The following is a 138,313-nucleotide window of genomic DNA, read 5'->3' as shown; positions in this document are numbered from 1 at the left end:
GATGAGAGACTAGAGCAGCTCTATCAGTAGGACTTTTACAGTGACATGTAGAGCAGTGGGTGGTAAAGGATGATAGCTTTTACAGTAACATAGAGCAGTGGGTGGTAAAGGATGAGAGCTTCTACAGTGACATGTAGAGCAGTGGGTGGTGAGGTATGAGTGATTTGATGAGAGAATAGAGCAGCTCCATCAGTAGGACTTTTACAGTGACATGTAGAGCAGTGGGTGTTGAAGGATGATAGAACAGAGCAGCTCCATCAGTAGGACTTTTACAGTGACATGTAGAGCAGTGGTGTTGAGGGATGAGTGATTTGATGAGAGAATAGAGCAGCTCTAGCATTGGGACTTTTACAGTGACGAAGAGCAGTGGGTGGCAAGGGATGAGTGATTTGATGAGAGAATAGAGCAGCTCTATCAGTAGGACTTTTACGGTGACATGTAGAGCAGTGGGTGGTGAGAGATGTGGTGGAGTCTGTTGTTTCATTAAGGGATTCTCTCGAACTTGTTCAGTGATTGATAATATTGGAAGAGTATCGCGTTTTGTCTCGGTGATAAATAATCGTGTATTTATGGGAGATATGATGTGAAGTCAAGACAAAATAGAGCTGTTCAAATCTCTCATCCTTCACCACTCACTGCTCTACATATCACTGTTAAAGTCCTAATAATAGAGCTGCTCAACTCTCTCATCCTTCACCACACACTGCTTTACATGTCACTGTAAATGTTCTAATGATAAAGCTGGTCAAAGCCCTCATCCATCACCATACACTGCTCTAGATATCACTGTAAAAGTCCTAACACTAGAGCTGCTTAAATCTTTCATCTATAATTATACATTGCTCTAAGACTCCCTGTAAAAATTCTAATCCTTGAGCTGCTCAAATCTCTTTTCCTTAACCACCCACTGCTCTATATGTCACATTTGACAAGAAGAGCAGTGTATAATTATAATAACAGATTCGAGCAGCTCTATTGTTAGGAATTTTACAGTGACATGTAGAACAGCGGGTGGTGAGGGATGAGTGATTTGAGAGAATAGAGCAGCTCTAGCATTAAAACTTTTACAGTGACATGTAGAGCAGTGGGTGGTGATAAATAAGAGAATAGAGCAGCTCTATCGATAGGACTTTTACAGTGACATGTAAAGCAGTGGGTGGAGAGGAATAAGAAAATAGAGCAGCTCTAGTGTTAGGACTTTTACAGTGACATGTAGAGCAGTGGATGGTGAGGGATGAGTGATTTGATGATAGAATAGAGCAGCTCTATCAGTAGGACTTTTACAGTGACATGTAGAGCAGTGGGTGGTGAGGGATGAGTGATTTGATGAAAGAATAAAGCAGCTCTAGCATTAGGACTTCTACAGTGACATGTAGAGCAGTGGGTATTGAAGGGTAAAAAAATAGAGCAGCTCTATTGTTAGGACTTTTACAGTGATATGTAGAGCAGTAGGTTGTGAGGGAATTGATGAGAGAATAGAGCATAGAGCAGCTCTATCGTTCTGACTTTTTTTATGGTGACATGTAAAGCAGTGGGTGGTAATGGATGATAGATCTGGGCAGCTCTAGCATTAGGACTTTTACAGTGACATGCAGAGCAGTGGGTGGTGAGTGATTTGATGAGAGAATAGAGCAGCTCTTTTGTTAGGACTTTTACAGTGACATGTAGAGCAGTGGGTAATGAGGGATCAGAAAATATAGCAGCTCTACCATTTGGACTTTTACAGTGACATGTAGAGCAGTGGGTAGTGAGGAATTTGATGAGAGAATAAAGCATAGAGCAGCTCTATCGATAGGACTTTTACAGTGACATGTAAAGCAGTGGGTGGAGAGGAATAAGAAAATATAGCAGCTCTATCGTTAGAACTTTTACAGTGACATGTAGAGCAGTGGGTGGTGAAGGATGTGAGAATAGAGCAGCTCTAGCAGTAGGACTTTTACGGTGACATGTAGAGCAGTGGGTGGTGAGGGATGAGTGATTTAATGAGAGAATAGAGCAGCTCTAGCAGTAGGACTTTTACAGTGACATGTAGAGCAGTGGGTGGTGAGGGATGAGTGATTTGATAAGAGAATAGAGCAGCTCTAGCATTATGAATTTTATGGTGACATGTAGGGCAGTGGGTGTTGAAGGATGAGAAAATAGAGCAGCTCTATCATTAGGACTTTTACAGTAACATGTAGAGCAGTGGGTGGTGAGGGATTTGATAGGAGAATATAGCAGCTCTAGCATTATGAATTTTACGGTGACATGTAGAGCAGTGGGTGATAAAGGATGATAGCTCTGAGCAGCTCTAGCATTAGGACTTTTACAGTGACATGTAGAGCAGTGGGTGGTGAGTGATTTAATGAGAGAATAGAGCAGCTCTTTCGTTAGGTTTTTTACGATGACATGTAGAGCAGTGGGTGGTGATAGATGAGAGAATAGAGCAGCTCTATCGTTAGAACTTTTCCAGTGACATGTAGAGCAGTGTGTGGTGAAGGATGAGATAATAGAGCAGCTCTAGCATTAGGACTTTTACAGTGACATGTAGAGCAGTGGGTGGTGAATGATGAGAGAATAGAGCAGCTCTAGCGTTAGGAATTTTACAGTGACATGTAGAGCAGTGGGTGGTGAGGGATGAGTGATTTGATGAGAGAATAGAGCAGCTCTATCATTAGGACTTTTACAGTGACATGTAGAGCAGTAGGTGGTGAAGGATGAGTGATTTGATGAGAGAATAGAGCAGCTCTAGTGTTAGGACTTTTACAGTGACATGTAGAGCAGTCGGTGGTGAATGGTGAAATATTTGAGCAGCTCTAGTGTTAGGACTTTTACAGTGACATGTAAAGCAGTGGATGGTGAAGGATGAGAGAATAGAGCAGCTCTAGTGTTAAGACTTTTACAGTGACATGTAGAGCAGTGGGTGGTGAATGGTGAAAGATTTGAGCAGCTCTAGTGTTAGGACGTTTACAGTGACATGTAGAGCAGTGGGTGGTGAAGGATGAGAGAATAGAGCAGCTCTATTGTTAGGACTTTTACAGTGACATGTAGAGCAGTGGGTGGGGAATAGTGAAAGATTTGAGCAGCTCTAGTGTTAGGACGTTTACAGTGACATGTAGAGCAGTGGGTGGTGAAGGATGAGAGAATAGAGCAGCTCTAGTGTTAGGACTTTTACAGTGACATGTAGAGCAGTGGGTGGTAAATGGTGAAAGATTTGAGCAGCTCTAGTGTTAGGACGTTTACAGTGACATGTAGAGCAGTAGGTGGTGAAGGATGAGAGAATAGAGCAGCTCTAGTATTAGGACTTTTACAGTTACATGTACAGCAGTGGGTGGTGAATGGCGAAAGATTTGAGCAGCTCTAGTGTTAGGACGTTTACAGTGACATGTAGAGCAGTGGATGTTGAATGGTGAAAGATTTGAGCAGCTCTAGTGTTAGGACGTTTACAGTGACATGTAGAGCAGTGGGTGGTGAAGGATGAGAGAATAGAGCAGCTCTAGTGTTAGGACTTTTATAGTGACATGTAGAGCAGTGGGTGGTGAATGGTGAAAGATTTGAGCAGCTCTAGTGTTAGGACATTTACAGTGACATGAAGAGCAGTGGGTGGTGAAGGATGATAGAATAAAGCAGCTCTAGTGTTAGGACTTTTACAGTGACATGTAGAGCAGTGGGTGGTGAATGGTGAAAGATTTGAGCAGCTCTAGTGTTAGGACGTTTACAGTAACATGTAGAGCAGTGGGTGGTGAATAGTGAAAGATTTGAGCAGCTCTAGTGTTAGGATGTTTACAGTGACATGTAGAGCAGTGAGTGGTGAAGGATGAGAGAATAAAGCAGCTCTAGTGTTAGGATGTTTACAGTGACATGTAGAGCAGTGGGTGGTGAGGAATGAGAGAATAGAGCAGCTCTAGCAATTGGACTTTTACAGTGTCATGTAGAGCAGTGGGTGGTGAAGGATGAAAGAATAGAGCAGCTCTATCGTAATAACTTTTACAGTGACATGTAGAGCAGTGGGTGGTGAAGGATGAGAGAATAGAGCAGCTCTAGTGTTAGGACTTTTACAGTGACATGTAGAGCAGTGGGTGGTGAATGGTGAAAGATTTGAGCAGCTCTAGTGTTAGGACGTTTACAGTGACATGTAGAGCAGTGGGTGGTGAAGGATGAGAGAATAGAGCAGCTCTAGCAGTTGGACTTTTACAGTGTCATGTTGAATAATGGGTGGTGAAGGATGAGAGAATAGAGCAGCTCTATCGTTAGGACTTTTACAGTGACATGTAGAGCAGTGGGTGGTGAATGGTGAAAGATTTGAGCAGCTCTAGTGTTAGGACGTTTACAGTGACATGTAGAGCAGTGGGTGGTGAAGGATGAGAGAATAGAGCAGCTCTTTCGTTAGGACTTTTACGATGACATGTAGAGGCAGTGGGTGGTGAAGGATGAGAGAATAGAGCAGCTCTAGTGTTAGGACTTTCACAGTGACATGTAGAGCAGTGGGTGGTGAAGGATGAGAGAATAGAGCAGCTCTAGTGTTAGGATTTTTGCAGTGACATGTAGAGCAGTTGGTGGTAAAGGATGACAGAATAGAGCAGCTCTTTGGTTAGGACTTTTACGATGACATGTAGAGGCAGTGGGTGGTGAAGGATGAGAGAATAGAGCAGCTCTAGTGTTAGGACTTTCACAGTGACATGTAGAGCAGTGGGTGGTGAATGGTGAAAGATTTGAGCAGCTCTAGTGTTAGGACGTTTACAGTGACATGTAGAGCAGTGGGTGGTGAAGGATGAGAGAATAGAGCAGCTCTTTCGTTAGGACTTTTACGATGACATGTAGAGCAGTGGGTGGAAAGGGATGAGAGAATAGAGCAGCTCTAGCAGTTGGACTTTTACAGTGTCATGTAGAATAATGGGTGGTGAAGGATGAGAGAATAGAGCAGCTCTATCGTTAGGACTTTTACAGTGACATGTAGAGCAGTGGGTGGTGAAGGATTAGAGAATAGAGCAGCTCTTGTGTTAGGACTTTTACAGTGACATGTAGAGCAGTGGGTGGTGAATGGTGAAAGATTTGAGCAGCTCTAGTGTTAGGACGTTTACAGTGACATGTAGAGCAGTGGGTGGTGAAGGATGAGAGAATAGAGCAGCTCTTTCGTTAGGACTTTTACGATGACATGTAGAGGCAGTGGGTGGTGAAGGATGAGAGAATAGAGCAGCTCTAGTGTTAGGACGTTTACAGTGACATGTAGAGCAGTGGGTGGTAAAGGATGAGAGAATAGAGCAGCTCTAGTGTTAAGACTTTTACAGTGACATGTAGAGCAGTGGGTGGTGAATGGTGAAAGATTTGAGCAGCTCTAGTGTTAGGACGTTTACAGTGACATGTAGAGCAGTGGGTGGTGAATGGTGAAAGATTTGAGCAGCTCTAGTGTTAGGACGTTTACAGTGACATGTAGAGCAGAGGGTGGTGAAGGATGAGAGAATAGAGCAGCTCTTTCGTTAGGATTTTTACGATGACATGTAGAGCAGTGGGTGGTAAGGGATGAGAGAATAGAGCAGCTCTAGCAGTTGGACTTTTACAGTGTCATGTAGAATAATGGGTGGTAAAGGATGAGAGAATAGAGCAGCTCTATCGTTTGGACTTTTACAGTGACATGTAGAGCAGTGGGTGGTGAAGGATTAGAGAATAGAGCAGCTCTAGTGTTAGGACTTTTACAGTGACATGTAGAGCAGTGGGTGGTGAATGGTGAAAGATTTGAGCAGCTCTAGTGTTAGGACGTTTACAGTGACATGTAGAGCAGTGGGTGGTGAAGGATGAGAGAATAGAGCAGCTCTAGTGTTAGGACTTTCACAGTGACATGTAGAGCAGTGGGTGGTGAAGAATGAGAGAACAGAGCAGCTCTAGTGTTAGGATTTTTGCAGTGACATGTAGAGCAGTTGGTGGTAAAGGATGAAAGAATAGAGCAGCTCTATGGTTAGGACTTTTACAGTGACATGTAAAGCAGTGGGTGGTGAAGGATGAGAGAATAGAGCAGCTCTAGCTTTATGACTTTTACAGTGACATGTAAGGCAAGGCAAGTTTATTTGTATAGCACCTTTCATACACAGTGGCAATTCAAAGTGCTTTACATAAGGGAAAAAGCAGTGAGTGGTAAAGGATGAGAGAATAGAGCAGCTCTATGGTTAGGACGTTTACAGTGACATGTAGAGCAGTGGGTGGTAAAGGATGAGAGAATAGAGCAGCTCTAGTGTTAAGACTTTTACAGTGACATGTAGAGCAGTGGGTGGTGAATGGTGAAAGATTTGAGCAGCTCTAGTGTTAGGACGTTTACAGTGACATGTAGAGCAGTGGGTGGTGAAGGATGAGAGAATAGAGCAGCTCTAGTGTTAGGATTTTTAAATTGACATGAAGAGCAGTGGGTGGTGAATGGTGAAAGATTTGAGCAGCTCTAGTGTTAGGACGTTTACAGTGACATGTAGAGCAGTGGGTGGTAAAGGATGAGAGAATAGAGCAGCTTTAGTGTTACGACTTTTACAGTGACATGTAAAGCAGTGGGTGGTGAATGGTGAAAGATTTGAGCAGCTCTAGTGTTAGGACGTTTACAGTGACATGTAGAGCAGTGGGTGGTGAAGGATGAGAGAATAGAGCAGCTCTAGTGTTAGGACTTTTACGATGACATGTAGAGCAGTGGGTGGTAAGGGATGAGAGAATAGAGCAGCTCTAGCAGTTGGACTTTTACAGTGTCATGTAGAATAATGGGTGGTGAAGGATGAGAGAATAGAGCAGCTCTATCGTTAGGACTTTTACAGTGACATGTAGAGCAGTGGGTAGTGAAGGATTAGAGAATAGAGCAGCTCTAGTGTTAGGACTTTTACAGTGACATGTAGAGCAGTGGGTGGTGAAGGATGAGAGAATAGAGCAGCTCTTTCGTTAGGACTTTTACGATGACGTAGAGGCAGTGGGTGGTGAAGGATGAGAGAATAGAGCAGCTCTAGTGTTAGGACTTTCACAGTGACATGTAGAGCAGTGGGTGGTGAAGGATGAGAGAATAGAGCAGCTCTAGTGTTAGGACGTTTACAGTGACATGTAGAGCATTGGGTGGTGAATGGTGAAAGATTTGAGCAGCTCTAGTGTTAGGACGTTTACAGTGACATGTAGAGCAGTCGGTGGTGAATGGTGAAATATTTGAGCAGCTCTAGTGTTAGGACTTTTACAGTGACATGTAAAGCAGTGGATGGTGAAGGATGAGAGAATAGAGCAGCTCTATGGTTAGGACTTTTACAGTGACATGTAGAGCAGTGGGTGGTGAAGGATAAGAGATTAGAGCAGCTCTAGTGTTAGGACTTTTACAGTGACATGTAGAGCAGTGGGTGATGAATGGTGAAAGATTTGAGCAGCTCTAGTGTTAGGACGTTTACAGTGACATGTAGAGCAGTGGGTGGTGAAGGATGAGAGAATAGAGCAGCTCTATTGTTAGGACTTTTACAGTGACATGTAGAGCAGTGGGTGGGGAATAGTGAAAGATTTGAGCAGCTCTAGTGTTAGGACCTTTACAGTGACATGTAGAGCAGTGGGTGGTGAAGGATGAGAGAATAGAGCAGCTCTAGTGTTAGGACTTTTACAGTGACATGTAGAGCAGTGGGTGGTAAATGGTGAAAGATTTGAGCAGCTCTAGTGTTAGGACGTTTACAGTGACATGTAGAGCAGTAGGTGGTGAAGGATGAGAGAATAGAGCAGCTCTAGTATTAGGACTTTTACAGTTACATGTACAGCAGTGGGTGGTGAATGGCGAAAGATTTGAGCAGCTCTAGTGTTAGGACGTTTACAGTGACATGTAGAGCAGTGGATGTTGAATGGTGAAAGATTTGAGCAGCTCTAGTGTTAGGACGTTTACAGTGACATGTAGAGCAGTGGGTGGTGAAGGATGAGAGAATAGAGCAGCTCTAGTGTTAGGATGTTTACAGTGACATGTAGAGCAGTGGGTGGTGAGGAATGAGAGAATAGAGCAGCTCTAGCAATTGGACTTTTACAGTGTCATGTAGAGCAGTGGGTGGTGAAGGATGAAAGAATAGAGCAGCTCTATCGTAATAACTTTTACAGTGACATGTAGAGCAGTGGGTGGTGAAGGATGAGAGAATAGAGCAGCTCTAGTGTTAGGACTTTTACAGTGACATGTAGAGCAGTGGGTGGTGAATGGTGAAATATTTGAGCAGCTCTAGTGTTAGGACGTTTACAGTGACATGTAGAGCAGTGGGTGGTGAAGGATGAGAGAATAGAGCAGCTCTTTCGTTAGGACTTTTACGATGACATGTAGAGGCAGTGGGTGGTGAAGGATGAGAGAATAGAGCAGCTCTAGTGTTAGGACTTTCACAGTGACATGTAGAGCAGTGGGTGGTGAAGGATGAGAGAATAGAGCAGCTCTAGTGTTAGGACGTTTACAGTGACATGTAGAGCAGTGGGTGGTGAATGGTGAAAGATTTGAGCAGCTCTAGTGTTAGGACGTTTACAGTGACATGTAGAGCAGTGGGTGGTGAAGGATGAGAGAATAGAGCAGCTCTAGCAGTTGGACTTTTACAGTGTCATGTAGAATAATGGGTGGTGAAGGATGAGAGAATAGAGCAGCTCTATCGTTAGGACTTTTACAGTGACATGTAGAGCAGTGGGTGGTGAATGGTGAAAGATTTGAGCAGCTCTAGTGTTAGGACGTTTACAGTGACATGTAGAGCAGTGGGTGGTGAAGGATGAGAGAATAGAGCAGCTCTTTCGTTAGGACTTTTACGATGACATGTAGAGGCAGTGGGTGGTGAAGGATGAGAGAATAGAGCAGCTCTAGTGTTAGGACTTTCACAGTGACATGTAGAGCAGTGGGTGGTGAAGGATGAGAGAATAGAGCAGCTCTAGTGTTAGGACGTTTACAGTGACATGTAGAGCAGTGGGTGGTGAATGGTGAAAGATTTGAGCAGCTGTAGTGTTAGGACGTTTACAGTGACATGTAGAGCAGTGGGTGGTGAAGGATGAGAGAATAGAGCAGCTCTAGTGTTAGGATTTTTACAGTGACATGTAGAGCAGTGGGTGGTGAATGGTGAAAGAGTTGAGCAGCTCTAGTGTTAGGACGTTTACAGTGACATGTAGAGCAGTGGATGGTGAATGGTGAAAGATTTGAGCAGCTCTAGTGTTAGGACGTTTACAGTGACATGTAGAGCAGTGGGTGGTGAAGGATGAGAGAATAGAGCAGCTCTTTCGTTAGGACTTTTACGATGACATGTAGAGCAGTGGGTGGAAAGGGATGAGAGAATAGAGCAGCTCTAGCAGTTGGAATTTTACAGTGTCATGTAGAATAATGGGTGGTGAAGGATGAGAGAATAGAGCAGCTCTATCGTTAGGACTTTTACAGTGACATGTAGAGCAGTGGGTGGTGAAGGATTAGAGAATAGAGCAGCTCTTGTGTTAGGACTTTTACAGTGACATGTAGAGCAGTGGGTGGTGAATGGTGAAAGATTTGAGCAGCTCTAGTGTTAGGACGTTTACAGTGACATGTAGAGCAGTGGGTGGTGAAGGATGAGAGAATAGAGCAGCTCTTTCGTTAGGACTTTTACGATGACATGTAGAGGCAGTGGGTGGTGAAGGATGAGAGAATAGAGCAGCTCTAGTGTTAGGACGTTTACAGTGACATGTAGAGCAGTGGGTGGTAAAGGATGAGAGAATAGAGCAGCTCTAGTGTTAAGACTTTTACAGTGACATGTAGAGCAGTGGGTGGTGAATGGTGAAAGATTTGAGCAGCTCTAGTGTTAGGACGTTTACAGTGACATGTAGAGCAGTGGGTGGTGAATGGTGAAAGATTTGAGCAGCTCTAGTGTTAGGACGTTTACAGTGACATGTAGAGCAGAGGGTGGTGAAGGATGAGAGAATAGAGCAGCTCTTTCGTTAGGATTTTTACGATGACATGTAGAGCAGTGGGTGGTAAGGGATGAGAGAATAGAGCAGCTCTAGCAGTTGGACTTTTACAGTGTCATGTAGAATAATGGGTGGTAAAGGATGAGAGAATAGAGCAGCTCTATCGTTTGGACTTTTACAGTGACATGTAGAGCAGTGGGTGGTGAAGGATTAGAGAATAGAGCAGCTCTAGTGTTAGGACTTTTACAGTGACATGTAGAGCAGTGGGTGGTGAATGGTGAAAGATTTGAGCAGCTCTAGTGTTAGGACGTTTACAGTGACATGTAGAGCAGTGGGTGGTGAAGGATGAGAGAATAGAGCATCTCTTTCGTTAGGACTTTTACGATGACATGTAGAGGCAGTGGGTGGTGAAGGATGAGAGAATAGAGCAGCTCTAGTGTTAGGACTTTCACAGTGACATGTAGAGCAGTGGGTGGTGAAGAATGAGAGAATAGAGCAGCTCTAGTGTTAGGATTTTTGCAGTGACATGTAGAGCAGTTGGTGGTAAAGGATGAAAGAATAGAGCAGCTCTATGGTTAGGACTTTTACAGTGACATGTAAAGCAGTGGGTGGTGAAGGATGAGAGAATAGAGCAGCTCTAGCTTTATGACTTTTACAGTGACATGTAAGGCAAGGCAAGTTTATTTGTATAGCACCTTTCATACACAGTGGCAATTCAAAGTGCTTTACATAAGGGAAAAAGCAGTGAGTGGTAAAGGATGAGAGAATAGAGCAGCTCTATGGTTAGGACGTCTACAGTGACATGTAGAGCAGTGGGTGGTAACGGATGAGAGAATAGAGCAGCTCTAGTGTTAAGACTTTTACAGTGACATGTAGAGCAGTGGGTGGTGAATGGTGAAAGATTTGAGCAGCTCTAGTGTTAGGACGTTTACAGTGACATGTAGAGCAGTGGGTGGTGAAGGATGAGAGAATAGAGCAGCTCTAGTGTTAGGATTTTTAAATTGACATGAAGAGCAGTGGGTGGTGAATGGTGAAAGATTTGAGCAGCTCTAGTGTTAGGACGTTTACAGTGACATGTAGAGCAGTGGGTGGTAAAGGATGAGAGAATAGAGCAGCTTTAGTGTTACGACTTTTACAGTGACATGTAAAGCAGTGGGTGGTGAATGGTGAAAGATTTGAGCAGCTCTAGTGTTAGGACGTTTACAGTGACATGTAGAGCAGTGGGTGGTGAAGGATGAGAGAATAGAGCAGCTCTAGTGTTAGGACTTTTACGATGACATGTAGAGCAGTGGGTGGTAAGGGATGAGAGAATAGAGCAGCTCTAGCAGTTGGACTTTTACAGTGTCATGTAGAATAATGGGTGGTGAAGGATGAGAGAATAGAGCAGCTCTATCGTTAGGACTTTTACAGTGACATGTAGAGCAGTGGGTGGTGAAGGATGAGATAATAGAGCAGCTCTTTCGTTAGGACTTTTACGATGACGTAGAGGCAGTGGGTGGTGAAGGATGAGAGAATAGAGCAGCTCTAGTGTTAGGACTTTCACAGTGACATGTAGAGCAGTGGGTGGTGAAGGATGAGAGAATAGAGCAGCTCTAGTGTTAGGACGTTTACAGTGACATGTAGAGCATTGGGTGGTGAATGGTGAAAGATTTGAGCAGCTCTAGTGTTAGGACGTTTACAGTGACATGTAGAGCAGAGGGTGGTGAAGGATGAGAGAATAGAGCAGCTCTTTCGTTAGGACTTTTACGATGACATGTAGAGCAGTGGGTGGTAAGGGATGAGAGAATAGAGCAGCTCTAGCAGTTGGACTTTTACAGTGTCATGTAGAATAATGGGTGGTAAAGGATGAGAGAATAGAGCAGCTCTATCGTTTGGACTTTTACAGTGACATGTAGAGCAGTGGGTGGTGAAGGATTAGAGCATAGAGCAGCTCTAGTGTTAGGACTTTTACAGTGACATGTAGAGCAGTGGGTGGTGAATGGTGAAAGATTTGAGCAGCTCTAGTGTTAGGACGTTTACAGTGACATGTAGAGCAGTGGGTGGTGAAGGATGAGAGAATAGAGCAGCTCTAGCTTTATGACTTTTACAGTGACATGTAAGGCAAGGCAAGGCAAGGCAAGTTTATTTGTATATCACCTTTCATACACAGTGGCAATTCAAAGTGCTTTACATAAGGGAAAAAGCAGTGAGTGGTGAAGGATGAGAGAATAGAGCAGCTCTATGGTTAGGACGTTTACAGTGACATGTAGAGCAGTGGGTGGTAAAGGATGAGAGAATAGAGCAGCTCTAGTGTTAAGACTTTTACAGTGACATGTAGTGCAGTGGGTGGTGAATGGTGAAAGATTTGAGCAGCTCTAGTGTTAGGACGTTTACAGTGACATGTAGAGCAGTGGGTGGTGAAGGATGAGAGAATAGAGCAGCTCTAGTGTTAGGATTTTTAAATTGACATGTAGAGCAGTGGGTGGTGAATGGTGAAAGATTTGAGCAGCTCTAGTGTTAGGACGTTTACAGTGACATGTAGAGCAGTGGGTGGTGAATGGTGAAAGATTTGAGCAGCTCTAGTGTTAGGACGTTTACAGTGACGTAGAGCAGTGGGTGGTGAAGGATGAGAGAATAGAGCAGCTCTTTCGTTAGGACTTTTACGATGACATGTAGAGCAGTGGGTGGTAAGGGATGAGAGAATAGAGCAGCTCTAGCAGTTGGACTTTTACAGTGTCATGTAGAATAATGGGTGGTGAAGGATGAGAGAATAGAGCAGCTCTATCGTTAGGACTTTTACAGTGACATGTAGAGCAGTGGGTGGTGAAGGATTAGAGAATAGAGCAGCTCTAGTGTTAGGACTTTTACAGTGACATGTAGAGCAGTGGGTGGTGAATGGTGAAAGATTTGAGCAGCTCTAGTGTTAGGACGTTTACAGTGACATGTAGAGCAGTGGGTGGTGAAGGATGAGAGAATAGAGCAGCTCTTTCGTTAGGACTTTTACGATGACATGTAGAGGCAGTGGGTGGTGAAGGATGAGAGAATAGAGCAGCTCTAGTGTTAGGACTTTCACAGTGACATGTAGAGCAGTGGGTGGTGAAGGATGAGAGAATAGAGCGGCTCTAGTGTTAGGATTTTTGCAGTGACATGTAGAGCAGTTGGTGGTAAAGGATGACAGAATAGAGCAGCTCTTTGGTTAGGACTTTTACGATGACATGTAGAGGCAGTGGGTGGTGAAGGATAAGAGAATAGAGCAGCTCTAGTGTTAGGACTTTCACAGTGACATGTAGAGCAGTGGGTGGTGAAGGATGAGAGAATAGAGCAGCTCTAGTGTTAGGATTTTTGCAGTGACATGTAGAGCAGTTGGTGGTAAAGGATGACAGAATAGAGCAGCTCTTTGGTTAGGACTTTTACAGTGACATGTAAAGCAGTGGGTGGTGAAAGATGAGAGAATAGAGCAGCTCTAGCTTTAGGACTTTTACAGTGACATGTAAGGCAAGGCAAGGCAAGTTTATTTGTATAGCACCTTTCATACACAGTGGCAATTCAAAGTGCTTTACATGAGGGAAAAAGCAGTGAGTGGTGAAGGATGAGAGAATAGAGCAGCTCTATGGTTAGGACTTTTACAGTGACATGTAGAGCAGTGGGTGGTGAAGGATGAGAGAATAGAGCAGCTCAAGTGTTAGGACTTTTACAGTGACATGTAGAGCAGTGGGTGGTGAGGGATGAGAGAATAGAGCAGCTCTTTCGTTAGGACTTTTACAGTGACATGTAGAGCAGTGGGTGGTGAAGGATGAGAGAATAGAGCAGCTCTAGTGTTAGGATTTTTAAATTGACATGAAGAGCAGTAGGTGGTGAATGGTGAAAGATTTGAGCAGCTCTAGTGTTAGGACGTTTACAGTGACATGTAGAGCAGTGGGTGGTAAAGGATGAGAGAATAGAGCAGCTTTAGTGTTACGACTTTTACAGTGACATGTAAAGCAGTGGGTGGTGAATGGTGAAAGATTTGAGCAGCTCTAGTGTTAGGACGTTTACAGTGACATGTAGAGCAGTGGGTGGTGAAGGATGAGAGAATAGAGCAGCTCTAGTGTTAGGACTTTTACGATGACATGTAGAGCAGTGGGTGGTAAGGGATGAGAGAATAGAGCAGCTCTAGCAGTTGGACTTTTACAGTGTCATGTAGAATAATGGGTGGTGAAGGATGAGAGAATAGAGCAGCTCTATCGTTAGGACTTTTACAGTGACATGTAGAGCAGTGGGTAGTGAAGGATTAGAGAATAGAGCAGCTCTAGTGTTAGGACTTTTACAGTGACATGTAGAGCAGTGGGTGGTGAAGGATGAGAGAATAGAGCAGCTCTTTCGTTAGGACTTTTACGATGACGTAGAGGCAGTGGGTGGTGAAGGATGAGAGAATAGAGCAGCTCTAGTGTTAGGACTTTCACAGTGACATGTAGAGCAGTGGGTGGTGAAGGATGAGAGAATAGAGCAGCTCTAGTGTTAGGACGTTTACAGTGACATGTAGAGCATTGGGTGGTGAATGGTGAAAGATTTGAGCAGCTCTAGTGTTAGGACGTTTACAGTGACATGTAGAGCAGTGGGTGGTAAAGGATGAGAGAATAGAGCAGCTCTAGTGTTAAGACTTTTACAGTGACATGTAGAGCAGTGGGTGGTGAATGGTGAAAGATTTGAGCAGCTCTAGTGTTAGGACGTTTACAGTGACATGTAGAGCAGTGGGTGGTGAATGGTGAAAGATTTGAGCAGCTCTAGTGTTAGGACGTTTACAGTGACATGTAGAGCAGAGGGTGGTGAAGGATGAGAGAATAGAGCAGCTCTTTCGTTAGGACTTTTACGATGACATGTAGAACAGTGGGTGGTAAGGGATGAGAGAATAGAGCAGCTCTAGCAGTTGGACTTTTACAGTGTCATGTAGAATAATGGGTGGTAAAGGATGAGAGAATAGAGCAGCTCTATCGTTTGGACTTTTACAGTGACATGTAAAGCAGTGGGTGGTGAAGGATTAGAGCATAGAGCAGCTCTAGTGTTAGGACTTTTACAGTGACATGTAGAGCAGTGGGTGGTGAATGGTGAAAGATTTGAGCAGCTCTAGTGTTAGGACGTTTACAGTGACATGTAGAGCAGTGGGTGGTGAAGGATGAGAGAATAGAGCAGCTCTAGCTTTATGAATTTTACAGTGACATGTAAGGCAAGGCAAGGCAAGGCAAGTTTATTTGTATAGCACCTTTCATACACAGTGGCAATTCAAAGTGCTTTACATAAGGGAAAAAGCAGTGAGTGGTGAAGGATGAGAGAATAGAGCAGCTCTATGGTTAGGACGTTTACAGTGACATGTAGAGCAGTGGGTGGTAAAGGATGAGAGAATAGAGCAGCTCTAGTGTTAAGACTTTTACAGTGACATGTAGAGCAGTGGGTGGTGAATGGTGAAAGATTTGAGCAGCTCTAGTGTTAGGACGTTTACAGTGACATGTAGAGCAGTGGGTGGTGAAGGATGAGAGAATAGAGCAGCTCTAGTGTTAGGATTTTTAAATTGACATGTAGAGCAGTGGGTGGTGAATGGTGAAAGATTTGAGCAGCTCTAGTGTTAGGACGTTTACAGTGACATGTAGAGCAGTGGGTGGTGAATGGTGAAAGATTTGAGCAGCTCTAGTGTTAGGACGTTTACAGTGACGTAGAGCAGTGGGTGGTGAAGGATGAGAGAATAGAGCAGCTCTAGTGTTAGGACTTTTACGATGACATGTAGAGCAGTGGGTGGTAAGGGATGAGAGAATAGAGCAGCTCTAGCAGTTGGACTTTTACAGTGTCATGTAGAATAATGGGTGGTGAAAAATGAGAGAATAGAGCAGCTCTATCGTTAGGACTTTTACAGTGACATGTAGAGCAGTGGGTGGTGAAGGATTAGAGAATAGAGCAGCTCTAGTGTTAGGACTTTTACAGTGACATGTAGAGCAGTGGGTGGTGAATGGTGAAAGATTTGAGCAGCTCTAGTGTTAGGACGTTTACAGTGACATGTAGAGCAGTGGGTGGTGAAGGATGAGAGAATAGAGCAGCTCTTTCGTTAGGACTTTTACGATGACATGTAGAGGCAGTGGGTGGTGAAGGATGAGAGAATAGAGCAGCTCTAGTGTTAGGACTTTCACAGTGACATGTAGAGCAGTGGGTGGTGAAGGATGAGAGAATAGAGCAGCTCTAGTGTTAGGATTTTTGCAGTGACATGTAGAGCAGTTGGTGGTAAAGGATGACAGAATAGAGCAGCTCTTTGGTTAGGACTTTTACGATGACATGTAGAGGCAGTGGGTGGTGAAGGATGAGAGAATAGAGCAGCTCTAGTGTTAGGACTTTCACAGTGACATGTAGAGCAGTGGGTGGTGAAGGATGAGAGAATAGAGCAGCTCTAGTGTTAGGATTTTTGCAGTGACATGTAGAGCAGTTGGTGGTAAAGGATGACAGAATAGAGCAGCTCTTTGGTTAGGACTTTTACAGTGACATGTAAAGCAGTGGGTGGTGAAAGATGAGAGAATAGAGCAGCTCTAGCTTTAGGACTTTTACAGTGACATGTAAGGCAAGGCAAGGCAAGTTTATTTGTATAGCACCTTTCATACACAGTGGCAATTCAAAGTGCTTTACATGAGGGAAAAAGCAGTGAGTGGTGAAGAATGAGAGAATAGAGCAGCTCTATGGTTAGGACTTTTACAGTGACATGTAGAGCAGTGGGTGGTGAAGGATGAGAGAATAGAGCAGCTCAAGTGTTAGGACTTTTACAGTGACATGTAGAGCAGTGGGTGGTGAGGGATGAGAGAATAGAGCAGCTCTTTCGTTAGGACTTTTACAGTGACATGTAGAGCAGTGGGTGGTGAAGGATGAGAGAATAGAGCAGCTCTAGTGTTAGGACTTTTACAGTGACATGTAGAGCAGTGGGTGGTGAGGGATGAGAGAATAGAGCAGCTTTATCGTTAGGACTTTTACAGTGACATGTAGAGCAGTGGGTGGTGAAGGATGAGTGATTTAATGAGAGAATAGAGTAGCTCTAGTGTTAGGACTTTTACAGTGACATGTAGAGCAGTGGGTGGTGAAGGATGAGAGAATAGAGCAGCTCTAGCTTTATGACTTTTACAGTGACATGTAAGGCAAGGCAAGTTTATTTGTATAGCACCTTTCATACACAGTGGCAATTCAAAGTGCTTTACATAAGGGAAAAAGCAGTGAGTGGTAAAGGATGAGAGAATAGAGCAGCTCTATGGTTAGGACGTTTACAGTGACATGTAGAGCAGTGGGTGGTAAAGGATGAGAGAATAGAGCAGCTCTAGTGTTAAGACTTTTACAGTGACATGTAGAGCAGTGGGTGGTGAATGGTGAAAGATTTGAGCAGCTCTAGTGTTAGGACGTTTACAGTGACATGTAGAGCAGTGGGTGGTGAAGGATGAGAGAATAGAGCAGCTCTAGTGTTAGGATTTTTAAATTGACATGAAGAGCAGTGGGTGGTGAATGGTGAAAGATTTGAGCAGCTCTAGTGTTAGGACGTTTACAGTGACATGTAGAGCAGTGGGTGGTAAAGGATGAGAGAATAGAGCAGCTTTAGTGTTACGACTTTTACAGTGACATGTAAAGCAGTGGGTGGTGAATGGTGAAAGATTTGAGCAGCTCTAGTGTTAGGACGTTTACAGTGACATGTAGAGCAGTGGGTGGTGAAGGATGAGAGAATAGAGCAGCTCTAGTGTTAGGACTTTTACGATGACATGTAGAGCAGTGGGTGGTAAGGGATGAGAGAATAGAGCAGCTCTAGCAGTTGGACTTTTACAGTGTCATGTAGAATAATGGGTGGTGAAGGATGAGAGAATAGAGCAGCTCTATCGTTAGGACTTTTACAGTGACATGTAGAGCAGTGGGTAGTGAAGGATTAGAGAATAGAGCAGCTCTAGTGTTAGGACTTTTACAGTGACATGTAGAGCAGTGGGTGGTGAAGGATGAGAGAATAGAGCAGCTCTTTCGTTAGGACTTTTACGATGACGTAGAGGCAGTGGGTGGTGAAGGATGAGAGAATAGAGCAGCTCTAGTGTTAGGACTTTCACAGTGACATGTAGAGCAGTGGGTGGTGAAGGATGAGAGAATAGAGCAGCTCTAGTGTTAGGACGTTTACAGTGACATGTAGAGCATTGGGTGGTGAATGGTGAAAGATTTGAGCAGCTCTAGTGTTAGGACGTTTACAGTGACATGTAGAGCAGTGGGTGGTAAAGGATGAGAGAATAGAGCAGCTCTAGTGTTAAGACTTTTACAGTGACATGTAGAGCAGTGGGTGGTGAATGGTGAAAGATTTGAGCAGCTCTAGTGTTAGGACGTTTACAGTGACATGTAGAGCAGTGGGTGGTGAATGGTGAAAGATTTGAGCAGCTCTAGTGTTAGGACGTTTACAGTGACATGTAGAGCAGAGGGTGGTGAAGAATGAGAGAATAGAGCAGCTCTTTCGTTAGGACTTTTACGATGACATGTAGAGCAGTGGGTGGTAAGGGATGAGAGAATAGAGCAGCTCTAGCAGTTGGACTTTTACAGTGTCATGTAGAATAATGGGTGGTAAAGGATGAGAGAATAGAGCAGCTCTATCGTTTGGACTTTTACAGTGACATGTAGAGCAGTGGGTGGTGAAGGATTAGAGCATAGAGCAGCTCTAGTGTTAGGACTTTTACAGTGACATGTAGAGCAGTGGGTGGTGAATGGTGAAAGATTTGAGCAGCTCTAGTGTTAGGACGTTTACAGTGACATGTAGAGCAGTGGGTGGTGAAGGATGAGAGAATAGAGCAGCTCTAGCTTTATGACTTTTACAGTGACATGTAAGGCAAGGCAAGGCAAGGCAAGTTTATTTGTATAGCACCTTTCATACACAGTGGCAATTCAAAGTGCTTTACATAAGGGAAAAAGCAGTGAGTGGTGAAGGATGAGAGAATAGAGCAGCTCTATGGTTAGGACGTTTACAGTGACATGTAGAGCAGTGGGTGGTAAAGGATGAGAGAATAGAGCAGCTCTAGTGTTAAGACTTTTACAGTGACATGTAGAGCAGTGGGTGGTGAATGGTGAAAGATTTGAGCAGCTCTAGTGTTAGGACGTTTACAGTGACATGTAGAGCAGTGGGTGGTGAAGGATGAGAGAATAGAGCAGCTCTAGTGTTAGGATTTTTAAATTGACATGTAGAGCAGTGGGTGGTGAATGGTGAGAGATTTGAGCAGCTCTAGTGTTAGGACGTTTACAGTGACATGTAGAGCAGTGGGTGGTGAATGGTGAAAGATTTGAGCAGCTCTAGTGTTAGGACGTTTACAGTGACGTAGAGCAGTGGGTGGTGAAGGATGAGAGAATAGAGCAGCTCTTTCGTTAGGACTTTTACGATGACATGTAGAGCAGTGGGTGGTAAGGGATGAGAGAATAGAGCAGCTCTAGCAGTTGGACTTTTACAGTGTCATGTAGAATAATGGGTGGTGAAGGATGAGAGAATAGAGCAGCTCTATCGTTAGGACTTTTACAGTGACATGTAGAGCAGTGGGTGGTGAAGGATTAGAGAATAGAGCAGCTCTAGTGTTAGGACTTTTACAGTGACATGTAGAGCAGTGGGTGGTGAATGGTGAAAGATTTGAGCAGCTCTAGTGTTAGGACGTTTACAGTGACATGTAGAGCAGTGGGTGGTGAAGGATGAGAGAATAGAGCAGCTCTTTCGTTAGGACTTTTACGATGACATGTAGAGGCAGTGGGTGGTGAAGGATGAGAGAATAGAGCAGCTCTAGTGTTAGGACTTTCACAGTGACATGTAGAGCAGTGGGTGGTGAAGGATGAGAGAATAGAGCAGCTCTAGTGTTAGGATTTTTGCAGTGACATGTAGAGCAGTTGGTGGTAAAGGATGACAGAATAGAGCAGCTCTTTGGTTAGGACTTTTACGATGACATGTAGAGGCAGTGGGTGGTGAAGGATGAGAGAATAGAGCAGCTCTAGTGTTAGGACTTTCACAGTGACATGTAGAGCAGTGGGTGGTGAAGGATGAGAGAATAGAGCAGCTCTAGTGTTAGGATTTTTGCAGTGACATGTAGAGCAGTTGGTGGTAAAGGATGACAGAATAGAGCAGCTCTTTGGTTAGGACTTTTACAGTGACATGTAAAGCAGTGGGTGGTGAAAGATGAGAGAATAGAGCAGCTCTAGCTTTAGGACTTTTACAGTGACATGTAAGGCAAGGCAAGGCAAGTTTTTTTGTATAGCACCTTTCATACACAGTGGCAATTCAAAGTGCTTTACATGAGGGAAAAAGCAGTGAGTGGTGAAGGATGAGAGAATAGAGCAGCTCTATGGTTAGGACTTTTACAGTGACATGTAGAGCAGTGGGTGGTGAAGGATGAGAGAATAGAGCAGCTCAAGTGTTAGGACTTTTACAGTGACATGTAGAGCAGTGGGTGGTGAGGGATGAGAGAATAGAGCAGCTCTTTCGTTAGGACTTTTACAGTGACATGTAGAGCAGTGGGTGGTGAAGGATGAGAGAATAGAGCAGCTCTAGTGTTAGGACTTTTACAGTGACATGTAGAGCAGTGGGTGGTGAGGGATGAGAGAATAGAGCAGCTCTATCGTTAGGACTTTTACAGTGACATGTAGAGCAGTGGGTGGTGAAGGATGAGTGATTTAATGAGAGAATAGAGTAGCTCTAGTGTTAGGACTTTTACAGTGACATGTAGAGCAGTGGGTGGTGAAGGATGAGAGAATAGAGCAGCTCTAGCTTTATGACTTTTACAGTGACATGTAAGGCAAGTCAAGTTTATTTGTATAGCACCTTTCATACACAGTGGCAATTCAAAGTGCTTTACATAAGGGAAAAAGCAGTGAGTGGTGAAGGATGAGAGAATAGAGCAGCTCTATGGTTAGGACGTTTACAGTGACATGTAGAGCAGTGGGTGGTGAATGGTGAAAGATTTGAGCAGCTCTAGTGTTAGGACGTTTACAGTGACATGTAGAGCAGTGGGTGGTGAAGGATGAGAGAATAGAGCAGCTCTAGTGTTAGGATTTTTAAATTGACATGAAGAGCAGTGGGTGGTGAATGGTGAAAGATTTGAGCAGCTCTAGTGTTAGGACGTTTACAGTGACATGTAGAGCAGTGGGTGGTAAAGGATGAGAGAATAGAGCAGCTTTAGTGTTACGACTTTTACAGTGACATGTAAAGCAGTGGGTGGTGAATGGTGAAAGATTTGAGCAGCTCTAGTGTTAGGACGTTTACAGTGACATGTAGAGCAGTGGGTGGTGAAGGATGAGAGAATAGAGCAGCTCTAGTGTTAGGACTTTTACGATGACATGTAGAGCAGTGGGTGGTAAGGGATGAGAGAATAGAGCAGCTCTAGCAGTTGGACTTTTACAGTGTCATGTAGAATAATGGGTGGTGAAGGATGAGAGAATAGAGCAGCTCTATCGTTAGGACTTTTACAGTGACATGTAGAGCAGTGGGTAGTGAAGGATTAGAGAATAGAGCAGCTCTAGTGTTAGGACTTTTACAGTGACATGTAGAGCAGTGGGTGGTGAAGGATGAGAGAATAGAGCAGCTCTTTCGTTAGGACTTTTACGATGACGTAGAGGCAGTGGGTGGTGAAGGATGAGAGAATAGAGCAGCTCTAGTGTTAGGACTTTCACAGTGACATGTAGAGCAGTGGGTGGTGAAGGATGAGAGAATAGAGCAGCTCTAGTGTTAGGACGTTTACAGTGACATGTAGAGCATTGGGTGGTGAATGGTGAAAGATTTGAGCAGCTCTAGTGTTAGGACGTTTACAGTGACATGTAGAGCAGTGGGTGGTAAAGGATGAGAGAATAGAGCAGCTCTAGTGTTAAGACTTTTACAGTGACATGTAGAGCAGTGGGTGGTGAATGGTGAAAGATTTGAGCAGCTCTAGTGTTAGGACGTTTACAGTGACATGTAGAGCAGTGGGTGGTGAATGGTGAAAGATTTGAGCAGCTCTAGTGTTAGGACGTTTACAGTGACATGTAGAGCAGAGGGTGGTGAAGGATGAGAGAATAGAGCAGCTCTTTCGTTAGGACTTTTACGATGACATGTAGAGCAGTAGGTGGTAAGGGATGAGAGAATAGAGCAGCTCTAGCAGTTGGACTTTTACAGTGTCATGTAGAATAATGGGTGGTAAAGGATGAGAGAATAGAGCAGCTCTATCGTTTGGACTTTTACAGTGACATGTAGAGCAGTGGGTGGTGAAGGATTAGAGCATAGAGCAGCTCTAGTGTTAGGACTTTTACAGTGACATGTAGAGCAGTGGGTGGTGAATGGTGAAAGATTTGAGCAGCTCTAGTGTTAGGACGTTTACAGTGACATGTAGAGCAGTGGGTGGTGAAGGATGAGAGAATAGAGCAGCTCTAGCTTTATGACTTTTACAGTGACATGTAAGGCAAGGCAAGGCAAGGCAAGTTTATTTGTATAGCACCTTTCATACACAGTGGCAATTCAAAGTGCTTTACATAAGGGAAAAAGCAGTGAGTGGTGAAGGATGAGAGAATAGAGCAGCTCTATGGTTAGGACGTTTACAGTGACATGTAGAGCAGTGGGTGGTAAAGGATGAGAGAATAGAGCAGCTCTAGTGTTAAGACTTTTACAGTGACATGTAGAGCAGTGGGTGGTGAATGGTGAAAGATTTGAGCAGCTCTAGTGTTAGGACGTTTACAGTGACATGTAGAGCAGTGGGTGGTGAAGGATGAGAGAATTGAGCAGCTCTAGTGTTAGGATTTTTAAATTGACATGTAGAGCAGTGGGTGGTGAATGGTGAAAGATTTGAGCAGCTCTAGTGTTAGGACGTTTACAGTGACATGTAGAGCAGTGGGTGGTGAATGGTGAAAGATTTGAGCAGCTCTAGTGTTAGGACGTTTACAGTGACGTAGAGCAGTGGGTGGTGAAGGATGAGAGAATAGAGCAGCTCTTTCGTTAGGACTTTTACGATGACATGTAGAGCAGTGGGTGGTAACGGATGAGAGAATAGAGCAGCTCTAGCAGTTGGACTTTTACAGTGTCATGTAGAATAATGGGTGGTGAAGGATGAGAGAATAGAGCAGCTCTATCGTTAGGACTTTTACAGTGACATGTAGAGCAGTGGGTGGTGAAGGATTAGAGAATAGAGCAGCTCTAGTGTTAGGACTTTTACAGTGACATGTAGAGCAGTGGGTGGTGAATGGTGAAAGATTTGAGCAGCTCTAGTGTTAGGACGTTTACAGTGACATGTAGAGCAGTGGGTGGTGAAGGATGAGAGAATAGAGCAGCTCTTTCGTTAGGACTTTTACGATGACATGTAGAGGCAGTGGGTGGTGAAGGATGAGAGAATAGAGCAGCTCTAGTGTTAGGACTTTCACAGTGACATGTAGAGCAGTGGGTGGTGAAGGATGAGAGAATAGAGCAGCTCTAGTGTTAGGATTTTTGCAGTGACATGTAGAGCAGTTGGTGGTAAAGGATGACAGAATAGAGCAGCTCTTTGGTTAGGACTTTTACGATGACATGTAGAGGCAGTGGGTGGTGAAGGATGAGAGAATAGAGCAGCTCTAGTGTTAGGACTTTCACAGTGACATGTAGAGCAGTGGGTGGTGAAGGATGAGAGAATAGAGCAGCTCTAGTGTTAGGATTTTTGCAGTGACATGTAGAGCAGTTGGTGGTAAAGGATGACAGAATAGAGCAGCTCTTTGGTTAGGACTTTTACAGTGACATGTAAAGCAGTGGGTGGTGAAAGATGAGAGAATAGAGCAGCTCTAGCTTTAGGACTTTTACAGTGACATGTAAGGCAAGGCAAGGCAAGTTTATTTGTATAGCACCTTTCATACACAGTGGCAATTCAAAGTGCTTTACATGAGGGAAAAAGCAGTGAGTGGTGAAGAATGAGAGAATAGAGCAGCTCTATGGTTAGGACTTTTACAGTGACATGTAGAGCAGTGGGTGGTGAAGGATGAGAGAATAGAGCAGCTCAAGTGTTAGGACTTTTACAGTGACATGTAGAGCAGTGGGTGGTGAGGGATGAGAGAATAGAGCAGCTCTTTCGTTAGGACTTTTACAGTGACATGTAGAGCAGTGGGTGGTGAAGGATGAGAGAATAGAGCAGCTCTAGTGTTAGGACTTTTACAGTGACATGTAGAGCAGTGGGTGGTGAGGGATGAGAGAATAGAGCAGCTTTATCGTTAGGACTTTTACAGTGACATGTAGAGCAGTGGGTGGTGAAGGATGAGTGATTTAATGAGAGAATAGAGTAGCTCTAGTGTTAGGACTTTTACAGTGACATGTAGAGCAGTGGGTGGTGAAGGATGAGAGAATAGAGCAGCTCTAGCTTTATGACTTTTACAGTGACATGTAAGGCAAGGCAAGTTTATTTGTATAGCACCTTTCATACACAGTGGCAATTCAAAGTGCTTTACATAAGGGAAAAAGCAGTGAGTGGTAAAGGATGAGAGAATAGAGCAGCTCTATGGTTAGGACGTTTACAGTGACATGTAGAGCAGTGGGTGGTAAAGGATGAGAGAATAGAGCAGCTCTAGTGTTAAGACTTTTACAGTGACATGTAGAGCAGTGGGTGGTGAATGGTGAAAGATTTGAGCAGCTCTAGTGTTAGGACGTTTACAGTGACATGTAGAGCAGTGGGTGGTGAAGGATGAGAGAATAGAGCAGCTCTAGTGTTAGGATTTTTAAATTGACATGAAGAGCAGTGGGTGGTGAATGGTGAAAGATTTGAGCAGCTCTAGTGTTAGGACGTTTACAGTGACATGTAGAGCAGTGGGTGGTAAAGGATGAGAGAATAGAGCAGCTTTAGTGTTACGACTTTTACAGTGACATGTAAAGCAGTGGGTGGTGAATGGTGAAAGATTTGAGCAGCTCTAGTGTTAGGACGTTTACAGTGACATGTAGAGCAGTGGGTGGTGAAGGATGAGAGAATAGAGCAGCTCTAGTGTTAGGACTTTTACGATGACATGTAGAGCAGTGGGTGGTAAGGGATGAGAGAATAGAGCAGCTCTAGCAGTTGGACTTTTACAGTGTCATGTAGAATAATGGGTGGTGAAGGATGAGAGAATAGAGCAGCTCTATCGTTAGGACTTTTACAGTGACATGTAGAGCAGTGGGTAGTGAAGGATTAGAGAATAGAGCAGCTCTAGTGTTAGGACTTTTACAGTGACATGTAGAGCAGTGGGTGGTGAAGGATGAGAGAATAGAGCAGCTCTTTCGTTAGGACTTTTACGATGACGTAGAGGCAGTGGGTGGTGAAGGATGAGAGAATAGAGCAGCTCTAGTGTTAGGACTTTCACAGTGACATGTAGAGCAGTGGGTGGTGAAGGATGAGAGAATAGAGCAGCTCTAGTGTTAGGACGTTTACAGTGACATGTAGAGCATTGGGTGGTGAATGGTGAAAGATTTGAGCAGCTCTAGTGTTAGGACGTTTACAGTGACATGTAGAGCAGTGGGTGGTAAAGGATGAGAGAATAGAGCAGCTCTAGTGTTAAGACTTTTACAGTGACATGTAGAGCAGTGGGTGGTGAATGGTGAAAGATTTGAGCAGCTCTAGTGTTAGGACGTTTACAGTGACATGTAGAGCAGTGGGTGGTGAATGGTGAAAGATTTGAGCAGCTCTAGTGTTAGGACGTTTACAGTGACATGTAGAGCAGAGGGTGGTGAAGGATGAGAGAATAGAGCAGCTCTTTCGTTAGGACTTTTACGATGACATGTAGAGCAGTGGGTGGTAAGGGATGAGAGAATAGAGCAGCTCTAGCAGTTGGACTTTTACAGTGTCATGTAGAATAATGGGTGGTAAAGTATGAGAGAATAGAGCAGCTCTATCGTTTGGACTTTTACAGTGACATGTAGAGCAGTGGGTGGTGAAGGATTAGAGCATAGAGCAGCTCTAGTGTTAGGACGTTTACAGTGACATGTAGAGCAGTGGGTGGTGAAGGATGAGAGAATAGAGCAGCTCTAGCTTTATGACTTTTACAGTGACATGTAAGGCAAGGCAAGGCAAGGCAAGTTTATTTGTATAGCACCTTTCATACACAGTGGCAATTCAAAGTGCTTTACATAAGGGAAAAAGCAGTGAGTGGTGAAGGATGAGAGAATAGAGCAGCTCTATGGTTAGGACGTTTACAGTGACATGTAGAGCAGTGGGTGGTAAAGGATGAGAGAATAGAGCAGCTCTAGTGTTAAGACTTTTACAGTGACATGTAGAGCAGTGGGTGGTGAATGGTGAAAGATTTGAGCAGCTCTAGTGTTAGGACGTTTACAGTGACATGTAGAGCAGTGGGTGGTGAAGGATGAGAGAATAGAGCAGCTCTAGTGTTAGGATTTTTAAATTGACATGAAGAGCAGTGGGTGGTGAATGGTGAAAGATTTGAGCAGCTCTAGTGTTAGGACGTTTACAGTGACATGTAGAGCAGTGGGTGGTAAAGGATGAGAGAATAGAGCAGCTTTAGTGTTACGACTTTTACAGTGACATGTAAAGCAGTGGGTGGTGAATGGTGAAAGATTTGAGCAGCTCTAGTGTTAGGACGTTTACAGTGACATGTAGAGCAGTGGGTGGTGAAGGATGAGAGAATAGAGCAGCTCTAGTGTTAGGACTTTTACGATGACATGTAGAGCAGTGGGTGGTAAGGGATGAGAGAATAGAGCAGCTCTAGCAGTTGGACTTTTACAGTGTCATGTAGAATAATGGGTGGTGAAGGATGAGAGAATAGAGCAGCTCTATCGTTAGGACTTTTACAGTGACATGTAGAGCAGTGGGTAGTGAAGGATTAGAGAATAGAGCAGCTCTAGTGTTAGGACTTTTACAGTGACATGTAGAGCAGTGGGTGGTGAAGGATGAGAGAATAGAGCAGCTCTTTCGTTAGGACTTTTACGATGACGTAGAGGCAGTGGGTGGTGAAGGATGAGAGAATAGAGCAGCTCTAGTGTTAGGACTTTCACAGTGACATGTAGAGCAGTGGGTGGTGAAGGATGAGAGAATAGAGCAGCTCTAGTGTTAGGACGTTTACAGTGACATGTAGAGCATTGGGTGGTGAATGGTGAAAGATTTGAGCAGCTCTAGTGTTAGGACGTTTACAGTGACATGTAGAGCAGTGGGTGGTAAAGGATGAGAGAATAGAGCAGCTCTAGTGTTAAGACTTTTACAGTGACATGTAGAGCAGTGGGTGGTGAATGGTGAAAGATTTGAGCAGCTCTAGTGTTAGGACGTTTACAGTGACATGTAGAGCAGTGGGTGGTGAATGGTGAAAGATTTGAGCAGCTCTAGTGTTAGGACGTTTACAGTGACATGTAGAGCAGAGGGTGGTGAAGGATGAGAGAATAGAGCAGCTCTTTCGTTAGGACTTTTACGATGACATGTAGAGCAGTGGGTGGTAAGGGATGAGAGAATAGAGCAGCTCTAGCAGTTGGACTTTTACAGTGTCATGTAGAATAATGGGTGGTAAAGTATGAGAGAATAGAGCAGCTCTATCGTTTGGACTTTTACAGTGACATGTAGAGCAGTGGGTGGTGAAGGATTAGAGCATAGAGCAGCTCTAGTGTTAGGACGTTTACAGTGACATGTAGAGCAGTGGGTGGTGAAGGATGAGAGAATAGAGCAGCTCTAGCTTTATGACTTTTACAGTGACATGTAAGGCAAGGCAAGGCAAGGCAAGTTTATTTGTATAGCACCTTTCATACACAGTGGCAATTCAAAGTGCTTTACATAAGGGAAAAAGCAGTGAGTGGTGAAGGATGAGAGAATAGAGCAGCTCTATGGTTAGGACGTTTACAGTGACATGTAGAGCAGTGGGTGGTAAAGGATGAGAGAATAGAGCAGCTCTAGTGTTAAGACTTTTACAGTGACATGTAGAGCAGTGGGTGGTGAATGGTGAAAGATTTGAGCAGCTCTAGTGTTAGGACGTTTACAGTGACATGTAGAGCAGTGGGTGGTGAAGGATGAGAGAATAGAGCAGCTCTAGTGTTAGGATTTTTAAATTGACATGTAGAGCAGTGGGTGGTGAATGGTGAAAGATTTGAGCAGCTCTAGTGTTAGGACGTTTACAGTGACATGTAGAGCAGTGGGTGGTGAATGGTGAAAGATTTGAGCAGCTCTAGTGTTAGGACGTTTACAGTGACGTAGAGCAGTGGGTGGTGAAGGATGAGAGAATAGAGCAGCTCTTTCGTTAGGACTTTTACGATGACATGTAGAGCAGTGGGTGGTAAGGGATGAGAGAATAGAGCAGCTCTAGCAGTTGGACTTTTACAGTGTCATGTAGAATAATGGGTGGTGAAGGATGAGAGAATAGAGCAGCTCTATCGTTAGGACTTTTACAGTGACATGTAGAGCAGTGGGTGGTGAAGGATTAGAGAATAGAGCAGCTCTAGTGTTAGGACTTTTACAGTGACATGTAGAGCAGTGGGTGGTGAATGGTGAAAGATTTGAGCAGCTCTAGTGTTAGGACGTTTACAGTGACATGTAGAGCAGTGGGTGGTGAAGGATGAGAGAATAGAGCAGCTCTTTCGTTAGGACTTTTACGATGACATGTAGAGGCAGTGGGTGGTGAAGGATGAGAGAATAGAGCAGCTCTAGTGTTAGGACTTTCACAGTGACATGTAGAGCAGTGGGTGGTGAAGGATGAGAGAATAGAGCAGCTCTAGTGTTAGGATTTTTGCAGTGACATGTAGAGCAGTTGGTGGTAAAGGATGACAGAATAGAGCAGCTCTTTGGTTAGGACTTTTACGATGACATGTAGAGGCAGTGGGTGGTGAAGGATGAGAGAATAGAGCAGCTCTAGTGTTAGGACTTTCACAGTGACATGTAGAGCAGTGGGTGGTGAAGGATGAGAGAATAGAGCAGCTCTAGTGTTAGGATTTTTGCAGTGACATGTAGAGCAGTTGGTGGTAAAGGATGACAGAATAGAGCAGCTCTTTGGTTAGGACTTTTACAGTGACATGTAAAGCAGTGGGTGGTGAAAGATGAGAGAATAGAGCAGCTCTAGCTTTAGGACTTTTACAGTGACATGTAAGGCAAGGCAAGGCAAGTTTATTTGTATAGCACCTTTCATACACAGTGGCAATTCAAAGTGCTTTACATGAGGGAAAAAGCAGTGAGTGGTGAAGGATGAGAGAATAGAGCAGCTCTATGGTTAGGACTTTTACAGTGACATGTAGAGCAGTGGGTGGTGAAGGATGAGAGAATAGAGCAGCTCAAGTGTTAGGACTTTTACAGTGACATGTAGAGCAGTGGGTGGTGAGGGATGAGAGAATAGAGCAGCTCTTTCGTTAGGACTTTTACAGTGACATGTAGAGGAGTGGGTGGTGAAGGATGAGAGAATAGAGCAGCTCTAGTGTTAGGACTTTTACAGTGACATGTAGAGCAGTGGGTGGTGAGGGATGAGAGAATAGAGCAGCTCTATCGTTAGGACTTTTACAGTGACATGTAGAGCAGTGGGTGGTGAAGGATGAGTGATTTAATGAGAGAATAGAGTAGCTCTAGTGTTAGGACTTTTACAGTGACATGTAGAGCAGTGGGTGGTGAAGGATGAGAGAATAGAGCAGCTCTAGTGTTAGGACTTTTACAGTGACATGTAGAGCAGTGGGTGGTGAAGGATGAGAGAATAGAGCAGCTCTAGTGTTAGGACTTTTACAGTGACATGTAGAGCAGTGGGTGGTGAGGAATGAGAGAATAGAGCAGCTCTTTCGTTAGGACTTTTACAGTGACATGTAGAGCAGTGGGTGGTGAAGGATGAGAGAATAGAGTAGCTCTAGTGTTAGGACTTTTACAGTGACATGTAGAGCATTGGGTGGTGAAGGATGAGAGAATAGAGCAGCTCTAGTGTTAGGACTTTTACAGTGACATGTAGAGCAGTGGGTGGTGAGGAATGAGAGAATAGAGCAGCTCTTTCGTTAGGACTTTTACAGTGACATGTAGAGCAGTGGGTGGTGAAGGATGAGTGATTTAATGAGAGAATAGAGTAGCTCTAGTGTTAGGACTTTTACAGTGACATGTAGAGCAGTGGGTGGTGAGAGTTGTGGTGGAGTCTGTGGTTTCTGTAATGGATTCTCTCGGACTTGTTCAGTGATAATATCGGAAGAGTATCGCGGTTTGTCTCGGTGACAAATAATCGTGTGTTTATGGGAGATATGATGTGTATATTGTGTTAGAGTTGAGTCTGAGTAAATGTTCAGGTTATTAGATTTAGTGATGATTTAGTGAAGGTTCTCGCGCTGATGTTGGTTGCTGGGTTGTTGTTGTTAGCTAACAGGCTAATCACAGACAGCTGACCCACTCTCCTATAATAACTAAACATGTATCGTTCGTTTAGTTTGGTATTAAAAGCTTTTATTTGCTGGTTTTAATCGCGTTTTCTTTCTTAAGAGCGTTCAACTAGTCGTTTATTGTGTAAATGAATCAGTAGTTGTGTTCAGGATGAGTAGGAAAAATCAGCATTATAAAGGAGCTGAAGTCAGCTGCTGTGTGAAGTATTTCTTATTCGGATTTAACATCGTGTTCTGGGTAAGTCATCGTTTATCTTTCTCTCTTTAATCTTTAGTTTTAGAGTTATTGTCATGATCATTCACACGGTGGAAATTATTTCTACTTTTGTTTACACTGACATTTCAGTGCTTCAGGTTTAAAATGCATTTAAGATCATGGACGTTTTAACTGTTACCATCCAAGCGATGGTTTACATATACAAACTAAATAAACTAGTTTTATTATGATTCTAAAGCTTTAAAATACATAAACATGGTTCCAAATAGTAAACTTTTGTTTCAACATTTGACATTTAATCCAGTAGGCAGGCAGGCAGGCAGGCAGACAGACAGACATGTAGGCAGACAGACATGTAGGCAGACAGACATGTAGGCAGACAGACATGTAGATAGACAGTTAGATGGATAGACAGACAAAAATAGAGACAGACAGACAGACAGACAGATAGACAGACAGATAGACAGACAGATAGATAGATAGATAGATAGATAGATAGATAAACATAGATAGATAGACAGACAGCCAGACAGGTAGATAGACAGCGAGACAGACAGACAGACAGATAGGTAGCTAGACAGACATGTAGATAGACAGATAGATGGATAGATAGATAATGGACAGACAGACAGACAGACAGACAGACAGACAGATACTTTATTAATCCCAAAGGAAATTAAGACCTCAGTAGCGAGTTACATAGATCAAAATATATGATAATAATAATCACTATAAAGATTCATTTTATACAAACAAGTACCTGCATAATCACGACAACACACTACAACAACAGGGTCTGTGGGTACATCTGGAGGTGTTATTTCGGGGTACAGGGCTGCTTAGTAAAAGATCTGGCAGGTATAAAGGAGGCACCAGGTAACGTTTATGGTGCAGTGACGAGGTTCCTCTATAAATATTAAAAACATGGTTTATACTGATTTTTTTGCAAGTTGTAGCTTTGTGGTTAAGGTACTGGACTAGTAATCAGAAGGTTGCAGGTTTAAACCACACCACTGCCAGGTTGCCACAGTTGGACCCTTGAGCAACATTTACATTTGCGGCATTTATCGGACGCTTTTATCCAAAGCGACTTACAATTATGACTGAACACAATTCGAGCAATTGAGGGTTGAGGGCCTTGCTCATGGGCCCAACAGTGGCTACTTGGCAGTAATGGGGCTTGAAACGGAGACCTTTTGATTACAAGTCCAGTACCTTAACCACTGAGCTACTGCTGCCCTTGCAAGGTCCTTAATCCTCAATTGCTCAGATTGTATACTGTCACAATAATTTGGATAAAATCATCAGCTAAATGCTGAAAATGTAAATGTAAACATGTCAGTAGGTTCGACCCTACCATGTCAAAACACACATCCTATACTTCTGCTTTTTAGTGGGATTTCAGCAACTCGTTCTTACCCATATAAATAGGTTTAGTTTAACTGGATTCATTACAAAGTCATGGAACAGTGGTCCCTCGCCAGAAAAACCAAATTTTTCATCTAATCTAGTCATTTCCAAGATCTTCTGCTTGCACCACCCCCATTCTGGCCAAGGTGAACCGCAAACCACATATGCGTCCCCTTCAACAGACGTACTTGCTTGCACCCAGACCAGCCCCAGTAATCACGTCTCTCAGGGAGGGCAAGGAGGAACTCCATTCAAACCCCCCTCCATCAGAAACAACTAATTACAGTGCTGGCCAAAAGTATTGGCACCCCTGCAATTCTGTCAGATAATACTCAATTTCTTCCAGAAAATGATTGCAATTACAAATGCTTTGATATTAAAATGTTCATTTAATTTGTCTTCAATGGAAAACCACAAAAAGAATTGTCAAAAAGCGAAATTGGATATAATTCCACACCAAACATAAAAAAGTGGGTGGACAAAAGTATTGGCACCCTTTGAAAAATCATGTGATGCTTCTCTAATTTGTGTAATTAACAGCACCTGTTACTTACCTGTGGCACATAACAGGTGGTGGCAATAACTAAATCACACTTGCAGCCAGTTAAAATGGATTAAAGTTGACTCAACCTCTGTCCTGTGTCCTTGTGTTTACCACATTGAGCATGGAGAAAAGAAAGAAGACCAAAGAACTGTCTGAGGACTTGAGAAACAAAATTGTGAGGAAGCATGGGCAATCTCAAGGCTACAAGTCCATCTCCAAAGACCTGAATGTTCCTGTGTCTACCGTGCGCAGTGTCATCAAGAAGTTTAAAGCCCATGGCACTGTGGCTAACCTCCCTAGATGTGGACGGAAAAGAAAAATTGACGAGAGATTTCAACAAAAGATTGTGTGGATGGTGGATAAAGAACCTTGACTAACATCCAAACAAGTTCAAGCTGCCCTGCAGTCCGAGGGTACAACAGTGTCAACCCGTACTATCCGTCGGCGTCTGAATGAAAAGGGACTCTATGGTAGGATACCCAGGAAGACCCCACTTCTGACCCAGAGACATAAAAAAGCCAGGCTGGAGTTTGCCAAAACTTACCTGAGAAAGCCAAAAACGTTTTGGAAGAATGTTCTCTGGTCAGATGAGACAAAAGTAGAGCTTTTTGGGAAAAGGCATCAACATAGTTTACAGGAAAAAAAACGAGGCCTTCAAAGAAAAGAACACGGTCCCTACAGTCAAACATGGCGGAGGTTCCCTGATGTTTTGGGGTTGCTTTGCTGCCTCTGGCACTGGACTGCTTGACCGTGTGCATGGCATTATGAAGTCTGAAGACTACCAACAAATTTTGCAGCATAATGTAGGGCCCAGTGTGAGAAAGCTGGGTCTCCCTCAGAGGTCATGGGTCTTCCAGCAGGACAATGACCCAAAACACACTTCAAAAAGCACTAGAAAATGGTTTGAGAGAAAGCACTGGAGACTTCTAAAGTGGCCAGCAATGAGTCCAGACCTGAATCCCATAGAACACCTGTGGAGAGATCTCAAAATGGCAGTTTGGAGAAGGCACCCTTCAAATCTCAGGGACCTGGAGCAGTTTGCCAAAGAAGAATGGTCTAAAATTCCAGCAGGGCATTGTAAGACACTCATTGATGGTTACCGGAAGCGGTTGTTCGCAGTTATTTTGTCTAAAGGTTGTGCTACCAAGTATTAGGCTGAGGGTGCCAATACTTTTGTCCGGCCCATTTTTGGAGTTTTGTGTAAAATGATAATTGATTTGACTTTTTTTTCATTCTCTTTTGTGTTTTTTCATTGCAAGCAAAATAAATGAAGATATTAATACCAAAGCATTTGTGATTGCAATCATTTTCTGGAAGAAATTGAGTATTATCTGACAGAATTGCAGGGGTGCCAATACTTTTGGCCAGCACTGTATGTCTGTTGGATGCCTGGTCAGGTCAGTAGCATGGTCAGTAGCCCATATTACCTTATGCTTTTTTATGCTTTGAATGAGAGATTATGGATGAAATGATAATTATGTGTGGTGCATTGGTCTGTTATTATTCCAAAAAAGTTGGGACAGGAGCATGTTTACCCCTGTACATGTTTACATCACCTTTTTTTAAATAACACTTTATCTTTGATGACTGTTCCTGTCCTTTAGTCATAGTCTAATGGTGTTTTTGACCTGATCTAGGCACAGTGTTGGTGATAACGTATTGGTTACGTCTGGGGAATGAGGGGGCTAAACAGCCTAGCCATTGGAAGGTGCACTTGTCAGTGCTCTCACAGTGCCGATCCCAAGCCAGGAAGGCATTCGGCTGTTGGCTTGTAAAGTAATTATATGCTCAATTACTAGTTAGATGTGCTTTTCCAGTTATATACACACCGATCAGCCATAACATTAAAACCACCTCCTTGTTTCTACACTCACTTTCCATTTTATCAGCTCCACTTACCATATAGAAGCACTTTGTAGTTCTACTATTACTAAATGTAGTCCATCTGTTTCTCTGCATGCTTTGTTAGCCCCTTTTCATGCTGTTCTTCAATGGTCAGGACCCCCACAGGACCACCACAGAGCAGGTATTATTTGGGTGGTGGATCATTCTCAGCACTGCAGTGACACTGAAATTGTGGTGGTGTGTTAGTGTGTGTTGTGCTGGTATGAGTGGATCAGACACAGCAGTACTGATGGAGTTTTTAAACACCTCACTGTCACTGCTGGACTGAGAATAGTCCACCAATCAAAAATATCCAGCCAACAGCGCCCCGTGGGCAGCGTCCTGTGACCACTGATGAAGGTCTAGAAGATGACCGACTCAAACAGCAGCAATAGATGAGCGATCGTCTCTGACTTTACATCTACAAGGTGGACCAACTAGGTAGGAGTGTCTAATAGAGTGGACAGTGAGTGGACACGGTATTTAAAAACTCCAGCAGCGCTGCTGTGTCTTATCCACTCATACCAGCACAACACACACTAACACACCACCACCATGTCAGTGTCACTGCAGTGCTGAGATCATCCACCACCCAAATAATACCTGTTCTGTGGGGGTCCTGACCATTGAAGAACAGCATGAAAGCAGGCTAACAAAGTATGTAGAGAAACAGATGGACTACAGTCAGTAATTGTAGAACTACAAAGTGCTTCTATATGGTAAGTGGAGCTGATAAAATGGACAGTGAGTGTAGAAACAAGGAGGTGGTTTTAATGTTATGGCTGATCGGTTTATATATTTTCGGTTTGATATTATGTAACTTTTGTGTTCCACCAGTGCTGTCATTGCCATTTTATATACTATTAATGACATAATATGAGGTTTGGGATGTAGCATGTGTGATGGTGTGATGATTAAGCACTCGAACGCTTTGTTCAATATGTTTTGTTAAATGTAATAAATATGCAAAACAAAGGTAATTGAAGAAAGAACAGTGTTTGTTTTCACACTACCATGGATGAATTCCTATTAAGGAACATATTGACCCCCACTTTGACTTTTTAAAGATGGACTCTTATTATTCAGCTATGATAATAGCCATAACAGTTGACGTGCCGTTAAGAAATGAACGAACAAAACAAACAAACACTGTCGTGGGTGGGATCATTTTGTTTAATGAACTACAAAACCAAATCCACCTGTTATTGTATTTATTTCTATTTTTATATCATATATTAAAGATCAGATCTGAGTCGTTCTGCGAATAGAGATAGTATCTGTGCGAACTCCCTTCGTGAGGATCCTCCTGTGGTCATAAATTCCAGCCAGCTTGTGGTTTTGTCTCCTCTTCTGGGTGATGAATGGTTCGTGTTGTGTGTACCCCCCCCCCCCCCCCCATTTCCACCCCACCCTCTCATTAACTCCTCTCAGCCCGGCTGCAAACGTTAACCTTTCGTAATTGTGCACTGAGCCTCCCTTTGTTGGAGGAAAGCGTCTGCTTCGTCCCATCGCTGCCGAATAAAGAGTTTTTAACAGACATGATTAAGTGCAAACTGTTCGTACTTGCATTTAAAGCGCTGCCCGGTCTCGCCCCCTGTATTTCTCTCGGGTGACCTTCATTTTTTCACATATCGCTGCTCTTTTGGTAGTCTGGCAGACCAGATTGACCACTGTGGATGCCATACATTTAAAGTCATGCCTACTGAACTTTAAGCTTTCTTTCCCACTGGCTCCAAATCATTCCAAGTGGCGCTGATTTCACCACAACCCTGACCAGGATAAAATGTCCGGAGTAAATGTGTCTGGAGCTGATTAATAGTATGTTCACATGCACACTGATAGTTAAATTATTTGTTTTTTTTATGATTTTGCTGATAATCTTGTCATTTCAGTGGTTCCCCCAAAAATCTAATGAAGGTTTTCCACAGCGGATCATTCTGGTCTGCATACCAGATTCTGCGCAGTTTTTACTACGAATGTCCTTCCTGATGCAAACCTTATTATCACTGAGCACCTCCCAGTCATTACCCCCCTCAGACATAGCCATTTATGTCTATGTAGACACCCGGCCGGCCAATAACCACTAAGGCTTAGAACCTGCATATCTGTGATTGCCGGCTAGAGCAGCGTTTCCCAACCTTTTCTGCACCACGGACCGGTTTCATATAAAATATAATTTCACAGACCGGCGGGAAAGGGAATATTTAATAATATGTAGGGATGCATCAATAAAATTTTTTACAAGTACATGTATTTTTGTACTTGCCGATACCGATACCAATACCTATTGGATCAGATATCTGACGTGCTAGGAAACTCGATCCGGTCGCCGAGCGCTCGGCGAGCCGGTCGGATGGAGTTGTTGGATAGTTCACACTTAGCGATCGAGAGCCGAGTTTTGATCGCCGAGCGAACGCCGAGTTGCTCCCGAGCCGGCAAATCTAGCGCCGACCGGCCGCCGAGCGTAAATCAGGGCAAAACTCGTGTAGTGTGAACCAGGCATAACGCAGCAACGTGCACTAGGTACACGGTATCGGATGTTTAGTATCGGAGCCTCGTTTGCAAATACGAGTACAAGTTAATGAGCGCGGTATCGGGCAGATACCAGTATCATGCATCTCTAATAATATGCCTCTCAAATGATGTAAAATGAGCTTTTTTCGCTGCAATGAGAAACTGCTTCCATCTATGGGTATAAGACAATAACACCCGAAATAGCGGGTCTCTAATTATTCATTCTTTCTGTGCGGCCCGGTAATAAATAGCCCACAGACCGGTACTGGTCCGCGGCCTGGTGGTTGTGGACCACTGGGCTAGAGCATAATCCAAATAATCGACTTTTGTAGTGCACATACTTGCATGTTTTAGTCATTTCACTCAATTTGGGTTCTTTATTCTACCTCTTTTCAGGCTTCAGTTGAAAACATTTATTTATTAGGATTTTAACATCATGTTTTACACACTTTGGTTACATTCATGACAGGACAGATAGTTACAGGTTACACAAGATTCATCAGTTCGAGTTCAATGTCAAACACAGTCATGGACAATGTTGTATCTCCAATTAACCTGACTTTGGACTGTGGGAGGAAACCGGAGCTCCCAGAGGAAACCCACACAGACACAGGGAGAACATGCAAACTCCACACAGAAAGCACCCGGACCGCTCCATCTAGGAATCAAACCCAGGATCTTCTCACTTGTGAGGTGACAGTGCATTATTTTAATTGAAAGCGTGAAATAAATGAAAAAATATTATTATTATTGTAATCAACATGATGTACCCTAAATATTCTTTACACTTTTCACTTATTCTGTCCCAATTTTTTGGCAGGAATCAAATTCTACATTTGTTAATATTGATGTTTTATGTTTGTATTTAAAATACAATTCAGTCGGTCAGTGAAAGCATTGGAAATCTTTCCTTTTGTCAGTTAATTAAAGGTTCAAGGGAATGACCAAATCACAGATTCTTCTTTTTATTGCATTTTACAGAATGTCCCAACTTTTTTGGTAAATGGAGTTTGTACTTCAACCCGGTCGTTTGACCATAACATTTGGCCGATACTCAAACTCGGTTCAGAAAAGCCGCATCAGCTTCACACATTGCAGAGTCATTAAATAGTATTTTCTTCACAGTGTACTGTAGTTTTGAGTAAAAGTACACTGGGTGGGAGAAACGGAGGGCAGGATTTACCAGAATGACTTTGTTTGTTAGTGTTTGTCAGCTACAGGAATTAGTTCTGGTACTGTGGAAGCTGCTTCATGCTCTGCAGTGCAGACAGACTAAAACAATGTACAGCCTGTACAATCACCCAGTCAATGCACAGCCAGGAAACAATGGATACACACAAAGACGACACAGTACAGAGTCCTGTTACTGTATTAGTCACGCCAGGGATAGTAATAGAGACAGAATTACATTACGCAACACCCCCTCCCCCCAATAATAAAAAGGGTACTCAGGATTAATCAGACACACACACACACACAATGAATGATTCTTTTGTTTGATTGTGTAATGTTACTTTGGCATCATTAGATAATACTTTATGCATGGTGACTGTTACCTCACAGCAAGAAAGTCCTGGGTTCGATATCCAAGTGGACCGGTCCGGGTCCTCTCTCTGTGTGGAGTTTGCATGTTCTCCTCGTGTCTTGTGTTTGTTTCCTCCGGGAGCTCCGGTTTCCTCCCACAGTACAAAGACGTGCAAGTGAGGTGAACTGGAGATACTAAATTGTCCATGACTGTGTTTGATATTAAACTTGAACTGATGAATCTTGTGTAACCTGTAACTACCTGTTCTACCATACCATAAGTCTATATGGTATAATGACAATATATAATTATTTCCTTTATACAGTTAATAGGGCGGCACGGTGGCTAAGTGGGTAGCACTGTCGCCTCACAGCAAGAAGGTCCTGGGTTTGATTTCCAGGTAGTGCGGTCCGGGTCCTTTCTATGTGGAGTTTGCATGTTCTCCCCGTGTCTGTGTGGGTTTCCTCCCTCAGTACAAAGACGTGCAAGTGAGGTGAATCAGAGATACAATATTATCCAGGACTGTGTTTGACATTAAACTTGAACTGATGAATCTTGTGTAAGCAGTAACTACCTGCTCTGTCATGAATGTAACCAAAGTGTAAAACATGACGTTAAGATCCTAATAAATAAATTATGACGGTGGCACGGTGGTGAAGTATGCTAGCCTACTACCACTGAGATTTGAACCCTGGATTTGTTGTCCAGTGTGGCGTATGCACAGAAACGGTTAGCTAGCGTCCTGGGGTGTTCTGTCTCTGTGTTCTCAGATGAAAATAGGAGTATGTAAAACGGCATGTAAAAACTGTGGCAAATCTGGTATACAGACCATATTCACTATATACACATACACAGTACTGTCTAAAGTCTATGTGGTATAATGACAATATATAATTATTTCTCACTCTCTTTATACAGTAGGGCGGCACGGCACGGTGGCTAAGTTGGTAGTACTGTCGCCTCACAGCTAGAAGGTCCCGGGTTCGATCCCCAGGTGGGGCGGTCCGGGTCCTTTCTGTGTGGTTTGCATGTTCTCCCCGTGTCTGCGTGGGTTTACTCCGGGTGCTCCGGTTTTCTCCCACAGTCCACCCTGAACCTTGGATTTGTTGGCCAGTGTGGCATCTGCACACATATGATTAGCTAGCGTCCTGTAGTGGAGGAATGGCCGAATTGGGAGGTACACTTTTCTGTGTGTTTTTAGATGAAAAAATGGCTGGTAAAACCTGTGGCAAATCTGGTATAATGATCCACTGATCAGCCATAACATTAAAACCACCTCCTTGTTTCTACACTCACTGTCCATTTTATCAGCTCCACTTACCATATAGGAGCACTTTGTAGTTCTACAATTACTGACTGTAGTCCATCTGTTTCTCTGCATGCTTTATTAGCCTGCTTTCACTCTGTTCTTCAGTGGTCAGGACCACCACAGAGCAGGTATTATTTAGGTGGTGGATCATTCTCAGCACTGCAGTGACACTGACATGGTGGTGGTGTGTTAGTGTGTGTTGTGCTGGTATGAGTGGATCAGACAGAAATGCTGATGGAGTTTTTAAACACCTCACGGTCACTGCTGGACTGAGAATAGTCCACCAACCACAAATGGTGGGCGCTGTGGGCAGCGTCTACTGTCCACTCAAACAGCAGCAATAGATGAGCGATCGTCTCTGACTTTACATCTACAAGGTGGACCAACTAGGTAGGAGTGTCTAATAGAGTGGACAGTGAGTGGACACGGTATTTAAAAACTCCAGCAGCGCCGCTGTGTCTGATCCACTCATACCAGCACAACACACACTAACACACCACCACCATGTCAGTGTCACTGCAGTGCTGAGAATGATCCACCACCTAAATAATACCTGCTCTGTGGTGGTCCTGTGGGGGTCCTGACCATTAAAGAACAGGGTGAAAGCAGTATGTAGAGAAACAGATAGACTACAGACAGTAATTGTAGAACTACAAAGTGCTTCTATATGGTAAGTGGAGCAGATAAAATGGACAGTGAGTGTAGAAACAAGGAGGTGGTTTTAATGTTATGGCTGATCGGTGTATATATACTCGAGGCTCGAGGCTAGCGTAATGGACTAGCTGGATAGATCTGATTAAAGTATCTGACAGAACAAGTGCAGTAACACAGCAGAGTCAGCGGACTAGTGTTACGTCACTGTTCTTGGCTACTCACTATTCTTCAAATATCAGCATTGGCACTGGCCCCTGTTAGTTGACCCCTGCTAGAATTAGTGCCATGTTGTGCATGGAGTTGTGTGAACAAAAGTATTGGGACACCCCGTCTAATTAGTGACTTCATGTACATGTTCCAGGCACAACAGTTGCTAACAGGTGTAATAAATCAGTCATATAAAGGATATGATATTCTTCCAGCCTGGCAGCAACACTTTAGGGAAGGCCCTTTCCTGTTCCAGCATGACTGTGCCCCTTCATAAATACATGAAGAAAAACTTGGTTTAAAGAAGCTCCAGTGACCTGCACAGAGTCCTGACCTCAGCCCCACTCAACAGCTTTGAAATGACCTGGAACATCAACTGTGTGCCTAGCCATAAAAATGCTCTTCTGACTGACTTGGCCCAAATTCCCACAGACATACCGTATTTTCCGCACTATAAGGCGCACCTAAAAGCCTTAAATTTTCTCAAAAATCTGCCGTGCGCCTTATAATCCGGTGCGCCTTATGTGTGCACTGAGTTCCAAAATCTGTAAAAATGTTGTTGTGCGACTTTGGTAAGCGCTCCGCTTGATTGACTATCGCAGTGTTTCTCAACCTTTTTTCAGTCACGGCACCCTTTACTAGTGTTCAAAATCTTGAGTCACCCCAGTCTGAAATGTGTTAAGAAGCACTTACCCTCTGCATCCCTCCTCGCGCCACACACCCCTCCCCTTGGTGAAACCAACACGTGGTTGCGTATGGCGGGCGCTTCCGACACCCCCCCCCCCTCCCCTTTGCGAGCCAGCGCGTACGACTCGGTTCCTGTTATTCAGTTCGGATCTTTCGCAAACGACTCATCGCTGTACGCAGCAGACGCAACCCGCGTTTATTTATTTAAATAACATCAGAATGTTTTTGACGGCACCCCTGATGAAGCCAGACGGCACCCCGGTTGGAAATGGCTGGACTATCGGACCATTTCCCGCTGACACAGGGATGTAATACGTACACTACGTACGCTGGCAGCGATAAACCAATCAGAGAACATTACGTAATACGTACAGTACGTACGCTTACCTCCGCCACGCCTCCGGTAGGTATCCTTTTTTTGTAGACCGTATGTTTTAGCGCCTTATAATGCGGTGCGCCTTATGTATGGGTTAAGTACAGAAATAGATCCCGTAATTGAGACTGCGCCTTATAACCCGGTGCGCCATATAGTGCGGAAAATACGGTACTTTGAAGTCTTGTGAGAAGCCTTCTCAGAAGAGTTGCTGTTGTTCTAGCTGAAAAGATCACACAGAGGTCACTCTACTTTAATAGCATTTGGTTTTGAAATTGGATGTCCAACAAGCTCATGGCCAGATGTCCGAATAATTTTGGTCACATAGTGTATGTTTGCGGTATGTTTGCTTGTAAAAGGAGTAAGTAAAGGCTCAGTTTAAGGCTCAGCCTTTGCGCCGTATGACTATTGTCCCACATGGTCCCCCCCCCAAGGACAAAAGCCTGGGACTGTGTGTGTGTGTGTGTGTGTGTGTGTGTGTGTGTGTGTGTGTGTGTGTGTGTGTGTGTGTGTGTGTGTGCGCGTGCGGTCAGGATTGCTGTATCTGCATTTTCATCAGATTCACAAAGCGATTCTCCGTGGGTTGTTCTCGTCATATCCGCCAGGTTCAGATGGCAGATGGAAGCCACATGTCTTTTTTCCTCTCAGCCTCCGTTGTTCCTGGATCGATGCTACGTGCATGCTTATTTTCCAGCATGCTCCACGCTCGTACACACACACACACACACACACACACAGTACGATTACCTTTAACCAGAATCAGAGCTGTCTTGCCATGAAATGACACGTGTTAAACATGGCATTAAATTTCAAATATTTACATTTTCAGCATTTAGCAGATGCCTTTGTCCAAAACGACTTACATTACAGTTACAGTATACAATCTGAGCAATTAAGGGTTAAGGGCCTTGCTCAAGGGCCCAACACCAGCAAGCTAGTAGTAGTGGGGCTTGAACCAGTGACATTCTGATTACTAGTCCGTGTCCGCGTGGGTTTCCTCCAGGTGCTCCGGTTTTCTCCCACAGTACAAAGACGTGCAAGTGAGGTGAATTGGAGATACAAAATTGTCCAGGAGTTTGATGTAACCTTGTGAACTGATGAATCTTGTGTAATGAGTAACTACAGTTTCTGTCATGAATGTAACCAAAGTGTAAAACATGACATTAAAATCCTAATAAACAAACAAACAAACTGATTACTAGTCCAGCTTAACCGCTAGGCTACAACTTTGTTCTTCAGGTTGCTCTCTGCAATATACAGACAGTACAGTATACAGACAATGTACAGATTTTGAACGTGCTAAACAAAAATGAACATATACAAAGATAATATAAAATTAACTTTTATTTACATATTAGATCGATAGATGCATAGATAGACGATAGATGGATGATTAGATGGATGGATGGATGTATAGATGCATGGATGGATGGATTAATGGATAGATAGATGATAGATGGATGATGGATGGATGGATGGATGGATGGATTAATGGATAGATAGATGATAGATAGATGATGGATGGATGGATGGATGGATGGATTAATGGATAGATAGATGGATGGATGGATTAATGGATAGAAAGGTGATAGATAGATGATAGATGGATGGATGGATGGATGAATAGATGGATGGATGGATGGATGGATTGATAGATGGATGGATGGATGGGTGGATGGATGGGTGGATGGATGGATGGAAAGATGGATGGATAGATGGATTAATGGATAGATAGATAGACGGTGGATGGATGGATGGATGGATGGGAAGATAGATGGATGGATAGATGGATTAATGGATAGATAGATAGACAGTGGATGGATGGATGGATGGATGGGAAGATAGATGGATAGATGGATGGATGGATGGATGGATGGGAAGATAGATGGATGGATAGATGGATTAATGGATAGATAGATAGACAGTGGATGGATGGATGGATGGATGGGAAGATAGATGGATAGATGGATGGATGGATGGATGGATGGGAAGATAGATGGATGGATGGATAGATGGATTAATGGATAGATAGATAGACGGTGGATGGATGGATGGATGGATGGATGGATAGAGCTTCCTCAGTGGACCGGTACCATGTTCAAACATGTGTTTTGTGCGCAGGCTGACTATTCATGCGCCACCTTTTTTAATAACGAATGCATTCAAGCACTTCGCATAACTGGAGCCAAGTCTTTCACATTGTTGTGGCACAAATCCAGTTCAAAATCAGCTTTAGTTCAGCCACACTGAAGGAATTTCTAGCATAAACTGTGTGTTCAAAGTCCTGCCACAACATTTCAATAGGATTCAGGTCAGGTCACTTCCAAACCTTACATCTTTGTCTGGATTTTATTGTGACTCCCTGGATGAGATGTCAGTACGGTCTTGGGGGAATTTTGCTAGACTTGTCACTTGTGTAAAGATTTATCTAAGACAGAGAAAAGACACCGTACAGGCTTTAAAAAGGGTCAAGTGATTACCATCCGTTATAATCCACTTGGTGTTTGGCGCAGCTGGAGGTGAATGGGATTATAAGATTTGTGGCTGCTGGTGCAAGACCTTTGACTTATTTTGCCGTGCGAGCACTGTGCTCATAATGATTTTACTCACAATTGTCATCAAGCTTTGTAATCACAATCATGAACTGATCTGAGTGATATCATACAATAAATGATTAGATTATACAATCATATGTTTTTTTCTATTTTTTTATGCATTTTCTCCCTTTTTCCTCCTGATTTAGCGTAGTCAATTTGTCTTCTGCTGCTGGGGATCCTGATTGCATTGTAGGAGGGTATATTTGCCTGCTCCATGCCCCCTTCCAACACATGCGCTGTCCCTCAATCCCTTATTTATCGCCCGTACCGCTGTGGATTCGCACTTGTGGCTCCTCCACTTCTACACAGGGGCCTCGGTCTGCTAACCAGGGTCCTTTCACAGCGTTTGAAGACACCTCCCACATAGTCCGGTCATTTCCCCACCCAGCTCACGCGGTGGCCAATTTTTGTCAAGTCAACTTTATTTATATAGTGCTTTTTACAATAGACAATTATAACCAAGTGCCGAATTGGTCATACTGCCCTTACCCACCGACACCTCCTGGTTGGAGAGCAGGCACCAACCTGTCAAATCTGTGATACACCACTAACAACCAAACATATTTTATTACTATGTCCTACAATTTCAGCCATATGAGACCATTTTTGTAGAGTTGAGAATATAAAAGAATTGTTTGAGAAGATTCCTCCAGTTAAAATCCTTAACTTTTTAGAAAGTCTTCATATTAAACAACTGATCTGAGCATATAATGTTTTACAGTTCTAAAATCTGTCTATGCCATAAAATAGCCAGTGTTGCTGATATGGCAATAAACCCAAACAAACAAACAATTGACAATAGACATTGTCTGCTGCAGGCACTGCCAATTGTGCAAGATAGAAGGCGCCCAGCCAACCGGTAACAGAGCCGAGATTCGAAACGGGGTGTTCACATATGTACACATATGAGAATCTCATTGCTGGTGTGCTAGTGGAATATCCTGCTGCGCCACCTGGGCGGCCCAATCAAACATTTTTTATAAAACTTTATTTTAATTACCGTTTTATCCTGATAAGGGTTGCAGGGCGTCTGGCAACCAGTTAGAAATGCTGTGTGCAAATAGCCTGTATTCTATTAGCCTCTACTCGACCAGTGAAATATTAGAGGTAATTGAAGTACCTGGTTGTTTCCCACGGACATGACTGGAAATAATGAATTAAATTTTAGCTGACGATTCATTATCATATCAATAATTGCACTTAATGAGTTAAATGACACCCCCACACACACTATTTTAGTAAGCCCACACACACTAAATATTTGCAAATTGTGAAAGTAGACAGACAATTAAATGCATTGTGTTAGTATTATTTACTTCTGTTGTGCATCAGCCACCGCCCATGGTGGAACGCGGGCCAAGCACCAAGCCTGAATGGAACCAGTTCAACAACCAGAGTTCTTGTGGTTAAAAAGCGTTAGGTGATCCACCTGAGGTTATTTGGCTTCTTTGAGTCTGCGAGCCTCCTCAGTGGACCGGTACCATGTCCAAACATGTGTTTTGTGCAATCGTGCTCCGCCAGCCGCAGGCTGTGCCACCTTTCTCAATAACAAATTCATCCAAGCACTTTGGATAGCTGGAGCCAAGTCTTTCACACTGCCGTGGCACAAATCCAGTTTGAATAAATAAAATTTAAGCTGGCGATTCATTATCATATAAATAATTGCACTTAATGAGTTCTCTCTTGATGTCTTTCACTTGGTTGTAGAAGTTACGGATTGCCGTTTTTTAAATGCATGCTTTTTCCTGGTAATTCATCACAACATCTTCATGGCTTTGTGATAGTTGGCTGCACAGATGGCTCAGCTTTCTCCAATTCCTTCGGTCTTGTGTCGCATGTAGCAGACTGTAATGTTGTCAGTTCGGCTTATTCTCAGTCTTCCTCGTCTTCTGAGTCCCTCCAAAAGTCCTGTCAATGTTGTCATGTGGACGCCTCATCACATGCCCAAAGTAACGTAACTTGCGGGACTTTCTGCTCTGGCCATCTTGTACTGAATGCTGGTTCTTCTGCCGTACTGAGCGGCAACAATTCCTTCTCTGTATATTGTCGGTTAACGTGTACCATATGGTACTGTTGAGTCAATATTTAGATACTCGCCCCAAAGCCTGCCGGGAAGAATCTGTGGCTGTGGTTGTCTTTCCAGTTGAAAACTGGCTGGGGTGGTGGGTCCGCACACGGCTTTTCGGGTTTGTTACATTAGCACCTTTTACAGCCGTCATAGATAGAGAGATGGACAGATAGATTCAGCTTTATTGTTATTATGTGGTTAATCTAAAAATTATAACCGATTTTCATACCGTCATACCGTCTTCAGAAAATACAGCTGTATACGGTCTTACCGGGGGGGTCCGCGGGCGTCTCTCTGTTAGTAATGGGTCGTTCGCGAGCGATCCGATTCTATTGAACGGCTCTTTCAAATGAACGAGTCGCATCTCTGGGAGCCGCTATATACATGTTTTCATTTTTGCGCCGTTCTTATCGGCTGTAATACACCCATTCTGCTTCACATCAGTACGGGGAATTAATCAGTCATAATAAAAGCCGTTTATTGTCGGAATTCAAATCCGAAACACTTTTAGTATCGCGAAGAGTGAGCGCGACACACACACACACACACACACACACACACAGATAATATTATATTGTATAAACTTGCACAAGTGTGTTTTTTTTGCAAGATCGGGCTTGTCAGTGAATGTAACTGTATTCGGTACAAAGAGATATTATATTGACATGCTAGCGCGTTGTGCCACCCCATCCCATGGTTTTGAATGGCAAGATGCTAACTGTTAGCTTAGCAAGCAGAACCCGATGCAATCGCTGTCTAAGTAGCGCGTTCGAATAACCTGCCTTATAATAACTTAATAGAATTGACTTAATAGAATCCTCTCTACTGAGGCAGCTGCCTATGTAGGCAGTAAGACAGCAAGGCAGCTCACTTGGTGTTTGAACAGACCCTATGTAGAGCGCTCCTTAGCTTTTGTGTTATCGCCTCAAAAAGTGAGCACCCCCACAACCAATCAGTGAGCTCCAACCACCTACAACTCCCGCCCCTCCCTTACTGTGGATGCGCGCAGGTCTTAAAGTCTCAGTTTTCAAGGTAGACCTGAAGCAGAAATTTGGCGCTTCACATTTTTAAATACCGTCAGCATTTTTAAATACCGCGTTATACCGTAATATCGTCATACCGCCCAACCCTAATACATAATAATATATACATAATGATTAAGTTTAATAATGGGAATAACTAGGTATGTACAATAATAATAATATAAATATAATAATAATAATAATAATAATAATAATAATAGTAACATAAGCATAGAAAAGGGAAATACAGTAGTTAGAACAGTAATAATTATAATACAGATATATCAAACAATAAATAACTTCACTCACTTCCCTAACCGCTTATCCAATCGGGGGGGGGTCAAACAGTAACACCCTGGACAGGGCGCCAGTCCATTGCAAGGCAGACACACATACACACACCCATTCACCTATAGGGCAATTCAGTGTCTCCAATTAACCTGACTGCATGTTTTTGGACTGTATGTTTTTGGACTGTGGGAGGAAACCCACGCAGACACGGGGAGAACATGCAAACTCCACACAAAAAGGATCCGGACCGCCCCACCTGGGGATCGAACCCAGGACCTTTTTGCTGTGAGGCGACACTGCTGCCCACCGAGCCACCGTGCCGCCCTATACATAGGGTCTCGATGGGTAAATAATTGTGCAGATATGTATGAGGTAGACAGTTTATGCAGTTGTAGTGATAATAGTGCAGGTGCAAATGATAATAAATAATGGGTCCAGTGTGTAGTCCAGGGTGTTAGTGGTGATAACGGTGTAGTGTGGCTTTCAGCATTGCAGATTTGACAAATCACCACATCTTCAAATTTTGTGTTTGAACAGGTTTTAGAACAACTGAAAGGCCGATCCCTTCTTCACACAGTGGCCACACAGATGTTTACATTGTGAGCAGTAATCTACAGTGAGATGTTTAAACATGTACAGGGCTCTAGGGTGCGACCAATTTGGTCGCACATGCGACCTAATTTCTCAATGGTGCGACTGAAAAAAATCTGAGGTCGCACCGGTGCGACCAGCCGTTCGAGGGGAAAAAAGTCTCTGTGACTCTGAAAGTCTCCGGTGCAACAACAGACACGCATTAGATCCATATCTAATCATATCTAATCACATCTATATGTCTAACCAATCAGAGATAGTGAAGGGCGGGACCAGCATCATCAACGGTGGGCGTTACACAGCGAAAGTTAAGAGTGGTAATATCATGGTGGAGTGTGTAGAATATGTGTGAGCATCTGTGCTGCTGTTACAGATGTTGGTTTTAATGTAAAAACATCAATCAAATATCGGTGATTAGAAGACGTGACGTGTTTGTCTCAGTTGTTGTTTTCTTTAGTTCATTGACGTGAGAAGAGTTTTGCGCTTCGCTTTCACCGCGACTCTCGACGCAAATAACCGATTTGCTCAGCGCTCGACTCGATAGATGAAACATCATTAAAGTTCCACGATACAAACACCCATCTGTGTGAAATAACCATCAAATCCAGTCTAAAATACCACATGTATCTGTGTTTAGCTGGATTTACTTCACGTGTGGTGTTTATATTTCACGTTAAACGTTGTTCTGTCCGGGTCACTTTTACCGCGTCATATCACAAAGTTCATCTTTTTTTTAGGGCACTTTAAAAATATCAGCAGCAAACTGACTAAAAATTTAATAATGTCATGTAGCCTATGTCAATAATATGCGTCTCGTTACTGCATTAACCATATGTAATATTCTTATCATTAAATGAGATGTGCAGTTTGAAGCCCTTAAAACACTTGCACTGTTAATTCAGATTTTCTTTTTATTTCACTTTTTCAGTAAGTTACCTTTCTTGTAGAATTGTGCTTCAAATAAAGAACTTTATGTTGACCAGATTGTTAGTTAATCATTTACAAGTCAAAAAGTGAACCTGTAAAACTGCAGTGTTAAATGCGGTGCGGTCGAAAATTTGGGTGCACCTAACTTTTGTGCTGGTGCACCTAAGAAAAAAAGTTAGGCGCACCAGTGCAACCAGTGCAAAAAGTTAGTCTAGAGCCCTGATGTATCTTCTCCGTCTTTCTGAATGACTCATATTCAGTTTAGCAGAGATGACAACACTTGTTTACAGAATCGTGGATAGAGATCTGTCCAGGCATGCCTTATGTTATGTTGCGTTCCTCTGACTTTCCTTGTAATCGCGACGTTAAAACCCGAAATGACGTAATCTACATCTACATCTGTTAGTTTGAGCTACAAGGTGTGGAAAAACTCCTACACTTTCACAATTGGCGAAAGCTCCTGGACAGAGGGATGTTATCATGGATTTAAAAATGCAGAGATGTGCTGTTCCAGTTTTGTTGATGGTGCAAGGTACCATGTTGATAAAGACGTCATATTAACAGCTTAACACAGAGTTATAGGCGCTATCCTGAAGTTTCTCCTATTTAATCAAAAGTCCACACCAGGTTCTAGGAAACAAGAATGGGGTCCTGTCCTAAATCGGTCCATTTGATCTGTTGTGTTAAGCACTTGAGTCAGATTTTCTTTTCTATTAATTGATGCAATTTCTCCCTTTATCGCCTGATTTAGCATAGCCAATTAGTCTGTTGCTGTTTTGCTGTACAAAATTGGCCACCAGTCTGCAAGGACCCTGGTTACTAGCCTGAGGCACCTGTACAGAAGTGGAGGAGCATGGGGATCAGTGCATGGCTTTGTATGTGCAAATCCGCTGAGGCACGGGCGAATAAAAAGTGGTCGAGGGACTGCGCACGTGTCGGAGGGGGCGTGAGGCAGGCGAATATACCCTGCTCGGATGGGATCGGGATCCCCAGCAACGCTAAAATCTGGAGAAAAAGAAAGAAAATGCATTAAAAAAAAAAGAATTTACCCTTTGATTGGCGAAAAAGGAACCCACCCCAACTAAGACCATGTCCACACTGGTTTTACCAGACGCTGTATCAAAATGTAATTGTTTGTGAACACTGTGGGTGTGTTCGAAAACCTAGTGAGCTGTCTACATAGTCGCATTTTACGTCATCCTGTGTGCGCTCCCGAGACGGAGGCTGTTTGAAATCCTAGATGCCTTAAAATGCCCCTTATTAAGGTATCTTAAAATTTCATTGCTATTTTCACTCCAGAATGAGCGAGCATCCGATGCTGCCTTAGCGGCCAAGGCAATCCCAGCATTCATTGCGGCACAATTTTTTAAAATGTAAATAAATTATCATTGATTTTTAATTTGTATAAACTTGGCTTGTCAGGGACAGTTTAACCGTTTTCGGTACACGGACGGGGATGTTATTTGACATGCTAGCACGTTGTGCCACCTCATCCCATTGGTTTGAATGGCATGATGCTAACTGTGTTAGCTTAGTAAGCGAAACCCGATGTTATCGCTGTCTACGTAGTGCGTTCGAATAACCTGCCTAATGCCTAGTTTACACTACGCGATCTTTGCCCTGATTTTCGCTCCACGACTGGTCAGCGCTAGATTTGCCGGCTCGGGAGCAACTCGGCGTTCGCTCGGCGATCAAAACTCGGCTCTTAATCGCTAAGTGTGAACTACCCAACAACTCGATCCGACCGGCGCGCCGAGCGCTCGGCGACCAGATCGAGATATCTAGCATGTCAGATATCTGATCTGAATTGCACGCCTGGCAGTGAGTGCTATGTCGAACAGCCAATGAGAACGCAAGATACAGTGTGAGGGGAAACGCAGGGGAGGAGTGAGGCTGTACAGGGGCTTAATATAGTTTAGATCATAATACACAGGTGTTACACACAAGTTTTACAGTATTTCTGACCTTATCGTTCTCTACAAAACACCAACGTTGCATTGCAAAAATATTTATTAACCTCCAACTCACTACACAACAACCCAAGCCAAATCCACTAAGATTCATTTATTTTTTCTCTTTGTTTTTACGTGCACAAACTTTGATCGCTCGCTACTTGTGCATTTTAGGACGTGGTATCATTAAGTCACTTCTCGTGTTTGTTTTCGTGACGAAACGATATTTGTGAGAGCAGAAAAGCTCGCCTGTGATTCCAGTCGGTGATAGATGGTGTAGTGTGAAACCCCCTATCACCGATCAGTCATGTAGTGTGAAATATACACAGACTGAAAGACTCCCGAGTGCAAAAGATTCAGTCGTGTAGTGTGAACTTTACAGCGACCCGGCAAATCAGAAAGTCGTGTAGTGTGAACTTGGCATTATGAGTCGATGACTTATTAGAATCCTCTCTATTTAGGCAGCTAAGTAAGACAGCGAGGCAGCTCCCTAGGTTTTTGAACACACCCTATGTCTACCCTGCAGGGATGCATCAAAAAGAACAGTGTTATTCAACTCAGGTTGTGTCTAAAAAAAAGGGTGTGTAAGATCAGACTGAATGGATGAGACATAATCTGATTGTGTGTGTTTTTGTACGTTTCAGTTGCTGGGAGCTGCGTTCCTGGCTGTAGGACTCTGGGCATGGGCTGAAAAGGCAAGTCATTTCACAGTCCTCATTTTTCAAAAATCACATATTGCACTGATTTTTATAGAAAAGCCACATTTCACGACAGTCGTTAAATTACACTCATAACCTGAATGATATAAATGAACAGAATAAATAGAAACAGCTACCTTAATAGTTTAATGTAAACCTAGAACAGGGGTGCCCAATACGTCCAGTCGACCGCACAGTGCACGCTGGTAGAGCGCACCTCATTCAAACAGGTCAACGTGATTGACATGAAATGTGGTCACTGTTTCTTTAATTTTTGGTTTGTTACTATAGCTACGCCTCAGCCCGACTAAAGCACTGCTAATATAGAAATTTTCATTCATCAGTAGCCAGTTTGCACCATTTTTGCATTTTTTCTTTTGTAACCTGCACCGTTAGTGAAGATGAGTGTGCAAGCACAAAGAAACCAAAAACCAAGAAGCTGACGGAGAAATTTTAACCCTTCAATCTGACATTCATATACTGTAAAGTCAAGGGCCTCTGCTGGACAATTTTGGAACTTGCTGGCTGAGGAAAAATTTCCAAACGTAAGAAAATGTGCCACATATTTGACTGCCAGCATTTTTTCCCACATGAAAATAATTACGTCTAAATATCGGTCCACCCTTACTAATGAACACTTGGAAGCTGCTTGAGAATTGGCATCATCAGCTACTGTCTAAACCTGACTGACACCATCAGCGTAAATCATCAGATTAAGGTTAGTGTGATTTTTCAGTCGCCTGCCCTGTGAAGCTGAATATCAATATAGGAACTGAAGTGCATTTTAAAAAATGATGAGGCCAACCTTAAAAAGTAGATCGTGATGAACCGTCGACTAAAATAGTAGATCTCAAGCCATGAAAGTGTGGGCACCCCTGACCTAGAACATTCAGCAACGGTGCAAGACTGTTTCAAATACAAAAATTGTATCCCTGCATCCACAGAATCGGTTGGGAGATTTCCAAACTCAATTAAGTAAGGCTTCCCAGAAGACTGGATGGTATTAAAGCTGCAAAGAAAAGAGGGAGCAGGGTTTATACAGGGTGAGTCAAAAGTCGCAGGACACTCTTTTCTTTCAGAAACGAAAGGGAAAAGGACATATCTGAATACCCCAGCAAGTAATGGGTGAGGGGGCCTATCTTTTCGTCTATGTCCGGAACATGGCCGCCATCTTGAAAGCCGCCATATTGGATCAAGTGGCAAGTTTTTCCAATGGGTCATGTAGCATATCAAAGAAGACCAGAATTTTCTCAGAAATCGATTGCCGCAATTTGCAATATCTCTTGTGGTTCAAAAGTTATCAACGCAGAAAGTTGCAACAACAGAAAGTTACACGGGTGCCCCATATTCCACACCACACCATAACCTTCACATCACCTACGACTTTGGTGTCTGCCGTCTAGTGAGGGTTTTCGTCACTCCAGTTCCTCACGTTCTAGCGGTTGACCTCACCACTGACATAAAATTTGGCCTCGTCACTGAACAGAATTCCCTGTGCGAATGCGGGATCCCGTTGATGTTGGTCTAACGCCCAGGTGCAGAACTCGACACGTCTATCAGGGTCATCCTCTGATTTTTTCTGCTGCAGCTGGATATTGATATTGGGTGCCAGTTATTGGTATGAAGAATCTGTACAAGGGATGACTGGCTGACACCACATTCTGCTGCGAGACGTCGCGTGCTGCGTCGTGGACTTTTCGCAAAGGCTGCCAAAACCATTGTTGGGGTTTCTTCGTCGGTAGCGGTCTTCGGACGACCACTACGTGGTGAGTGAAATTGGTGGTCGGTTGTTGAAGTCTGTGGCTATGATCGCCGGACATCAGAATCACCTCAATCCTCTCTTCTTTCGTCAATTCCATCTTCAGTTACCTGTAACGAACAACAAAAGTTTTGAACTTTCCGTGTTGATAACTTTTGAACCACAAGAGATATTGCAAATCTGCTGGGGTATTCAGATATGCCATTTTCCCTTTCGTTTCTGAAATAAAAGAGTGTCCTGCGACTTTTGACTCACCCTGTAGTTTTGGAATTGGTTGTCCATCAAGCTCATGGTCAGGTGTCCCAATACTTTTGTCCATACGAGTATATCTACAAAACAGCAAGGGGTTCACCATAATTGGAATTACATTTATACACTGTTCACTTTAAAAACAGTTTGTAGAAAATAGGAGTAGATGTTCTTATGATGTTTTTATGCATGAGTAGAAAATGAGGTTAAAGACTTCAAGTCGAGACTGCTGTGCCAACAATGCTGCTCCTGCTAGATGGGATGGACACCTGGCATGTTTGCACCAATAATGTCTATAACTAACAACGGACTTCATCACAGACTAGACTGAATAATGAAGAACTCTAATTATTATTATTATTATTTTGCTAGTTATAACTTTCAGTTCAATTTAATTTTGTGTTTGTATGATTTGTTTAATTCCTATTTATTTAAAGTATCCTCCAGATCACCCAAGAAGGATGGAGGTCCCTGCTGAGTCTGATTCCTCTCAAGGTTTCTTCCTGTAATTTTAAGGGAGTTTTTCCTTGCCACTGTCACCCTCGGCTTGCTCAATAGGGGTTGTTGGTCTGTTGGTCCTGGATTCTGTAAAGTTGCTTGTCCATTGTAAAAAGCGCTATATAAATAAATTTGACTTGACTTGAGTGTGTACTGGTATTGTACTGGCACATTATACACGGACGAGTCCAAGAATGTGACCTTTAAGCCTTTCACTGTTTATCCGAGTGTCACCATGCTTTAAACTCCCCACCTTTGTACTTTGCTGTGGAGTGTTTGTGTGAGCATTTCAAGCTTTTGGCTCAGTCATGGACACCTTTTGCTCTCTGTAACTGATCTACAATAAAACGTGACTCATACGTCTGTGTTAGTCTGGCTCTGTTACTCTGATACCAGTAAATGACCTACGTATGAGTAGTTTTATTTATTTTTTAAATTATAGTGGATTCTACCCCCGTTTACTCTGGGTTTCTCCGAGCTGGATGAATCACCGATCCAGAGGAATTGCAGTCATAGAGAGTTTCAGTCTGAAAGGTCAGGCGTGCTGCATTTACTCCTGTAAGCTGTAAGCTGTCCAATTATCAGACTGTAAATAATTAATATTCCTGGGCATCGGTCAGCGTGTGACCTATTAATTTCAGCTCTACGGGAACATGCCTGTAACAAGATCTAAATTATTAACAGACAAGTTCAACGACATGTCAGTTTGCTAAATGTTAATTCTACATTAAGAGTTCATTTTAGGGATGTAACGATACACTCTACCCACAATGCGATGCGATTCACGATACTGGGTTCACGATACGATTTCCCCCCGATTTTCCAGAAGTTTCCTTTTATTATTTCTATTCAAAAAATGTAATAAAATACTGTATTTGTGATTATTTTTTATTTAGCTGAATAACGAATGCCTTTTTATTTCTGAGATAGGTACAAACTATGCAAAACAATTTTGAATTAAGCCCAATTTTGCTGAAAAACCCCGAATTTGGCCACCGTGCCAGTGACGTCAACAAGGAGAGGTGTATAGCGCCAGTGCCCTCTGCTGTTTAAAGTGAATATTGATTCATTTTACATGTCAAATCGATTTGAATCGTGGAATTTTTGAATTGGTTATTAACTGTATTGTGGTAAATTGTTACATCCCTAGCTAATTTACATTTACATTTTCGGCATTTAGCAGACGCCTTTATCCAAAGCGACTTACAGTACAGTTACAGTATACAGTCTGAGCAATTGTGGGTTAAGGGCCTTGCTCAAGGGCTCAACAGCAGCAACCTGGCGGTGGTGGGGCTTGAACCAGCAACCTTTTGATTACTAGTCCTGTACCTTAACCTCTAGGCTACGGCGTGGTAGGTGAAAACGTACACATCAGTAATTGTATATTCGATATATCGGTATAAATACGCAGTGGTAAAAGTATGCTAGCCCACTATCACTTAGATCCGGGGTTTGAATCTTAGTGGTGCTATCAGCAGGCCGGGCATCCGCACAGACATGGGGTGGCCGAAACAGGCTGGTCATTGGGAGACACACAGGTCAGTGCTTATTTAATGCAGATCCCAAGCACACATAAACACAGGAGGGCGGTGTCTAGCATAAAAACTGTGGTCAGGTATGCTGACCAGATCCACTGTGGCGACCCCTAATGCTGGAGCAGCCGAGGACAAAAAAAGAAATATAATTAAGTCAAATAAAATCTTTTCAATTACTCATTAAATATACTACATATATAAGTTTTCTTCCAGTTGATCTACAAGAGTCTGTTCGAAAACCTTGTGATCTCTCTACATAGACGCATTTTACATCCTACGCACTTGAGAGGAAGGCATGTCTAAATTCTTGGATGCCTTAAAATGCTGCCAACTAATGCCTAGTTCACACTACACGATTTTTGCCCTGATTTTCGCTCGCCGACTGGTCGGTGCTAGATTTGCCGGCTCAGGAGCAACCCGGCGTTCGCTCGGCGATCAAAAATCGGCACTCGATCGCTATGTGTGAACTATCCAACAACTCGATCCGAGCATATGACTAGCATGTGAAATATCTGGATATGAGTCGCCCAACTGGCATTGAGTGCTATGTTGAACAGCCAATGAGAAACGCAGGATACGGTGTGAGGGGAAACGCAGGGGAGGAGTGTTAAAAGGTGGGACAGGGGCATAATATAGTTTATATCAGAATACATCAGCACACACACGTTTTACAGTATTTCTGACCTGATCGTTCTCTACAAAACGTAACACCAACGTTGCATTGCAAAAATATTTATTAACCTCCAACTCACTATAAAACAATCCCTGCTGTTCATGTTGCCAAATCCACTCAGATTCATTTATTTTTCTCCTTGATCTTACGCTGCATATCAACGCACAAACTTTGAATGCTCGCTACTTGTTGACGTGCATTTTTGGACGTGGTATCATTAAACCTTTCGTCACTTCTCACGTTAGCAAGAAGGTCTTGGGTTCGATCCCCAGGTGGGGCGGTCCGGGTCCTTTCTGTGTGGAGTTTGCATGTTCTCCCTGTGTCCACGTGGGTTTCCTCCGGGTGCTCTGGTTTCCTCCCACAGTCCAAAGACGTGCAAGTGAGGTGAATTAGATACTAAATTGTCCAAGAATGTGTACGATATAACCTAGAGATCTTATGAATCTGTGAACTTAACTACCTGTCGTGTCATGAATGTAACCAACATGTAAAACATGACGTTAAAATGCAAATAAACAAAGAAACAACTTTCTCGCGTTTGTTTCCGTGACAGAACGTAGTTCGGGAGACCAGAGAAGCTCGCCTGCGATTCCAGTTGGTGATAGCTGGTGTAGTGTGAAACCCCCTATCACCGATCTGTCGTGTAGTGATGTTTTTACTAAACACTTAAGCTGACTTGTACCTATTTACTAACACTTTTTTCCATTTCCAAAAAAAAAAAAAAAAAACACTCTGGTTCTAACAGGTTTCAGCAGATTTGTGTTCTTTGACTGTTGTTTACTAAAACTTGAGAAATGAAATGTTTACTATGGAAGCACTTCTGTAAGTCGCTCTGGATAGGAGCATCTGCTAAATGCAGAAAATGTAAATGTAGTGTGAAAGCCATACCCACTTGAAAGACTCCCGATTACAAGAGATCCAGTCATGTAGTGTGAACTGTTCAGCAACCTGACGACTTAGTCGTGTAGTTTGAACTTGTCTCATCAGTAACAGTTTTCAGTACACAGAGGAAGACGTTAGCTGGCATGCTAGCGGGTTGTCGCCTCAGCCCATTGATTTGAGTGGCCTGAGGCTAACTGTGTTAGCTTAGTAAGCGAAAACAGCTTAATCTCTGTCTAAGTAGTGCGTCTAAATAATCTGCCTTATAAATCTGAGTTTGATGTCTTATTAGATCCTCTCTACTGAGGCAGCTGATCAGGTAGGAAGTAGGCAGCAAGGCAGCTCACTAGGTTTTCGAACAGACTCTATAAGTAAGTGTAAGTATGTAGAAACCAAAACATGAGCTTCTTGAACATCCAGTTGCAAGACCATGTGTAACCAGTTTGTTCCAGCCACTTTTTATGTTTATTTCCCTTCCACACAGTTTTTTTTTTTTACCTTCAGTAAATATGCAGAAGCTTGTTCCATGTTAACGTCATTTCACTCTGAATACTCGAGAACTGGATTGCGGCATCACAGAAAACTAAAGAACAGACCAAGTAGCCTGAAAGGAAATGGAACAGCAAGCAACCTTCAGATGCAAAACCAGTAATAAACAGCTTTATTAGAAACAGATGGGAGTCCAAGTGGGATACTCAAGAACAAAACAAGCTTCATGAAATATGCCCAAACGTTAACACCTTTTTTATTCTATTTATTTTACTTTATTTTGTTTATGCATTTTCTCCCTTTTAGCGCGTCCAATTGCCCGATTGCGTCATGCTTCCTCTACACCAATGCCGATCCTCATTCTGATTTAGGAGAACGAAGCTAACCCACACCCCCTCCGACACGTGTGCAGCAGGCATATGCATTTTGTCACCTACACTTTTACGAGTGCAATGCGGATCAGCACTGTGTATGGAGAGACACACCCTGACAGCACTTTTTCCTCGTCTCTGTCCAGGCGGCATCAATCAACCAGCAGAGGTCGTAATTGCATTAGTTATGAGAGTCCCTATCCGGCTTTAATATCCCACCCCTATCTGAACGACAGGCCAATCGCTGTTCGTGTGGCTGCTCAGCCCAGCTGGCAGGCAGAGCCGAGATTCGATACGATGTATTTGAGATCCCAGCTCTGGTGTTTAGTGTGTGTTTTACCGCTGTGCCACCTGAGCGGCAACTCTATTTTTTAAGAATTTCAAACACGAATGACATCACTTTTCTTCATCGTCACCTTCCTATGTATGTTTTTTTTTCCAGTGTCATACCAACTTTTTAATGCCATCAGCAAAAATGTTTTTGGTTGAGCATGTAGCCATTGATGCACCGCTGCTTTTACATCATCACATGAAAATCTTCTTCCCCTTAAAGCTTCTTTGAGTGTCCAAAAAGGTGGAAATCAGATGGCGCTAAATCCGGACTATAAACTCTCTCTCTCAGTCTCTCAGACACGACCGATTACTCCTCCTCCCACCCTCACCATTTCCAACTAAAATGTAAAAGTGCGGAACTTATACTTATACTTTATAAAACTTTTTGAAGACCCCTCGTAAGAGGAGAAAACGCTCCTCTCAAGTGCTTGTCTCCATCAGACATATTCTAACAGACTGTCTTAAGTGTTTACAAGAGCAGCAAAGACTTGCTTTATCCTGAAAGATGAAAGTAATTTTCAACAAAGTTAAAGCTGGAACAGAACTCAAACTCTTCATGAACATAAAACTAAAAGCACACATATGCAGACAGACAAAACAAAAACCGAACGAGAAAGACTGATCTGATCTTTTATATATATATAAAAAAAGAAAAGACTGAAGGATCCTGCCATTAATGTAACCAATAAACAATCAACACAAAAACCCCATCTTTGACATACGATAAAAATGTAGATACATATACAGTCATAGAAGATTCAGGGTATATTGTATCACTCACGCCTATAAAGAATTAATAATAATACTAATAAATTCCAGTCAGAGTGTCTCGTTTAGCTTTCCCTGCTAAGCTCTGTTGTGCTGCTTGTTGGATTGACTGTTTTTCCAGCTGCCATGATGACTCACACCTATTAACACTAACACAGGTTCATGTGAAAATCTGTTTTTGTTCTGTTTTGCTTTTCCATTTACGCTGAAATTCAGCATTTGAGCCCAAGAAAACACAGTATATAAAGTGGATAAGTCGGGTGGCCCGGTGGCTTGGTGGGTAGCACTGTCGCCTCACAGCAAGATTGTTCTCGGATGGATTCCCAGGTGGAGCGTTTTGGGTCCTTTCTGTGTGTTCTCCCCATGTCTGTGTGGGTTTCTTTCGTATTGTTCCTCCCACAGTACAAAGACGTGCAAGTGAGGTAAATTGTAGATACTTAATTGTTCATGACTGTGTTTGATATTGAACTGATGAATCTTGTGTAACCAGTAACTACCTGCCCTGTCATGACTGCAACCAAAGTGTGTAAAACATGACGTTAAAATCCTAATGGGGACATCGATCAGCCATAACATTAAACCACCTCCTTATTTTTACACTCACTGTCAATTTTATCAGCTCCACTTACCATGGACTCTACCAGAGTAGGTATTGTTTAGGTGGTGGATGATTCTCAGCACTGCAGTGACACTGACATGGTGGTGGTATGTTAGTGTGGGTTGTGTTGGTATGAGTGGATCAGACACAGCAGCGCTACTGGAGTTTTTAAATATCGTGTCCACTTACTGTCCACTCTATTAGACACTCCTACCTAGTTGGTCCACCTTGTAGATGTAAAGTCAGAGACGATCGCTCATCTATTGCTGCTGTTTAAGTCGGTCATCTTCTAGACCTTCATCAGTGGTCACAGGACGCTCCCCACGGGGGGCTGTTGGCTGGATATTTTTGTTTGGTGGACAATTCTCAGTCCAGCAGTGACAGTGAGGTGTTTATAAACTCCAGCAGCGCTGCTGTGCCTGATCCACTCATACCAGCACAACACACACTAACACACCACCACCATGTCAGTGTCACTGCAGTGCTGAGAATGACCCACCACCCAAATAATACCTGCTGTGTGGTGGTGTTGTGGGGGTCCTGACCATTGAAGAACAGGGTGAAAGCAGGCTAACAAAGCATGTAGAGAAACAGATGGACTACAGTCAGTAATTGTAGAACTACAAAGTGCTTCTATATGGTAAGTGGAGCTGATAAAATGGACAGTGAGTGTGGAAACAAGGAGGTGGTTTTAATGTTATGGTTGATCAGTGTATATATATATATTGTTTGAGCAATTGAGGGTTAAGGGTCCAACAGTGGCAAACAGTGGACTTGAACCAGTGACCTTTTGGTTACTATTCCGATACCTTAACCACTAGGCTACATCTGCCAGCTGAATGAATCAGGTGGCCAGAATAATGTAAACAAAGTAATAAATGAAAGACACAAAAACATCCACAGCCACAAGAGAAAGAGAATAGTCAAATCAACAGTAGACATTGTCTCAAAGCAACTTTACAGAATCCAGGACTGACAGACCAAAAACCCCTGTTGAGCAAGACGAGGGCGTCCGTCAAGGAAAAACTCCCTTACAATTACAGGAAGAAACCTCGAGAGGAACTAGACTCAGCAGGGACCTCCATCCTTCTTGGGTGGCCTGGAGAATAAGTTGAACGATAGAACAGGAGTAGTGCAGAACCGAGAGCTGGATGTCAAAACATGACAACTCAATGCACGAGCAGAACCCTGACCACATCACCGGCGCTGCTTGCACGTTACATAGATTTACTGACAGGGTCTGTTTCGTTAAAGGCAATCCACTGGGGCAATCCACTTTTCCAGGGCGGTTCCATCGTCAGTCTCAAAATGCTGTGACACTGGGTGAGCTCCCAGGACTATTACAACTATAGAAAGCTGGCATTGCACCAGGCAAGCAGCTCAGTATCAAAGGGGAAGCAGGTTTGCCAACAAAGGAGCTGGCAAGTGTGAGAGGGAGAAACCATGATGTATAGAAAAACTTCCACCTGGAGTGAATTAACGCTGTTGCAGGTGATTGTTAATCAAGTAAAATTGCAATGTGCGCCTCCGTGCCCACTTTGCAGGCCAAAATGGCAACACAGAAGGACATTATTCTTAATGTTACTCACTGTCGAACAACGCCAGCAGCTTTCACGTTATAGTTCACCCTTTATCCCTGCTGTGGTGTTTTTTAACAGGAATTTTAACTGAACTCCATACATTCTCATTCCAACCCTGGTTAAATTGTGTTTTGCTGATTTTCTAGAGAAAAAAAAGGGTTGTTACTAACACTGTTGTGCTTGACTCATTTCTTTCCACAGGGTGTGTTGTCAAACATCTCTTCTATCACCGATCTGGGAGGGTTTGACCCGGTATGGCTTTTCATCGTGGTCGGAGGTGTGATGTTCATCCTCGGCTTTGCTGGCTGCATCGGGGCGCTCAGAGAAAACACCTTCCTGCTCAAATTTGTGAGTTTCATCCTGTGTTGCTCATCTGTAGGAGTTTCCTCCAGATGTTTGGCTCGGTTTCCTCTTCCTCGCTCGTTTATCATTTGTCCACCTCTAACATTAACGTTACTGTTTTTCATTTTTCTCAACTTAGTAGTGTGCGGATTGTAACACGGCCCTTTCTTTCTTGACAAAAAAAAGATTACTATCAATACCTGAATGCTTTTGTCCCCTTCTGATTTTTATTTATTTAGCCAACACTAAGTGACTGTATAAATAAATATAAAAAAATAATTTGCATTCCTAAACTGTGCCTTTTTTATCAGCACCAACTGCAACCAACCGCTTGTGATAACTTGAGATGAGTATTTCACGTTGCTGAGGACTTTTGGCCCACATTTCTCTGCAGAATTGCTGTAATTTAGCCACATTGGGGCACATTCGAGCACAAAGTGCTTAACAGGGTTCAAATCAAACCACTACAAGTTTTATATGTGACATACAGAGGTGGACTTGCTCTTGTGTTTTAGATTCTTCTCATTACATAACCCAGTTAGGGCGGCGCAGTGGCTCAGTGGGTAGCACTGTCGCCACACAGCAAGAAGGTCCTGGGTTCGATCCCCAGGTGGAGCGGTCCGGGTCTTTTCTGTGTGGAGTTTGCATGTTCACCCCATGTTTGTTAGTGCTTTTTCACCAAAATAACTCTGGTTCTTGAACCAGTTCTGTTCAGGTTTCTTAGAACCTTGATGTTTTGTAGAGAACTGACCCGCGTTTCCACCAGTTTTTGGGAACCAAGCCTGCATCATCAACGGTGGGCATTACATAAAGAAAGTAAAGAGCATTTGTGCTGTTGTTACAGATGTTCGTTTTTATGCAAAAAACATTGCCCTTTTGGTGATAAGAAGTTCACGTGTTTGTCGCAGTTGTTGTTTTCTTCAGTTCATTGACGTGAGAAGCATTTTGTGCTTCGCTCTCACCGCGATCCTCGGCGCAAATAGCCGATTTGCTCAGCGCTTGGTTTGAGCGATAAAACATCACTAAAGTTCCACGACACGAACATCCATCTGTGTGAAATAACCATCAAAACCAGTCTAAAAGCTCCACATGTATCTGTGTTTAGCCATATTAACTTCACATGTGGTGTTTATGCAGCTCGGGGTTCTGAATCCACAAAAAGCTTCACATAAAAAAGTGTAACATGGCTAAATGTACTAAAAGTATGACACACACACATTTCTCTCCGGTATTACTGGTTAGAAGTGCTCTGTACTGCCCAAATGTATCGGTAATGTTTTTAGTACAACAAGCCACTTTAAATTAAATTTTTCACGTTAAGCGTTTATACTATCTGGGTCACTTTTACCAAATTTATATCACACAGTTCATCTCTTTAAAAATATCAGCAAATATCAGCGGCAAACTGGCTCAAAATCAGGTGAACTCTAAAAGATGAAAGTGCAGTGCAAACGTGGTTTTGCAGCTTCTCAAACCTCTACACCCTGACATGCCCACCTATGACGTCACGGTTAACACATCATAACAAACCAAGTATTCTGTGGTGCCAGATTAGAACGCTAGTTCGCTGTCGCTGTTCGCTCTTTTTTTGGTGGAAACACGCGGAACCGGTTCAAAATCAAGTTCGGCAACCAGAACGGAGCTGGATCCGCGTCGGTGGAAAAGGGGTAACTGTGGGTTTCCTCCGGGAGCTCCGATATCCTCTCACAGTCCAAACACATGCAAGTGAGGTGAATTGGAGATACAAAATTGTCCATGACTGTGTTTGACGTTAAAACTTGTGAAATGATGAACCTTGTGTAACGAGCAATTACCGTGTCAGTTATGAATGTAACCAAAGGGTAAAACATGACAAATAAACAAACAAACATAACCCAATTAAGACTTGAAAGTTCTCATGCTTGGATCTTCCTCTTTTGGATTTTATGGTAAAGAGCAGAATTCTTGGTTTGTCAATTATGACAAGTCACTTAGGCCCTAAAGCAGCAAACGCTACCACCAGCATGTTTAACAAAACTTTCAAAACTATTGAGTGTGAGCGTCAACAAAAAAATATTCCAGAAGGATATGGGGTCATGGGTTTTTTTGTTTGTTTGGACACAAAAAACTGGACACAAACCTTTGTGTTCCTTTTTGTTTGCTGTTTTTGGCAATCGCTTTTTAAGTAGCTGCCAGCCTTGCTCAAATCAAAGTCCACCATTAAACAGATGCAAGCCAAAAATTGGAAAGTTATATGATTTTTGGCAAGTGTCTGTATAATGTAAAACTTTGATTTGAGCAAGGCCGGCAGCTACTGAGATGTTTGTCTGAGCTTTTTTTGTTATTTTGGGAAAATTGAACATTTTTGGCTCTTGTTGGAGTTTGTTTTTATTAGAGACTAATATTTCTATAACTTACTTGCGTATCTTACAAAATTTTTCTTCAAACACGACGTATTGTGTTGCTTGTTAAATCCTTTACATAACTAAAGGGGACAATTTATAGTATTGGATTATTTTTTTTATTGAATAAAATAATCATTCATTATTCATTCAAAACAAGATATTGGGTGTATTTAGATTTTACACAAACATCTTGCCCTCTGTTGTGAATTTGTTCCAAGAACGATCGACACCCTTTAAACCCATATAAGAAACCCCATAACATAGCTGAAACAATACGTGTTTATTAGTTCAACATGTTTACTGTGTTTTTAATAAATTAATATAGTTTTAATTGACAATAGTGTAAAGATAAAACTGCCATGGGTACCTTTTTCCCTCTTTTTCTTTGATTTTTCCCACCAATTTTCTCCCGTCATATCAAATTATCCTGATTGTGTTACATTTCACCTCTACCGATAAAACCCTCCACTGCTGACTGAGGAGCTTTGCAACTGACACACACCCCCTCCGACACGTGTGCAGTACCGACTGCATCTTTTCACCTGCATGAGGCGAGTGATCAGCATTATTCCTTTACTCTGCTCAGCAGTAATTGCACCAGTTATGAGGAACCCTGGTCCGGCTTGTCCCACCCTATGAACAACAGCCAATCATTGTTCATATAGCTGCCCAGCCCAGCCAAATTGCAGAGCTGAAATTCGATATGATGTATTCAAAATCCCAGTTCTGGTGTGCTAGCGCGTTTTACCTCTGTGCCACCTGAGCGGCCCATATTTAATTTTTTTTAAGCTTTTAAATGGTTTTATACATTACAATATTTTATTTTCATATGTGATTTTCCACTTTTTTTTCACTTATTTAAAATTTTTTTTTACTATGTGAATTATTTTCCTTATTTTTATTAACAAAAAATTAATTTTTTGTATGTTTTTAAATGATTTATTGGTTACAATATTTTACAAAGTTTAAACATTTATTCTTATGATTTGGCACTTTTTATCTTTTTAGGTGATTTTTTTATTTTTAATTTTATGAGGTTTTCATATTTTTTCTGACTGACCTAAAGTTGCATATACTGACGTTAGTCGAATTTCATGTTTCCCTATTTTTATTAATTGTTAAATTTTTTTAAAACCAGATTTTTTAAGATTATACAGAAACACCTCACGTTACATCATTAATTTGTTCCAAGACTCTCAACTTTAATCGAATAAACTGTAAACCCATATAAGCAACCCCGTAACATAGCTAAAACAATAAGTGTTCGATAGTTCAACATTTTTACTGTGTTTTTAATAAATGTATATAATTTTTATTGACAGTAGTCTAAAGAATAAACTGCTATGGGTACCTAATGTCATGTAAATAAGACAATATTTGAAATTTTTTAAGGCTTTTAAATGATTTTATACATTACAGTATTTTATATAATTTTAAAAACATTTTTACCTGTTTTTATTAATTATTTCATTATTTTAAAACAAGATTTTGAGTTTTTTTGTAGATTATACAGAATCACTGCGCCTTACGTTGTTTGTTTGTTTCTAGACTCTTGACTTTAGTCAAATAAAACCTTTAAAAATGACCTAGACACCCTTTAAACCCATATAAGCAACCCTGTAACATAGCTAAAATGTTCAATAGTTCAAAATTTTTACTGGGTTTTTAATAAATGTATATATACATAGTGTAAAGAAAAAAATTGCTATGGGTACCTATGTCATGTAAATAATACAATATTTTGACTGACCTAACGTTGCATATACTGACGTTAGTCTAATTAAATTTTCCCCTATTTTTATTAATTGTTTTTTTTTTTTAAACAAGATCTTTTAAGATTATACAGAAACACAGCACATTAATTTGTCAGTCATTAATTTGTTCCAAGACTCTCAACTTTATTCGGATAAACTTTAAACCCATATAAGCAACCCCGTAACATAGCATAAACAATAAGTGTTCGATAGTTCAACATTTTTACTGTGTTTTTAATGTATGTAATTTTTATTTAATTTTTATTGGCAATAGTGTAAAGATAAAACTGCTATGGGTACCTATGTCATGTAAATAATACAATATTTGTAATTTTTGTAAGCTTTTAAATAATTTATACATTACAGTATTTTATATATTTTTATGTTTATAATTTTATTTACATTTATTTTTATGTGATTTTTTTTATGTGATTTTAATGGGTTTTTTTTAATATTTTTTTCTGACTGATGTAAAGTTGCATAAACAACATGTATCGGTTTATCTGTATTAGTTTTATATAGTTTATATAAAACAATCTATAGTAAAAGAAAAATGCCAAAAATAGAAGAAATCAAGATGACGAAGTCACAGTCCGGTCCACCACAGGTCTTTACAGATGCATGTAAATGTGCTGCCATGATTCTCTTACTTACGCTGTTTTACTTTCCCTCCAGTTTTCAGTGTTTTTGGGGCTCATCTTTTTCTTGGAGCTGACCGCGGGAATTCTGGCATTCGTCTTTAAAGACTGGATCAAGGACCAGCTGAACTTTTTCATTCACAACAATGTCAAAGCCTACCGAGATGACATCGACCTGCAGAACCTTATCGATTTCGCTCAAGAATATGTGAGTTTACACCTTTTCACTCACAGCGCTGGTTATCAGTTCATGTGCACACATTTTAGGCTCTAGGACGGTTCATCTTATGCTATAATGTGGTTCATTTTATGTTGTAATGAAGCTGTGGTGACACTGAGACGGAGATATTCTGGCATGAAAAGGTCCAACACTGTAGCGCTCACTTACTGTAAAGAACCGCACTAACAGAACAATCTCTCCATGGTTCATTTTAATCAAACCAAAGCTGACGAGTATAACCACACCCTGGAGGACAGAAGCACTCACTCCTGTTTTATCTGTCCACATGTTATCAGTAAGCTTTCAGGTTGTGATTTCAGAGGAGGGGAGTTTTCCTTGCACATCAGCTTTTAAGACCATGCCTGATTGTGAAATGTAAATATTTTTTGGATAGGTTTTATGTGAGAGAGATGGAGCATGACGGACTTCGGTGTGATAGTAAACAGTGTACTGAGTATGAAGTAACCTGAAACTGTAGTGGGTACATGGAAACTATTTTTTGTCCACTCACACAAGCAGATAAAAGGGTTCCAGTGTGAGAACAGACTCAGCTATTCAGTCAATAGTGTTCTCAGTGAGCGATCTATCAATATATAAAACAAGAACTGAGATGCTCTTTAATATTTTTTTTACATTTTATTTAAATCATGTGCTTGATCGCAAGTGTTGCTGCAGGTCCACTTCAAGTCAAGTCAAATTTATTTATATAGCGCTTTTTACAGTGAACATTGTCTCAAAGCAACTTTACAGAATCCAGGACCGACAGATCAAAAAACCCTGTTTGTTGAGCAAGCCGAGAACAACATTGGCAAGGAAGAACTCTTGGGTGGCCTGAAGAATAAGTTGAATAAATAGGATTTACACAAATCATACAAACACAGAATTAAATTAAACTAAAAGTTATAACTAGTAAAAAATAATTGGAGTTCTTTATTATTTGTCTGTGATAAAAGTCCGTAGTGAGTTCTTGACATTTTTGGTGCAAACAAGCCAGGTTCCCGTCACATCTAGCAGGAGCCGCATTGTTGGCACTGCAGTCTCGACGTGCAGTCTTTAACCTTGAGCGGATAAACAGGTTTCTGTCAGAACCACCTCGGGGTAAAACAACAGAAGATGTAGTTACAATGTAAAATCATTAAGGGTAAAATGTCACTTCCACCCTGAAACACTTGGCATAAGACAGGAATACCTTGGTCACGGCCAAACCATCAGCAAACCCTATCCAATCTGTAGTCTAGTGGTTAAGGTACTGGACTAGTAATCAGAATCACTGGTTAAAGCCCCACCCCTGCCAGGTTGCTACTGTTTGGCCCTTGAGCAAGGCACTTAACAATCAGATGCTTAGATTGTAAACTGTAATGTAAGTCGATTTGGATAAAGGCATCTGCTAAATGCTGAAAATGTAAAATATAAATGTATAAAATTAATAGTACAGCAAAAAATTTAAATCATACATTATGGGTGTGTTCGAAAACCTAGGGAGCTGCCTTGCTGTCTTACTGTCTACATAGGCAGCTGCCTTAGTAGAGAGGATTCTAATAAGTCAGTGACTTATAAGGCAGGTTATTCGAACGCGCTACTTAGACAGCGATAACTTCGGGTTTAGCATTTCGCGTTTAGCATTTAGCATCTCGCCATTAAAACCAATGGATTGAGGTAGCACAGCACGCTAACGTCAATATAACATCTTCATGTACCGATAACGGTTACATTTCCTGACAAGCCCGAACTTGCAAATGAAAATACTCGGTACAAGTTTATACAAGTTAAAAATCAGTAATATTTTATTTACGTTTGAAAATAACTCCATTCGTTTCTCCGCCCCGTCAGCCATGTTTATTTTTCTGTGACAGAAGAGAACCCGACCCGCAATGAATTCTGGGATTGCCTTGATCACTAAGGCAGCGTCGGATGCTCACTCGTTCTTGAGCCAAAATAACATTGAAATAATAAGATTCCTCAGAAGTGTGGATTTTAAGGCATCTAGGATTTGGAACAGCCTCCTTCTCGGGAGCGCGCACAGGATGACGTAAAATGCGTCTATGTAGAGAGCGCACTAGGTTTTCGAACACACCCTATGTATAGAATCGGGCAGCACAGCTTGTTGGCTTGGTGGGTAGCAAAGTCTGCCCTGGATTGGCATCTTGAGCCCAGTATTTTAGGATGGAAACAGACCTGTGGTGACGCTGACCAGGATAAAAGAGTGATAAATGAAATATAAATAGTAATAATCAATCATAATTAATTTTATGCTAAAATTACAGAGGTGACCGTCAGTAAGCCAAACAGCCACACACAAGCCTAAAGCTGCCATGTGCAATGCCAGGCATCGGCTGGAGCTGTGTAAAGCAGCGATCCTCAACCTTTTTTGCACCACAGACCGGTTTCATATAACCGGTGGGGGCAGGGGTATTTAAAATAGAATAACAATACTACTCACAATAGGAGTGTGTTTGAAATGGAAGCAGTGTTTTCATTGATTTTTTTTGTGCAATTTTCTCCCCTAATCTAGTCGTATCCAATCACTCTGATTGCATTACGCTTCCCCTCTACCGATACAACCCTCCAGTACTGACTGTGGAGAGCTGAGACTGACACACGCCCCCTCCGACACGTGTGCAGTACCGACTGCATCTTTTCACCTGCACGAGGCGAGTTCATATGCGGATCAGCTTTGTGTGCCGGAGAGCCACACCCTGATGAACGCATTATTCCTCAACTCTGTGCAAGTGGCATCGATCAGCCAGTAGAGGCCGTAATTGCAGCAGTTATGAGGAGTCCCTGGTCCGGCTGCCCACTCTGTATGAACAACAGCCAATCGTTGTTCATGTAGCCGCCCAGCCGGATGGCAAAGCTGAGTTTCGAACCGAAGTGCTTGAAATCTCAGCTCTGGTGTGCTAGCGTGTCTTAGCACTGCGCCACCTGAGCGCCGTTTTCATTGCTTTTGTAGCAATCTATAATTATTTATTCCTTCTGTGCAGTGCGGTAATAAACGACGCTTGGACTGGTACCAGCCTGGTGGTTGGGAACCTCTGGTGTAAAGCACATCACCATTGGACAGTGGAGCTTTGGAAACACGTTTTCTAAAATGACCGTGCTTTACCGTCTGGCGGTCTGATTAATAAACCAGGGTTTCACCATTATTCATATTGTTCACCATCAGTTACTGACCTTTGTAATGCCAGTATTGATGTCTGAACTGTAATGGGATGACTTCCCAGAAGACTAAAGGCTTTTATAGCAGCAGCCAAGAGGAAACGATTTGCTGTGATGTTCCAGTGTCCACAAACTGTCAGCAATATGGATTCATTATTTATTGAATAGCTGCACTGCTGCTTCAGCGTTATATAACATTCGATATCAGTGTAAGTCGTAAACAGAAGCCATGATGAATGGAGAACTGGGAGACTGGTTTTATAGCTATGATATGAATTTTTTATACAGATATTGCATATTTACTACTGTTATTTTTTGTATTATTTTATATCTTTACATTTCTATTTTTAATATATGTATAAACACTCTTTATATCTCTGCATTCTTGAAAGCTGCTGTAACGTTTCAAATTTCCCCCTGTGGGATAATATAAGGCTGTCTTATCTTATCTTACCGATCAGCCATAACATTAAAACCACCTCCTTGTTTCTACACTCACTGTCCATTTTATCAGCTCCACTTCCCATATAGAGGCACTTTGTAGTTCTACAATTACTGACTGTAGTCCATCTGTTTCTCTGCATGCTTTGTTAGCCCCCTTTTCATGCTGTTCTTCAATGGTCAGGACCCCCACAGGACCACTACAGAGCAGGTATTATTTAGGTGGTGGATGATTCTCATCACTGCAGTGACACTGACATGGTGGTGGTGTGTTAGTGTGTGTTGTGCTCCACAGCAGTGCTGCTGGAGTTTATAAACACCTCACTGTCACTGCTGGACTGAGAATAGTCCACCAACCAAAAATATATCCAGCCAACAGCGCCCTGTGGGCAGCGTCCTGTGACCACTGATGAAGGTCTAGAAGATGACCAACTCAAACAGCAGCAATAGATGAGCGATCGTCTCTGACTTTACATCTACAAGGTGGACCAACTAGGTAGGTAGTGGACAGTGAGTGGACACGGTATTTAAAAACTCCAGCAGCGCTGCTGTGTCCGATCCACTCATACCAGCACAACACACACTAACACACCACCACCATGTCAGTGTCACTGCAGTGCTGAGAATGATCCACCACCCAAATAATACCTGTTCTGTGGTGGTCCTGTGGGGGTCCTGACCATTGAAGAACAGGGTGAAAGGGGGCTAACAAAGCATGCAGAGAAACAGATGGACTACAGTCAGTAATTGTAGAACTACAAAGTGCTTCTATATGGTAAGTGGAGCTGATAAAATGGACAGTGAGTGTAGAAACAAGGAGGTGGTTTTAATGTTAGGGCTGATCAGTGTTTATTGGGGGAGAAACATTCAGGCTGAAGATGTTCTGAGATTGTATAAAGCGACCTGAAGCATCAAAACAGGAAAGAAAACAAGACAAGCTGCTGTTGATTATGATGGTGGTGGTGGTGGTGAATGGTTATTGTTTGGAAGATAATAGCTGAGATGATAAGTGTGTGTGTGTGTGTGTACTCATTAGTGGTTATGCTGTGGTGCCCATGGGCCGGACGACTGGAACATGAACATCTACTTCAACTGCACAGAGCCGAACCCGAGCCGAGAGCGCTGTGGCGTCCCTTTCTCCTGCTGCATCAAAGACCCAGCTGTAAGTAAATCCCAGCATCACGTGACCTTATTGAACATAACTTCTTTCGTGGTCTGTCTGAAAACCTAGTGAGCTGCCTTGCTTCCTACTACATACCTGATCAGCTGCCTCAGTAGAGAAGATTGTAATAAGACACCAAACTCATGAGGCAGATTATTCAGATGCACTACTCATGTCACCGCAGTTTTCGCTTACTAAGCTATCACAGTTAGCCTCAGGCCATTCAAACCAAACCACAGATTTCCCTCTGTGTACCGGACAAGCCCAAATTTGAAAAATAAATGACACTTGTGCACCTTTATACAATTTTTTTTTTTTGTGAGAAAAGTTGTGCTGCGCTGAATGCTGGGATCGCCTTCACTGCTAAGGAAGTATCGGACGCTCCCACGTTATTCAGTCAGATTATCACTCAGAATCAAGGCACCTCATTAGGCAGCATTTTAAAGTATCTAAGAATTTAGACATGCCTTCTTCTCAGGAGAGTAGGATGACGTAAAATGTGTCTATTTAGAGAGATCACCAGGTTTTCAGACAGACCCTTGATCTTTAATATAAACACATCACTTTCACGTCCACTCCTAAGCCAAAGCGTCCAGTACATAAATGACACGAGACTGTGTGTACATCCAAGTGTTCAGCTGCAAGGCAAGCAGCACTCGTTTGTGTACCTTATGTACATCTGTCCTGTAATGAACAAGGAAAATCTGACTGTGACCTGCAGCAAAATACTATACGTACCAGCATTTTGTGCCATTTTTAGTACACAACCAATGGTGTCTACACTATTTTGACATCTTATTTAGTATGTACTATGCGGTTTGGGTGTTTCATATACAGTATTTGCATGTTGTATGATGTACAAAGGAAGTCATACGTTTACATACATATTAGCCTCAATTTTTTGCATCTCCTGACATTCAGTCCTGTGAAATAACTAATAAAATATTAAGACATTTACATATTTTTAACATTTTACATTAACATTTTCGACACTGCAATCCAGACGCTTTAATCCAAAGCGGACGGCGCGGTGGCTCAGTGGGTAGCACTGTCGCCTCACAGAAAGAAGGTCCTGGGTTTGATTCCCATATGGAGTGGTCCGGGTCCTTTCTTTGTGGAGTTTGCATGTTCTCCCCGTGTCTGTGTGGGTTTCCTCTGGGAGCTCCGGTTTCCTCCCACAGTCCAAATATGAGCAAGTGAGGTGAATTGGAGATACAAAATTGTCCATGACTGTGTTTGATATTAAAAACTTGAACTGATGAATCTTGTGTAATCAGTAACTACCTGTCATAAATGTAACCAAAGTGTGTAAAACATGACCCTTAACCCTTTGATGCACAAGCTAAGCAAACCCCTTCTAATGCACAACATGGGTCAAAAATGACCCATATTCATCCATTCAAGAATATTTTCATATGCACATTTGTCAGTTATTCATATATTTGCTGTCTTAGCTAATAAAAGCTATCTATACTAGAATATGTAAACAGCTAGCAAGCAAACAGTATTGGACATATTCAAGATTCAAGAGCCTAATCTTTGGTTGTCTTTCAAAAGATCAGTAAATATGTTTTTGACTACAAACACTTACAAATGTCAGTAGTTTCTGTCAAATTCCATAGTAAATACATAAGGGTCATTTTTGACCCATGTTGTGCATTAGAAGGGTAGTGATACAAAAATGATTTTTATTAAAAAAGCAAAAAATATAAAACTGAAATAATGATTTGTGATGATCAAAAACAAGTTAATTGAAAAATTCATGGAAGCTCGAATGACGAAATTAATTTATTGCAAAGATATAGAAAATAAAAACTCAGTTGGGTCACTTTTGACCCAGGTTGTGCATCAAAGGGTTAAAATCCTAATAAATATATAAAATAAATTATCCAAAGCAACTTCCAGTACTGTGACAGTATACTGTCTAAGCAAGGGTTAAGGGCCTTGCTCAAAGGTCCAACAGTGGCAACCTGGCAGTTGTGGGGCTTGTACCAGCGACCATTCGATTACTAGTCCAGTACCTTAACCACTAGGCTACAACTGCTCTACTGCCATATACTGCTACAGGTTCACTTCTAACGAACTCGAACCATGTTAGTTGACCTATCAGAAGCTTGTAAAGCCATGATATCATTTTCTGGATGTTTCCAAGCTATTTAAATCTACTGGAATTTTAATATAATGAATTAGAAGTGAAATGATCTGTTTGTAAGTATTTGTTGGGAAAATTTCTGGTGTTGGATTTCATATTTTGTAAACTACTTGCTAAAACTATAGTCTGTTGACATTAAATCAGTGGAGGGAATAAATATAACTGTAATGTAAACTTATGACTTCAGCTGTATTTGCTGATGCTGTATTTACCTTTATTAACCAAGAAAATAGTTATTTCACAGATCATGAATAGTTTCATTGGATACACAGGGCTAAAATAAACAGGCCACTAGGGCTTAAATAAACAGACCACCACCGAGTTCAAAGATAAGCGGACGGTCATTCGTTCTGTAATTTCCACAGGAAAGGTGGGAGGAAAACACTGACATGGTCATTTGGGATGGAAAGAATGACAGAACAGAATCATCCAGATTGTTTTCCTTGCATATGGCAGATAAGCACAGATGCTGCTATTGGTTAACAGTGATTTCCTTCTTGATACCCCTTCATGAATCATTGTGATTTTGTGGAGTCACAGACACTAGCTTTAACTGAAGACCAGAGAAGTCTGCAGATTTATAGATGCTTTTTAGGATCTTTTGTTATGCTGGTAAAAAATAATAATTTTTTTATTTAAAATACTGCCTCTCTGTGTGCGAGTCCCAGTTTTAAAAATGTAAACATTTGAACTCTGTTTGTGAATGTTGTCTGAGTTTTCCTAGATCATGAGTAAGGTGTTCCTGTAGATAAATGTTCTATCAAGTAAAATCAATTCTTGCTTTTAAATTTGGTGGACTAGCTGAGAATATAGTGTGTGTGTGTGTGTGTATGTATATACACACCGATCAACCATAACATTAAAACCACCTCCTTGTTTCTCAATCTTTATCCATTTTATCAGCTCCACTTACCATATAGAAGCACTTTGTAGTTCTACAATTACTGATAGTGATACCTAGTAAACAGGAGCATTGTGTCAGGAAGGGTATCTGGCATAAAAACTGTGCCAAATCAAACATGTAAACGAATGATTCGCTTTGGTGACCCCTAACGGTAGCATCTGAAAGAACTCACTCACAGAATAAACTTTTAAATCGATAAATCAACCAATGTCTAGAGAGAATAAATATTCTGTGTTTTGTCCTTATTCGAATTTAGTACATTCACTTTGAAAATTGTTGCTCTTTAATTATACTATTTTTGTTGCAATGATGCAAACACTTCTCAAGCGTCCAATAAGTTTGATGTTTGTCAGTGCGTGTCGTACATTTAAAGAGCAAATCAGATAAAACAGATAGTAAATAATCAAAATATAGTCATACCACAGTAAGTTCCTGTGCACTTACAGTAATTTCACTTATTTCTAACTTTGACCATAACAGCTTTGTTGGGGTGTTTTCCTACAGTAATTTGGTATTCCACAAGGCTTAGTTCTTGGCCCGCTTCTGTTTTCAGTAGATATGCAGATGTGGGCTGTTTGAAGTCTAAATGTCAACAGTGAGGTGTAAACCTAATAATTGTATCAAAGTGATTTATAATTATTTTGTTTTTTTTCCAGGAGGATGTCCTGAACACCCAGTGTGGCTATGACGTGCGGCTTGAAGCTGTGAGTACCATCCCTGTAATCTGTGTCCTACATGAGTACTTAAATTGTAACCTGTGTGTAATTAAAAAAAAAAAAAAACTCAGTTCAGTTCTACATTTTTCTGTCTGATCAAAACCTTTATTTCACAAAGTTTATAGGTTTATTTATGCTGTATCAAGCTATATACGTATATTCACCTTTAATAAGTGCCTAATCCAAGTCAGGGTAGCAGTGGGTCAAAAAACTCGTCGTTTTGAATCTTGGCTCTGCTACCTGGCAGGCTGGGCGCCGACACAAACAACGATTGGCTTGTCGTTCATATGGGGGTTTGGCAGAGGGGATTTCTCATAACTGATGCAATTACGACCTCTGCTGGCTGTTTGACGGCACCTACACAGAGATGAGGGATAATGTGATCAGGGAGTGACTCTCCGTACACAGAGCTGATCCACGTATGAACTCTCCTCGTGCAGGTGAAAAGAAGCAGTCGGCTACTGTGCACGTGTCAGAGGGGGCGTGTGTCCCGCTTTCCTCAATCAGAGTGGAGGTCAACATCAGTAGAGAGGAAGCATAATGCAATCGGGTAATTGGATACGACTAGAGAGAGAAAATGCATAAATAAAATAGCAAAAAAAACTGGGTTCGATTCCCAGGTGAAGAGGTACGGGTCCTTTTTCTCTGTGTTTTGCATGTTCTCCTCATGTCAGCGTGGGTTTCCACTAGAAGTCATGTGAATTGGAGATACAAAATTGTCCATGATTGTGTTTTGAAGTGATGAATCTTGTGTAACCAGTAACTACCTGTCCTGTCATGAATGTAACCAAAGTGTGTAAAACATGATGTTAAAATCCTAATAAATAAATAAAATATAAACAAATACTAACATTAGTACACTGGGCGAACATGTTGACCTGGCCCTTGGCGGGTTAGGTGCATTGCACGCTGAACGTTAAACATTGCAGCTCATACCGTGCAGCCCTGTAATAACAGTCTGAGCTCTTGAAAGCGATAATTATCTTCCCTTTTTAGCCGTGGAAAGCGCCGCTCTGTAATCGGGAGTCAGCGGGTTACTCCAGGCCTGACTGGCTGCTCTCCCGACGTGCGGGTGTGGTGACAGCGCCGGCGATACGCCAGCTCTGTTACCATGGACACCCTGCATGTGTGTGGGGGAATGTGTGATTATCTTCTGCGTTTCACGCACTCATAATAGCGAGGATTGTTTGACGGCATGTGAAGTGTTACAGAGTTCAGTTAGATAGTTGCTGTGCTGTTTTAAACAGTGTGTGTGTGATTTTAATGTACTGCTCAGTTCTGAATAAACAATACTTAGAAAGTATAAATAGAATGCCTTTATTTGTCATATATACATATACACGTGTACAGTACAACGGAATTCTTTTTTTCCATATCCAAGCTCTTTTTGGAAGCTGGGGTCAGGGCGCAGGGTCGGCCATTGTACGGCAGACCCTGGGGTTAAGGGCCTTGCTCAAGTGTGGCAGCATGGCAAAGCTGGGATTCGAACTCTCAACCTTTTGATACAAAGCCCAAAGCTCTACCCACTAGGCTACCACTGTCCCAATTGTACATTTACATTTTCAACATTTAGAAGATGCTTTTATTTTAAGCAACTTACAGTACTGTGACACTGTGTAAGCAAATGAGGGTTAAGGGCCTTGCTGAAGGGCCCAACAGTGGCAACCTGGCAGTGGTGGGGCTTGAACCAGTGACCTTTTGATTACTAGTCCAGTACCTTAACCACTAGGCTACAACTACCCCTCTGTATTGTACTGTATTGCAGTGTGAAATTACACTATATGGACAAAAGTATTGGGACACCCCTTCTGGTTATTGAATTCATGTGTTTCAGCCACAACAGTTGCTAACAGGTGTGATAAATCAATTATATAAAGGAAATTATATGCCTTTGACGTCCAGCAACAGTTTAGGGAAGGCCCTTTCCTGGTCCAGCATGACTGTACCCCAACTCGGTTTAAACAAACTCCAGTGTCCTGCACGGAGCCATGATCTCAACTCCACTGAACAGCTTTGGAATGAAGTGGAACATCAACTGAGGCTTTCTTGTCTTTCCAACATCAGTGCCCAGCCATACAAATGCTGCCATCATTTGACTGAATGGGCACAAATCCCCACATGTCTTGTGAGAAGCCTTGTCAGAAAAGTGGCAGTTGTTATAGACTAAAAAAATGTGATGTCCAACTAGCTCATGTTCAGGTGTCCAAATACTTTTGGTCATGTAGCGTATCTGGGAAGCCAAAAAAAAGGAAGGCTGTTATTACAGTGGACATGAAAAGCACAGCCTTGTTTGCATTCCTCTTGCCACCTGCGTTATACAGCACATGCGTTCAATTTCCAACATCAATGCCCAGCCATACAAATGCTGCCATTTTTTGACTGAATGGGCACAAATCCCCACATGTCTTGTAAGAAATGTGGCTGTTGTTATAGACTAAAAAATGGGATGTCCAACTAGCTCATGATCAGGTGTCCAAATACTTTTGGTCATATATCGTTTCGATTACTAGTCCAGTACCTTAACCACTAGGCTACAACTACCCCTCTGTATTGTACTGTATTGCAGTGTGGAAATACACTATATGGACAAAAGTATTGGGACAGCCCTTCTGGTTATGGAATTTATATTTTTCAAAAAAAATGGGATGTCCAACTAGCTTATGGTCAGGTGTCCAAATACTTTTGGTCATATATCGTCTCGATTACTAGTCCAGTACCTTAACCACTAGGCTACATATATCGGCTACATATATTGTGTATCTGGGGAGCGAAATAAAAAAAAAGTTTGATTGTAGCAAGGCTGTCATTACAGTAAACATGAAAAGCACAGCCTTGTTTACATTCCTCCTGCCACCCACGTTATATACAGCACATGCGTTCAATTTGCTACAGTCTTTACCACCCACAAATGAACATATTGCACACTAACGCAAAATGCTAAATCGCTTGCATTACTGGATGCAGTGTGTCTGTCTGAAAGCCTAGTGATCTCTCTACGTAGACGCTCTTTATGTCATCCTACTCTCCCGAGAAGAAGGCATGTCTAAATTCTTAGATTTCTTAAAATGCTCCTACTGAGGTGTCTTAATTCTAAGTGATAATCTGACTGAATAACAAAGGAGCGTCTGATGCTTCCTTAGTGGTGAAGGCAATCCCAGCATTCAGTGCGGCACAACTTTTCTCACAAAAATGACATATATGGTTGACGAATGTAGAGCACGAACATACTGTTGAAATGTAAATTAATTGTCATTAATTTTTTATTTGTATTAAGGTGCACAATTGACGTTTATTTGCAAAATCTACCTTATGAGTTTGATGTCTTATTAGAATCCTCTCTACTGAGGCAGCTGCTCAGGTAGGCAGCAAGGCAACTTAATAGGTTTTCAGACAGACCCTGTGATTGTGGAAATATGATTGGCCATTGTAGTTCCACATGTGTTGTCCGTATGCCTAAATCTGAGAAGTATCGTCTTCAGAAATGATGTTTGTTTGTTTGGTTGGTTTATTAGGATTTTAACGTCATGTTTTACACTTTGGTTACATTCATGACAGGAACGGTAGTTACTCATTACACAAGACTCATCAGTTCACAAGTTTAATATCAAACACAGTCACAGATAGTTTTGTATCTCCAATTTACCTGACTGTATGTTTTTTGACTGTGGGAGGAAACCGGAGCATCCAGAGTAAACCCATGCAGACACGGGGAGAACATGCAAACTCCACACAGAAAGGACCCGGACCGCCCCACCTGGGGATCGAACCCAGGACTTTCTTGCTGTGAGCACCGTGCCACCCCAGAAATGATGTAGTGATGAAACACCTTTATTTGTCACATATACTGTACATATACATAGTATGATGATGCTTTTAATACATATCACAGCTTGTTTGAAAGCTGGGGTCAGAGCACAGGGTCAGTCATTGTACCTTGCTCATGGAGCCGAAAGGGTGAAGGGCCTTTCTCAAGAGCCCAACACTGGCTGCATTGTAGAGCCAGAATTCGAACCCCTAACATTCCAACAGACTTCTTTAAATATGTGGACATTGATTCTGAGCTGAATCTGATTCTGAGAGCCATCCAAAATGAATTTCTAAAGGCCTGAAACGTTAATCAGATTTCCTAAACAGCAGGAAGACAGGGTTATCATAAAAACAGGAGAGTTGCTATCATTAAAGTTCTAAGACTTTATACTCTTTGAGCCAGTTATCTTGGCCACAAATGTAATCTGACTCAGCATGCTAAAAATACCAGTCGTCCGCTGGCACTGGCACTTTTTTTTTATATTTTTTATATAAGCTTTACATGCTAACCAGAAACGAATCCATTTATAAACCACCTATTACGAACCCAAAGACACTGACAAAAGATAAGTGCACTTCCCAATGCCAAGGCTGTTCAAACACTATCCACCCCTACCCCTCTTTCCCCAGACATAGGCAACCCAACTGGCTGATAGCACCGCTGAGATTTGAATCCCCAGCTGTGCTATCAGCCAGTCAGGCATCTACATACAGACATAATTGGCTATGTCTGATGAGGGGGAATACCGAGGCCTTGCGATGAACTGGCTGGGGTGTGTTGCTGCCGTGTACCTAAAATTTCTGAAGACGTGCCACGACCATGACCAGGATAAAGCAGTGGTAAAACCTGAAAACAGAATGAAAAGCTGTTGGTTACATCACACTGCTTTTGAGTCCCACTTCTTTTGATTGTTTCTCGAGTTTCTGGTTTTTTCTTTTATGTGCTGTTTGAAGCTCGGCATCCAGCTGAAGCGTAGGAAGGGTGTGGAGAGGAAGTGGAAACAAAGAAAAGAGCAACAAAGACACACGGCACATGTGGCCGACAGTAGGACTGTGTGAAATAGTTGTTCAGCACATTCAGACACTATTCAGACAGATTAGTAGGAACTTTAGCACTCGTCAGTGACGTTCTGGTTCACTGAGGATAAATAAGACGTCACACATGCTAAATTCTTATTGCTATTTTTTTCATTAGCGTGTAGGAGACTTGTGAATACAAAATGCATCAAGCAATTGTCGTAAAATCGATACACCCATTAAAATGCTTATATTCCCCTGTGAGGGCAGTAATTATAACATTTTTAAATGTACAACCAGAGGATTTTGGAGCATTTAGTTTCAGCATTCAGTGAGGAGGATGCTTAGAAAGACAATTTTTCAGAGTATTTTGGGGTCACAAAGTTTGCAAGTCAGCAGGCTATCAAAAGGGCATCAGAACTATAAGTGTCTAGAGTATGCTAGGCAAAAAAAATAAAGCTTACTGGCAGCAAGCACTTCACAAAAATAAATAAATAAATTATTTAAAGAATGATTTTACAGAAAATACACTAAGTTCCAGCTATAATCAATAAATTAGTGAATAAATAAATAACTTAAAAGATGAATATACAGAAAATAGACTAAATTCCAGCTCTCAAAATAAAATAAAATAAATAAATAACTTGAAGGTTGATTGAGATACTAGATTAAATTCCAGCTCTTAAAATTCAATAAATAAATAAATTAATTAATTAAAGGATGATTATAGAGCTAATAGACTAAATTCTAGCTCTTAAAATAAATAAATAAATAACTTGAGGATGATTATGGAGCTAATAGACTAAATTCTAGCTTTTAAAAATAAATAAATATATAAATAAAAAACTTGAATTATTTTACAGAAAATAGACTAAATTCTAGCTCCTAAAATAAAATTGAATAAATAAATAGCTTGGAGAATGATTATACAGAAAATAGACTAAATTCTAGCTCTTACCATTAAGTAAATAAATAAATAACTTAAAGGATGATCATAGAGATAATAGACTAAATTCTAGCTCTTAAAATTAAATAAATTAATATATAACTTGGATTATTATTATTATACAAAAAAATAGACAAAATGTTAGCTCTTAAAATTAAATAAATAAATAACTTGAAGGATTATTATAGAGAAAATAGACCAAATTCCAGGTTTTTAAATAAATAACTTAAAGGATTATAAAGATAATAGACTAAATTAAAGGTTTTAAAATAAAATAAGTAAATAAATAACTTGAAGTATGGTTATAGAGATAATAGACTAAATTCTAGCTTTTAAAAATAAATAAATATATAAATAAATAACTTAAATTATTATCCTGAAAATAGACTAAATTTTAGCCCCTAAAGTAAAATAAATAAATAAATAAATAACTTAAAGGATGATTATACAAAAAATAGATTACATTCTAGCTCTTAAAATTAAATAAATAAATAACTTGGAGAATGATTATACAGAAAACAGACTAAATTCTAGCTCTTAAAAGTAAATACATAAATAACTTGAAGGATGATTATACAAAAAATAGACTAAATTCCAGGTTTTAAAATAAATAAATAAATAACTTAAAGGATGATTATAGAGAAAATACACTAAATTCCAGCTCTTTAAATAAATAAATAAATAACTTGAAGGTTGATTTTAGAGATACTAGATTAAATTCCAATTCCCTTAAAATTAAATAAATAAATGAATAAAATAAATGATGATTATAGAGAAAATAGACTACATTCCAGCTATTACCATAAAATAAATAAATAAATAAAAGGATGATTACACAGACAATAGACTAAATTCCAGCTCATAATATGATGAATGATCTGTGACATTTTGGTTGCTTTCCAAATACCCTGGGAATCCAGTTTATGGACTCCATGAAGTACGTCTGGTTGGGTGTTCTAACATGACAATGATCCAAAAATATACCTTGAGCCACACAGAAACCGTGGGTAATCTAAAAAGTAGAGTCCATATTCGAGATCCTAGGAACTCGAAAGATCTTGAAAGATTCTAAGTCGAGCTCTCAGATTGCTTTCTCTTGATTTTCTAACATCGTCATGCATTTTAGACTTTTTTTTGCCAAATACCAAATGTGGTGAGCTTGATAGCCAGCTTTATTCTGGTCAGAATCATAGTGGAATCACTGGGTGTAGTGCAGTAACACACCCCGAACATGATGCCAATTTATTGCTAGGCCTTCCCTAGGCAATCCCTCTCAGCCATAGCCAATCTTGTCTTCATGTAGACGCCCAACTGGTCGATAGCACAGCTGTGGATTCGAACCTTGAACCTAAAATAATTTACCACTGCTCCACCTGAGCGCCAAAATATCAAGCTAATTTATTTACATTTTAGGCATCTGTCCAGAGCGACTTACAATTGTGACCATACACAATTCGAGCAATTGAGGGTTAAGGACCTTGCTCAAGGGCCCAATAGTGGCAACCTGGCAGATGTAGAGCTTGAACCAACGACCTTCCAGTTACTAGTCCTGTACCCTACCAACTGAGCTACCACCGCCCTTTTATGAAATTTATGAATTTATGAAAAATAATTAGTGTCAAAGCCATAACACATACTGGGGATCACACTCTGCTCCCTGTATTCTTCTACCACTCATGGCAGCGACCGTACAGTAGGCATCACTGTTTCAGGGACAAGGAGGTGCTTTTCCACATCTGACACCCCACCCCTTACCGTCTCAGACAGGGCCAGGTGCCTGTTCCAAACTAAAAGGGGCTAATACTTTCAACTGCTGTGTTCTGAAGCAAAGGTGCAAATATTTTTATTTCACTGTTCAGTGATCTTTGCATCCAGCATGTCCAAAACACAATATATACAGTGAGCGCCAGGATTATTTGCAGCATTGGGAAAGCTGCTTTTATAGCAATTTACATTTACATTTTCGGCATTTAGCAGACGCCTTTATCCAAAGCGACTTACAGTACTGTGACAGTATACTGTCCAAGCAATTGAGGGTTAAGGGCCTTGCTCAAGGGCCCAACAGTGGAAACCTGGCATTGGTGAGGCTTGAACCAGCGACCTTTGGATTACTAGTCCAGTACCTTAACCATTAGGCTACAACTACCCTATTGCAATTTGTAAGCAGCTTATCCTAGAGCCATTATTATTCCCCTATTTCTTTAAACAGAAATGTAAAAATATTATTTTGGTCTGAGTCTGAGACTTTGAAAAGCGTTAGAGGACGTGATTCTGTAGAAACTCTTTGTATCCTGTTATTCAAGCCTGGCGCATAGTTTTACAGATTTGCTCGCTTTACCAGACTGTAGTGTGGGAAGGGTGTGGAGAGGAAGTGAAGACTGAGAAAAGAGGCATCACAAAGACCTAAAACGACTTTGCCCTTGGGGATGGAGGGTGGGATTTTCTCTTCCCTTTTCCTTTTCATTTTATTGTCTTTGTCCGGTGTCTGTGTGACATCCTATTGGTGCAAAATTTCACCTTTTGTGTCGTCTGTCAACAGAGACAAAGAGCTGAGTTCTGCTTTAAATCTTCATGGATGAATCATGCACTGCTACTCTGTACACTTTTACACTGAGAATTATGGGAATTAATTCCACTCCTGTGGGGGAAGAAATCAGACACCACATTAACAATATATCCGTAAAGCTTACATTAAAAATGGGCCCTTGTTGCTGCAGCGGTCTAGTGACTTTGCAGCACTTGACTTTGAATCTCAACTCTGCTTTCAACCTTGCTGGCTGTCTAACAGACACAATTGGCTGTGCCCCTCTCGTCTGCTGACTGGTCATTAAAATATTTTTATTAGGGCAGTTGTAGCTTAGTGGTTAAGGTACTGGACTAGTAATCAGAAGGTTGCTGGTTCAAGACACACCACTGCCAGGTTACCACTGTTGGGCCCTTAAACAAGACCCTTAACCCTCAAATGCTTAGACTGTGTACTGTTACAGTACTGTAAGTAGCTTTGAATAAAAACGTCCACTAAATGCTGAAAATGTAAATGGTCAAGGTGCCTGCATGAGTGGTGAATTATTCCTGGATGACATGGTATATCTCCGTTGTTATCACAATGATGTGAGAGTCTGCCACTGGCTTGTGAAAAGAAGTGGTGGTTGACTGCAAATGCTAGTCTGTGGATTTCCTTAGTCAGAGCAGGGGTGTTTCAAGCGACAAAGAAGTTGCTACCTTTAATTGTAGATTACTTCAATTAAGAGAAGAAGAAAATCAAGTTGTACCTAATTTTCTTTTAATGTATTTTTTTTTTTAAGAAAAAAAGCAATTTGCAAGTAAGCAGCTAGACCAATCAGAATGAATCTCTTAAAAAAAACAATTCACACAGAGAGCCACGCCCCTATCTCTGCACTCCTCCACCTTCTGTACAAGAGCCCTGGGCAACCAAGGTCCTTACACAGCATCGATAACCCCACCCCTTAGTCTGGTCTTTTTCCACACAGCATACTGGAGGCCAATTTTGTCTGATACAGGCACTGCCAATTGTGCCTGCTAGGGGGCGCCCAGCCGATCGGTAGCAGAGCTGAAATTCAAGCTCGATCCAAGCGCTGGTATGTTAGCGGAATATCCCATTGTCATTGAAAAAGTCATTGCTTCTGCCTTGATTAGTGCTAAATGGACACATCAGCTGTAGTCGGACATAATTGCCAACAAGAGTTGAGGAGGCCACGCCACAAAAACTTCGTTCACCAGAGCACCCAGGTGGCAGCTAAAAATGACCATTAAAGTCTGCTGGGTGGGAAAAAGACCAGACTGAAAAGTGGGTGGATCTTCAACGCTGTGTAGGGACTTTTGTTTAGCCCGTGGCACCTGTACAGAAGCAGGGTTCCGAGCAGTGTAAGACAAACTGGCTACACTAAATTGGGAGAAAAGGGGAGAAAATGCATAAATAAAATAGCAAAATAAACTTTGTTAAACATTCAGTTATATAAAAGAATGATTGCATAAGTTAAAATAAAGTATAAGCTTCCAACGGTCTAGGAAAGGTCTTTGCTGTTCTAGCATCACTGTGTCCATGTACACAAAGTAAGGTCCATAAAGACATGGATGGCAAGTTTGGTGTGGTGGAAGTCCTGACCTCAGTCTTGTCGAATACCCTGTTTGAAATGAATTAGAACGGCAATTTTAAGCCAGACTCTTTCATCCACCTTAAAAAATGCTTTTTTTGACTAAATGGATACACATTGTCACAAACATGAACGCCCTTTAAAACCTTCTGGAAAGTCCAGAAGCTCAGTGGTTAGGGTACTGGAGTAAGCCCCACCATCACCACGTTGCCACTGTTGGACTTTGAGCAAGGTCTTTAACCCTCAATTGCTCAGGCTGTATACTGATTATTTTCAATGGCTGTAACAGCCATGGATTTGCAGTAGGACGTCCAACAATTTTGTCTGCACGCCCTTTACATGTGTGTGTAAACCTTTTTTTAGTATGCAGGCTGCAGGAGAACTTATTTTCTTCACTTCCAGGATTAGGGTAGCTGTGATTCTTGCTTTTATGGCATTGTAACCATGGCATTTCATTTCCAAGCCTATTTTTGGGGTGTAATATTGAGGTCTGTGTGAACAGGAAGCATCCAATCTGTTCTGTTAAAGCAGATTTTCTGTAGGAACCCATTACTGAGAGCTTTATTAGTATCTTGCTTTAATTACAATTCTATTTTAGTCCGGCAAATCCAAACAGTCTGCAGTGTGTTGGAGTGGCTTCATCATTTCATTATAAGCCTGGTTAATAGCTCTAATCACTGTAGTGCTTGGAGTGAATACGGTCGTTATTGTTCTCCACATCACAACTCTACTGTCTGCGCTAATTTAGGCTCAAGTCAACATTTAATAGACCATTAATGCCCTCTATTAGGCAAGCAAATACAGCACCAGTGTTTGCATTTATGACATTAAGCTGACGCTGGCAATGCAGACAATGAGTGTTCAGGACTTTGGTAGTGGTGAGTTTTGAACCAGCAGCGTTTTGATTACCTTTCCAGTACCTTAATCACTGAGCCACTGCGTCCCTTCTGTTCTTATGAACTGAGTCAGCAATAAACACGTGTCAGTACTGAATATTCATCTCACAGTAGTATCGTAACACCATGATTAATTCATGATTGCGTAATCGAGTTATTTATACACGTTATGTATCGATAGAATCACATCACTGTGTCATCTGGGATAAATTTCTACAGGATTTTGGAGTGCACCTGTGGAAATTAGTGCTCATTCAGTCAATATGTGACGTTTGTGAGGTCAGGCACCCATTTGGGATATGAGGATCTAGCATAGCAGTTCATCCACACGCTATATAACCAGGTTAAGGTCAGGACTCTGTGCAGGCCACTGGAGTTTCCCAACACCAATCTTATCCAAGCATAACTTTATGGGCTTTTTACACAGGGACAGAAAAGGATACAGAGGAACCTTGATTTAATGGACCTCAATTTAATTGATTTCGGATTTAACAGACAAAATCTGAAAAATCGAATGTCCGGTACGATTGTTTAAAATTTCCGCGAGAAGCGCACCAAGACCAGTAGTTCGGTAATCGCCCACTAGCCGGGGCACTTCTCTCTGTTTACATGACTGATAGGCTTTATTTTGTCGGGAGGCTTACTTTGTTCTCGCCTTTTTCTTGGTGTTTTATGCTTAATTTGTGCAAGTTCTAGTGCTTAGTTATGGCTTTGAAAGACAAGGAAAGTGATAAGCAAAAGAGCAAGCATCTAGGTGTTGTTAGAACTCTATAGAACTGTGTTCCAGAACTGTGTTCCAGAACTCCACAGACCAATCCAAATTCCTCCTGTATTCCAGTCAACCCTTCTTGTGCTTCTTGAACACAAGTCTGGCTGTGAAGTCACTGGTTGTTGAAATTTTGGGCTTTCTCTCACAACCAGGCAGTTGTTGCACCAAAACTGCGTGTCTCCCAATGATGTCTCTTGGAATATTGCAGGTCTTGGAAATCCTCTTGTACTCTTTGTCCTTTTGTATACCCTCAGCTTTTGTAACAGCGGCTTAGTTTTTACCATGTTTGCAACACAACTTGATCACTTAAAACTGTGTGTGGTGTTTATATAACACATACCAGCTGACGCAAATGAAGGAATATTGTTCAGTTTTTAAGAAATTAGTCATGATGTAACACAACTTTTGGTCCTACAGACTATCAGTAGGTTTTAAGATCAGCAATATTATGTAGGGGTTGAATAACTGTCACATGGTGGTTTTAAAATACTACATCACTTATTTTCTTTCTTCATTAATCTAGCTTAGCAGAAAAACATAGTGTTATACAGTAGTGTTAAAAAAATAGCAGTGATTTGAAAAAAGTGAATAAAGCACGAAATCATTATAATAACTTTTATTTCCATAAATGCAAATGCACTGAAAATACTACACTTTCAATTCTAAATCAAAACATTAACAACATTTAGCCAGTTTGTGTTAATCCTTTACAGAAAATTAAGAAATATGAATATTAGGCTGTTCAAAAAAATAGCAGTGCAGCAGTTTTCTTCTTTCTTTTTAAGGTTTCACTTTACTTTTACTTTAGTGGCATAACAATTGTTTCCGAGATCTGTGTTGCATGGAGTCGACCAACTTCTGGCACCTCTGAACAGGTATTCCAGTCCAGGATGATTTCTATTCTTAGACCACATCTGCAGCTTTTAGCAAACGCTTTTATCCAAAGCGACTTACAGTACTTTGACACTATTTCATCCAAGCAGTTGAGGGTTAAGGGCCTTGCTCAAGGACCCAACAGTGGTAAGCTGGCAGTGGTGGGGCTTGAACCAGCGACCTTCTGATTACTAGTACAGTACATTAACCACTAGACTACAACTGCCTGATTTTATTTATTGATTTATTTATTCATATTTGGTTTTTGTAGGACCTATCTCGACAGAAGTACATCTACACCAAAGGCTGTGTGGGGCAGTTTGAGAAGTGGCTGCAGGACAATTTGATTGTTGTCGCTGGCATCTTTGTTGGCATTGCGCTATTACAGGTAAGAACTTACTCAGTTTTTGTTATTGTCTTATTGTATGATTACTGTCTGTTCTCCATCTGCTCTTGTTTACAGCATTTTCAGCCCAGTAGGGGTGTGTGGTTCTGGTGGGAGTGTTTCAGGTGTAGCAGTATTGTAAGGATATACGTATAGTCGCTGCATAAAAAAACACTTATAGTGGCGTTCAAGCCTTTCACATGATGCTTAGCAAAACCACTTACTACTGACGATACCACTGAGCGACGAGCTCTGAAACAATCCACAATAATGACAGGGAAGGACGTTTCAGAAATCAGCTGAGCAGTCTTTATTACTCTACAGCATGTGATAAAAACTGCAAAGCTGATTTCTGAAACGTCCTTCCCTGCACTACAGGATCAAACAAGGGCCATCAGGAAAGCCCGCAACGTCATTAAGGACAGCACACACCTCCAAAACTACATCTTCTCTCTTCTCATCCTTGTGGAAATCAGAAGATCAACCATCCAGGAAGCACTCCACAAATCACGCCTTTATGGTAGAGTGGCCAGATGGAAGACACTCCTTAATAAAAGGCACAAAGGGCACCTAGAGGACTCTCAAACCATGAGAAACAAAATTCTCTGGTCTGATGAAACCAAAATGGAACTTTTTGGCCTGAATACCAAGCGTCACGTCTGGAGGGAACCAGGCACCGCTCATCACCTGGCTAATGGCATCCCTACAGTGAAGCATGGCGGTGGCAGCATCATGATGTGGGGATGTTTTTCAGCAGCTGGACCGGGACGACTAGTCCTGATAGAGGGAAAGATGAATGCAGCTAAGTACACAGAGATCCTTGAAGAAAACCTGCTCCAGAGCGCTCTGGATGCTCTGAACCTCAGACCTCAGACATGACAACGAGGATTAGTAAATGCAGGATTGCTATCTAAAATACAACCCAGTCTTATCGTTTCACAGCTCACTAGTCACCATGCTGTACCTTTCCCACAATGCCGTGTTTCTAACATTAAGCAAAATACAACAGTTTAGGGTTTTGTTAATGATAGATAGACAGACAGACAGACAGACAGACAGACAGACAGACAGATAGGCAGACAGACAGACAGACAGACAGACAGACAGACAGACAGACAGACAGATAGATAGACAGATAGATAGATAGATAGACAGACAGATAGGCAGACAGATAGACAGACAGACAGACAGATAGATAGATAGATAGATAGATAGATAGATAGATAGATAGATAGATAGATAGATAGATAGATAGATAGATAGATACTTTATTGATCCCGAAGGAAATTAGAAAATCAGCTTCTCTCCTCCTGTGTCTGTGCTTTGCTTCTGACTTCATCATATAAACAGTTTGTCTCATTGGTGGCACTTTAAAAATGGATTGGCGCCCTGTCCAGGGTATTCCTGCCTTTTACATTTACATTTTCGGCATTTAGCAGACACCTTTATCCAAAGTGACTTACATTACAGTTACAGTATACAGTCTAAGCAGTTGAGGGTTAAGGGCCTTGCTCAAGGGCCCAACAGCAGCAACCTAGCAGTGGTGGGCTTGAACCAGTGACCTTCTGATTACTAGTCTAGTACCTTAACCACTAGGCTACGGCTTGCCCTTGCCCTTTTACCGCCTGGACCCACCATGACCCTGACCAAGATAAAGTGGTTGAAGTCCCTTGAAAGCCATTCTGCCTTGATTTAAATTATCAGCACAGTGGTACCTTGAAACTTAACGTCAGTTGGTTCTGGGAGTGGCGTTGAGTTTAAAAGACGTTGAGTTTTAAGGTATTTTTTTCCATAAGGATGTTTGGGAAACCTGTTAATCTGTTCCATGGTTCTGTAGAACTGCATATATTTTAGGCTTATGTAAAATAATGGGATCGTTTTTGACACTTATACACAAATATAATATAAAACACTGAAATAAAAAAGTTGATTCTCACAAAATCCAGATAAACACAGATACATGTGGAGCTTTCAGAGTGGACTTGATGGTTATTCCACACAAATGCAGATTCGTCTCATATTCGCACTTGGATGACGTTTTACCGCACCGCTCAATCCGAGCGCTGAACGAAGTGACTGTTCATTGTTTATTTGAAATTAAATAAATACATTTTTAAAAAACAAACTGAACTTAAGAACTGAGTTTAAGGTAAACGTTGAGTTTAAGGGTACAAATTTCTCGACGAAGGGCGTTGAGTTTTAAAGATTTTGAATTTAGGTGACGTCGAGTTACAAGGTACCACTGTACTACTTACTCTACTATTTCTTGATTTCATTTTTTTTCCTTGTAGATTTTTGGGATCTGCTTGGCCCAGAACCTGGTGAGCGACATCAAAGCAGTCAAGGCTAACTGGTGACCCGCGGACGGGGTCTAAAAGGCGGAGTTGACCCCGGTGTAACCTTCTGCATCACGCCGGTCTTTAAAACGGCACAGAGGAGCCGCTGAGCAGAGATGCACATTCCTGTGGAGCTTTATTTCCAATACGTTTTAGATAACACGAACAATATTCCTTTCTCTTTCTTATCGTCGAGAATGCGACCGACGAGCAGAGACGAGTTCTCGTTTCCTTTTATTAGCCTGTGGAAAACATTCCGGCTCCTATGCACTTGCAGACTATTGAAACCCCCTTGAATTTTAAGCTCAGATTGAAAGGGACGGATGCGTACAGAGCCATACTGCAAAAAGCATGCGGTGTGTTCTTCCGCCCGTCAGTCAAACTTGATGCACAACATCCAGCCAGCCAGACTTGCCGTACTTGAAAATAGGCGCGTTCCTATTCCAGAGTGCAACCACTACGCTCGGATAGCTGGAGGAAGTGTCCGTTTGTACAGCCGTGTGTATTTCCTCCAGCCGAGGATCTCGTATATCCGTTATCTCTCTTTGGATGGTTATTTTTTGGTTTGTTTTCATATGGTTAGAGATTAATAGTGATATGTTAAAAATAAACATATGAACTACGCTGCTTTAACTCCTAGATTATAGATGTCTATACTAACCGAGTGATATTTACGTTTTTAACCGAGGGAGAGTCCACTAAAAACTCAAGAGCCAACCACTACTACATCCTAGCACTTCCACACTCGCCATTCCTGCAGCCTACCCTGCTACCCAGCCTACCCCCCACCCCCCCCAACACACACACACACACACACACACACAAACATAAACATACGTGTGTAGGACGTCTTATTTGAAAACAAATGGTATTAAAATAGTGACCTCATCTATAATAACAGTCACTTCTGAGAAAGCTGTTCAGTGAGGCTGAGGTCAGGAAGTCAGGGCTCTGTGCAGGACACTGGAGTTTCTTGCTTTGTGTACAGGAGCACAGTCATGCTGAAACAGGAAAGGACCCTCCCTAAACCATTGCTGTAGTTAAAAGCATTTAATTTCATTCATAAAATTGATAGTTTACACCTGTTAGCACTTGTGTGGCTTAAATGCATGAATTCAATAATTAGAAGCGGTGTCCTAATACTTTTGTCCATACAGTATATTACAATCATGCCACTGTCACGCTATGTTGCCAAAAGTATGTGGACATCTAGCCAAACAATTGAATTCTGGAGTTTGAACCTCTTCTATTTTAAACAGCTATGTACAATCAGTTTTATAAAATAAAGCATATGCTTCCAGTTTTGTAGCAATAGGTTGGGGAATGGCCTTTCCTGTTTCATTGTGTGCTAAGCAAGGACCATACAGGCTTAGGGCGAAGGATCTCCACTGGCCTGGATGAAACCTCAATGATTTTATTAAACACCTTTGGAATAAAATGTACCATAAATTGCCAAGCCTTCTTAAAAATTCTGTTTCGACTAAGTGGGCACAATTGTCCACAGAGTTGTGGTGGAGTCATGGCTTGGAGGACCAAGCCATATCTGTAACCATAGAACCCAGTTGCAAAATTATCATTACTATTAAAACACACTTTTTTGAAAGATAAAGTCCTAAACAGTAAGGACTTTTAGGTGGCTTACATTTCTTTCTAATGGAGCATAAACTAAATCGTAGCTCTGCAGTTTGCACTGTGCTAAACCTGTAGCTCTTAGACTCTCATACATATAAAATAAAGATGCAAATTTCTTACATTAAGCTTCTATTCAGAAGACAACAACAGATTCTAAATACAGTTAGGTTTAGCTGGACCATCACACTTGCATGTCCGCCTTGTTGCCACTTTCTGGATGTTCTGTATTCTGGAGGTGTGTAAATATGAGGGATCTTCAAAAAGTTTCCTCACTTTATTATTTTTGTAGGAAACGGTGAGGGCGGGAGGAGTAGTAATCGGTCGTGTCTGAGAGACTGAGAGACGCTTAATTATACTTTTGCATCTGAGCGTAGCGCACAACTCGGCACACTGCGCGCGAACCTGTGAGAATGGCAGAAGCATTTATACTTGATGCGACATTCATTGCAGTTTTCTCCGAAACGACAGGTGGCAGTGCAAAGAAAGGCGTACCTGTTCCACAAGAGCTCCTTCAAAATCGTCCATTCTGCTGAAGTGCGGCGCGCGCGATACGCGCAAAGTTTCGAAAATCGAGAGGTTCACGACTTGCATGGGCGGAGCCACCGCGACTGCGTCATTTTTGGCGCGCGCACCCTTGCGCCAGTTGCGATGCGGGAAGTATAAACCTAGCTTTATAGTTCGGATTTAGCTCCATCTGATTTCCACCTTTTTGGACGCTCAAAGAAGCTTTAAGGGGAAGAAGATTTTCATGTGATGATGATGTGAAAGCAAAGGTGCATCAGTGTGCGTTAAAAAGTCGAGTACGACGCTGGAAAAATGCATCGGAAGGTGACTGTGTAGAAAAGTGATGTGATTTGTTTTTGAAATTTTTAATAAATAGAGTTTAAAGGTGCTGAAACTTTTTGAAGAACCCTCGTTTTTTTATGTGTTTGATGCTGGGTTGATAGAGCTAGTATGGCGGAATTATTAACATAGCTTCACTCGAGTAACATGCATGCAGGCTTCGTTTGTCCGAGACTACATTGGATATACGGATTATGGTTTATGGAAACGCGTGTAACCGTGTTGTCAGTAGTGGTTTAGGCTCTTAGTTTCTTCTTATAGAAGAAGCAGAAATATGCACACTAGAGAAACGTCGTTATTCTGGGACTATATCTATTCTTCTTTTTTCTATTCAATTGTTTGTGGTTTTCAGTCACATTTGACTTGATTTTGCAGTGGCCTTTCTTTCTATCCAGATTTCTTCTTGACAAGCATTTCATTCCCTCATGGAAAATCATTCCACATGAATGTACCACATCCTCTGTTCATGACCTGGAATCATCTGAATCAAGTTCATGTGAACAACTAGACTCAATCATTTCAGATTTCAGTGTTGATAGAGACTGAGCGATTTTATTATTTCATATGAATTTGTTGAGTTCTTTTTGTGTTGATGTAAAAAAAAAAAAAGGCATTTCTTGACTTGGTGATGAACGCTCACCGAAACTTCCAGTAACACTTTACATTAAAGCTCCCGTAACTAACATTATTTACACCATTAACTAACATTCATTTTTCCAGTGCTCACATAATAAAAGGCATGTTGATGGTAGAAATTAACACCTAAAATGATCATGCTAGTCGTTCAAATCTCCAGCAGTGCTATCGGTTGCGTCTACAAACTCTACATGATTTAAGAAAAATTAGACAAACACTTTTGTTTGTCATTTATACAGTGAAATTCATTTTCTGCGTATATCAGCTGGTTTGGAAGCTGGGGTCAGAGTGGAGGGTCAGCCATTGTCCGGCTCCCTTGGAGAAGAGAGGGTAGCAGAGCCTGGATTTGAACCAGCAATCTTCCAATCGACAGCCCAAAGCTCTACCCACTAGGCCAGGGTTTTTCAAACATGCAAAGAAATGGGTTGCTGACAAAAGTAATAATACTTGTAGAACTTGTACACAATTCTGGTCCCACTGTGGTTTACAATGTGTAACATAAAGCCTCCACAAGGGGGCATTCGTGTCCAAGGTTTTTTTTTTTTTTTTAATGTGCCAAGGGTCACGACCTTGAGTTTGAAAGACCCTGGTGTGGAGGAACTCCAGCATCCTGCATAGAGGCCTGACCTCAATCCTATTAAACATATTCAGGATGAATTGGACTGTCGTATCTAGTTGTATCCAATTACCCGATTGCATTATGCTTTCTCTCTACTGATGCTGATCCCCACTGCTGATTGAGGAGAGTGAACTAATTCACGCCCATTCTGACACGTGTGCGGTAGCCAAATGCATCTTTTCACCTACAAGAGGCGAGTTCATATGTGGATCAGCTTTGTGTACGGAGAGCCACACCCTGATCACACACTTGTCCCTCGACTCTATGCAGCACCATCAGTCAGCCAGCAGAGGTCGTAATTGCATCAGTTATGAGGTCCCAGCTCCGGCTTACCCACCCTGTATGAAAAACAAGCCAATTGTTGTTTATATAGCCGCCCAGCCCAGCCGGATGGCCGACGAGTCCGAAATGTCAGCTTTGGTGTGCTGGCGAGTTTTACCGCTGCACCACCTGAGCGGCTGTAAAGGCCAGATTTCTAAAAGGTTTGTGTCAACAAGCTTAAGGTCGGGTGTCCACATACATTTGGCGATATGGTCCAAGATATCTTTTCTGAATTAGACTGCCTAGTCGGTGGCATTTCAGCCAGCATTTCAAGGTGCCCGAGGTGTATGATAAAACAGAACCTGCTGCAGAACAAAGTGACTTACAGTACTGTGACAGTATATTGTCTAAGCAATTGAGGGTTAAGGCCCTTGTTTAGGGTCCCAACAGTGACAACCTGGCAGTGGTGGGGCTTGAACCAGCGACCATTCGATTACTAGTCCAGTTTCTTACCCACTAGGCTACCGCTAGGCTTGTTTTTAGACTAAAAACTTTGTTTGTACACAGCTGCCTGAATCTCTGTGGTCACATGGATGTGCGACTTTTAAGTGTTTGTTTACATCGCCGCTCTCAATTCTTAAACATACAATTCAAACGTCAGCGCTGATTGAGCCAGTCAGCACGCAGAGACACAATGCTAACGGGTCGCTTCTCTTTCACGTGAGCACTTTTAACCGTGCAGCATTTTCCCTTCTAGAAAGTGTCGTCGCGTTCGATTAACAGCAACGTCTTCCGCTATTGAGGGTCACATTTACCAGTTTAATACTGATTCATCACTAGCGGATCTGCATGTGCAAGTTTGACAAATGTTAGGAAGTGTTTGTCCATCACATTTCACATGGATCTGTTATTTTAACCTATTTCTTCCTTTCAGTTTAGTCATTTCCAATTCCCTGTTTAAATTCTTCTGCTATATGCACAACAAAGCCAAACTGGCACACGGAGACACGGCTTGTACACGTATGAAGGGTCACACTGTTCTCTCAGTATTTCGGAGCAGTAAGCAGGTGACTCAGTTTGCTTGTTCTCCCTGTGTCTGTTTGGGTTTCCTCCAGGAGCTCCGACTTCCTCCAACAGTCCAAAGACGTGCAAGTGAGGTGAACTGGAGATACAAAATTGTCCATGACTGTGTTTGACATCTTGTGTAACCAGTACCTACCTGTCCTGTGATGAAGGTACCCAAGGTGTTTAAAAGACTCACTTTCTTAACCGCTTATTCAATTAGGGTCACGGGGTGTGCTGGAGCCTATCCCAGCTTTTCAATGGGCGCAAGGCACACAGTAACACCCTGGACGGGACGCCAGTCCATCGCAGGGCAGACACCCACCTATACACACACATTCACCTATAGGGCAATTAATTGTCTCCAATTAACCTGACTGCATGTTTTTGGACTGTGGGAGGAAACCCACCCAGACACGGGGAGAACATTCAAACTTCACACAGAAAGGACCCGGACCGCCCCACCTGGGGATCGAACCCAGGACCTTCTTGCTGTGAGGCGACAGTGCTTCCCAACGAGCCACCGTGTGTGTAAAACATGACGTTAAAATTCTAATAAATATTTAGCTTCGCTCTGTCAGACGTGTCCATGTGTCTGTACTGTCCCTGACCAGGCCGGTAGCTCTGTGCTGGTTTTCTAGTATGTTAAGACTTCCGTGCCATCTGAGGACCATGCAAAATGTTTAAAAGTTTCCAGAAATTGTGTTTTCTTTGCCATTGTAGTGAGATTCTGACCCTCTGAATGAACGTCAGAGATCAGGGTAGCATCAATCATTCCATATGATACGTACAGACTCTCCTTAGCTTTTTCTACAGTAGAAATTCATTTCCATGCTTCATGCTAACACTCATTCATTCATTCATTTGTGCGATTGTTCTGATTCCATTCTTTTCATGTCTTCACAGAGTTTTCTATTCTCTCACATATAATTCAGAGAATGATAATAGTTGTTAACACGATGCTATCGCTGCCTCTTTTTAAATGTGCGTTTATTGACTTGATTGTGGACCCGGTCTGTTACACTGTATGATATCTAAAATATGCTTCTTTTTCATATTCAATAAAATGATTTATGACCTTGCAAGCTTCGTTTTAATGTTGCAACACCAATAATGCAAATACTTTATACACTATACACTGATCATCCATAACATTAAAACCACCTCCTTGTTTCTACACTCACTGCCCATTTTATCAGCTCAACTTACCATATAGAAGCACTTCGTAGTTCTACAATTACTGACTGTAGTCCATCTGTTTCTCTGCGTACTTTGTTAGCCTGCTTTCACCCTGTTCTTCAATGGTCAGGACCCCCACAGGACCACCACAGAGCAGGTATTATTTGGGTGGTGGATCATTCTCAGCACTGCAGTGACACTGACATGGTGGTGGTGTGTTAGTGTGTGTTGTGCTGGTATGAGTGGATCAGACACTGCAGCGCTGCTGGAGTTTTTAAACACCTCACTGTCACTGCTGGACTGAGAATATTCCACCAACCAAAATATCCAGCCAACAGCACCCTGAGGGCAGCATCCTGTGACCACTGATGAAGGTCTAGAAGATGACCAACTTGGTGGACAAGGTGGACCAACCAGGTAGGAGTGCCTAATGGAGTTGACATTGAGTGGACACGGTATTTAAAAACTCCAGCAGCGCTGCTGTGTCTGATCCTCTCATACCAGCACAACACTCACTAACACACCACCACCATGTCAGTGTCCCAAATAATACCTGCTCTGTGGGGGTCCTGACAATTGAAGAACAGCATGAAAGCAGGCTAAAAAGGTATGTAGAGAAATAGATGAGAAACAGATACAGTCAGTAATTGTAGAACTACAAAGTGCTTCTATATGGTAAGTGGAGCTGATAAAATGGACAGTGAGTGTAGAAACAAGGAGGTGGTTTTAATGTTATGGCTGATCGGTGTATAGACAAAAGTATGTTACAGAGTTTATGTGCCATATAATTGTCTTACTCTTTGCTAATGCAGAAGTAACTTACACTGGGATCCAGGGTTCGAACCCCCTGTGGTTGTATAGATAGGCCTGTTGGGCGTCTACATACACACATGATTGGCTATGGCTGAGGGGGCGAAGTGGGGATTTTGGATGGCTAAGGCCCTTTGATGGATTGGCATTCTGCCCGGCGTGTGTTACTGCATTGCACACAGGGATTCCAAGGAATCTGGACCCACCCTGACCAGGGTAAAGTGGTGGTAAAAGATGAACTAATAAATATTAATAACATTAGCTGTACCAATAGGGGTTTGAAGAATCATAACATTCTTTCCAGTGTTTTATCCTTTAGGAATTTTTGAAAATTACAGTTTTATTTATTTTATTTTAAATTAATTTCATTTATTTATTCATTCGTTCATTTATTTATTGCCATGTCACTGCTGCAATTTTCCTAAATTTCCAGCAGATGGCGACAAACTCACACAATCACATGTACATGTACGATACCGTTTCTATGCGCCACAGTAAAGTACGGGCGCAGCAGCTCATTGGGTGCAACTGGGTTTCATACATCGTCTCCTGACTCTCTGCATGTCCTCAGGGGTTTTCTCTGGTTTCCACCAGCTCCCGAAAACATGCAGAAGGTGGATTGGCTGCTCTGTTTTGCCGTGAATGAGGTGTGAGTGAGTAAGCAAATGTGTGTGATGCATTTTAATGCTTTTGCCCCCTAGTGTTTCTGAGTTGGCTTTGGACCCACTGTGACACTAGGAATGCTGCGGTATCATGGTCAGGGTTGCAGTGGGTTCAATTTCCCACAGGTTACATATGGAGGCAGAGGGACTCCTCTGTGAAGACTTCTCTCTCATAGCCCTTTTCTACTCATGTGAATATACTAGAGAGAGCAACAGTGGCAACAAACACGAGGAAAGGAGTCGCTGTCTATGTCTTATCATAACCAATAGTCGATTGACGCTTTTTGCATAAAACGATCTGTAACAACAGCACAAATACTTGCAGGTAATCTACACGCTCCACCGCCATGTTACTACTCTTTAAATCCGTTCTGCAATGCACACCGTTGACACATCCTCAGCTCTCAACTTCCACATGGAGCAAATTAACACTCACGAGGTGCCGGTGATTGTCAATCAAGAGAAACTAACATATCAGTCATGTGCACCTCCGTGCCCCACCTGCCTGTCAAAAATGGCAACACAGAAGAACGTGATTCTTCTATAGCAGCCGCAATGTTGCACTAACCCTGACTCTACCAATTGGTAGCCATGAGCATGGTGAAAATGTCGGCCAGTTCTCTAAAAAGCACCAAGGTTCTAATAAGCCTGAATGGAACCGGTTCAAGAACCAGAGTTCTTTCTGAAAAAAAAAGCACTATCAGATGCTTTCGATGAGTTCTTTGTGTTTTGCTCAGAAAACATTGCCATACTCTAGTACAAATAGACAAGAGTCCAAGAACACAAATGTGCTAAAAGCTTTTTAGAGGAAAATACAAGTAGGAGAACAGAAAGTTGCAGTGGGTTCAATTTTCCCGAACCATTGGCACAATGCAGTATGCAGTGCCACCTGAGGGATCAAACATTAAGATATAGTATTGTTTTTGGACTAAATAATTTTTTTCTAAAAGAGATTTCGCCTATTTTAAATGTTGTCATTTAGTGCAACATTGCGGCTGCTGAAGAAGAATCACGTTCTTCTGTGTTGCCATTTTTGGCAGGCAGGTGGGGCACGGAGGCGCACATGCTTGATGTGTGAGTTTCTCTTGATTAACAATCCCCTGCACCTTGTGAGCGTTAATTTGCTCCAAGTAGAAGTTCTTCTATACAGCAAGATTTCTCCCTTTCAGTTTTAACAGCTCTTTCATTGGCACGCTTGTTTTTTTTTAAGCCGTGATGATGGGTTGCTTGGTCTGCTCTGCTCTTCTGCTGGCTTGCGATACCAGCATTCTTTAGCTTTCTCTAAACTTTTCCAGGAGTTGCGATGTTTTGGGCCTCACTATAAAACCACCCTGGAAAAGCAGATTGTCCACAAAGGTGGGGTAATGTTCCATTTCCAAAAAGGACCCCACCCGTTAATCCAAGTCATGCTCACGGCTACCAGTTGGTAGAGTCAGGGTTCTGCTTATGCATGACCAAACCGGTAGGTTCTGTGGGTTCCCTTTCTTTCCTCTTCTTTCTGAGAACTGAGTTGTTGCAGATGACCGGAGCAGCCTGTCATATTGTTCTTGGTTCTTCTCTATCCCTGTTTTATCCACTTTCTCTATTGCGAGCTACAGATTGCACAGCTACAGTTTGTGTCTTTCATTTATTACTTTGTTTCCGTTATTTTGGCTACTAATTTGGATTGTGCCCTTTTTGTGTCAGTCGCTTTTTAGCCACAGTATTGTTCTACCTTGGTTAAACATTTAAATTTGGGTTCAATTCCCATTTTTGCAGTTGTGTAGATTCAGTAGAGAGGCACGTCTATCCCAGTTACATTTAGCGAATACTTTTTTTTTTTGCATTGTTTTAATATTATTCAGTATTATGTTATTAAATTAATATTATTTACTATTATATTATTATTATATTAATATTATTCAGTATAATATGGTTTATTACAATTTTATTTATTATTTTAACTGATATTATCATTATTATTATTATTTATTATATTTTTATAAATGTAATTAATTCTAATATATAATAATATGACTTATTGATGATACCAGTATAGTCACTCACTTACTTACTTTCTAAGCCACTTATCCCAATCAGGTTCGCAGGGGGTGCTGGAGCCTTTCCCAGCTCTCAATGGCCGCAAGGGACACAGAAACACCCTGGACAGGGCGTCAGTCCATCGCAGGGCAGACACACACACACACACACACGCATATGTACACACACACACAAACATCTAATGGCAATTTTAGTATCTCTAGTTAACCTGACTTCATGTCTTGTGGGAGGAAACCCACACAGACACGGGGAGAACATGCAAACTCCACACAGAAAGGATCCAGGCCGCCCCGCCTGAGGATCAAACCCAGGATCTTCTTGATGTGAGACAACAGTGCTACCTATCAACCCACCCTACCGGTAAAGTTTATAGTCTACTCCACTTTTAAATAATATTAGGTAAAAACTAAACATGATGGTTACAGTTACGGCATTTAGCAGATACTTACAATTATGACTGAATACAATTTGAGCAATTGAGGGTTAAGGGCTTGGCAATGGCAGGGCTTAAACTGGCAACCGATTACTAGTCCAGTATCTTAAATGCTAAGCTACCACTGTTTAACTGCATGCCCACCACAACCAATATCTTACAAAAGTCAGCTGAATAAATTGGCTGAAAACTACCTTTAATGCCCATGGTTAGCTCACTGTCAGTTGTCCAAACCACCACCATTTCAGTGTCACTGCAGTGCTGAGAATGATCCACCACCTAAATAATACCTGCTCTGTGGTGGTCCTGACTGGGCTTCTATATGGTAAGTGGAGCTGATAAAATAGACAGTGAGTGCAGAAACAAGGAGGTGGTTTTAATGTTATGGCTGATCAGTGTATAATGTCTGTAAATGGCTGTGAGCTCCGGGTGTGACCTCAGCAAGGCATGAGGCGAGTAAGTCTATGATATAAATTATGTAGGGGATTTTCTGAACCACTGCACATCCCATTTGTGCCACTCTGTTTTATTTACATCTGTTCACTGGATCCTCACAATGACTTTATTGTGGAACATCGTGTGTATGTCATGTACGTTAGTCACACTTCACTGTAGGTTATAAAGCACGGTGCATTAGCATGGCTTCTCCTGCTCATAAAATGCTATGATGTTATTGTGCATCCTGCAATTTTCCTTAATTTTTGCTCACTGATGGGCTCAGAATGACGTGAGTATAGCACACAGTGTGCTGGTGTATGTTCTGTTATGGCACACATGGTAATATAGGTTACATAAGGAGGCAGAGGGACTTCTCTCTCATAGCCCTTTTCGACCATCGCTGAACGGGCTCCATTCCGGTTAGTGAACTTGATTTTGAACGCATTTCCACCCAAAAAAGAGGTTCTGAACTGTGAACAGTTATTCGCAGATAGAAGAAAAATACTAAGTTAGGGTGCTTTCACTTGAGAGGTGGCAAAACCGCTTTTGTGCTGCTGTGCTGTTTTTTCCTATGGAGTGTTGTGGTGGTTCTTCTTTCAATTTGCTGCTGACCTTTGCAAAAACGACTCCAATGAGACAAACTGTTTGATATGACGCGGTAAAAGTGACTGTATGAACAGCGCTTAACATGGCTTGTTGTACTAAAACAATAACAGAGGAATTTCAGCAGTACAGAGAACTTATACCATTAATAACTCAGAGAAGTTTAGTGTTCCTATGTCGTTCTTTAGTACATTAAACTATATTAAGCTTTTTTTAAGTGTTTCTCCCAGCGTTTATCAGCACCCCGAGCTGTATAACACAAGTTTAAAAGTGAAAGAAGAAGAAGATATACTTTATTTGTCATATATACATATACAGGTGTACAGTACAATGAAATTCTTTCTTCGCATATCCTAGCTTGTTTGGAAGCTGGGGTCAGAGCGCAGGGTCAGCCATCGTTCGGCGCCCCTGGAACATACAGGGTTAAGGGCCTTGCTCAAGGACCCAACAGTGGCTGCATAGCAGAGCCTGGATTTGAACCGCCAATCTTCCGGTTGATAGCTCAAAGCTCTACCCAGTGGGCTACCACTGTCACTAAAACCACCACACACTGAAACCACCACACAGTGAAGTAAATACAGCTAAACACAGATATATGTGGAAGCTTTCAGAAATGATTTGATATTGATGATGATTCCACACTAATGGATATTCGTGTCTTGGAACACTTTAGTGATGTTTTACCGCACCGCTCAAACCAAGCGCTGTGGTGAGCGAAGCACAAAACGCTACTCATGTGAATACAGCAGAGAAAGCAACAATGGTGACAAACACGAGGAACTGAGTTATCTTCTACGTCTTCTTATCACCAATAGTTGAGCGATGCTTTTTGCATAAAAACAAACATCTGTAATAACAGCACAGATGCTCGCAGGTAATCTACGCACTCCATCACCTACTACTCTTTACATCCATTGCGCAACATCCTACATCCTACCGCTGATGACGCATCCTTGGCTCCCAAAAACTGGTGGAAACTGAGGCCGGTTCACTAAAAAGCACCAAGGTTCGAAGAAGCCTGAACGGAACCGATTCAAGAACCAGAGTTCTTTCTGTTGAAAAGTGCTATAAGATGCTCCTGTCCAGAGTTCCTTGTGTTTTGCTTAGAAAACATTGCCATACTCTAGTACAAATAGACAACAGTCTAAGATATCTGGGACTCAAACCCAGATAGAAGAACAGACAGTAAGTTAAGGTGGGTATCAGTTGTTCAGACAGACAGGGGGAAATTTACTCCACCACCTGGGTGCTAGAGTAGAGAAGAGCCTTGATACCTGGCTTCCTTAAGTCCGATACAATCTACAGAACCAGATAAGCGCTTTAACGTGTGTTCATTTGGCCTCGTAGGCAAACATCACTGTTTGGAATTAAAAGTAAATAGCTACAGGAAGTTAACAGTGGGGCGATGTGGCAGTGCTTGGGTTGATTAAAAAAACCAAGGGTGTTGCTGTGTTTGTATCAGATGCAGCTGTCCAATGGTGGACATGGAAAGACCCCCCAGAAAGGAGTCACATGGGAGCCCAGCCTCAAGATGACAAGAGATGGGACAAGGATTTGGGTGGCTTCCATAGAGAGGAATAGAATGATGATGTAGAGCAAGAACCTGCAAGTCCAGGTAAGGTTAGAAAATTCATGAAATCTGTGTTTGTTTGTTTTATTAGGATTTTAACGTCATGTTTTACACTTTGGTTACATTCATGACAGGAACAGTAGTTACTCATTACACAAGATTCATCAGTTCACAAGGTTATATCGGTTCATCTCACTTGCACGTCTTTGAACTGTGGAAGGAAACCGGAGCTCCCGGAGGAAACCCATGTGGACACGGGGAGAACATGCAAACTCCACACAGAAAGGACCCAGGCCGCCCCACCTGGGGATTGAACCCAAAACCCTCTTGCTGTGAGGCGACAATGCTACCCACTTAGACACCATCCCACTCTGAAATCTGTGTTCTTCCCTGTATAATACATACAATTAAAAGGTATTAGCCTTCTTCCAGAGAAAAGAAGAAGTTATGTACAGAATACGGTTTAGAATTATTTTATTTATTACAGAAAAGGAATTTAGCACCAGTTCCTCTACTCTGCTCTGCTCATCTCCCCTTAAATTGCAAAAAACCAAGAACAAAAAACCTGTAACACAGAACAAGGAGATGATGCAGGACACAAAAGCACAGATATTAGAAACATTTATATTTATTGAAGTAAAAAAGAAACACAGAACTAACAAGGGAACTGAGACTTTAACACACAACAGAAATATGAACACTAAACACAACAGGTAAACACCATAAACATGGTAACAGGACCAAAACATGGGGCATAAAAAAAACAAGAACTAAACTAAATCATATGCTAAGCTAAACAAATACTACTAAATACTAAACACTGAAAGCAAGAAACAGATCCCAACGCTAATCTAAGCCAAATCAGAAGAAACATGAAATGCCAATCAATATACCAAGCTATTAACAGAAGAACAAAGGAACAAACTTTAGAAAACATGAGAATACAAGACAACGGAAACACTAGGAACTCACTTGAACAGTGGAGGAAAGCACAAGGACACATGGTAAACATATAACAGGAAAAGCAATCAGCAATGACCACAACCCTGAACACAAGAGCTACTTTATACACGGACTGATTATACACACACGGTTCATGGACACAAGAAAATGATTCTTGAAAGCCGCGTTCTTCCCTGTATGAAACGTACAGTGCAATCAAAAGCTATTTGCCCTCTTATATTGGATTTGTTTCCGATCTTCAAAGAAAAAGTCATGCACACAATCCAGTTGTTTTACTACAGAAAAGCAATTTAACACCAGTTGATTGGGGAATAAAACTGTCCCTGTATTCTGCTCATTTCCACTAAAACTGCAACCTGTAGGACACAAAAGCACAGACATTAAAAACATATCTCAAGAGTTCAAGTTCAAGAGAGGCTTTACTGTCATTTCAGCTATATATAAGTACATATTGAAACAAAACAACGTTCCTTTAGGACCAGGGTGCTACACAGAACACAAGTGCAAGACAATACAATATACACAGTGCAGATAAAACAACAGTACAATAAATACAAGACACATTTCTAATCTAAAGAAATTGAAGAGACAACACTAGAGACTAGTGTAGTGATGGCCAGTATAAGGTACTAAGTAAATGATAGGTGAGGTAATAAAACATATTCTGATGTATAGCAGCAGTGATATAAAAGAGTAAGGTGTAAAATGCAATACTGTGCAAAGATACAAGTAATACAGGCACTAAGTAGTATGTGTTGAAGTTGTCAGAGTCCAGGGAACAAATATGTGTTGGTTGTGTGTGTGGTCGTGTGTGAGTGAGCGTGTGTGTATGTGTATTCATGTGCAAGTGTGTGTGGGTGTATGTGAGTGTATGTGCATGTAAGTTTGAGTGTGTGTATGTTCATATGAGTGTGTATGTGAGTTTATGTGTCACAGTGTAAGTGTGTGTGTAAGTATGTAAGTGTGCAATTAAGTACAGTATGTGAGTGTTTGTGTGTTAGTTTAGGACTAAACTAAATCATATGCTTTGCTATCCGAATACTACTAAATACTCAACACTGAAAACAAGAAATAGATCTCTAAGCTAAACTAATGCTAATTGGTTATACTAAACTAGGGTGACCATACGTTCTCTTTTTCCCGGACATGTCAGACATCCCAAGTCTCCCGGAAGTTCCGGGAGTCTCCCGCATATACATAGCTGCTCCCTGATGCCCGCAAGTCAGATCAAATCTAAAACACAGACTTTTTTCCCCGATCGCATATTAAATCCGTTATCTGATATACAATCTAGCGCACTGTGTAGGGAACATAAATCAATTGTCTAATATACTGTCTAGTGCACTATGTAGGGAACATAAATCCGTTATCTGATATACAATTTAGTGCACTATGTAGGGAACATAATTAATTATGTAATACACTCTCTAGTGCACTATGTAAGGAACACAAATCATCATCTAGTTATACTTTCTAGTGCACTATGTAGTGAACATGAATGCGTTATCTAATACACTATCTAGTGCACTATGTAGGGAACATAAATCCGTGATCTGATATTTCGTTGCCTTGTACTTGTACATGTGTAATGACAATAAAGTTGAATCTAATCTAATCTAATATACAATCTAGTGCACTGTGTAGGGAACACAAACCAATTGTCTAATTCACTATCTAGTGCACTATGTAGGGAACATAAATTAATATCTAAAACACTATCTAGTGCACTATGTAGATGTATAAATCCGAAAATGTATAAATCCGTTATCTGATATACAATTTAGTGCACTATGTAGGGAACCTAAATCCGTTAACTGATATACAATTTAGTGCACTATGTAGGGAACCTAAATCCGTTAACTAATACGCTACCTAAAGCATTATGTAAGAAACATAAGTCTATTATCTAGCACACTATCTAGTGCACTAAGTAAGGAACATAAATTATTTTCTAATATCTAGTGCACTATGTAGGGAACATAAATCTAGTACACATTAATGTGTTTGTGACGCGAACAGTTAGCTTAGTAGCTCAGTTAGCACCTACTAAAAGTTTTGTTATCACCCATATACTTTGGTGTGTGCGAGAGGTTTTTTTTTTTTTTTGGGGCTTGGGGGTCGGGGTCAAGGTCTGGGGGTACCTCCCTCAAATGAGTTTTCAACTTGGGATGTCTGACATGTCCTCTGATTTGGACCTAAAAAATGCATCTGGCCGGGATTTCTAAAACACCAAAAATGTTCGGGAATCGACTTTTGTAGTCTGCGTAAGCAATTCTTTGTTTGTCTTAGCACTGATTTAGATCCTGTGTTCTTGCAGTTCTCTTAAAAATGCTCAGACGAATTACAGAGAAAATCTGTGTTTTTGTCTCGGTCGGGATCCTTGGGAAGCAGAATGCATGACCTGCCAAGCTGACATACGTGTCAGTGTCAAATAAAGGTGCCAGTTTAGCAAAACATAAAAAAACTGCATTTGTTAGTCATTTTGTTCAATAACATAGTTGCATGGTTATTATGCAGGAGCATTTTGCTGCCATGGCTGCTCCAGAAGATCCACGTGTCCCTTTAGAAGTAAGTAGAGGTAAGAGTCACTAGAAGTCTATACAGCAATCTTCTTACTTATTATCTGATCGAGTTCAAGAGACTTTAGTGTCATTTTAGCTCTATACAAGTACATACTGAAACCAAACAACGTTGCTCCAGGACCAGAGTGCAACACAGAACACAAGTGCAAACAATAAAATATACACAGTGCAGATAAAAAACAATACAAAACATACAAGATCTACAATAAATACAATAACTACAATGAATACAAAGTTCATTTCTAACCTAAAAGGTGAAGGGGGTGAGACCAGAAGACTGTGTTGTTGGCCAAAATACGGTACTGAGTAAATGTTAAGTAGGGAAAAAATAAACAACACATTTTGATAGGAAACAATGTAGGGTTTGTATAGCAGTCGTTACTCACAAAAAGACCTAGTCATCTCTCTTTATGACTCCCAGATCAGACCATCTGATAATGTAAAAAACCTTGGTGTTGTGCTGGATAACCAGCTGACCTTCTCTTCTCATGTAGCCAACATGACAAGATCATGCCGGTTCCTCTTCTATAGAAGTCAGTCACTTGTAATCTCACGGTTGGACTCCTGCAACTCCCTCCTGGCAGGTGCTCCTATGCCACTATTAAACCCTTGGAACTCATTTAAAATGCAGCTGCTCTTAAATGACAGTTGTGGCAGTATACATTCTAATCAATTAAGGGTTAAGGGCCTTGCCCAAGGGCCCAACAGTGGCAACCTGGCTGTGGTGGGGTCTGAACCGGCAACCTTGGTACTGGTCCAGTACCTTAACCACCAGGCTACAACTGCCCTGTACCACACAACCTTGAGAAAGACAAGCATCAAAGCTTTTCTCTGTACCAGCACCCAAGCGGTGGAACAAACTTCCCCTGTCTGTCCAAACATCTGAATCTCTCTTCAAAAGACGATTTAAAACTGTCATCACCTCTTTACTAAACACTTCAGCTGACATGCATCTGCTAATGTCAAAATTGTAAATATAAATTATGATTTTTTTCAATTAATATTGATTATTATAATTGTACATTTCTCTTTCAATAGGAGTGATCAGTTCTAGGATGATAGTGCCAACAATCACATTAGGAGTGAATGATTCGATGAGTAAGATCATCACTTTACAGTCTCTACACACTTTCTCCAGAGAACAGCACAGACCCACTATACAGTGTCCTTTTTTCCTCACCCTTTGGTCCTTTGGTAGCTTTTTTGATGACTGCTTGCTCCAGACTCTTTGTGATATGACATTTCAAAAGCTGTAAAAGATGATCCTGCCAGATCCACCAGACTGATCCAACTTTAATCAAACTGAGCTTTGTGATAATGCTCTCACCCTAACATATGTCTTTTTGACAAGACCCTGACTAACTGTTTACTGTCCGTCAGCATGGTTTGGGGTTTTATTGCTAAGCAGTCGCAACTGGGCCTAAAATAACCATTTAACAAGATTAACAGGCATTTGCTGTAGTGTTGTTAAGCACACCATCATTGGAGTAGTGTTAATGCATTGCCCATATTGATGAATCACACTTTAACATCTGGCAACCTAAAAAAACAATCTGAGTTTGGCAAAAGGCATTTGGCAAATATAGTAATTAACATAATATACACCTCTGCTTCTACGTGCCTTGCTGTCTTGTTGTTCAGTCCTGCCATGCTGTCTGAGCTAAACTATCTTCAACAACCTCACCTTTGTAGCAAAGTTTGCTTGTTCCTCACCCAGTTTTAAGTCTGTTTTAGTTAATGGCTGTGTTTCAACATACATATGAAAATGATGATCATCATCACATGTTTGGTATAATTGGTTAATCATACACCTGACTATAATCCTCCAAAATCCTGGACATTGTGCTTTTTTATCCAAAGTGACTTACAGTACTGTGACAGTATATTATATCAAGGGCCCAGCAATAGCAACCTGATAGTGGTGTGGCTTGAACCACTGACCTTTTGATTACTAGTCCACTACCTTAACCGCTAAGCGACAACTGCCCTATGATCCTGTTTTGGAGGCAAATGGTATATACGGAATCCTTATATGCATGAATATGAAAAATATATAAAGACACCTTAAAGTTGACCATACCATTTCTTTTCTCGTCTGCCGGCCTTCACTCCCTTTATTGGTTGCGTTTTCATTAAGGGTGCAGTTGCGCAAGCCAGAGAATGCTCTGTATGTTAATGTAAGTAACTAACTAGCTTGTTTAATAGACGTTATTGCTTTCAGAGTTCCTGAATTAGATTGTGTCAGCTGCATATTGATAAATGCTAACATCAGCTTGTTTCCCAGTTTTGCCTGAAGTTACAGTTTAGCTAACTAATGACCTCCTAGAACTGTTGATTTACAGCTTTTTAGGGGATCAGGTATTAATTAGGAAAGTCAGAGCCTTACCCCAACCCCCTATAATTTGAATTAAGGCAATTACTGTAAAGTATGGTAGTGGGCAATACATGTAAATGGGTTATAGCCCATGAGTTTTTGTAAAGGCAAATCTTAATGCTGTAGTATAAAATGGCATTAAGATTTGTGTTTTAGGGAAGGTCCTTTCTAGGGAAGGTCCTTTCTAATTTAATTATAGCATTAACCCTGGGCATAAATCAAGCTGCATTATAAAAAAGGGTTTGGTAGGGAAGAACTTGTCTGGTTTGTACTCAGCCCTGATCTAAATAACATGATGATATTCCAAGTTAACACAACTCATCAAAAGTTAGCTAGTTGGTTGGCAGGGAGAAATGAGCTGTTTCTGAATTTTAGACTAGCAACATTGTGAACTGTAAAAAATAAAACAAACAAACAAAAATCAATTAAACAGATGATGTATTTATGATCTGCTAAAAAAGGAGAATGTAAAAAGAATATGTTAATGCATGCTCAATAATCCAGGTACACAAATCCACAAAGTTGAATCAGTTCAGCTGGACACAAGTTTGTTGTAGAGATACGTTTCGTCACTCAATCCGAATGACTTCTTCAGTCTCAGCTGGTGTTGAATACCCCAACCTTATATGCAGTTGATTTGCATAACGACCGATCACCGCCCATTGCATAAACAACGGTAAACAACGCCGTCATTGGAGCGTTACCCCAATCATGTGTGAAAGACACACATGGCCATTGTAATTAATGGTCATTGTGAATTTCATATAGACCTGATCACCAGTTCCATTGTTATGCAATGGACGGTGATCGGTCGTTATGCAAATCAACTGCATATAAGGTTGGGGTATTCAACACCAGCTCAGACTGAAGAAGTCATTCGGATTGAGTGACGAAACGTATTTCTACAACAAACTTGTGTCCAGATGAACTGATTCAACTTTGTGGGTAAAAAGAATATATTCCTTATGAGCAGGTACAGTATATATTTAATTTCATCACTTTATTAAACAGATCATTGAACAATTAATGGGATAATTTTACTATTTAGACAATGTTCCTCAGCAAACGTAATTGCAATATTTTTTCATGCTCTACAGTGCATATTATATTTAAGAAATGCAGACAGATCTGTGTGCAAATTGCAAGGCTAAAAACCAAACATCCATGAATAAACATTGGTTGTCAGTGAATCTGCAAAAACAAGACTGCATTATGCACAATAGAAACAAATGAGCTGAACTCAAGCTGAATAAACTAATGCACATCCATTTTCAAAAACAAATGCTGTTAAAATCGAGTGGCCTCTGTGTGATCTTTTTAGCTATAATAGCCCCTCTTCTGAGAAGGCTTCTGACAATACTTTGAAGTATGTCTGTAGGGATTTGTTCCCATTCATAAAGCTTTAGTCTGTGTTCCAGTTCATTTCAAAGCTGATCAGTGGGGATCAGGTCTGGGCTCTGTGCAGGACACTGGAGTTTCTCTCCATGTCTTTATAGAGCTCGCTTTGTCATGCTGGAACAGGAAAGGACCTTCCCTAAACTGTTGCTGCAAAGTCAGAAGCATATCATTTCCTTTATATAATTGATTTATTACACCTGTTAGCAGTTGCCGTGGCTGAAGGGGTGTCCCAATATTTTTGTCCATATAATGTAAGATCAGCAATGTGGAAATCCAAGACTGATCCATCTAAAATTGGCCCATACTTCTTCTGTGTACTATAAGGGATAATAACCTAGCTAATAATAACTGTGTCCTTTATACTCTGCCCTCTGGTCACTTGGCAGCTTGTGGACCGCTGCTAGTGCCAGACGCTTGTCTGTGATGTGACATTTCAGTGAGCTGCTGAAGATGATCTAACAAATTCCACCAAGCTGCTCCAACCTTAATCAAACAACTGTTTTATGATACTATTTCACCCTTGATACATGGTTGCTTTTGCTTTTGAAGCATTGGAATTGTGTTATTTGGTTTTCAATCCCTATACAGTATTGACAAACTTCTGCTAAGATCTTGTGCCCTCTAGTTTATCTATGCAGGGTATCGCTATCGACTGGTCGAGCATCCAGTAGACACAACTGGCTGTGTCTGTGTAAGTTGACGAGGTTCCTCATTGTTGCTGCAGATGCAACCCCTGCTGGCTGGTTGAGGCTTCAATCATGAGGTGTGAAAAACTGTTACTAATTTACCTGTTATTGTAGAACATTGTAAAGTGGTGTAACTTGATTATTTAATAATTTTTCCCTCTTTGAAAAGATGCTGTTGCAGGCATCAAATTCAAACTTGTTTAAATCTACAAAATGTTGAAAGTTGGTTTAACATTAAGAGCCATTAATTTGTTGTACTTTTATCACTGAAACAGGTTCATGGAAATTAAAAAGGGCTTCTGTTGAGGTCAGCTACAGAACAGGATTCACATTTGGAGACACCAGGTTTTTCGTTATACTTTTGACAAAATACAGTGGTACCTTGTAACTCAACGTCCCCTAAACTCAAAATCTTTGAAACTCGACGCACTTTGTTGAGAAATTTGTACCCTTAAACTCAACGTGTTCAGCATTTCTTAAAATTTATTAATTTAATTTCAAATTAACAATGAACATCCGCTTTGTTCAGTGCTCGGCTTGAGTGGTGGGATAATACGTCATCAAAGTGCGAATATGAGACGAATCTGCATTTGTGTGGAATAACCATCAAATCCACTCTGAAAGCTCCACATGTATCTGTGTTTATCTGGATTTTCCTCACCGTTTCACTTTTAAACTTGTGTTATAGCTCGAGGTTCTGAGAAATTGTGAGAATCAGCTTTTCTGAGAGTCAAAAACGCTTCTCATAAAAAAGAAATCTTAACGTGACTTCATGTATTAAAAGAACAACACAGTAACACTAAACTTCTCTTAATTATTACTGCTTATAAGTTCTCTCCACAAATGAAATTCCTCGCAATACGGTATTCCAAGATTAAGCATCTCCGCGATTAAGAAGCATAAGGAAACAATAAAGAAGTGCAGGTTTTATTGTATTTAACTGTTAATTGTATTTTAGTGTTTTTATATTATATTTATGTTATTTTTAGTGTTATTTTAGTGGAACAATAAGTGTCAAAAACAACCCCATTATTTTACATTAGTTTAAAATATAGGCAGTTCCACGGGACCATGGAACACATTAACAGGTTTCCCAAACATCCTTATGGAAAAAAATATTTTAAAACTCAACAGCTTTAAAACTCGACACCAGTTCCAGAACCAATTGATGTTAGGTTTCAAGGTACCACTGTATCAGTGATTATTCACAATGCCACCTAAATCTATTAAGATCATCTACTGATTTGGAGTGACAGCAACAACCCTTTAACCACCTGCCATAACACCAGATCACAAGCTTTCGTCGCAGTGAGGTGGGTCCCAAATAAGGCTTTTTGACACCAATGATTTTAGGGTTAAAATTCCCTTCATACTCAAGGACAATGTTACAATATTCCAGTAAGAGTTATGTGCTACACTTGCTGATGATTTTACTTTTATTAAAGCCGAGATACAAGCTCTGAAAGCAAGCTTTGAGTTCTTGAGCAGCATGGTCATAAGGCGGTCCAGTATAAGTGAGGTGATATTGTTACAGAACAGGATAAATTTGATCATTTGGCGTTGGAGGGAGACTAAATAGGAAAACAAGTTGATCAAAGTACAAAGTAGAACAAAGTAGATCATGCTGCAATAATGTTAGGATTGTTGGAGTACCAGGAAATCTAATAACCACGTTTATCACTGCTGTTGCTGTTTCCCCTCTCCTCAAAAATGTGTTTAAACCTGAGAAAAGAATATCATTAAACAGGATGCACTTGCCTTTTTGCAGCCCGGGCCTACACCAGGGGCTCGCCCATGGATGAGTTTCTCTAATTGTGATTGCCGATTTGTTTATTATCACTTAAGTTTCTGAAAATCCAGTGTAAATAGTTCATATCACCATATTTCTTTCTATATTTCTGGAAAAAATATTGTATTTACTATCTTTTTTACTGACAAAGTACAAAGAAAAGATTTCCAATGTTTTCACTGACCAACTTAACTGTATTTTGTAAACTTACAATTCACAGATTTTGATCTGATGCCAGCAGCACACATAAAGAATTGTTGGGATAATCAAAGTAAGGCTTAAAAGTGGACAGTGGAAGCTTGTCGGTTGATGTACTGGATTGACTCACAAGATTGCAATTAACTGAAGTCTTTAACCATCTACCTTACTTAATATTGTAAACAGATTCTGGGAATACAGAGAAATTTTAGCATTTAGCATTTAGAAAGAATTTTAGCAATTCTTTCACAGAATTCACAGATTTTGATCTGATGCCAGCAGCACACATAAAGAATTGTTGAGATAATCAAAGTAAGGCTTAAAAGTGGACAGTGGAAGCTTGTCGGTTGATGTACTGGATTGACTCACAAGATTGCAATTAACTGAAGTCTTTAACCATCTACCTTACTTAATATTGTAAACAGATTCTGGGAATACAGAGAAATTTTAGCATGACCTTCAAGACCCCAGAGGATTGCATACGAAACTGTCAAGTTACTGTGATAAACACAGCCATGCGCTCTGGTGTACATCAGAACAGGGTTTTTCAAAAGTCAAAAAATGGGTTGCAGAGAAAAATAATAATAATTAAATAAACTTGAACGTGAACGCCCCCTTGTGTATGCTTTATGTTACATCTTGTATAGAGAGAGTAAGATGCATTGTGCTGCCTGGGTCACGTAAAAAATCATGGATTAAATGTGGGTCACTTGAAAAAAAGTTTATAAACCCTGCCTCTGTTACAAAAAAATTTGGGAGAGAGCAGGAATTGCGTTTGTTGGCAATGCCACTGCCGAAGCCACCAAACAACAGTTTTCTTATCTTGATCTCCAAAACAAGAATTTTCACCTTGCATTTGCCTAGATTTCTCTTTATTGTCTTTTGTTTGTCCACTGTCACTACTATCCCACTCAATAAATGGGACACTTCATATTTAAATGAGGTAATTTGCATGGAGCATTTATGAATTAAGTGTGGGCAATAAGGAGGTGAAACATGAGGCTCATTTACCTGCACACATGTATAAAAAGATTGCGATTTATGTTCTTTAGATAAGCTTGAGACCAGAGAAGTCATTGTGTATTTGTGTATATATGTTGTGTATTTGCATTTGTGAATGTGTGTCAGGGATGTGTTTACTGACAAGGGTTTTACTAATTAATTCTAAGCCCATGTGGTTATATTAATTACATTAGCATATTGTTTTTAATGCATTGCTGTCTGACTCATTTTCTGAGATTAATTGCTCTGGATAATTTGAATCTTGTCATAACTTTATGCAATGTATGTGGTCAAATCTGTAAATTTCTAAAACTGAGCATTGAGAAACATTCTTTTCAAAGTGGTGAACCTCGACCCAACCTAATGAATGACTGAACCTTTCAGTTATGCACCTTTTACACCTAATCATTACAGCATCATCCATAGAATGTATTTATTAGGATTATAACGTCATGTTTTACTTTGGTTACATTCATGACAGGAACGGTAGTTACAGGTTACACAAGATTCATTAATGCAAGTATTTAATGTTAAACACAGCCATGGACAATTTTATATCTCCAATTTACCTCACTTAAATGTCTTTAGTACAAAGGGGGAGGAAACCGGAGCTCCCGGAGAGAACCCACACTCCACATGGAAATCGAACCCAGGACCTTCTTGCTGTAAGGTGACAGTGCTACCCATCGAGCCACTGTGCCGCCCCGTCAGCCGTAGAAAGGTTCAAAAAGGTGTTCCACAAACTTCCCAACTTTTTTGGAAAGTGTTGCAGTCATTAAATGCAAAGGCAGAAACACACATTACTCATAAGCAAAGGCAATTTAGTGCAGACATTTATTTATTTATTCATTTAATTTTATTATTTTCATTATTATGGTGATCTGGTAATATGAAACCAATTAAGAGGATCAAATCTAGAGGCTGAGGAACTGTGCTTCTGTCTGGCACCCATTTTATCAGCTACAGCACTAATAACCCCTGTCAAATTAAATGTTTTGTTGATATTCTGAGTGAAAGGAAACAAACTGCTGCACATTTTTATGTGGAATTGCTTTTATTCTGTACGTTCCCTGTAGAGAATGAGTTCAATTATTTCAACCAAGGTAATCAGAATATTGAATTTAACCTGGAGTTTCCAAACATTTCTGAAAGACTTAATGCTTACAGAAGCCTCAAATGCAAATCCAAACTACAAATCCAAATTACAAATCCAAACATGACTGCAGACTTGGCCTTTTAATTTCTTCAGCCCTGGGCCAGACAACATAATACATAGCATTAAGCAGACATGGCTGTACAGTCCTGTCACAGGACTACTTTCTTCATGTCTGCTGTCAATAATAAACCCTGTGTGTCTGTGATCTTTGAGGGATGTTGGTGTTGAGAGGCTATTTAAGGTCAATGGTAGAGCGCTCGGGGCTCAGGTTTTAAAAAAACACAGTCTTATTTTCTCTAATCTTCAGCTGGTCAGACCACAGTGATGAGAGCAATGCATAGATACAGTATTTGTCACTCAAGGGTCAATAGATATGAGTGTGGTTTGACTAGTCAAAGTCAAGCCAAGTCAAATGTAATTGTATAGCGCTTTTTATAATAGACACTGTCTCACAGCAACTTTACAGAATCCAGCACCGAAAGACCAAAAACCCCTATTAAGCAGCCAAGGGTGACAGTAGCAAGGAAAAACTCCCTTAAAATTATAGAAAAAAACCTTAAGAGAAAACAGACTCAACAGGGAGCTCCGAACTAGAACTCTGAACCTCCGAACTAGTAATTGGAAAGAACCACCACTGCCAGGTTACCACTGTTGGGTCCCTCACCCTCAAAATGCCATAAATATAAATTATGGATGAGCAGGCACTTCTTTCTTGCACAATCGCCTCTAACCCCAAAGCAATAAAAAGCTTGATGGACAGTAGACAGTGTCACTCATGTTTCACCCTTGTTTCAGCGGCTTTTAATTAATTCAAACCTTTTTTCCTTTGGTTTCATTTTTCTTAGATTACATTTGACCATCCAATCAAATTTCTTTTAACATAAAAGGACATTTTGGTGTGCTGATTAATGAGTGCAGCCGAAGCAGCCAATGTTTTACACTCACGGGTCACATAGATATGAGTGTGGTTTGAGTAGTCAAGTCAAATTTATTTGTTTAGCGCTTTTCATAATAGACATTGTCTATTTACAGCTTTACAGAATCCAGGACCAACAGACCAAAACCCCTGTTGAGCAAGCCTAGGGCGACAGTGACGAGGAAAACTCCCTTAAAATTAAAGAAAGAAACCTTGAGAGGATCCAGACTCAGCAGGGACCTCCGAACTAGTTATTGGAAAGTCGCACCACTGGTTTGAGCACCACCACTGCCAGGTTACCACTGTTGGGTCCCTCACCCTCAAAATGCCATAAATATAAATGTTGGATGAGCAGGTGCTTCTTTCTTGCACAGTAGCCTCTAACCCCAGAGCAATAAAAAGCTTGATGGACAGTAGACAGTGTCACTCATGTTTCAGCCTTGTTTCAGTGGCTTCTAATTCATTCAAACCTTTTTTCCTTTGGTTTCATTTTTCTTAGATTACATTTGACCATACATGACAAAATGACATTTTGGTTTTCTTTCTGACCTTGGTGTGCTGATTAATGAGTGCAGCCGAAGCAGCCGATGTTTGACACTCACGGGTCACATAGATATGAGAGTGGTTTGACTAGTCAAAGTCAAGTCAAGTCAAATTTAATTGTATAACACTTTTTACAATAAACTTTGTCTCAAAGCAACTTTACAGAATCCAGGACCAACAGACCAAAATCATGTTGAGGAGCCGAGGGCGACAGTGGCAAGGAAAAACTCCCTTAAAATTACAGGAAGAAACCTTGAGAGGAACCAGACTCAGCAGGGACCTCCGAACTAGAACTCCGAACCTCCAAACTAGTAACTGGAAATTTGCACCACTGGTTTGAGCACCACCACTGCCAGGTTACCACTGTTGGGTCCCTCACCCTCAAAATGCCATAAATATAAATGTTGGATGAGCAAGCACTTCTTTCTTACACAGTAGCCTTTAACCCCAAAGCAATAAAAAGCTTGATTGACAGTAAACAGTGTCACTCATGTTTCAGCGGCTTCTAATTCATTTTTCTTAGATTACATTTGACCATCCAATCAAATTTCATTTAACATAAAATGACATTTTGGTTTTCTTTCTGACCTTGGTGTGCTGATTAATGAGTGCACCTGAGCAGCCGATGATTGACACTTACAATCACATAGATGTGAGGGTGGTTTAATTAGTCAAAGTCAAGTCAAGTGAAATGTATTTGTATAGCACTTTTTACAATAGACATTGTCTCAAAGCAACTTTACAGAATCCAGAACCGACAGACCAAAAACCCCTGTTAAACAGCCAAGGGCAACAGTGGAAAGGAAAAACCTCCTTAAAATTAAAGGATGAAACCTTGAGAGGAACCAGACTTAGCCGGGACCTCTGCCCTACTTTGGGTGACCTGGAGGATAATCTGAATGAATTGGGTTAACACAAATCACACATGCACAAAATTCAATTGAACTAAAAGTTAAAACTAGCACAAAAAAAACAAAAAAAAGTAGCATCTAGATTCACTGTAGCATCCAGATGAATATCGCTGAGTGGTCAACATTAGCCTACATTTACATTATCATTGACATTTACAAATATAAAATAAGATAAGATAACACTTTATTGATCCCAAAGGAAATTGCAGTGTCACAGTACTATACATATTTTACAAGAGAAGACAAACATTATCAACACAATAGTAAACATATTAAGACAACATAAGACAACACAGCAGCAGGATAAATATTATTGCACTAAGAGATATAAGATAGGAGATAAAAGATATTGCACAGGGGGGAAAAAACAGTAGCATGTCAGGTAAAAACTCAACACAGTTCAGACGGCAGGTGATCAGTAGTGTTCCTGAACCAATTCTCTGAACCAATTATTTGCCCGCTTTGACACTCAGAATGTGGCTCTGCCCATCCCGCCACTCACCAACCCAACTGCTGGAGGACCAACACTGGTTCTAAACCACCATCAGGTGAGAACCACCCTGAGGAAAGTCAATGCAAGCAAAGCGGCAGGTCCAGATGGAGTTCCCGGCCGGGTGCTGAAAGCATGTGCCGACCAGCTTACAGAGGTGTTTACCAGCATATTCAACCTCTCACTTCAACAAGCTGCTGTCCCAACGTGTCTCAAATCCTCCACCATCGTTCCTGTACCCAAGAAATCAGCTTCATCATGCCTGAATGACTATCGTCCAGTGGCTTTAACACCCATTGTCATGAAATGCTTTGAGAAGCTGGTGCTTTCACACATCAGAACAGTCATCCCACCTGGCCTGGACATGTATCAGTTTGCCTACCGACCAAATCGCTCCACAGAGGACGCCATCACAACAGCACTCCACACCGCGCTGACACATTTGGAGGAACCTGACAGCTATGTAAGGATTTTATTTGTGGACTTTAGCTCTGCATTTAACACTATCATCCCCAATAAACTGGTCAGCAAACTGGTGAACCTGGGCCTGACTTCCTCAATGTGTACCTGGATTATGGATTTTCTCACTGGACGTCCACAAAAGGTCAAAATTGGCAACCACACCTCCTCCACCCTCATCGTAAACACAGGAACTCTGAAGGGTTGTGTGTTAAGCCCTATGCTTTTCACACTTTTTACACAGGACTGTACCCCCATTCACAATTCCAACAGAATAATTAAATTTGCAGATGACACAACAATAGTCGGACTGATCTCCAACAATCAGGAGATGGCCTACAGGCAGGAGGTAGCTCACTTGTCTGATTGGTGTAGATTAAACAACCTGGCTCTTAACACCTCTAAGACAAAGGAGATCGTCATTGACTTTCGAAGGACAAAGGAGATAGACCACCTCCCCCTGCACATCAATGGAGACAAGGTATAGATGGTGAAAAGCCTGAAATTCCTCGGAGTCTACATGTCTGACCAGCTGACATGGACCGTTAACACCTCACACCCGATTTAAGAAGGCTCAACAAAGACCCTTCTTTCTCAGGAAGCTGAAAAAGGCCAAACTACGACAGAAACTACTAGTAAACTTTTACAAGAGCACAATAGAAAGTATTCTGACCAGCAATTTCACAGTGTGGTATTCAAGCTGCACTGCCGCCGGACACACACTGTTCCAGCTACTACCCTCAGGCAAACGATTCAGGACAATAAAAGCACGCACAAATAGACTAAGGAACAGCTTTTTTCCTAGAGCTGTGGCCTCCATCACACATCACAGAACTGGAACAGACTGAGCACACACACACAAACACAGGACTACGGGTCACACACGTACTATATATTTAAAGCAAATATGTAAATTCACTTTACAAGAGTGCAAAGATTTTTAGCTTTTAGAGTGTAAATAATTTTTCTGTGTAAATAATTTTAATTACTTGTGATTACTACTACTGTCTTTCTTTCTTCTACTGCTGCTACTCTATTGGAGAGATGCCATTCGAAATTTCATTGTACTTGTGTATAGTGACAATAAAGATTCTATTCTATTCTATTCTATTCCTGCAATAAGGAGACTCATTGTAGAGTCTTACTGCAGTGGGAAGAAAAGATCTCACACTGCGCTCTTTAGCACAGAGCAGCTGTATCAGTCTACCACTGAACGCGCTCCTCTGTTTTTTTCCACTGTAGTGTGCAGGGGGTGTAATGCATTGTCCATAACGGCAAGCAGCTTATTGCCACTTCCTCCAGAGTATACAGTTTGACTCCTACAACAGAGCCAGCCTCCTTAATCAGTTTGTCCAGTTTGTAAATTGCAATTTTGTTGATGCTGTGGCCCCAGCACACAACAGCATAGAATTGAGCACTAGCAACAACAGACTGGTAAAATGTCCAAAGAAGTTTAGTGCACACACCAAACGACCTCAGTTTCCTGATAAAGTAAAAACGACTCTGTCCTTTCTTGAACACTGCACAGGTGTTAACATTCCAGTTCAGTTTGTTGTCCAAGTGCACACCCAGGTACTTGTAAGTATCAACCACCTCCACTTCCACTCCATTGATAGTGACTGGTGACAGGGGAGGTCTGAGTTTCCTGAAGTCCACCACCATCTCCTTCGTCTTACTGATGTTGCGCTGCAGTTTGTTCAGTATACACCAGTCAACAAAGTCTGAAACCAGCTTCCTGTATTCAGCCTCCTGCCCATTCCTGATACACCCCACGATGGCCGTGTCATCGGAGAATTTCTGCAGATGGTATGTGCCAGAGTTGTATCTGAAATCAGAGGTGTAGATATTGAACAGGAACGGTGCTAATACAGTTCCCTGAGGAGCCCCCGTGTTGCACATGTTTGAAACACAGCCCTGCAGTCGTACAAACTGGGGTCAACCAGTCAGGTAGTCCATTACCCATGAGATGATAGATCCATTCACCTACATCTGGAAAAATAAAAAACATGATCCTCACAGTGCTGACTGTAATATCCAGATGGGAGTACATTCTGTCCAGCAGGTAGATAACAGCATCATCTTCTCCAATGCCATCCTGATATGCAAACTGGCAGAGGCTTTGATCCAAAGCAACCTACGGTGAAGCCAAAAAGCTAAGGATTAAAAGCTTTCTTAAGGATATAACAATGATAGTTTGTTTCTTGAGTAAATTACTAATTAAAATAATTTGAATTACTTACTGACCACTGCATTGTTTCAGTGGCTGAATGTCAAATATTGATCCTTAGGTAGGGTCACTATTTAGGGTCTAATTTCCATCATTTTAAACCTTATGTAAAGACAATGTGTAGTGCATTGGGCAAAAGGGATTTGGTTGTTGGATCTGCCCCAAGCATGAATTTGTAAAAGATTCCATAATATAGTAAAAAAAAAAAGGAAACATTTTACAATAAATTTATAATTATTGCCTTCATGTGATGATTTTTGCTTTAGGGTGTCTTACACTGGAAACCTTTTATAGAGAAAACAAAACACCGCCCAGAGCATTTTAGATCTGGAGAAAACTGGAAGCAAAGCATTTCACATAACACACACACACACACTGAGTATCCCTGAAAATCTTGTAAACATTAGCTTTAGCATCTGGATTACAGAGCTAACTTACATTGTGATGAAAGGCTAAACAAAAAGCAACATAATTAACTTTTTAGGCTGTTGTAGAAGCCCATAATTACCCTGCATGTGCTAGTGCATCATCATAGGCTTTTCAGTTTTCAAGCGTATTCAAATTCCCTTAAACCAGGGTTTTTCAAAGCCAAAAAAACACAATTGGCCGCTCAGGTGGTACAGCGGTTAAACATGCTAGCACACCAGAGCTGAGATTTTGTATACATCATTTCGTAACTCATGGCTGGGCTGGGTGGCTACATAAACAACGATTGGCTGTTGTTACTACAGGGTGGAGAAGGAAGGAAGGAAGGAAGGAAGGAAGGAAGGAAGGAAGGAAGGAGAAATAAAGAGAAAGAGGATAAAAAAAGAAAGAAGGAAAAAAAGACAGAAAGACAGAAAATAAAGAAAGAAAGAAAGAAAAAAGAAAAGAAAAGAAAGAAAGAAAGAAAGAAAGAAAAAAGAAAAGAAAGAAAGAAAGAAAAAGAAAATGAAGAAAGAAAAAAGACAGACAGACAGAAAGAAAAAAGATAGAAAAAAGAAAGAAAAGAAAAAAAAAAAAGAAAGAAGGAAAGAAAGAAAAAAGAAAAGAAAGAAGGAAATAAAGAAAAAAGAAAATAAAGAAAGAAAGAAAGAAAAAGAAAAGAAAAAAGAAAGAAAGAAAAAAGAAAAGAAAAGAGACAGAAAAAAGAAAATAAAGAAAGAAATAAAAAAGAAAATAAAGAAAGAAAGAAATAAAGAAAAAAGAAAATAAAGAAATAAAGAAAAAAGAAAATAAATAAATAAATAAAATAAAGAAAGAAAGAAAGAAAGAAAAAAGAAAATAAAGAAATAAAGAAATAAAGAAAAAAGAAAATAAATAAATAAAGAAAGAAAGAAAGAAAGAAAGAAAGAAAGAAAGAAAGAAAGAAAGAAAGAAAGAAAGAAACCCAAAAAATGTTTGATTATCTAGAATCAAATCAAATCCAGTAGTTGTTATGACCGAGAAACAAGAAAATATAATAATATTACCATCACCAGTTCTGTTGTCGTCCACAAGACTTTTGTTTCCTGATAGCATAATTAAATGATTTTATGTTATTATAGATTATTTGGCATTTTAAACAATGTCATGTGATATGATTTGAGCTCATAAACGATGAGAGCAAACAGGATGTTTGGACACCACAGATCACACCAAAGCAGATTTTCAGTAACCCTATACATTTGTGCTTTATTGTTGCACTTTTGCAGAAATGGTTGCAAAATTCATTGCTTGAAAGTCTATGAACCTTGAAATTCTGCTGTAAAGTACTAGTAGTAGAACGAGTTACACTGGAGTTCAGATTACTTTTACATGGCATAGTTATAAGAAGTAGGTGTCATGGTGATGCAGTGGAGTTTGCATGTTCTCCCTTTGTTCTGTGTGGGTTTTTTTTCTGGCTGCTCTGGATTCCTCCCACAAGTCTAAAGATGTGCAGTCAGACCAATTAGAGCTATTGTTTCCTGCTTTTTGCCAAATGACTCTGACCCATCGCATCCCTGACCAGGATCATGTTGGGATTGTATAGAAAATGCAAATTTTAAAAATAAACCTGCAGTGTTTCTTATATAACCTTTGACTTTTATTTATTGCAGACAGTATGAATTTAATATTTCATTTGTTAATTTATATTCATTCCTGCATTTCAGGCCTGCAACACATTCCAAATAAAGTTGGGACAGTACAGCATTTACCACTTTGTAATGTTGTCATTCCTTCTCACAACACTTAAAAGAAGTTTTTGGCACCGAAAATACCAAGTGATGGACAAACATGTCTTAAGGTTTGCAGCATTACAGGGTTGTTGATGTCACATTTTTGTTTCAAAATTCTTCACACATTTATATTGGGGTCAGGACTGTGGATTGAGGTCAGGACTGCAGAAAGGTTCATGCAGTGTGCAATGTAATAAAAGTCAAAAGTCAATGTAAGAAACACTGCGTTTTTTTCTCCATACTGTTCCAATTTCTTCTGATTTAGGGTTGTTAAACAATTATGTAATGTAGACTCATGTGCACATGTATTTGTTTAGTCTACCTCTTAGTTCTATAAATACATTATAAATAAAAAATGCATGATGGGAGCCCGACATTAATTAGAGAAAACTGGCCATGAAACAATGCCATGTTTCCCCTTTTCCTGGAGTAACATCGTCCAAAACTCAAGTTTATTAGTAAATTGCATTACTGGCTTCAGTTAAAAGTCTCAAAAGGAAAACTGTTTCAGTATTTTTATCTGTTTATCTGTCTTATGATTTTTTAAAACAGTCTTTCATGGATTCTTTATCAGTTCCTGATTGAATCAATCCATTGTGGAGGGATGCACAACAGCTTCAACAATTTTACAGTGACGCAAGTACAACGACCTGGCCTCGAAAAAGTTAGCTCGCATTTTGCTTAGGAATTCTTTAAAGCAAACATTAACTTCTAAATGAGCTAAAAAAAAAAAAAAGGGACGCACACAATGAAACTACATTTTCCTACATTAAATATACAGACACCTCAAATATTCGCCAAATTCGACAAATTCTACCTTTAATTAAAGTAAGTCTATTCTGAAAAAAAATTGTCATGAAAATTATTTTTAACAAAACCGCATGTGTCACAACTATTAACAACCCTAGAAATTCTTTTTTAAGCTTTTTTCCATTCATATTTTATTCAAGTGTATCTGAACTTTTAGGCATTAATCCATGACTTCCAGTTTCACTGATCAGCCAAAACATTAAAACCACCTCCTTGTTTCTACACACACTTTTTATCAGCTCCACTTACCATATAGAAGCACTTTGTAGTTCTACAATTACTAACTGTAGTCCATCTGTTTCTCTACATGCTTTGTTAGCCCCCTTTCATGCTGTTCTTTAATGATCAGGACTCTCCCAGGACCACCACAGAGCAGGTATTATTTGGGTGGTGGGTCATTCTCAGCACTGCAAATTCTGACACTGACATGGTGATGGTGTGTTAGTGTGTGTTGTGCTGGTATGAGTGGATCAGACACAGCAGCGCTGCTGGAGTTTTTAAATACCATGTCCACTCACTGTCCACTCTTTAGACACTACTACCTACAGTAGTTGGTCCACCTTGTAGATGTAAAGTCAGAGACGATTGCTCATTTATTGCTGCTGTTTGAGTTGGTCATCTTCTAGACCTTCATCAGAGGTCACAGGACGCTGCCCATGGGTGCTGTTGGCTGTATATTTTTGGTTGGTGGACTATTCTCAGTCCAGCAGTGACAGTGAGGTGTTTAAAAACTCCATCAGCATTACTGTGTCTGATCCACTCTTACTCATGCAGGCAGCTACCCTAACGGGTACATTAATAGTAGGGCTGGGTATCGCCACCAATTTCCTGGATCGATTCGATTCCGATTCACCAGGTCCCGATTCGATTCGATCTTCGATTTTCGATTTTCGATTCGATTTTCGATCCAATTTCGATTCAACACATTTAGGCATATTTGAGTTACATTAACAGGTTTTGTTTACATATGTACAGATGTTCAGAGAACGAATGTGATAATTGTACAAAGAACACTCATTATTAAAAATATTTGTGTATTTTGTTTACATAAATAATTAATCCAAAACAGAAAACAGTAACATTCAACAGCCAGGTGTATGTTTACATTACATTTACAATGTTGTTGTTACAAACAAAATGAATGTTACTGTTTTCTTCCATTTGTCTGACATGCTACAACATTGTAAATGTAATGTAAACATACACCTGGCTGTTGAACAGCTTATGCCAAGTTTACACTACACGACACTCTGATTAACACCTGGTCGCTGTAATGTTCACACTACACGACTGATCGGCGATGGGGAGTTTTACACTACACCATCCATCACCAGGGGGAATCACAGGCGAGCTTCTCTGGTCTCCAAAACTACGTTTTGTCACGAAAACACACGTGAGAAGTGATGAAAGGTTTAATGATACCACGTCCAAACATGCACATCAACAAGTAGCGAGCAATCAAAGTTTGTGCGCTGATGAAATAAATGAATCTGAGTGGATTTGGCAACACGAGCAGCATGGATCGTTCTGTAGTGAGTTGGAGGTTAATAAATATTTTGTTTTGTAGAGAACGATCTCGCGTGTGCTGATGTATTCTGATAGAAACTATATTGCGCTCCACCACCTGTTTCCAACCTCTCCCCTGTGTTTCCCCTCGCTGTTTCTTACATTGATTGAGAGCCGAGTTTTGATCGCAGAGCGAACACCGAGTTCCTCCCGAATCCAGAGCCGAGCGAAAATCAGTGCAAAAAGTTGTGTAGTGGTCATAACTTGAGCTTCTGCCATGCTAAACTGATGTGCAGGTCAGATCTCGTTGCATGAAAAAACAGTGGCTGGTCACGCGAAATTAAAGGGGGTAACAATAGTAATAGATTTCCGTGTGCACCGTAAAAAGGGGCGTATTTAAAAAATCGATCTCGCATTTATATGAATCGATATCGGATCGTTCAAATAAAGATCGATTAAAATCGAAAAATCGATTTTATAAACCCACCCCTAATTAATAGTCTTACGTATTTTTACCCCCCCTACCCCCCCAAACACAGTTGCTATAGTTGTGTTTTTAGCTAGTTTAGACTTTAGCATCTTGGACATTTTGTCTCATCAATTACTAGTGTAACCGAGCGTCTTCAGAGTTTGCTGAGTTTATAAAGACAGAAAAAAACTGTACATAGACAAACTATTGGAAGCAGAATACTTTACTGGCTTGTTCTTTTGAGCACAGACTACATGTGTAGTGAATCATACTTTTCGCTTGACTATGAAATCCCCAAAGGAACAAAATGCACTCAATACATAAACACATACAGTACATCAAACATTGTGAGCACACGACACCACAAAAAAGTCTGTTACACTAACATAATTGTTGTATGATTGCTAGGACCGCCTCATATTGCACCTCATATTTCATACATTTCACAAATGAAAATGTTAAATTGCTAAACACAAACCTTACATTTTTAATTTCACAGCAAATTGCATATTTCACAAGAAACGGCTCATTTCACGGCAGTGAATTAGGTAGGGCCTTACATATAACTGATTGCATACATCTTTTGGCAATGGGTGCGGCTAAAACACCTTGATAAATAAGAGTGGTGTGCCCATAATTATGGCCATATAGTCTGTGTAAGCATTTGACTTACTGTAATTTACATTTTCAGCATTTAGCTGACACTTTTATCCAAAGCGACTAACAGTACTGTGACAGTATATTGTCTAAGCAATTGAGGGTTAAGGGCCTTTCTCAAGGGCCCAACAGTGGCAACCTGGCAGTGGTGGGGCTTGAACCAGCGACCTTTCAATTACTAGTCCAGTACCTTAATCACTAGGCTACAACTGCCCTAATTGTGTAATTGTGCCTGAAACCAGCTAGGCTTGGTAAATCTAGCCCTAACTGTTAAAGCACAGTCGACAGTGAATTCATTGAAGTAAAATCCGCCACGAGCGGTGGTTGAACCTTTTCCATACACGCGCCTTCACTCCTTCAATACCATCCACTAATTCATCAGTTCATGGGCACACAGGATCTCCGAGCCTCATAGTCGTTTGTTTATCTGCCTCACAATGTATCGATTCAGGACACCAAAATGTGACCAGTCACACATGAAGGAAGCCAACACGTTAACAGTAGAAATAACTGTTTGGCTGTGGCTACAGGCGGGAAACAAGCGCTGGGGAATAGGCAAAATTTCACAGTGCATAACTGTGATAACATGCAAAAAAAAAAAAAAAAAAAAAGTAAGTGGTTTTCTAAGCAGACACGGTCCCATTTGGAAGACCGCAACATACATATTCACTTAACATTTGCATTAAGGATTTGTTAAGTATAATAAATACCATCAAAATGATAAATAAATAAGACTCTTATACTCTTATTAGCAGGTGCTAGTAAGCAGTACGCATTCTTTTTCACAGACATTATTTATTTATACTGAGCCGCTGGCAAGCATGCACAACAACAGTGTTATAAATGAACAAACGAGGCATTAAGTAACATAACAAACCACAATTTAGACATGAAGTAAAGTACATGTACATTTTCAGCATTTAGCAGATGCTTTAATCTAAAGCGACTTACACAATGAGTGGAACACGATGAGCAATTGAGGGTTAAGGGTCTTGCTCAAGGACCCAACAGTGGCAACTTGGTGGTGGCGGGGCTTGAACCAGCTACCTTCTGTTTACTAGTCCAGTACTTTAACCACTGAGCTATCACTGTCCCAAAAGTAAAGTAAAGTAGCTTGGGAGCAGATGCAGATATACTTTGCTTCAGGCTGCCGTTACATTTGCTAAACAATTGTGGACAATCCGTACACTAACTTTTGACCTCAAACACTAAAAGATTATATTCACATGAAAGACTGACCTTAATACTTTGTACACTGATCAGCCATAACATTAAAACCACCTTCTTGTTTCTACACTCACTGTCCATTTTATCAGCTCCACTTACCATATAGAAACACTTTGTAGTTCTACAATTACAGACTGTAGTCCATCTGTTTCTCTACATACTTTTTTAGCCTGCTTTCACCCTGTTCTTCAATGGTCAGTACCCCCACAGGACCACCACAGAGCAGGTATTATTTAGGTGGTGGATGATTCTCAGCACTGCAGTGACACTGACATGGTGGTGGTGTGTTAGTGTGTGTTGTGCTGGTATGAGTGGATCAGACACAGCAGCGCTGCTGGAGTTTTTAAATACCGTGTCCACTCACTGTCCACTCTGTTAGACACTCCTACCTAGTTGGTCCACCTTGTAGATGTAAAGTCAGAGACGATCGCTCATCTATTGCTGCCGTTTGAGTTGGTCATCTTCTAGACCTTCATCAGTGGTAACAGGATGCTGTTGGCTGTATGTTTTTGGTTGGTGGACTATTCTCAGTCCAGCAGTGACAGTGAGGTGTTTAAAAACTCCATTAGCGCTGCTGTGTCTGATCCACTCATACCAGCACAACACACACTAACACACCACCACCATGTCAGTGTCACTGCAGTGCTGAGAATGATCCACCACCTAAATAATACCTGCTCTGTGGTGGTCCTGTGGGGGTCCTGACCATTGAAGAACAGCATGAAAGTGGGCCAACAAAGCATGCAGATAAACAGATGGACTACAGTCAGTAATTGTAGAACTACAAAGTGCTTCTATATGGTAAGTGGAGCTGATAAAATGGACAGTGAGTGTAGAAACAAGGAGGTGGTTTTAATGTTATGGCTGATCGGTGTATATATGGGAAATTGTAGCTAACTGGAAGGTTGCTGGTTCTAGCCCCACCATTGCCAGGTTGCTACAGTTGGAACAAGGCTTTTAATCCTTAATTGCTTAACCTGTATTTAAACTATTTTAAAAATGTCCACTAAATACACACTATACGGCCAAATAAGTGTTCACACCCCTCCTAATTATTACCTAACAAGCTTATGGAAGGGTGTCTACATACTGCTGGTTATTTAATTACATATTCATTTTTATCAAGTGGTTTTTCACCCCGTTAGGGTTGCAGCAGGTCCGTTTTCACCAGAATACCCTAGACAGGGCGTCAGTCCATTACAGGCTGGTCAGTCCATGTAGTGCTCAACTTCCACCCACTATCCTCACCATGTTCTACAGAGGCACTACAGAGAGAACCTTGGGCAGATGAATCACTATCTGTTTTGGGGATTGCACTGTCTCTGATAGAAACACTCTGCAGCAAATAGTGAGGACGACTGAAAAGATCATCAGGGTCTCTCCTCCATTTCTCACAGACATTTATAAGAAACGGTGCAGTCGCAAAAGGCTTCAGCATTGTGGTGGACCCGTCACACCCATTACTCAACTCTTCACTCTCCAGTCATCTGGTAGAGGGTACCGTAGCATTCGGTCCTTCACTGCTAGGTTGTGTAACAGTTTTTTCACAAGATATCTACTCACAGAGTCTGAACTAATGGACACACGCACATTCAACTGATACGGTCTTGCTCCCTGGACTCTGACATTTCCAAATAATACATACAATTACTATATCTCACATTCAGTAACTTTATTTATTACATGCATTTGCTGCTAAAGGTGCTCTTATATAAACCCTACACCCTGTGTATACAGCAAAGTATGTTGTATATAAAGGTATGTCATAGCTATGACATGTCATTATGTCACATTATAGCTAAATGTCGTAATGTCATAGTAGGCACCACACTTGTCCTTGGTCCGAAAAATGTCCCACATATTTATTGTTGGTCCTTGTATTTTATTACACTGAGGTGAAAAACAAAACAAGGGATACAAAGGTTCAGAACCCACAAAGAATTTACAAAGGCTTATAAACAGTCTGGAGCTTATACACCAGTGGTTTGAGAAATCCAGAAAAGTGCACAGTTCAGAAATCAGGTCCTCTGGTGGCTCTGCAGTTTATTGTCTTAATAGTACAGAAGATTTAGGTAGAAAAACAGAAAGAAAAATAATAAGATTGAAAGAAATAAAATAAATTAATTAACCAGAAAAAGAACATAATAACTCAAGTAAGCAAAAAACAAAAATAAGTAATAAATAAAGTGATATTGTGCTAATGGCATACATCCTGTCAAGAGTAAATGATAAAGAAAAATGTCAAAACAGGAATCTCAGAACGATATGTAAAAGACCTGAGAATAAACAAAAGAGTGATGGGTATAACTCCACCAGCCACTCTGTCCAGAAGCAAGTTCCAACCCAAACACTCACCAGGGAAAACAAGTCCCTACAATTTACAGACAGAGACCCTGGAAAGAAAAGCTAGAGCTAGAGAGGGAACCAGGTGGTGAACCTAGCCTTGAGTTGAGGATCAGGTGTGCTTATAAAGCATCTACCACAGGTGTATCGAGTAAGCCTTGTAGCTGGTGTGGGCATGGTGTGATCATAACCGCTTAAATCACAACCTCCGCTGGCTGGTTTCTATTCTGTAGTAATATTTTTTGTCTAATTCTGTAATTACTACTGTGGCCGAGCAGTCACAAAAGCATTTCACTGCCAGCTGTACATACAGTCGCATGATTATGTATGTGACGAATAAACTTGGGTGTGGCTGAAACGCATGTACATGAAAGCAGTTTGAGATGACTGTTTGATTGGTATCAGGGGGCCCAATGTGTGCCAAGGAAACATTTTCCACACCATTAAACCAGCAGCAGCAGCCTAAATGGTTTATACAAGGCAAGTTGTGTCCATGGATTAATGCTGTTTACAATACATTTTGACCCTGGTAATTATTTGCACCCCTGCTTAAAAAGAGTAAGACGGGTTATAACGAATTTTTCCTTTAGTGAATTAGCTTCATTTCACATGATTAAACAGCACTTAGACTTAGTCTAAAGCATCTTATAAGGTCACTCACTTTCTTAACCGCTTATCCAATTAGGGTCGCAGGGGGGTGCTGGAGCCTATCCCAGCTTTTTAATGGGCGCAAGGCACACAGTAACACCCTGGACAGGGCACCAGTCCATCATAGGGCAGACACACATACACACAAACATACACACACATATTCACCTATAGGGCAATTCAGTGTCTCCAATTAACCTGCCTGCATGTTTTGGACTGTGGGAGGAAACCGGAGCTCCTGGAGGAAACCCACTCAGACACGGGGAGAACATGCAAACTCCGCACAAAGAAGACCCGGCCTGCCCCGTCTGGGTATTGAACCCAGGACCTTCTTGCTTGGTCCTTTCTTGTGCAATCTGCTCTTTAGGATGACCATGGCAGAAGCTTGATTTTGTGGTCAATAAACCATTTTTGTCTTGATCTGAACATGTGTTTTGCATCGTAGTCCTGCTGAAAGATTCAGTAACAACCCATTTTAGTTTTTTGGCAGAGGCAGACATATTTGGCTTTGAATTGTGCTGGTATTTCATGGAGCCCATGATACCATGTACCACAACAAGGTTCCCAGGGCATTTGGAGGAAAAACAGCCCTAAATCACAGACCCTCCATCATAGTTAACAGAGGGCATCAGGTCCTTTTCAGTGTAGTGTGAAGGATGGTAAGAGAGTAAAAAATCCCCAAGGATCACTGTTGGAGTGAAAAATGTTAGCATTACATTGCTTACAGTCTAAGCCAGGGGCGGGGAACCTTTTACCCACTGAGGGCCAGATTAATAATTACATATCTGGTCATGGGCCACAGACTACAAGGACGCAACATACAGCCAAATAATACAGGCTTTATAAATACATGATGCTGATGGTATGTAGTGTTTATATTTTATCTCAGACATACCTTATCATAATTTCAATGTGACGGTTGTGAATGTTTGGTCTTGACCAGCTGTAGAATATCTGGGGGCAATGACGTCGTGGCAACACACAACTGGTATGTGGCAACATAATTCATATTTGTTATGTCTGTTGTCTCATTTAATTAACTGCATAAAGCCCAGACAATAAAATCTAGGAAATATATGGCGGGCCACATTTGATTGAGCGGGGGGCCGTATACGGCCCACGGGCTGGAGGTTCCCCACCCCTGGTCTAAGCAATTGGGGGTTAAAAGCCTTACTCGAGTGACAACCTGGCAGTGGTGGGCTTGAACCAGTGACTTTTTGATTACTGACCCAGTACCTTAACCACTAGGCTACAACTGCATCTTGGGGGGTCACCAAGTTCCCAAAACTACCATAAACCAGTTCTCAGTTCTGCACTATCCCTGTTTTATCCACTTTCTCCATTGCAGTTTCTGTTATTTTGACCACCTTATTCATTTGTTTTTATCCCCTTTAAGCCACAGTATTGTACCTTGGTTAAAACTTTTGCACTTCTTTTTTTTCTTGCATGGGGATTCACCTTGTGCTTCATCCAGCCCTGTTAGAGATCCATAAATAAAAGGACTAACAATTTCATAGAAATAGAGAACATTTATTTAAACAAGTCACTCATAATGGAGTAAAATAATTAAAGCCAATACAAATTTAATGTGAATCCGATTGTACAACTGAATAAATGAATAACAGCTATAGAAACTTCTGTATCCATTATATCATCAGATGGAATCAATGTTTATCTCAATGTGCTCACAATGCAGAAATTACACATTTTTAAAGAAGGTTATAAAGTATCAGAGAGCTCTGTGCACAAGTGGCGGCTGTCTGCTTTTTAGTAGGCCTCTAGCACATAAAACCTGCATAAGGAGCAAAAAATACATCTCAATTAAATAGTGAACTTATTTATAGAATATACTGTTTAATACATTTAATATGTTTCCATTTTTAATTAGAAATGTAATTTACATCACGTCTTTTATTTAAATAGCTTACATTTAACATTTTGAATGGATAAATTGGACATTTCACAGTATACATAAAAGAGACAGACATGAACCTTATGAAGACAGAGTTCATTCTTACTACTACCACTACTCCATTTTATTTTCATTAACTGCTTCTGATTGCGATAGGCCAGGTATCAGCAAAAAATATTGGGTAAAAGGCAGGAAAACTCTGGACAGGGTGCCAATCCATTGCAGGGCATTGGTCATCCCCCTTGAACATAACCAATCATTTTTGTGTAGATGCCTGACCGGCCGATAGCACCTCTGAGATTTAAACCTGGATCTCAGCAGCGATGGGCTAGTCAAATAGATTACTTCACCATCGAGTGCCACACTACTACTGATAATAATAATAATTTGAATAATAATAATCCTAACAATAATAGCAATGCTACTAATACTAATGTACACCGATCAGCCATAACATTAAAACCACCTCCTTGTTTCTACACTCACTGTCCATTTTATCAGCGCCACTTACCATATGGGAGCACTTTGTAGTTCTACAATTACTGACTGTAGTCCATCTGTTTCTCTACATACCTTTTTAACCTGCTTTCACCCTGTTCTTCAATGGTCAGGACCCCCACAGGACCACTACAGAGCAGGTATTATTTAGGTGGTGGATCATTCTCAGCACTGCAGTGACACTGACATGGTGATGGTGTGTTAGTGTGTGTTGTGCTGGTATGAGTGGATCAGACACAGCAGCACTGCTGGAGTTTTTAAATACCGTGTCCACTCACTGTCCACTCTATTAGACACTCCTACCTAGTTGCTCCACCTTGTAGATGTAAAGTCAGAGACGATCACTCATCTATTGCTGCTGTTTGAGTTGGTCATCTTCTAGACCTTCATCAGTGGCCACAGGACGCTGCCCACAGGGCGCTGTTGGCTGGATATTTTTGGTTGGTGGACTATTCTCAGTCCAGCAGTAACTGGTGTTGAAAAACTCCAGCAGCGCTGCTGTGTCTGATCCACTCATACCAGCACAACACACACTAACACACCACCACCATGTCAGTGTCACTGCAGTGCCGAGAATGATCCACCACCCAAATAATACCTGCTCTGTAGTGGTCCTGTGGGGGTCCTGACCATTGAAGAACAGCATGAAAGGGAGCTAACAAAGTATGAAGAGAAACAGATGGACTACAGTCAGTAATTGTAGAACTACAAAGTGCTTCTATATGGTAAGTGGAGCTGACAAAATAGACAGTGAGTGTAGAAGGACGTGGTTTTAATGTTATGGCTGATCAGTGTATTAATACTACTACTACTACTATTAATAATAATAATACTAATAATACTACTAATAATAATAGCACTACTACTACTACTACTACTACTACTACTAATAATAATAATAATAATAATAATAATAATAATAATAAAAATAAAAATAATGATAATATTATGGGAAGGCACATTTTAAGTGGTGCAGTGGGCAGCACTGTTGCCTCACAGCAAGAAGAGCCTGGGTTCGATTCCCCGACCAGGCAGCCAAAATCATTTCAGTGTAAAGTTTGCATGTTCTCCTTGTGTTTATATGGGTTTCCTACCACAAGTCCAAATACATACAGTCAGGCTAATTGAAGTTATTAAAAACTGCCCTAAGTGTGTGTGTGTGTGTGTGTGTGTGTGTTTGTGTCCACCCTGTGATGGACTTGTGACCTGTCTAGGTTGTTTCCTGCATTTTGCCCTATGAATCAGACCCACAGTGACCCTGACTAGGATAAAGAGAGGGAAAAACAGACAGTGAATAAATGAATAAACAATAAAGGACATTTAATGGACATGTCACTTTTTGTTTAATACAGACTTGAAAAAAAAAACATTTTTAAACAAGTAAAACTACTGAAGCCATTGTAATTACACTTAAATAAAATAAAAGAAATACAATAAAAATAATAGAAAATAAAAGATAAAAAAGCCTCTTATATTTATACTTGCAAACTTTGCCAGGGCTACTCACGGTTATGGAAAATTAACATTAAAACATTTAAAAATTGCTTTGCACATACTCACACAAACTTTATTTGAGCTTACGGGATTACATCTAAGCAGCATGTAAATTGAGCTTGTTAACGATTTAGTTTAAAGTTGAAATTTGAAATCAGATAGACAGATATCTCCGCATATAAACACAGTCATAGTCTCACTTTAGCAAAACTTGGGCATGTCTAATAACAGACAAAAGGAATCGCTCGTAGCTGTAGTTTAATTCATATAAATAAATACTTCAATTAGGGTCACCATATGTCCTCTTTTTTTAAATTACCAAAAATAGCAGCTCTGGTGGCGCAGCAGCAAAACACACGCTATTCACCAGAGCTGAGATCTCGAATACATCGTATCGAATCTTGGCTCTGCCTTGCCGGCTGAGGCTGAGCGGCCACATGAACAACGATTGGCCTGTTGTTCAGATAGGGGCGGGATTAAGCCGGATGGGGACTCTCTCTCAGACTAGTGCGATTACGACCTCTGCTGGCTGGTTGGTGGCGCCTGCACGGAGATGGGAAAGGACTGCACTGTACTGCACTGCCCTCGTCAAGTGTAGGTGATAAGATGTTCGATTGCTGTGCACGTGTCAGAGGGGGTGTGGAGCAGCATCGTCCTCCCCGATCAGGAGCAGGGACCAGCATTAGTGAGAGGATGATTGACGGGCAGAAATTGGATGTGCTAAAGTGGGAGAAAAAGGAAATGACCAAAAATGTCCTGGAGACTTTTGCAGCCTTAGTGCGCTATTCTTTGCATGTTTTTGCACTGATTTCACCTTTCTCTTTAACTTTCTCACCTTTCTCTTGCACTTCTTTTAAAAAAACCCAAGCGCAAATGAATATTCACAGACGAATTACAAAAAAATCCATGTTTTTGTCTCTGTCGGGATCCTTGGGAAGCAGAATGCACGCTTCCTCTTTACTAATGCTGATCCCTGCCCTGATTAAGGAGAGCAAGACTAAAACACGCCCCCTCCAAAACGTGTGCACTAGCCGACTGCATCTTTTCACCTGCCTTTAACGACTACAGACCAATTGCCTTAACATCACACATTATGAAGGCAATGGAGAGACTTGTTCTGGCCCATCTCAGACCCCAGGTGACCACCTCCCTGGACCCACTGCAGTTCGCCTACCCCCATGAGGTTGGTGTTGAGGACGCCATCATCTACTTGCTACAACGAGCACACTCGCATTTGGATCTAGCTGGCAGCTCTGTGAGGATTATATTCTTTGATTTCTCCAGTGCTTTTAACACCATCCAGCCTTTAATGCTTAAAGAGAAGCTTCAATTAATGCAAGTGGACACCTTCACAACCTCCTGGATTACTGACTACCTGACAGACAGACCGCAGTTTGTGCGACTGAAAGGAAGTGTTTCTGATCAGGTGGTTAGCAGCATAGGAGCATCGCAGGGGACTGTTCTCTCACCTTTTCTCTTTACCCTGTATACAAACCCGGAGTGGCTAATCGGGAGATTCGGGAGGATTCCCAATGGGCCGGCTCATGTCAATCTCAAGTTTGGGCCGGTTGGGAAAAATAATTTTGACACTTATCTGTCACTTATTTAATCTTCTTCTTGCATTCATTCTCCATTCATCTGACAGCGCAGCCCCTACACTGCAGTAGATTAGATGGGTTCTACCATCTGAGGGAATTCTCCCCTCCCAAATGTTTAAGTTGGTTTGGCCCATGAGGCGTCTTTTCTGGAGCATCGGTAAAAGTAAAAATAGAAACAGAATAGCGCAAGTCGGTGGTGATGGAGGGCAGGAAGAGGCCAGGTAGAGCCGAAAAGACCAGGTTAAAAAAAAAGAAAGGCGATGGAAGAAGATGCTGCCAAATGTGCCAAATTAACAGACATGTTTTCCAGAGGACAGACCCCAGTTGCAGCCGGTATTGCTCCAAGTCAACTTAGTGTAGTTTATTTTGTAGAACCCAATACACAGCATTAATCACAAATATTCAGTTTCAAGCTGAAAATAATAAACATAATTTGAAGTGTAATATATTAAATAGCCTAACTCATGGAATGTTTTTGTTCCGACACTGCTGCACTGATGATAACCTACTGATGGTAAGCTACTGACTACTGAAAGGACAGGTAGATGATAGTCTCACAGAGTTATTTAAACTAAGATAGTTATTTGTAATGTAAAATATACAGTGTATCACAAAAGTGAGTACACCCCTCACATTTCTGCAAATATTTTATTATATCTTTTCATGGGACAACACTATAGAAATAAAACTTGGATATAACTTAGAATAGTCAGTGTACAACTTGTATAGCAGTGTAGATTTACTGTCTTCTGAAAATAACTCAACACACAGCCATTAATGTCTAAATAGCTGCAACATAAGTGAGTACACCCCACAGTGAACATGTCCAAATTGTGCCCAAAGTGTCAATATTTTGTGTGACCACCATTATTATCCAGCACTGCCTTAACCCTCCTGGGCATGGAATTCACCAGAGCTGCACAGGTTGCTACTGGAATCCTCTTCCACTCCTCCATGATGACATCACGGAGCTGGTGGATGTTAGACACCTTGAACTCCTCCACCTTCCACTTGAGGATGCGCCACAGGTGCTCAATTGGGTTTAGTCCATCACCTTTACCTTCAGCTTCCTCAGCAAGGCAGTTGTCATCTTGGAGGTTGTGTTTGGGGTCGTTATCCTGTTGGAAAACTGCCATGAGGCCCAGTTTTCGAAGGGAGGGGATCATGCTCTGTTTCAGAATGTCACAGTACATGTTGGAATTCATGTTTCCCTCAATGAACTGCAGCTCCCCAGTGCCAGCAACACTCATGCAGCCCAAGACCATGATGCTACCACCACCATGCTTGACTGTAGGCAAGATACAGTTGTCTTGGTACTTCTCACCAGGGCGCCGCCACACATGCTGGACACCATCTGAGCCAAACAAGTTTATCTTGGTCTCGTCAGACCACAGGGCATTCCAGTAATCCATGTTCTTGGACTGCTTGTCTTCAGCAAACTGTTTGCGGGCTTTCTTGTGCGTCAGCTTCCTTCTGGGATGACGACCATGCAGACCGAGTTGATGCAGTGTGCGGCGTATGGTCTGAGCACTGACAGGCTGACCTCCCACGTCTTCAACCTCTGCAGCAATGCTGGCAGCACTCATGTGTCTATTTTTTAAAGCCAACCTCTGGATATGACGCCAAACACGTGGACTCAACTTCTTTGGTCGACCCTGGCGAAGCCTGTTCCGAGTGGAACCTGTCCTGGAAAACCGCTGTATGACCTTGGCCACCATGCTGTAGCTCAATTTCAGGGTGTTAGCAATCTTCTTATAGCCCAGGCCATCTTTGTGGAGAGCAACAATTCTATTTCTCACATCCTCAGAGAGTTCTTTGCCATGAGGTGCCATGTTGAATATCCAGTGGCCAGTATGAGAGAATTTTACGCAAAACACCAAATTTAACAGCCCTGCTCCCCATTTACACCTGGGACCTTGACACATGACACCAGGGAGGGACAACGACACATTTGGGCACAATTTGGACATGTTCACTGTGGGGTGTACTCACTTATGTTGCCAGCTATTTAGACATTAATGGCTGTGTGTTGAGTTATTTTCAGAAGACAGTAAATCTACACTGCTATACAAGCTGTACACTGACTACTCTAAGTTATATCCAAGTTTCATGTCTATAGTGTTGTCCCATGAAAAGATATAATGAAATATTTGCAGAAATGTGAGGGGTGTACTCACTTTTGT

At 41.3% G+C, this 138,313-nt stretch overlaps 1 protein-coding gene across 1 annotated transcript; it reads left to right on the top strand.

The window, feature by feature from the left end:
• Positions 1-29,899: 29,899 nt before the first annotated feature.
• Positions 29,900-90,942, top strand: tspan17 (tetraspanin 17). Its single transcript, XM_062985091.1, has 8 exons — positions 29,900-30,332; positions 51,511-51,561; positions 61,498-61,644; positions 66,452-66,622; positions 71,268-71,393; positions 75,106-75,153; positions 87,860-87,976; positions 90,265-90,942. The coding sequence occupies exons 1-8, from the start codon at positions 30,246-30,248 to the stop codon at positions 90,328-90,330; spliced, it is 813 nt and encodes a 270-aa protein (XP_062841161.1). The 5' UTR covers positions 29,900-30,245; the 3' UTR covers positions 90,331-90,942.
• Positions 90,943-138,313: the final 47,371 nt, after the last annotated feature.

This window comes from Trichomycterus rosablanca, chromosome 1 (genome assembly GCF_030014385.1).
Source record: "Trichomycterus rosablanca isolate fTriRos1 chromosome 1, fTriRos1.hap1, whole genome shotgun sequence".
In the NCBI taxonomy this organism is placed as follows: domain Eukaryota; kingdom Metazoa; phylum Chordata; class Actinopteri; order Siluriformes; family Trichomycteridae; genus Trichomycterus; species Trichomycterus rosablanca.
This window is presented reverse-complemented; position numbering and strand designations above follow the sequence as displayed.

What these genes read in the sequence shown, in the direction of transcription:
- tspan17 (XM_062985091.1), top strand. Translation starts at nt 30,246, where the DNA reads ATGAGTAGGAAAAATCAGCATTATAAAGGAGCTGAAGTCAGCTGCTGT. An exon ending in GATTTAACATCGTGTTCTGG is followed by an intron (nt 30,333 to 51,510) that starts GTAAGTCATCGT and finishes TGTACGTTTCAG; the next exon opens with TTGCTGGGAGCTGCGTTCCT. An exon ending in TCGATTTCGCTCAAGAATAT is followed by an intron (nt 66,623 to 71,267) that starts GTGAGTTTACAC and finishes TGTACTCATTAG; the next exon opens with TGGTTATGCTGTGGTGCCCA.